The 103,615-nt window shown below is 48.2% G+C and overlaps 2 protein-coding genes across 2 annotated transcripts; one reads left to right on the top strand and one right to left on the bottom strand.

The window, feature by feature from the left end:
- The first annotated feature begins 5,147 nt into the window (after positions 1-5,147).
- On the top strand, positions 5,148-11,952 carry rpl14 (ribosomal protein L14). The gene is made up of 6 exons (XM_085993696.1): positions 5,148-5,252; positions 5,769-5,870; positions 7,445-7,539; positions 10,537-10,636; positions 10,841-10,894; positions 11,842-11,952. The coding sequence occupies exons 1-6, from the start codon at positions 5,250-5,252 to the stop codon at positions 11,902-11,904; spliced, it is 417 nt and encodes a 138-aa protein (XP_085849822.1). The 5' UTR covers positions 5,148-5,249; the 3' UTR covers positions 11,905-11,952.
- A 6,560-nt stretch (positions 11,953-18,512) lies between these two features.
- Positions 18,513-59,080, bottom strand: entpd3 (ectonucleoside triphosphate diphosphohydrolase 3). The gene is made up of 10 exons (XM_085993695.1): positions 58,872-59,080; positions 37,143-37,276; positions 34,823-34,940; positions 33,699-33,849; positions 30,675-30,834; positions 28,071-28,298; positions 25,668-25,946; positions 25,450-25,560; positions 23,719-23,856; positions 18,513-19,718 (listed from the first exon to the last, which is right to left on the bottom strand). Exons 2-10 carry the CDS (start codon positions 37,260-37,262, stop codon positions 19,530-19,532), a joined length of 1,494 nt encoding a protein of 497 aa, XP_085849821.1. The 5' UTR covers positions 37,263-37,276; positions 58,872-59,080; the 3' UTR covers positions 18,513-19,529.
- Between the last annotated feature and the right edge of the window lie 44,535 nt (positions 59,081-103,615).

The following is a 103,615-nucleotide window of genomic DNA, read 5'->3' as shown; positions in this document are numbered from 1 at the left end:
GCCAATACCTGTTACCGTGACAACTGGAGTCCGTCTCGCTCCTCCCCATAACCTCATTGCCCCTCCCCCGGGGCCAATGTAATATAGGCTTGGTAGGCCAAATAGCCTTCTTCAATCTTGTAAACTTTCTATGGTCCAGCTGCCTTAATTATTATATGTCCCTTTACTCAATTATTATATTTTACCCTTTCGAAAGACCAGCAAGCTGACTCTTTTAAGATAGAAAGAGGGGGGGAGATAATGAATAAACTAGTCGAATTTAGAGAGGATAAAAATTCCTGGATTGCATCCGCGCACTTTAAAAGTTAGAGAAGTGATAGCAGAGGCGCTATTACATATATATAAGAATTAATTAGAAAAGGGAATAGTGGCAAAGGACTGGCAGATAGCTAATGTGATTCCTATATTTAGAAAGGGAGATAGAACAAATCCAGGGAACGATAGACCAATTAGCTTAACGTTGGTAGTAGGAAAGATAATGGAATCTTTACTCAAAGATGTAATAGAAAAACATCTAGAAACCAAAAATATAATAAAGAATAGTCAGCACGGATTTCAAAAGGGAACATCATGCATGACCAACCTTATTGAAATATTTGAAGTAACAGGAAGAGTAGACAATGGTAATGTAGTAGATGTAATATATTTGGAATTTCAAAAGGCCTTCGATAAGGTACCGCATAGAAGATATGACTAAGGTCAGAGCATGTGGAGTTGGGACAAGTAGCAGAATGGAGAGCAAGTTGGCTACAAAACAGAAAACAGAGAGTGGGGGGGGCGGTTAAGGGTAGTTAATCAGACTGGCAAAAGGTAGGAAGCAGTGTTCCACAAGGATCTGTGCTGGGACCACTGTTGTTCACCATTTATATAAACGATTCGGACTCGGGAAGCCGAAGTACAATTTCAAAATTTGTGGACGACACCCAAATTGAGGGGTATAGTTAATATTGAGGAGGACTGCGACAAAATACAAGATGACATTAATAAATTGGCAGACTAGGCATGTAATTGGCAAATTAATTTCAATATAGATAAGTGAGGTGGTGCATTTTGGTAGGAAGAATAAGGAGGTCACATATTCCTTGGAAAATAAGAGTCTAAATGGGGTAGAGGAGCAGAGGGATTGAAGGCCGATAAATCCCCAGGGCCTGATAATCTACATCCCAGGGTACTTAAGGAAGTGACCCTAGAAATAGTAGATGCATTGCTGGTCATCTTCCAAAATTCTATAGACTCTGGAACAGTTCCCATGGATTGGAGGGTAGCTAATGTAACCCCACTATTTAAAAAAGGTGGGAGAGAGAAAACGGGGAATTATAGACCGGTAAGCCTGACATCGGTAGTGGGGAAAATGCTATAGTCCATTATAAAAGATGTAATAGCAGAGCACTTGGAAAACAGTGACAGGATCGGACAAAGTCAACATGGATTTACAAAAGGTAAATCATGCTTGACTAATCTATTGGAATTTTTTGAGGATGTAATTGGTAGAATAGATAAGGGAGAACCAGTGGATGTGATGTATTTGGACTTTCAGAAGGCTTTCGATAAGGTCCCGCATAAGAGATTAGCGTGTAAAGTTAAGGCACATGGGATTGGGGACAAGGTACTGACTTGGATAGAGAACTGGTTGGCAGACAGGAAGCAAAGAGTTGGAATAAACGGGTCTTTTTCCGAGTGGTAGGCAGTGATTAGTGGAGTACCGCAGGGATCGGTGCTAGGACCCCAGCTATTCACAATATATACTAATGATCTAGACGAAGGAACTAGATGTAATATCTCCAAATTTGCAGACGACACAAAGCTGGGTGGTCGTGTGTGCTGTGAGGAGGATGCAGAGAAACTCCAGTACGATTTGGACAGGTTGGGTGATTGGGCAGATGTATGGCAGATGCAGTATAATGTGGATAAATGCAAGGTTATCCACTTTGGTGGCAAAAACAGGAAGACAGATTATAATCTGAACGGCAATAGATTGGGAGAAGGGGAAGTGCAACGAGACCTGGGTGTCCTTGTGCACCAGTCGCTGAAGGTAAGCATGCAGGTGCAGCAGGCGGTTAAGAAGGCAAACGGTATGTTGGCCTTCGTAGCGAGAGGATTCGAGTACAGGAACAAGGATGTCTTGCTGCAGTTGTACAGGGCCTTAGTGAGACCACACCTTGAGTATTGTGTGCAGTTTTGGTTGCCTTATCTGAGGAAGGATGTTCTTGCCATGAAGGGAGTGCAGCGAAGATTCACCAGACTGATACCTGGGATGGCAGGAATGACGTATGAGGAGAGATTGGGTCGATTAGACTTATATTTGCTGGAGTTTAGAAGAATGAGAGGGGATCTCATTGAAACTTATAACATTCTAACAGGACTAGACAGACTAGATGCAGGAAGGATGTTCCCGATGGCGGGAGAATCCCGAACCAGGGGTCACAGTCTAAAGATAAGGGGTAAGCCATTTAGGACAGAGATGAGGAGGAATTTCTTCACCCAGAGAGTGGTGAACCTGTGGAATTCTCTACCACAGAAGGCAGTTGAGGCCAATTCATTAAATATATTCAAGAAGGAGTTAGATATATTTCTTAAGGCCAAAGGGATCAAGGGATATGGGGAGAAGGCAGGCACAGGGTACTGAGTTTGGATGATCAGCCATGATCTCATTGAATGGCGGAGCAGGCTCGAGGGGCCGAATGGCCTACTCCTGCTCCTATCTTCTATGTTTCTATGAACAGGCTGGGGCTCTTTTCTGTAGAAGAGAAGGCTGAGGGGGTGACCTGATAGAGGTCTTTAAAATTGTGAAGGGGTAGATGTAGAGATGTTTCCAATTGTGGGGGGAGTCCAAAACTAGGGACCATAAATATAAAAAGAAAATACTACAGATGCTGGAAATCTGAAATAAAAACAGAAAATGCTGGAGATACCATAAATATAAGATAGTTCTAATAAGGAATTCAGGGGAAACTACCCAAAGAGTGGTGAGAATGTGGAACTTGCTACCACAGGGAGTAGCTGAGGCGAATAGCATAGATGCATTTAAGGGGAAGCTAAACACATGAGGGAGAAAGCAATAGAGAGATTTGGTGATAAGGGTGAGTTGAAGAGGGGTTGGAGGCTCGAAATAACAACAGAAAATGCTGGAAAAACTCAGCAGGTCAGGCAACATCCGTGGAGAGAAATTTGAGTTGACGTTTCGGGTTGGACCCTTCTTCAAAACTGGAAAGAAAAGAAACTAGATCGAAGGCAGGGCTGCGATCGGACAAAAGAATAAAAGAAACAAAAGAAGTAAAAGAGATTAGAAGCTAGACGAGATGGTAATAGGCTGGGATTGGGTGTAAAGTGTACTGGCAGGGCAAAAGATAGCTGCCAGGTGTGAGAGAGAAACAAAAGGAAAGGGGGGGGGTGGGGAAAAGGAGTGGAACAATTACAAGAGAAAATGAAATGGGGGCCGAGCTTACGTTCTGAAATTGTTGAACTCGATATTGAGTCCGGAAGGCTGCAGACTGCCTAATCGGAAGATGAGGTGCTGTTCCTCGAGTTTACGTTGAGCTTCCGTGGAACAATACAAGAGGCCAAGGACGGTGAGGTCCGAGTGGGAATGGAGCGGTGAATTAAAATGACAGGCGACCGGAAGCTCGGGGTCACCCTTACGGACTGAACGGAGGTGTTCCGCAAAGATTGGGTGACCGCTTTGCGGAACACCTCCGTTCAGTCCGTAAGGGTGACCCCGAGCTTCCGGTCGCCTGTCATTTTAATTCACCGCTCCATTCCCACTCGGACCTCACCGTCCTTGGCCTCTTGTATTGTTCCACGGAAGCTCAACGTAAACTCGAGGAACAGCACCTCATCTTCCGATTAGGCAGTCTGCAGCCTTCCGGACTCAATATCGAGTTCAACAATTTCAGATCATAAGCTCGGCCCCCATTTCATTTTCTCTTGTAATTGTTCCACTCCTTTCCCCCCCCCTTTCCTTTTGTTTCTCTCTCACACCTGGCAGCTATCTTTTGCCCTGCCAGTACACTTTACACCCAATCCCAGCCTATTACCATCTCGTCTAGCTTCTAATCTCTTTTACTTCTTTTGTTTCTTTTATTCTTTTGTCCGATCGCAGCCCTGCCTTCGATCTAGTTTCTTTTCTTTCCAGTTTTGAAGAAGGGTCCAACCCGAAACGTCAACTCAAATTTCTCTCCACGGATGTTGCCTGACCTGCTGAGTTTTTCCAGCATTTTCTGTTGTTATTTCGGATTTCCAACATCTGCAGTATTTTGCTATCGTACTAGGGGTTGGAGGCTCATTTGGAGCATAAACACCGACATGGCCCAAATAGCCTATCTCTGTGCTGTTAATTCTATGTAAAGCTGTCCCTTGCACTCATCTGAAGAACCTCACCCATCTCTTCTAACACCTGGCAACAATCGCCATGACACCCACAGCATGTGCATGCCTGACGGAGGCGGAGGTCCCCAATGGGGGGCTCTCTATGCGGGAGTGTTCCCTTGTTCTATCGGGGATTTGGCCTGGAGGGTGTTGCACAGAGCAGTTCCGTGCAATAGATTTTTAAGTAGGTTTACGGACTCCCAGACCGCCTGTTTGTTTTGCGGTCTGGAGGAGTCCGTCTTTCACGTTTACACGGGGTGTGAGAGGTTGCAGCCCCTCTTCCATTTTTTGAAGGGGCTGCTCCTCAAATTTTGGTTGCACTTCAGTCCCACGCTCTTGATCTACGGTCACCCGGTGCGGAGGGGAGCGGGAAGGTCGGAGGACCTCCTCGTGGGTCTGCTCCTGGGCCTGGCCAAGAAAGCCATTAATTGGTCCAGGCAGCGGGCGGTCGAGGGGGTCGTCCGGCCGGATTGCCTCCCTCTCTTCCGCGGCCACGTTCGCGGCCGGGTGGCCCTGGAGATGGAGCACGCGGTGTCCGCCGGCGAGCTCGAGCTCTTTCGTGACCGGTGGGCGCCGCGGGGACTGGAGTGCATAATTGGTTTAAACAACCAAAATTTAATTTAACGGGTTAAGTCTTGTTTCTGGGTTTGTGTTAGTGTATTTGTTTAATGTATTTTTTATTGGTTTAAAAAAAAAGAGGAGCATGTGCATGCCTAGAGATTGAGCATGCGCAGTGGAATGGGGGGGAAGGGCAGGATATCGCGCATGCGTGGTGCGCTGGCCGGCGAGTCCCGGCGCATGCGCTCTCCACCCCCCCGCGCCGTGTGTGTCTCAGAGCGGAACCGGAAGCGCGGCCTCTTTCTTTCTGCTCGCGGACAGCCGCCATGGTGAGCGTGCGGCGCGCCGGTGAAAATAATGGCCGAGGCCTGTCACACACACCCTGGAGCCGCCTCACCTTCCTCGGCGGGGGCTGAGGCCATGTTTTAGCAATCAGTAAAATTTAAACCGGCCGCTCCAGCGGCGGGCTTGGGGCCTACTCTCGCCACCTGGCTGCTGCTGAGGGCTGAGAGCGGGCCGCGTGTGGCTGTCGGCCCCGGACCCCGGGTAGGGGGAGGTAGGGAGGCTGAGGATCCGCTCCTTACCGTCTGTCAGCGGCCCGGGGGAGTGATGTGCGGCCTGGTGTTGGGTGGGTAGGGGGAGGTATTGAGCCGGGTGGCTAAGATCGAGGTCCGGCTCCAGGGGGAGTTGCAAGGCCCCGGCTCCCGGGGGGTGCCCGGCTCCAGGGGGGTGCATGGCCCCGGCTCCATGGCCCCGGCTCCAGGGGGGTGCATGGCCCCGGCTCCCTCTGATGCCCCGAGTGCGGGCCCGACTCGCTCTTCATTATGCATTTCTTCTATTTTCAGGTCTACAAGCGATACGTAGAGATTGGCCGCGTGGCCTATATTGCCTTTGGCCCGCACGCCGGCAAGCTAGTGGCCATTGTCGATGTTATTGACCAGAACCGGGTAAGTACTCCCACATTTGGCCCCTTGTGTTTCATAGTGTAAACTCCAGCCCTCGGTCTCTGCAGCTGATACTCGCCCCTCAGTCAGTGTTTGTGGGTTCAAGTCCCAGTCCAGAGACACAAATCTTGGCTGTCATTCCCAGTACAGAGGTTGTCTACTCTATTTTTGGGTTTAGCCACTCAGTATTTGGGGCAGCTGGTCAAGTTTGTGGCCAGCGGCTTTCATGACCTCTGTATAGTGGCCTGGGCTCACCCGATTGTGATTTTGACACACTATCTCCCAAGAAAAAGTTTTGTGTCCTTGTACACTGTCAACAAGTCAAGACCTTCAGAAGAAGATTTGCCTGAAAAGTACTTTTAAAAACCAAGTAAAATGCTGTTCTCCTTTATCCTTTGAGCTGAGAATTAAACATTTCCCTCTAGCAATTAGTTTGTCTAAATCACATTTTTTAAAAGGCATCTTCCATCTTTGTAGCCTTCAAAGTCTGTGCTTTCCTGTATCTCCATGTTGTCTGTGTCCTAGTGAATTGACTTGCTGATTGCTTTCAAATCCTTCCATGGCCTCTGTCTTGATCCTGGAGCTACCCTCCCTCCATCAGATGGCTATTAACATAGAAGATAGGAGCAGGAGTAGGCCATTCGGCCCCTCAAGCCCGCTCTACCATTTAATGAGATCATGGCTGATCATCCAAATTCAGTACCCTGTCCCTGCTTTCTCCCCATATCCCTTGATCCCTTTAGCCTCAAGAAATATATCTAACTCCTTCTTGAATCTTGAATATATTTAATGAATTGACCTCAACTGCCCTGTGTGGTAGAGAATTCCACAGGTTCACCACTCTCTTGAAGAAATTCCTCCTCATCTCTGTCCTGAATGGCTTACCCCTTATCCTTAGACTGTGACCCCTGGTTCTGGACTCCTCTGCCACCGGGAACATCCTTCCTTCATCTAGTCTGTCTAGTCCTGTTAGAATTTTATAAGTTTCAATGCGATCCCCCCTCATTCTTCTAAACTCTAGCGACTATAAGTCTAATCGACCCAATCTCTCCTCATACGTCATTCCTGCCATCCCAGGTATCAGTCTGGTGAATCTTCGCTGCACTCTCTCCATGGCAAGAACATCCTTCCTCAGATAAGGCGACCAAAACTGCACACAATTCTCTGCTCTACCATCATTGGGTGTTATTTCAGCCACTGGTCCTTCTCCTCTAGAGCACTTCCCTATACCCACCACTTGCCACTGAGATAGAAGAATCCCTGATGTTCCTCTTTGGCTTGGTCGTTGACTACATCTATTTTGTCTCCACCCGTTCTCCCTCCTGCATGTTGTCCACTCCTAATAAAATGCTTTGAAATGGCTTTCTGTGCATGAGGGTCACCTAGAAATATTAAATTGTTGAAGCTAGCTAACCCTCGCAAAGATTTGGGTGAATTGGCCCTTTAGCTGTGTAGACTTCATAGTTTTGCAGACCTTTACTTTGTAAGATTGTTATTTGCAAACTTTGAACGTGAACTTTTGAGAGATTTTGGACCTGCATTAATTCAGGGCACTCCTCTTTGAACCTCTTTCCTAGGCATTGGTGGATGGCCCTTGCAGTGGAGTAAGGAGGCAGGCTATGCCATTTAAATGTATGCAGCTCACTGACTTCAAGATTCAAATACCACACAGGTGAGATCTAGATTCCGTCAGCTAAAATGAAATACTCCTTTTTGTATTTATAGGTTTAATAAGAAGCTGAACTCAATATTGTGCACTTAGAATCTCAAGTCTCTCCTAAAGTTTGGAATAAATTCAAACCTAATTTCTTGGTGAAAGTCCAATTTAAAAAATCCAATGATTTTGAAGGTCAGTTTAGCTTCCAGATGGGCTGAAAACAATTCAGTTGCAGTCGGCCCAGTTACTTTGCTGGTCCATGCAGTGACTTGCATTACAGCGTGGCAGAATGTGGGTTTGAACAAGTGGTTTCCCCGCTTCGAAGGGCAATTCGTTAAGCTGGTCTTGTACAACTGCCAGCCACCATTCATTTATAGCACAGAATACAAAAGGATTGGAGTATAAGAAAAGACATTTTACTGCAATTATATAGGGCCCTGGTGAGACCACACCTGGAGTATTGTGGACAGTTTTGGTCTCCTTACCTAAGGAAGGATATACTTGCCATAGAGGGAGTGCAACGAAGGTTCACCAGACTGGTTCCTGGGATGGGGAGATTGTCCTATGAGGAGAGATTGAGTAGACTAGGCCTATATTCTCTAGAGTTTAGAAGAATGAGGTGATCTCACTGAAACATACAAAATTCTTAGTGAGCTTGACAGGGTAGATGCAGGGAGGATGTCTCCCCTGGCTGGGGAGTCTAGAACCAGGGGTCTCAGAATAAGGAATCGGCCATTTAGGACTGGGATGAGGAGAAATTTCTTCACTCGGTGGTGAATCTTTGGAATCCCCAGAGGGCCGCTGAGGCTGTCGTTGAGTATGTTCAAGACAGAGATCGATAGATTTTTGGATATTAAGGGAATCTAGGGATATGGGGGATAGTGCAGGAAAGTGGAGTTGAGGTAGAAGGTCAGCCATGACCTTATTGGATGGCGGAGCAGGCTTGAAGGGCCGAATGACCTATACCTGCTCCTAGTTCATACTGTTGAAAGGATTCTTTGCAATGATGTAATCTTCTGACAAATATCAGCCATGTCACCAGGATGTTCTGGCTGTTGATCTAGATTTCAAGTCTTTTGTGTGTGCATGCATTGTAATAACCCCTTCAGGTTACCCTGAAAAAGAAAATAATAAATCCAATAGGGAATTCATGAGTAATGAACTTTTGAGGTTTTGGAACTGCATTAACCAGGGAGTGGTTAGAATGTGGAACTCACTACCACAAGAAGTAGTTGAGGTGAATAGCAGAGGTGCATTTAAGAGGAAACTAGATAAGCACATGAGGGAGAATCAAATTGAAGGTTCTGGTGATAGGATTAGATGAAGAGGAGTGGGAGGCGGCTCATGTGGAGCATAAACACCGGCATAGACATTTGGGCCGAATGGCCTGTTTCTGTGCTGTACATTCTATGTAATACAGGAAACTTTGTGCTATCCGGCACCGACGGGACCGAGCTGTTGCCGTCCCATCAAAACTGCCGGACAAACCAGCGCTAATGTTGAAACATACGGAGATTTTGAGCTCCGTATCTGGCAACAAACCCTGTTGCTTAGCAACAGCTTCTAAACAGTCGGCCGTACCTTGCAAGCGTCTCTGTAGCTTAGCAACAGCTTCAGCGAGACCTTGCAGAGCCTGACCGGTGGAAAAAAAAGCAACGAAAAGAAAAAAAACCTAACGAAACGGCTCCTGATTTTTGCCGGTGGCTCGAGCATTCTGGACAGTTAACCTCCGGATAAACCAAAGTTTCCTGTAACCAGTTTCCCCAGCATGTATGCTATATACAGGAAGCTCTCGTTTAAACAGCACCTAAATATCCAGAATTCTCTATTAACCGGCAAAATTCTCACACTCCGAAAACAACACCACAATAAGCGGCAATGTTGCCGAACGGAAGTCGGAACACCTCAATACCCCTGTAACAGGAGTCTGACTCTTCCCGCGCTGCCGGTAGTCTCTTCTGATCTGCCATTTTACAGGGGTACTTTGTGTCTCCCACGCTGCTGATAGTCATTGCATTGCATTACCCTCAACTGGCAGTACTGTACTTAATCAAGCATCTTCCACCATCCATTTAACACAACATTCTGTAGGTGAGTACCCAATTAGAGTATACTGCACATTTCTTGATTTTTTTAAATTTTTCTTTGTTAAAAATAGCCTCGGTAGATAACCCTCTCCGTCATCCGGAATTTTTGATCAACCGGCAACACGGCGGTCCCGTTGGTGCCGGATACCAAAGAGTTTCCTGTACTCGCTTTAATATCTTTTGTATAATGGCGTGGCCAAAATTGTTCAAGTCATTAATTATGGCCTAACCGTTGCCATGAACAGCTTCTTTACTCTTGTAGTCTATTCATAAGCTAACAAATGTTTACTGGCCTAGATATATTGGGAGGACTCGTAAAAATCAACATTTCATTGTGCAGTACACACGCCTGCTGCATATATGACAAATAAAATTGAATTGAATTGAATTGAATATATGGCTTTACCTGGAATTGCTCTTTCAGGGAATTGTGCATTTGACACCCTAGGTTTCTCTTTTCATCCAGACCCCCTCAGCATCTTGTCGATTGAGTATACCTTAATTCCTTGTTTGTCCTCCCAACATGTATTCCCTTGTGCTGCCCACGTTAATTTTCATCTGTTGTCTAAGAATTCTGGCTTTGGTTGGACAACCCACTCAACCAGGAGCTTTACTTTTGAAATAGGTAGATCGTAAGACATTTTCCCAGGTAAAGGATGCCAGTGCTCTGTTTACTTTGGGTTCTTAATGTTTCAAACCGTTTCTGTTGTCTGGCTTGTATCCCATCACAGGAATTCCTCTATTATGAGCTTGTTTGCTTCTAAAGGAGAGTATGAAAAATAACATCTAATTTTTTTTTTAATGCACGATCAACAAAAGTAAAAATTTGGGGTTAGGAGTTTGAAGCCTATTCACTGAGCAAAAATACTCATGTGTAACTGGATGACTGCTAAAAAAGGAAGTACATTTTTAAATTTTCTCCTAGTGTCCGCCACAAGTCCGTGAAAGCTGCTTGGGAAAAGGAGAAAATCGGTGAGAAATGGGAAGCGACTCACTGGGCAAAGAAAATTGATGCCCGTGATAAGGTGGGTGTTTTATCAAAGGGTTTTTCCTCAGGTGGGGGAATTGTTTGTGTTGAACCGTTAGTGCCCAGTCCTGCTGTTTAAATTAACTGCAGATTGCGATTTAAAAGGTTACAGATTTATATCCTCGCGTCTGCCAATGTCTCGTCGAATTAAAATTTCCCAAATGAAGCGCCGAATATAATCTACCTCTTTGTCTCTCTCCAGAGGGCCAAAATGACAGACTTTGACCGCTACAAGGTCATGAAGGCCAAGAAAATGGTAAGTTTGCTTTCACAAGAGTAACTGTTTATGTTCTCTGGCGTTTCACTGGTGTGTGCTTTTGTAATCCCCCCCCCCCCCCCCCCTGCTAATTGATGGGATCTACATTGCAGCTAATCCATCACAGCATTCCTATGTGTACTTTTAGGAGTGGTCACAATTGAAGCCCTGGCATCTTACTCAGCCCTTGCTAACCCAGGGCCTTGGGGCTAACTGTGCCTCTACTGGCTGAGATCGACATCTAGGCCTTAGCCACTCGCCGGATAAACTCATGGAGCCCTGTGTTTTTAGCTTTTGAAATCTACTATTCATTTGGCTTATTTTGCAGCATACTTGTTAAGTGACGAGTGTTTCGCTGGCTGGGTTAAGTGGGGTGGGTATGTGGTAGAAGGTTCTTAACTGCTTTATTTAAATAAGAAGGCTTTTTCTAAGCTATCTGTTACTATTCAACTATGAGTCAAAAGCATTTGCAAATGGTGAAATCCAGGTCCAAGTTATTAGCAACAACTGAAGGGATTTGGTTTACTAGGACAAATCACTGGGTTTCATTAAACTAATGCCTGGTAAATAAGGCAATAGAGCATTTTAACTTCATGCAAGAGAAGTAATGACTTGACTGTCATAATTGTCCAACTGAGGGAATCCAGTGCTTGTTCAGAAGCCTACTTTGCACAAGGCAGTAAATGCCATTTTAGAAAAGTAAAATGTAAATCCAATTCAACTAAAGTTTTTATAAAGTTGTGCATACTTAGTAGACCCTTTCTGACTTGCACCATAGTCATAAAGGGGGGATGTGTATGCCAAAGAAATTGAGAGTCAACACTAGATGCTGTCAGGCAGCTCCTATCTACCTGCACAGCAACATGTGGCCCTGACAAAGTGAGTGTGTAATGGTTAATGAATCTGGGTGGATTGCGGTAACTGCATTATTTTGTTTTCCTCCTCAGAGAAACAAAATTATCAAGCACGAGTTGTCAAAACTGAAGAAGGAAGCCAGCAAGAAAGCATAAATGCCCACAGTTTAAACAAAAGAATAAACTTTATACCAACATTTTAAACTAGTCTGTGTGGCTTGATTGTACACGATATTTTTTGAATTGATTACCCAAAGTAAGGTAGCATGCCAAGTTGGAAAGGTTTGCCTATCTATTATATAGGCTGTAAAACCCAAATGTTACTGCACAGCATTTTTCAGTGTTTTCTCTTTAAGAAAGCATAAATGCCCACAGTTTAAACAAAAGAATAAACTTTATACCAACATTTTAAACTAGTCTGTGTGGCTTGATTGTACACGATATTTTTTGAATTGATTACCCAAAGTAAGGTAGCATGCCAAGTTGGAAAGGTTTGCCTATCTATTATATAGGCTGTAAAACCCAAATGTTACTGCACAGCATTTTTCAGTGTTTTCTCTTTACAATTGAGTGCTGAGAGCAATCCTGGTATGGAATTGCATTTTTAACATTGCTGTAATAGTGTGCAAAATTTAGTGTAGTGCAAATGTCCTTTTTACAGGACAGAGTGCCCTTGGTGTTTCATAGCAGGGGTTTTCAATCTTTGTGAGGCTGAGGTCCCGCTCTCCTCCCATGTTATAAAAATTCCACGGGCCCCCTGTAACACCACAACCTTATTTATATAGAGCCTCTAATGTAGTAAAATGTCCCGTGGTGCTTCACGGGAGCGTTATCAAACAAAATTTGATGGTCACAAGGAGATATTGGGGCAGATGCTTGGTCAAAGAGGTAGGTTTTAATGAGCATCTTAAAGGAGGAAAGAGGCAGAGAAGTTTAGGGAGGGAATTCCAAAGGTTAGAACATAAGAAATAGGAGCAGGAGTAGGCCAATCGGCCCCTCGAGCCTGCTCCACCATTCAATAAGATCATGGCTGATCTGATCCTAACCTCAAATCTTCTATCACTCTGCATCCAACCTAACCCATGTGATCTCCCGGGAGAGGCGAAAAACCAGATAACGACCCAATGGCCAATTTGGGAGAAAAAAATCTGGGAAATTCCTCTCCGACCCATCTAGGCGATCGAAATTCTTCCAGGAGATCACTCTGTCCCTATATTTTCTACAGTACTTACCTTCTGTAAAGGCAATCTCCACCCCAGCCAGGAACAGGAATAAAACCATCTCCTGAAATCTAACAGAATTAGAACACAGTAGGAGCAGAACAAGGCTACACGGCCCCTGGGCCCACTACTCTACCCACAGGGCCATGACCATTCCGAACCTAGACTCATGTCCAATTTCCTGCCCGCTCCCCGTAACCCTTAATTCCCTTCTAGGAAACTATCTATTTCTGTTTTAAATTTATTTAATGATGTAGCTTCCACAGCTTTCTGGGGCAGCAAATTCCACAAACCTACCACCCTCTGAGTGAAGAAGTTTCTCCTCATCTCAGTTTTGAAAGAGCAGCCCCTTATTTTAAGATTATGCCCCCTAGTTCTAGTTTCACCCATCATTGGGAACATCCTCACCGCATCCACCCGATCAAGCCCCTTCACAATCTTATATGTTTCAATAAGATCGCCTCTCATTCTTCTGAACTCCAATGAGTAGAGTCCCAATCTACTCAACCTCTCCTCATATGGCCACCCCCTCATCCCCGGGATTAACCGAGTGAACCTTCTTTGTACTGACTCGAGAGCAAGTATGTCTTAAGTATGGACACCAAAACTGTATGCAGTATTCCAGGTGCGGTCTCACCAATACCTTGTACAACTGCAGCAATACCTCCCTGTTTTTATATTCTATTCCCCTAGCAATAAAAGCCAACATTCCATTGGCCTTCTTGATCACTTGCTGCACCTGCATACTAACTTTTTGAGTTTCGTGCACCAGGACCCCCAGATCCCTTTGTACTACAGTACTTTCCAGTTTCTTGCCATTAAGATAATAACTTGCTCTGATTTTTCCTGCCAAAGTGCATAACCTCACACTTTCCAGTATTGTATTCCATCTGCCAAATCTCTGCCCACTTACTTAACCTGTCTATGTCCCCTTGCAGGTTTTTTATGTCCTCCTCACTCACTACTTTCCGTCCCATCTTTGTATCATCTGCAAACTTTGATATGTTACACTCGGTCCCCTCCTCCAAATCGTTAATATAGATTGTAAAGAGTTGGGGACCCAGCACTGACCCCTGCGGAACACCACTAGTTACTGGTTGCCAATCTGAGAACGAACCATTTATCCCAACTCTCTGCTTTCTGTTAGAGAGCCAATCCTCCACCCACGCCAGAATATTACCCCCAATCCCGTGATTTTGTATCTTAGGGCTTTGGCAGTTGAAGGTACAGCTGCCAATGGTGGAGGGATGGAAATGGGGATGCTCGGGGAGGCCAGAATTGGGAGGTGCAGAGATCTCTGAGGGATGGAGGAGGTTACAGAGGTGAGGCCACGGAGGGATTTTAAAACTGGTACAATTATAAACGTATCAACCCTAGGGATTAGTGATAGACGTTGGGACTGTTACAGTTCGGGGTTAGGGATAACGTTAGTGTTTTGTGTTAGGATTTTATGGTTACAGGTCAGATTAGGGATCGGGGTTAATGTTAGAGTAAAGGGAAAGGAGGGGGAGGAATTTCTGAAATGTGTTCAGGAGAACTTCCTTGACCAGTATGTTCTCGGCCCAACTAGGAAGGAGGCATTGCTGGATCTGGTGCTGGGGAATGAGGTGGGCCAAGTGTCTGGGAGAACACTTGGGTAAGAGTGATCATCGTATCAAGGTTGAGATTAGTAATGGAGAAGACCAAGGAACAATCTAAAGTAGAACTTCTAAATTGGAAGAGGGCTAACTTCAATGGGATGAGAGGGGATCTAGCCAGAGTAAAATGGAACCAAAGATTGACAGGAAAAACTAACGGAGCAATGGATGATCTTTAAGGGAGATGTTTTAGGTACATTCCAACAAGAGGGAAAGGTAGGGGAACCAAAGCCAGGGCTCCTTGGATGACAAGGGAGATAAGAGAATATGATGAAACAAAAAGAGGCTGTATGATGCAGGTCAGGTGAATTCTTCAAGTGAGAACCAGGCCAAATACTAAGTTGAGAGGGGAAGTGAAGAGGAAAGTAAGACTGGCAGAGAGCATAAGAGAATAGAATAGCAGTTAACATAAAAGGGAACCCAAAAATCTACTGGCATGTAAGTGGGTAGTAAGAGGCAGGGTCGGACCTATTGGAGACAAGGTGCAGGGCAATGAGTACTTTGTATCGGTGTTTATAAGGAAGAGGATGCTGACACAATATTGGTAGATGCGGAGATGGTAGAGGTTATGGATGGGGTGAAAATTGATACTAGGATGTACTGGAAAGGCTGGGTATGCTTAGTGGATAAGTCGGCTGGTCCAGATGGCTTTCATCCCAGGTTGCTAAGGGAAGAAGGGGTGGCGATAGCAGAAGAGCTTGCCATAATCTTCTCTAGATGCAGGGGAGGTGGCACAGGATTGGAAAATGGCAAATCTGACACCATTGTTCAAGAAAGGGTGTAAGAACGATCCTAGTAGCTACAGGCTGGTCAGTTTAACATCAGTGCTGGGTAAGGTTTTAGAAACAATAATCAGGGAAAAAATTAATAGGCACTTGGAGAGGTTTAAGTTAATTAAAAAGCCAGCACGGTTTTGTAAAAGGCAGATCGTGTTTAACAATTCTAATTAATTTTTTTGATGAAGTAACCATGAAGGTTGATGAAGGGAATGCAGTGGATGTTGTCTATATTGACAAAAGTACCACATAGAAGTCTGGTTAACAAAATTGCGGCTCATGGAATAGGAGGGTCAGTGTCAGCTTGGTTAAGAAATTGGCTTAAGGACAGAAAACAGCGAGTCGTGGTAAATGGTTGTTTTTCAGACTGGAGGATGGTAGACAGTGGTGTTCCCCAAGGGTCTGCTAGGACCATTGCTTTTTTTGATGTATATAAGTTACTTGGATATTGGAATACAGTAAAATAAAAAAATTTGCTGATGTTACCAAACTTGGAGGTGTGGTAAACAGTGAGGAGGATACCAATCGTCTGCAACAGGACATAGATAGGCTAGCAGAATAGGCAGACAAGTGGCAGATGGAATTTAATAGAGAAGTGTGAGGTGATGCATTTTGGCAGAAGGGATAAGGAGAGGCATTATAGACTTAATAGCACAGTTTTAGAGTGTGCAGGGACCTGGGGGGGTTCATTTTTAAAAAATATTTGTTCATGGGATGTGGACGTCGCTGGCAACACCAACATTTATTGCCCTTGAGAAGGTGGTGGTGAGCCGCCTTCTTGAACCGCTGCAGTTCGTGCGGTGAATGTGCATAGATCTTTGAAGGTGGCAGGGTATATTGAGAGAGTATATGGGATCTTGGGCTTCATAAATAGAGGTATTGAGTACAAAAGTAGAGAAGTTATGCTGAACCTTTATAAAGCGCTGGTTAGGCCACAACTGGAGTATTGCGTCCAGTTCTAGTCACCACACTTTAGGAAGGATGTGAAGGCCCTTGAGAGGGTGCAGAGGAGATTTACCAAAATGGTTCTGGGGATGGGGGATTTTAGCTACAAGGACAGGTTGGAGAAACTGGGGTTGTTCTCCTTGGAGTAAAGGAGGTTGAGGAGAGATTTTGGCAGAGGTGTACAAGATTGACTGTTTTGGAAAAGGTAGTCCCTGATGGTACAGGGACTAGGGGACACAGATTTAAGGTTTTGGGCAGGCGATACAGGGGGGATGTGAGGAAGAACTTTTTTACGCAGGGAGTGGCGATGACCTGGAACTCGCTGCCGGTGAGGGTGGTGGAAGCGGAGACATTCAATGATTTCAAAAGGAGATTGAATAGGCACTTGAGGGAAATAAACTTGCAGGGCTACGGGGATAGAGCGGGGGAATGGGACTGACTGGATTGCACCACAGAGAGCTGGCACGGATTCGATGGGCTGACTGGCCTCCTGTGCCGTAATGACTCTATGCCACTGTATTGTGTGGGATGGTGCATTTACCCTATTACTGAGGCTGCCTCGGATCAATGACATGTTTTAATTCCAGGCAAGTGAGGCTGCCCAAAATCTCCACTTTCTGACTGGCTCCCGGAGTTAACAGTGCCAATGCCTGATGGGAGACTTTGGGCAGCTTCAATCAGCGGTTCACACTTAATTGCGGGAGACATCGGGCAGCTGGTTATACCATCCATCACATATAGCGGGAAAAGCGCGTTGGTACAGATGCACCCGGGGCGCTTTCCCACCTTGCACCCTCTGTAAACTTGAGCTCGTCCAAAACTCTGCTGCCCCGTATCCTAACTTGGACCAAGTCCCGTTCACCCCTGTGCTCGCTGACCTACATTGGCTCCTAGTTCAGTAATGCTTTAATTTTAAAATTCTCATCCTTTTTTCAAATCTCTCCATGACCTCGTCCCCTCCCTATCTCTGTAACTTCCTCCAGCCCTACAACCCTCCGAGATCTCTGCGCTCCTCCAATTCTGGCCTCTTGTGCATCCCCGATGTACGTCACTCCACCATTGGTGGCCGTGCCTTCAGCTGCCTGGGCCCTAACCTCTGTAATTCTCTTCCTGAGCCTCTATCTCTCCTATAATATAATAGCAAAATACTGCAGATGCTGGAAATCTGAAATAACAACAGAAAATGCTGGAAATACTCAGCAGGCCAGGCAACATCCGTGGAGAGAGAAACAGAGTTAACGTTTCAGGTCTGATGAAGGGTCCCAGACCTGAAACGTTAACTCTGTTTCTCTATCTCTCCTCCTTTGAGAAGGTCCTTTTAAAACCTACCTCTTCTGTTGTAATATCTCCTGCTACGCCTCGCTGTCAAATTTTGTTTGATAGCAATCTTGTGAAACACGCTGGGATGTTCTTCTACAGTAAAGGTGCTATATAAATGGAAGTTGTTGATGTATGCGGTGGGGGCTATCTCTAACTCTAAGCTATCTGCAACTGCTGCCTTCTATGTGCCTGTGGCAATTGCATTCTGGTGCTGCAAGTGAAAAAAATAGTTCGGGTACCTTCGCATTTCCAAATCTGAATTCAAGCCAGTTCATTTTCTTAGGGACCTTTTTAACAATTGGAAATGACCTCCAAATGGCAGCGTTCATAGCTTTCATTCATTAACTAAGTGGTACTGGAATGCTTCCAACTACTTAAGATGAGAGTGCAACGCAGTTAGGTACATTAGCTCTGAAACATGCTGAATGTCATTTTTTTTTACTGACCTACACCATGCAGACGTTGCCAGCTGATGCGGTAATGCTTCTGGTCTGAGGATTCCAGTGGAGTCACAGACTGAATGTTCTGTCGGACAGATCGAAGCTGCTGTAACAGACAAGACCGAGAGTGCGCTATAATGCCCAATATCCGAGGGCTTTACAGTACATTTTAGGTCCTTTGTGATACCTGAAGCTACTGTCAATGTTGATTTTTTTAATATATATATATATACTTGAATTCACGTTCAACAACAATAAACATTTTCATTTAGCTCTCTGCTGTATTGTCAGCAAGCAGTAATCTCAGTTTTGGTGTTAACGGATGCAAATTGGCAGGCAGCAGTGAAAGCCATTCGCGCAATCATCCAACACTTTAACCATTAGCATTTCAGTCAAAAGAAGTGTTACAGTGCTACATTTTTGCACTCTGCAATCGCTTTTTATTTCACGCAAGAATGATAAAACTTGTGTCACAGGACCAATGTTTCTTGTTGCACGTCAACAGAACCATTTCCTCAGTTATATTTTACATCTTGAGTTTACATTCACATATCAATTATTATACAAGGAGGGGGCGGTTCTTTAATCTGTAATTATACATAGAGAAATGTGAAATGCAGTATTACATTTTGGGCTTCTCTCTCTCACATGCTCAATGTAACAAGACAGATTCCATGGTAAGTGTGCACCTCCATCTAAAACTCGGACGCATTGTGCTCGAAGCGAAGGGGTTAGCATGCTGCATGGTTATCAAGAGAATTTTGCGCAAAGTTGGATGGGGAGGGGCTTGCTGAAATTTGTGCTGATGTAAAGTTCTGTCCAACTAGCTCCCACCCCCACCATTTACACGTTAACGACTAAAAGGAAAAAGCATTGACTTATCTTGTCAACTGTTTTCCACCGTTAAAAATCGGACAGATGGGGGAAGGCAAGTGAGCAGCTTTCGCTGTGTATATCTGGGTCCCGTGAATAGAATCCGCTAACACCTGCAGCAGCGACCGCAAGCAGTAAAAATATGGCTCTCACCTCATTGTAAGATTGAGCCAATACTGCATCCTCAATCGCAATCGGCCTGATATTAACATAATTATTTACCTCTTTTATCCTATTTTCTCTCTTTATTGTTATCTTTTCCTGGCCCTTTCTCTGACTCTTTGGGGGTGAAATTGGGTATCGCCCCATTTCAATACCTTAAAAGTTTGAAAAATTAGCGCCAGGCGCTATGTTTCGAAATGTAGTCAGTGTTGGAATGTAAACAACGCGGCAGCTAATTTGCGCATTGCAAGGTCCCACAAACAGCAATGTGATAATGACCAGGTAATCTGTTTTAGTGATGTTGGTTTTGGGATAAACATTGGCCAGAACACCGGGGAGAACTTCCCTGCTCCTCTTCGATACAGTGCCATGGGATCTTTTACGTCCGCCTGAGAGAGCAGACTTGCACTAAAATGAACGTATTAGTGAAATACAAATGAAGATTGAACAGAACAAAACAATCGCAGCAAACAGGAAGAGAAGTCCAGCGAATACAGCTTCACTCATTGGCATTCGGATGACTTGATTTTCTGTTGGGATCATGTTGGTAAGGTTTAGCATGTAACCAAGTGACCAGCCTATGCTGTTACTTTCCACCTGCAACAAGGGAAACCGCATATTAGAGGATTCGATATTTCACTTAGTCTTAAATGTGTGCAGCAGCCAAAGGTTAGGAAGGACTTGCATTGAAATTCAAAGGGGGAGAAATTCATTATAGCCCAGGAATGGGCGCTAACTTTAGAAAAGTTTGAGATTTAGCGCCAGGTGCTAATGATTCAGACTGCACGCAAAATTCAGTCTCATTGCTGAAAGAAAGGATTGGAGTGCTAATGGCCGAGCTCAGTGGCGTTAAACTCAAAGCGCTGACCAATATCGGGTGCAGCCTGATCTCAAGTCATCGTCGTCACAGGCTTGTCCCAGTACGTAAAGGGGAGGTTCATTGATGCTGCAGCACCTCATTCTCAGCAATGCTGGCTGTGCAGCTACCTCAGCAAGGAGTAGCACAACAAGGAGAAGGAGCCGGAGGACTGAAGCAGGTGTGCTCATGGCAGATCCACCTCAGTCGGGTGGTCAGGGTGATTGAATGCTTCACCAAATGCTACATACCACCATCTGTACCACAGGCTTCACACACTGCCCAGACCCCCAGCGTTCACCCACCAACAATCTCTACCTACCAACACTCACACCCACATCTCACGCCTTGCACACAATGACAGCTATTCAACTATGGCAGGTGCAAGGGTCATTAGTTGTTGGAATGATTGTGATCTGTGTGATATGTTTATGCATAAATTTATTCATGGAATTTGCAATATTTTGTGGTCTCTCTCAACTTTGCGCCCAGGAGGACATTGTGAATTGGCATGACAGAGGGATGGTATGATGGGCATGTGGTGAGCAAAAGGGATCTGGGGTTTAAGTTATCCTGGTGTGAGACGAGGTCTGTTTGGAGGAGGTGGCAGAGTTCTGTGACCACCACCTTGGTGATGCAGAGCCCTCTAATACACTGCTCCTCGCTTCATTGGAGGGAGGAGAAGTGCTGTTGGAATACCCTCGGAGGGTAAGGCCTCCTGTTGAGAGCCCTGATGGCCCTCCTCCTCCTCCCTCTGGCCACATGTTCCAGTCTTTCTCGCTGCCTCCGCTCACTCCGCAGTAGATCCTGGACGGTGAGGTCGACTGCCAGTATAGCCCCCATTAATGTAACCAAGTGTAGCACTTTGATATGTTGTCAGAATAAATGTAACTAATTTTCAGTAGCCACAACATTCCTGAAACTAAAGAACCTTTAAATGACTGAATTAAACTTGCACAATCTCAAACTGACAAGGAAGCCGTGAAGCAGCACTAACCTGACAGCAGCGACTCGTTACTCATGATCCCTTTAAGTAGCGCCCCTGGAGCCGGCATCAGCCTGCTTGGCGCCTCCTCTCCCTGCCGCTGTGGGGGCGAGGCACTAAGGCAGTGGGCGAAAATTAATTTGGCAGATTGGGCACCCAGTGAACATTGCATGCTCACTGAAGTCACGATCTGCCTGGCGTTGAAGTCCTTTTAGTGGCGGTGCTACGAGGGGGCCAGATTTGGCGTGCGGCGCCGGATTCGCCTTGCCCCGGCGCTACTGCATCAGTGCCCCATTAGCGCCCCCGCCAGGTGCTAACAGGAGGCGCTAACCAACTGAATTTCTCCCCCAAAGGGTCACTTCTATCACTGGACAGTGCATCGCCACATAACAGTTACATGAATGGTACCTCAGTTGACAATAGATGGAACAGAATAGCTGCCAACCTCTTTACAATACACACCTGTCTTACATCTTCCCCAACAAAATACCACCCTTGGGTTAATCATAGACATTAACCCGGGATACAATAAGCCTCTGGAGAGATATAATTTGCATTAATAGTGTGGAGGACGAATTCATGGAATGTATATAAGATAGTTTTCTAGATTAGTATGTTGAGGAACCAACTAGGGGACAGGCTATTTTAGATCTAGTATTGTGCAATGAGAAAGGGTTAATTAATAACCTTGTAGTAAAGGGGCCCTTAGGGAAGAGTGACCATAATATAATTGAATTTTATATTAAGTTTGAAAGTGATTCAGTTAAATCCAAAACTGGGCTCTTAAATCTAAACAAAGCAAACTACGTAGGTATGAGAGGCGAGTTGGCTAAGGTAGATTGGGAAACTACATTAAAAGGTATGACGGTAGACAAGCAATGGCGAGCATTTAAAGAATTAATACATAATTTACAACAAAAGTGGAATATCATGTGGAGAAATGTGAAGTTATCCACTTTGTTAGGAAAAATAGAAAAGCAGAGTATTTTTTAAATGGTGAGAGATTGGGAAATGTTGGTGTTCAGAGGGAACTGGGTGTCCTTGTACACGAATCACTGAAAGTTAACATGCAGGTACAGCAATCAATTAAGAAAGCAAATGGTATGTTGGCCTTTATTACAAGAGGATTTGAGTATAAGAGTAAAGACGTCTTACTGCAATTATATAGGGCCCTGGTGAGACCACACCTGGAGTATTGTGTACAGTTTTGGTCTCCTTAGCTAAGGAAGGATATACTTGCCATAGAGGGAGTGCAATGAAGGTTCACCGGATTGGTTCCTGGGATGGGGTGATTGTCTTCTGAGGAGAGATTGAGTAGACTAGGCCTATATTCTCTAGAGTTTAGAAGAATGAGAGGTGATCTCATTGAAACATACAAAATTCTTACAGGGCTTGACAGGGTAGATGCAGGGAGGATGTTTCCCTTGGCTGGGGAGTCTAAAACCAGGGGTCACAATCTCAGAATAATGGGTCAGCCATTTAGGACTGAGATGAGGAGAAATTTCTTCACTCAGAGGGTGGTGCATCTTTGGAATTCTCTACCCCAGAGGGCTGTTGAGGCTCAGTCATTGAGTATATTCAAGACAGAGATCGATAGATTTTTGGATATTAAGGGAATCAAGGGATATGGGGATCGGGCAGGAAGGTGGAGTTGAGGTAGAAGATCAGCCATGATCTTTTTGAATGGTGGAGCAGGCTCGAAGGACCAACTCCTGCTCCTATTCCTTATGTTCTTAGTCCAAACAACAGTGGAAATGGTTTCTATCAGTAGCATCACCCATATCGTGCAATCCATAACTCTGCGGGAAGGCTTTGGATCATGGACAATGAGGACATTGAACATCTCTTACAACTCATCCACAATGTCTCCATTAGGAATTTTGAGCGCCTCAAAGCTTACCCAGGGCAACTTCTTCTGCTACCTACAAGCCAGCTTATTCTACCTACTAGTCAATTTATATTACCTATTGGTCAACTTCAAATGCCTACTAATCAACATCTGCTATGTACTAGTCAACTTCTATTATGTGTCAACTTTTGTTACTTACTGGTCACCTTCTACTACCTACTAGTTAACCTCTGTGGCCTACCTCTCATGACTTATTGTCCAACCATTGTAACTGGAAGAGTCATCTGACTGATAACAACACTAAATAACTTATTTAGCCTCCCACAAATACACAGCAAAACTAGTCCTGGGATACACAATTTTCATTGACAACTGTCCAGAAAATCTAAATTTGGCAAAATGACCCTGGGATAGAACAATAACTGACAATGATATGAGATTGACATCTTCGAGACTGGATGAGAGATAGATTCAAGCAAACCATTAAATATATTCCTTTCCACCTAAACAAGTGGAATCTTGAATCATCAGGTGAATGATGGAGGGTTTATGGCAAAGAAGGCACAATCCTACACATCTCTGGACATTTGCGAAATCCAAACTGGTTGGTTGGATGTGCTACAGATGATATCACCCGGCTCCCCCTTGAAATGGATCCATTTTCACTCCTTGTTGTGATTCCACACAATAAGCCCATTAAAACCCAATGCGTGAGAACTTCTTCCTCACGTCAGCTCCGCAATGTACCCTGGCTATGGGTGAAGATGGATTCCCTACCCCATTGTCCATGTTGGAATAATATGGAGAAATGAGAGCGTAACCACCACCCTCCAAATAAATTACTGCTAAAACAACGAATAACAAGGGAGGGTTTTATAAAACAGTGATTTTAAATTTCTAAACTTACTTGTTTTTGAAAACTTATCCGTTTCCAACTCACTTGATCAAACTTGTAACCTTCTACCAGTAGGGCATTGATGTAGTTGGCATTGAAACAATACGCTCTGCGAAATGAGTCTGTCACATTTGGCAGTAACTGTTGAACCTGCAAGATAGATATTTTTTAGTGTGTATTTTGCCTCATTGTTGGTGATGCACTTTTTAATTTTGTATCTGTCACTGTCAATTTGTATTGAGCTCATTTAACATGTACCATGTCTGTAAATAGCATGTAATGGGCAATGTCTGTCAGTAGCATGTAATGTGCCATGTCAGTAAGCAGCATGCAATGTGCCATGTATGCAAGTAGCATGTAATGTGCCATGTCTCCATGTAGCATGTAATGTGCCATGTCTTAAGTAGTATATAATGTGCCATGTCTGTAAGTAGCATATAATGTGCCATGTCTGTAAGTAGCATGTAATGGACCATGTATGTAAGTAGCATGTCATGTGCCATGTCTGTAAGTAGCATGTAATACACCATGTCTGCAAGTAGCATGTAATGTGCCATGTATGCAAGTAGCATGTAATGTGCCATGTCTGCATGTAGCATGTAATGTGCCATGTCTATAAGTAGCACATAATGGGCAATGTCTGCAAGTAGCATGTGATGTGCCATGTTGGTAAGCAGTGTGCAATGTGCCATGTATGCAAGTAGCATATAATGCACCATGTCTGCATGTAGCATATAATGTGCCATGTCTGTAAGTAGCATGTAATGGACCATGTCTGTAAATAGCATGTCATGTGCCATGTCTGTAAGTAGCATGCAATGCACCATGCCTGCAAGTAGCATGTAATGTGCCATGTCTGCAAGTAGCATGTAATGTGCCATGTCTGTAAGTAGCATGTAATGTGCCATATCTGCAAGTAGCACGTAATGTGCCATGTATGCAAGTAGCATGTAATGGGCTGTGGCTGTAAGTAGTGTGTAATGGCCATGTCTGTAAGCATGTAATGTGCCATGTCTGCAAGTAGCATGTAATATGCCATGTATGCAAGTAGCATGTAATGTGCCATGTATGCAAGTAGCATGTAATGTGCCATGTATGCAAGTAGCATGTAATGTGCCGTGTCTGTAAGTAGCATGTAATGTGCCATGTCTATAAGTAGCATGTCATGTGCCATGTATGCAAGTAGCATGTAATGTACTGTGTCTGTAAGTAGCATGTAATGTGCCATGTCTATAAGTAGCATGTCATGTGCCATGTCTGTAAGTAGCACGTAATGTCCTATGTCTGTAAGTAGCGTGTAATGGGCCATATCTGTAAGTAGAATGTATTGGGCCAAGTCTGTAAGTAGCATGTAATGTCCCTTGTCTGTAAGTAGCATGTAATGGATCATGACTGTAAGTAGCATGTAATGTCCCATGTCTGTAAGTAGCATGTAATGTCCCATGGCTGTAAGTAGCATGTAATGTCCCATGTCTAAGTTGCATGAATCACCCTGTCTGTAAGTAGCATGCAATGTGCATTGTCTGTATGTAGTTTGAATTTTAAACTCAGACACACCCTGAAGGTGTCTCCACGGTGACATGCTGTTAGCTTGTTTCTTGTATGAGAATTGTATCCAATAAAGATGCTTGTCTATGAGACTAGAGCAAACAAGCTAGTACACAGCTGGCAGCCACCCTGAGATATCCAATCGGCTGTGGCTGGTCAAGTGACTAAGATACAGACATGAATTCCGCCACTTACCTGATTCCAGTTTTTCAGACAGAAAGACCGAACTGTTGAGTGGAAGTCATGCATGGAAAAGGAACCGGTTAAATTCAAGGCTTCCATTGTGGTGTAGAAACCAGAAAAGGCCTGGATAGTTTGGGATAAAGAGGAATAAATTTCACAAGTTAAGCTTATGACACGTATGACAGTATGGGGAAAACAAAGTGAGATATTCCAAACACTTGGTAACGTACCACAAAGTCTCCAGATATCTTTGGCTGATCACGACGCGATGAACGCTCTGTCCAGTTGCCTCTAATGTAGAAAGATCTAAACTTAAATATTAACAACAACTCCTGCAGGCACAGAGCAGGGTCTCCAGTTCCAATAAACGTGACGTTGTTGTCAGGATCATAGTCCTCTGGTATCTCAGCTACAGTGCATAAACTTCCAAATATATTCCTCAGTTGGAGAGTCAGAGTGTAGTTTGAGGGAAGGCAAGAATCTTCAATTCTTGATTTCTCAGTCGATTTCTGAGTTGATAAAACATTGGTGTTATAAATCTCATCATCATAAAGAACTACTCATGAAATAACGCTGGATGACCAGCTGGTGGCGCCGTCCAAGGAGTATAAATACTCGGGCGTGGGCCCAGCTTGACCAGGGACATTTTGTAAGACAGGAACTAGTGAAGTACAACTAGACCTCCATGTTCTGAAACAAGTTGATTAAAGCCTTGCTTTATACTCAAACCAAGTGCGTAGTGAGTTTTATTATGTCAACAGGTATGTGCAAATATAGTTATTTCTACTAATGCAGAACTAGTAAAAAGAAAGAACTTGCATTTCTGTAGCACCTTGAGCGAGTGAGTAGAATGGGCCTATATTCCCTGGAGTTCAGAAGGTCTCATTGAAATGTATAAAATTCTTAGAGGGCTTAACAGGGTAGCTGCTGAGAGGCTGCTTCCCTTGGCTTGGGAGTCGAGAACTAGGGGGGTCATCATCTCAGGATAAGGGGTCAGCCATTTAGGACTGAGATGAGGCGAAATTTCTTCACTCGAGGATGTTGAATCTTTGGAATTCTCTACCCCAGAGGGCTGTGGCTGCTCTGTTGTTGAGTATATTCAAGACTGAGATTGATAGATTTTTGGACACTTAAGTTGAATCAAGGGATATGGGGATCGGGCGGGAAGGTGGAGTTGATGTAGAAGTCCAGCCATGATCTTACTGAATGGCGGAGCAGGCTGAAGGAACTTATTATGCCCTATTTCTTATGTTCTTATCTTTCACGATCTAGGGACATCCCAAAGTGCTTTACAGCCAATTACAGGAAACTCTTTTTTATCCGGTACCGATGGGACCGGCGTGGTGCCGGTTTATCAAAAAGTCCGGATTACAGAGAGGTATAGTAAAAGGTACGAGAGCCGCGTACACAGCCACAGATCCAGGCGTCCCTGTTGCATAGCAACAGGTGCAGGAACCCCGGTTACACAGCCACAGCTCCAGGAATGGCCACTAATATGAAGTAAAACTTACCTGAACCTACTCCTGCATTTTGCCGGTTAACAGAGATTTCCGGTTATTTAGGTGCCGGTAAATCGAGAGTTTCCTAGTCACTGTTGTAATGTAGGAAATGCGGCAGCCAATTTGAGCACAGCAAGCTCCCACAAACAGCAATGTGAAAATCACCAGATCATTTTATTTTTAGTGATGCTGGTTGAGGGAATAAATATTGGCACAGGACACCGGCGAGAACTCCCCTGCTCTTCTTTGAATAGTACCATGGGATCTTTTACGGCTACCTGAGAGGGTAGGCGGGGCATCGCTTTAATATCTCATCCGAAAGACGGCACCTACGACAGTGCAACACTCCCCTAGATATTGTGCTGAAGTCTGGAGTGGGACGTGAACCCACAACCTTCTAGCTTCAGAGGTGAGAGTGCTACCCACTGAGCAACACTGTGTAGTTCTGTGCCTATACATAATGTAAACGTTCAAATCTTCTATAATCACATTCCACCCTGAGTTCAGACTATATGAAGCTGCGCCCCTGGCAGGGAGCCTCAGCCACTGGGGCGCATAACGGAAATTTGCACATGTGCTATCCACAATTTTCCATCCGATTACACAAATTCGGCCCTTTTGTGTAAGTACTGAAAACATATAGCTATTTATTCAGCTCCATGAGTCGGGAATGCTGCCATTCCCCCAATGCGTTGAAAGCAATGGGTAACTCCTGCTTGCAATAGTTAAATATGTTATTCTTACTCACCAGAGGTGGCGCTGTGACCACTCTCAGCCTGTTACAACAAACACCGGTCCTCGCAGGTGGACGTAAGAGATCCCATGACACTATTTGAAGACGAGCAGGGAAGATCTCCCCGGTGTCCAATATTTACCACTCAACCAACAGAATCTGGCCATTATCACATTGCTGTTTGTGGGAGCTTGCTGTGCGCAATTGGCTGCTGTGCTTCCTACATTACATCAGTGACTACACTTCAAAAAGTACTTCATTGGCTGTAAAGCGCTTTGGGATGTCCGGAGGTCATGAAAGGCGCTGGAGAAACGTAAGTTTTTCCTTTCTTTCCGGGTTTACACTTTCCTTTAATACAAAAAGGAATTTCAGCCAATTGTTTGAATTCTTTAAGATTTTACCTGGATGAGTTTTGCCCAGTACCTCTTCTCAGCTTCGTCCCTTCCATAGCATGCCAGGCTTTGAGTGAAGATCTTGTACTCGTGACTGTACAATGTGATTATTGTGGTTCCACGCTTGACTTTATGCACCTCGGGGACAAAAGTTATTTCTGTAGAAGCTCCACCTAGATCCAGAGTACCCTTGGTCTTTACAAGGAAGGTTCGTCGCAACTGACTCCAAGTACGTCTCTGCCAAGGGATTTGGGTCAAAAAATAAAAGTCTGAGACGAATATTGACAAATCTGAAAATGTTGCAGGAAAACAACAACAACAACTTGTATTTATATAGTGCCTTTAATGTAGTAAAACGTCCCAAGGCGCTGCGCAGGAGCGTTATCAGACAAAATTTGAGACCGAGCTGCATAAGGAGATATTAGGACAGGTGACCAAAAGCTTGGTCAAAGAGGGAGGTTTTAAGAGCGTCTTAAAGGAGGAGAGAGAGGTGGAGAGGTGGAGAGGTTTAGGGAGGGAATTCCAGAGCTTGGGGCCTAGGCAGCTGAAGGCACGGCCGCCATTGGTGGAGCAATTAAAATCGAGGATGCACAAGAGGCCAGAATAGGAGGAGCGCAGAGATCTCGGAGGATTGTAGGGATGGAGGAGGTTACAGGGAGAGAGAGGGGCGAGGCCATGGAGGGATTTGAAAAAAAGGATGAGAATTTTGAAATCGAGGCATTGCTTAACCGGGAGCCAATGTAGGTCAGTGAGCACAGGGGTGATGGGTGAACGGGACTTGGTGCGAGTTAGGACACGGGCAGCAGAGTTTTGGATGACCTTCAGTTTATGGAGGACATACAAGCACATCTCACCTTCTACAAGTTCAACCGAGCTGCCATTTCAGTCACTTCCCCAGTGGTTGAATGGGTAAAGGTAGAGTATAATCCAAGCCCATGCAGACCAGACGGTCCCAGGTTTGTGTTGAGTCAGCTGACCATAGCTGGAGTGCTGGTAAGCATGCAGAGGTTGGCCTCTGAGCCCCAGGCAAATCAATTCGGGATCCCACTCTTGATGGCTCGCCAATTTGTGTGGTCGTTGGGTGAGGACAGCTGCAGGATCACCTGTGGTGCCTTCCAATTAGCCCATGGCTCAGTGGGCAGCATTCTTACCTCTGAGTCAGAAGGCCTTTGTCCAGGGCCCCAAACACCCCTTCCAGGTGAAACAGCGATTTACTTGCACTTCTTGCAATTTAATATACTGTATTCGCTGCTCACGATGCGGTCTCCTCTACATTGGGTAGACCAAACGCAGATTGGGCGATCGCTTTGCGGAACACCTCCGTTCAGTCCGTAAGGGTGACCCTGAGCTTCCGGTCGCCTGTCACTTTAATTCTCCGCTTCACTCCCACTCTGATCTCTCTGTCCTCGGCCTATTACATTGTTCCAATGTAGCTCAACGTAAGCTCGAGGAACAGCACCTCATCTTTCGATTGGGCACTTTACAGTCTGCCGGACTCAACATCGAGTTCAACAATTTCAGATAATAATCCCTGCCCCCATTTTTCATGCAGTATGATTTTGCCATTCCCATTTGCAACATTTTCACAGCATGTTCTTTCAATTCCTTCCTCCCCTCCTAACCCCCCCGCCGTCTCTGCACCTGCTTAATATCTGTTACATCTCCAGCTTTTTCCGGTTCTGATGAAGGGTCCCAGACCTGAAACATTAACTCTGTTTCTCTCTCCACGGTTGCTGCCTGGCCTGCTGAGTATTTCCAGCATTTTCTGTTGTTGTTTCAGGTCTTGGTTCAAGTCCAACTCCAGAGACTTGAGCACAAAATCCTGGCTGGCTCTCCCAGTGCAGCACTGAGGAGGTGCTGCACTGTCGGAGGTGCTGTCTTTTGGGATAAAACGTTAAACCCCGTCTGCTGTCTCAGGTGGACGTGAAAGATCCCATGCCACTATTTTGAAGAAGAGCAGGGGCGTTCTCCCCTGTGTTCTGGCCAATATTTATCCCGCAACCATCATCATTAAAACAGATGATCTGGTCATTATCACATTGCTGTTTGTGGGATCTTGCTTTGCTCAAAATGGCTGCCATGTTTCCTACACTACAACAATGAGTAAACTTCAAAAATACTTTATCGATAGCAAAATACTGCGAATGCTGGAAATCCGAAATAACAACAGAAAACGCTAGAAAAACTCAGCAGGCCAGGCAACATCCGTGGAGAGAGAAACAGAGTTGATGTTTCAGGTCGAAACCCTTCTACAGAACTGAGAAAAAAAGGCAGGAAATGAAACAGATTAAAAGGCAGTTTGGGGGCTGGGAAATGGGGGAGGGGATGAAAGAAGAGACATTAAGAGATACTTTGTTGGCTGTGACGTGACGTGCTTTGTGACATCCTGAGATGATGAAAGGCATTATATAAATGCGAGGTCTCCAATCGAGTTCCTATGTCAGCACTCAATATCTAGGCTCACACCAGTTAGAATGAACGATTGGGAAAAGTACTAAAGGGCAACTATGGGATTGTGGAATGGCAGCAGGGGGAAGGGGAGAACACCGGCAGACAGGGGTGAAGTGATTCACCCAGAATACTCCGTACTTCAGGAATGTAACTGTGACAAACCTGCCGCAAGTTGCCCAGTAAATAATTTGCTGTAATCCATCCGTAGACGCCTTCCTCCTTCTGCGAGATCAGCTGGACTCCTCTAAAATCAAATGGCGAAGTGCGGAGGTATTCTTCAATCGCTGAGAGGATCATGGCTGCGGCTGTTGCGTTCTGCAACCTGATAGTTCCGTGAAGAGAAGGAGGGGTGGAGCCAGGTTTAGAGAAATACACACATTTTTACATCAAGTACAGCGGATAGATTTATTCTAGGCTATTTCATTGAATCATGCAGCACAGAAGGAGGCCATTCGGCCCGTCGTGCCTGTGCCGGCTCTTTGAAAGAGCTCTCCAATTAGTCCCACTCCCCCGTGCTCTTTCCCCATGGCCCTGCAAATTTCTCCTTTTCAAGCATATATCTAATTCCCATTTTGAAAGTTACCACTGAATCTTCCACCGCCCTTTCAGGCAGCGCGTTCCAGATCGTTTTACAAGCTCCTGCTTATAATATCTGAGGGGTAGGTTCACCAGCCTCTGCTGCTGGTACTGTGCAGAATTGCAGCTATACTATTGCAGCCCTCTTTCCGACCCCGTGCTGGTGGCTCGTGAATCCCCCTTTCGAAACAGTGCCCCTTGAGACTGCACCTCACTGCCTCGCAGTTTGCATCGTTTCCTAATTACATGAGTATAGCTTAAGTCCCAGGCTTGCGAACCCTGGGCACCTACACCGCTGACCCCTGGGCACCTACACCGCTGACCCCTGGGCACCTACACCGCTGACCCCTGGGCACCTACACCGCTGACCCCTGGGCACCTACACCGCTGACCCCTCTAGGCGTTCCAGTGGGTGCCTGTGCCACTAGGCGGCGGAGTGTAGAGGGGCTGGAAAAATGCAGCACGAGAATCACCACTAGGGGGTGCCACTGGCACAGAAGATTAAAATTCCTGGCCCGTCAGTTAATGAAAGAAAATTTGGAAGGAAACTCAAGCCTGAAAACCCAGCCCCAGGTGAGCCCTTCGTCCCCTAGCCTTGTTTCTTCCAAGGCTACTAAAGGCCCAGCAGATCCCAGGACCAGGGAGAGAAAACTCCCAGGTTGAGAGTCCCAACCCCTTGGCCACACCTTCTCCAATACAGTGGGACCGTTTTTCAGGGCAGAATGGGGTTCTGGCCAAATTGAGGTCCCACGGATGCAGGCCGGGAACCTGGCACATCCGGGGCTTCCTGGATAATTGGCGAGCCTTCCACCTCACTCATGTGGCAGGAGGCCTGTGGACCTTTGGGTATACGATGTTAGGGTGCTTGGGGATAGAGGTTAAAGTCTCAGCAAATGATATAAAGAATGTTCTTGTCCCACCTGGACACTCTGTACATTTCTGGCTCTTGTATGACAAAGGAAGGTAAGAGGGTATCGGACTGGAAAAGAGCATTTTGGCTCAGCTCAGAAATCAAAACCAGAACACGAAGTTCACTCATTTATTTCAAGGCGGGCAATCGGGGTTAAGATACAGATTAACCATAAAAAGAAAGAACTTACATTTCTACAGCGCCTTTCACGACCTCAGGAGGTCCTAAAGCGCTTTACAGCCAATGGTGTACTTTTGAAGCGTAGTCACTGTTGTAATGTAGGAAACGTGGCAGCCAATTTGTGCACAGCAAGATCCCACAAACAGCAATGTGATAATAACCAGATCATCTGTTTTAGTAATATTGGTTGAGGGATAAATATTGGCCAGGACACTGGGGTTAACTCCCTTGCTCTTCTTCAATATAGTGCCGTGATATCTTTTATATCTACCTGAGAGGGCAGACAGGAGTTTCATCTGAAAGATGGCACCCCGACAGTGCGGCACTCCCTCAGTACTGCACTGGGAATGCCAGCTTAGATTTTTGTGCTCATGTCTCTGGAGTGGGACTTGAACCCACAACCTTCTGACTCAGGAGGCGAGGGTGCTGCCCACTGAGCCACGGCTGACTGAGCCATGATGCCGTTTGAATGGCGGAACAGGTTTGAGGGGCTGAATGGCCTACTCCTGTCCCTATGTCCCTATTCCTCAGTTGGTTTTCTCACCAAATGCTTCTTCAACGCTCTTAAAATTAACAGTTGCATAACAATAAACGGGCTTCGCACAGCCAAAATAGCACTGAGGCACCAATGAAAGTTAGGGAGCAGGCAACGGAGGAGGAAAGCTGGTTGACTTATCCGAGGGGCAGGGAAAGGCAGGAAGGAAAGGTTAGAACAGGAGCACCCTGGGCAACCTCTGCTTTCAAACTGATTTTCAAGCTCTAGCTTCCTATGGGGGGGGGGGGGGGGACGCTGGGCAACAAAAACTTGCATTTATATAGCACCTTTAACATAGTAAAGTGTCCCAAGGCGCTTCACAGGAGCGATTATCAAAACAAAATTTGACACCGAGCCACACAAGGGGATATTAGGGCAGAATCACAGAAATCACAGAAACCTCACAGTACAGATAGAGGCCATTTCGGCCCATCGAGCCTGCACCGACACATATCCCACCCGATCCCCGTAACCCCTACACCAACACATACCCCACCCTATCCCCGTAACCCCACGTATTTAATCCCCCTAACACTAAGGGTCAATTTTTATCATAGCCAATCAACCTAACCCGCACATCTTTGGACTGTGGGAGGAAACCGGAGCACCCGGAGAAAACCCATGCAAACACGGGGAGAATGTGCAAACTCCACACAGACAGTCACCCGAGGCCGGATTCGAACCCGGGTCCCTGGCGCTGTGAGGCAACAGTGCTAACCACTATGCCACCGTGCTGGAGGCAGGTTGTAATGAGCGTCTTAACGGAGGAAAGAGCAGTAGACAAGGTTTAGGGAGGGAGTTCCAGAGCTTAGGGTCTCGGCAGCTGAAGGCACGGCCCCCCAAGCTGTGGGGCGATGGAAATCGGGGATGCACAAGAGGCCAGAATTGGAGGAGCGCAGAGATCTCGGAGGGTTGTAGGGATGGAGGAGGTTACAGGGAGAGAGATAATGCGACATTGTTTAAATAAATGATCTGATAGTCTTACTGGAGTAGTCGCATTCCATAAGTCGCTCCGAAGTAGACAGGTGTAGCATTATGTTTCTCTGCAGGTACTTTTTCCATTGTCATGTTGAGGCAAAACTCCATTGAACGAGCTGCCTGTGCAGGTTCACTGCCATAACTGAAAATAGCTGGTCCTGTGGACGGGGGGGGGGGAGGGAATCACACAAACTACATCAGTTTCTAGGACGATCAAGAAAGAACTTGCATTTATACAACGTATTTCACAACCTCAGGACGTCCCAAAGCGCTTCACAGTCAATGAAGCACTTTTGTAATGCGCTCTCAGAAACGCGGCAGACAAAATCTGCGCACAGCAAGCTCCCACAGACAGCCGCGTGATAATGACCAGATAATAATTTTTTTTTTTTACTGAGGTAGAAACAGAAAATGTTGGAAATGCTCAGCAGGCCAGGCAGCATCTGTGGAGAGAGAAACAGAGTTAACATTTCAGGACGATGACCTTTCGTCAGATCTGGAAAAGGTTATAGAGATGTAACAGGTTATAAGCAAATGCAGAGGCAGGGACAGGGTAGAGGGGAGGAAAGAACAAAAGGTGATGCTCTGTGATAGGGTGGAAGGCAGGAGAGATTACGTGACAAAAGGAATAATGGTGCAAGGCAACTAGTGATGTTGGTTGAGGGACAAATATTGACTCCCCTGCTCTTCTTCGAAATAGTGCCATGGGATCTTTTACATCCACCTGAGAGGGCAGATGGGGCCTCAGTTTAATGTCTCCTTCGAAAGACGGCACCTCTGACAGTGCAGCACTCCCTCGGTACTGCAGTGGGAGTGTCAGCCTGGGTTTTGTGCTCAAGCCTCTGGAGTGGGAACTTGAACCCACAACCTTCTGACTCAGGCGAGAGTGCTACCCAAAAGAAGCAGCTGTTCTTTCTGTCAATGGAGCCTTTACTCCCCCACCCCGCACCCCCTCCCCACCCCCCCAGTAACAGGACAACCTAAAGAGTGACCAACAGCCCTTTAAGAACTGCTGGTGCTGGATATTCTTCCCCTTTATCACATTGTGCTCCCAGCACCTCTAAGTTATGTTAATTAAGTGACCTTGTTAATTACCGTGAGGTACATTTGAAATGGATTTGAGCTACGTACCTTCGATTTGGCAATTGTACTTCTCACTGACTACGCCAGTGTTATTCTCCTTTATCGCTGGCCAGTTATAAACATAAACGATTGTACGGGGGGATCCAGCATCGAAGACAATCCCATACTAGAAAAGATACAGTTCGGCATTAGTTAGATAGTTAGACCATAGTAAGATAGAGTTAGGCCGTAGTAAGACAGAGTTAGGCCGTAGTAGGAGTTAGGCAGTAGTTAGATACAGTTGCATTTCCTGTCCACAAATCTCACTTCCTTTGTGTTGTCACGATTTTTTGGTCACACTTTTGTGTCAACGTTTAAATTACTACGTCAGCATTTCCCATTAAATTTTGCTATGTCAACCATCACAATGCAGTGGCAGCCCTCCTGCCACCGGTGGCAGTGTAGTGCCTCTGCCTGCCAGCTGGTGGTGCTGGAGCCTCTACTGTTTTCCATTTCCCAGTTGATGCTGTTTCTCCACTCAACATAATGCTTATCCCTATTGCTTGCTTCCCTCTCTTCTCCTGCTGAGATTTCTATTGCTCCTCCCGCCTGCTCTTCCTCTTGCCCCAGCCCTGCTTCTCTGCTCAGTTCCCCTTGCTGGTATTTAAAATGCCAGCCCCACCTGCTCTTTCTCCCTCCTCCCTGGGCCTGCTCCTGATAATGGCGACTTCTTGGTACCACTCGAATTTTGAATGTTGTCTTTTGGTCTGGCTCCCAGCTCCTGATAGCTCAGTCCCAGCCTACCCCAGCTCTCAGCTCCAGTTAGTTGATTCCCGGCCTACCCAAGCTCCCAGCTCCTGATGTCTCTGGTTCCCGGCCTATCCCAGCTCCCACTCCTGGTGTCTCATTCCCGGCCTACCCCAGCTCCCAGCTCCTGGTGTCTCTGGTTCCCGGCCTATCCCAGCTCCCACTCCTGGTGTCTCATTCCTGGCCTACCCCAGCTCCCAGCTCCTGGTAGCTTGTTCCTGGGTTGTCCGAAGCTCCCAGCTCCTGGTGTCTCATTTCTGGCCTACCCCAGTCCCAGCTCCTAGTGTCTCGTTCCCAGCCTACCCCAGCTCCTGGTGTCTCGTTCCTGGCCTATCCCAGCTCCTGGTAGTTCATTCCCAGCCTACCCAAGCTCCCACTCCTGCGGTCTCACTCCCGACCTGCCCCAGTCCCAGCTCCTGGTGTCTCATTCCCGGCCTGCCCCAGTCCCAGCTCCCACCTGGTCTCTATCATTTTTAGCCTACCCCAATCCCAGCCCTAGTCCTGGTGGCTCTTGCTCCTAGCTGGCCAGACTGCCAATAACTAAATCATACTGCCTTGACTCTGCTCCTCACAGGTAGCAGGTTCACGGGATAAGTCAGGAGAAGGGGTGGCCTAGTTGGGAGGGATGGCAGCAATAGGGGAGCCGATGAGTGATGGGTGAGGGGATAGGAAGTGTAATGAGGCATCTGCGTTGCTGTAAGAGAACCTTTGCCGCCAACATTGTGATGGTAAATCCAGGCGTGTGGTGCCCAGGGTTTACTGGCCAATCTCTGATTGGCATGGGCAATGGGGAGACCCTTGGGGTTTCCAACTCCTCCAGGATTGGCCTGGAGTTTCCAGGAATTGAAGATTAATCTCCCGGACACTTCTGCGATCAACTCCAGGAGAAAAATAAAAGGGGCATTAAAACAATTGCGTTTAAAAAAAAAAATTCTTTGAACATATTTGACTATTAACTATAAAAATATTGGACAGAGAAAGAAAGAACTTGCATTTCTATAGTGCCTTTCATGACCTTGGGACGTCTCAAAGCGCTTTACAGCCAATGAAGTACTTTTGAAGTGGAGTCACTGTTGTAATGTGGGAAACACGGCAGCCAATTTGCACACAGCAAGCTCCCACAGACAGCAATGAGATAATGACCAGATAATCTGTTTTTAGTGATGTTGATTGAGGGATAAATATTAGCCCAGGACACCGGTGAGAACTCCCCTGCTCTTCTTCAAAATAGCGCCATGGGATCTCTTGCGTTCACCTGAGAGAGCAGACGGGGTCCTCGGTTTAACGTCTCATCCGAAAGACATGGGAAAAAGGCTGTTTGACTGAGTGTCAGGAATAATTCAATCGGGTAAGGAAGAATCTTTGCTTCCCGACTGGCCGTGGGAATGCGGGCCCTGCGATGATGGACGTGTCGGGCGACCAATGGTGGGGAGCGTGGGGGTGGGGCGGTCAGAGGCAGGAGGGTCATGCGCTGACACCTCAAGTAACCGTCCAACCAGAGGTGCCGACCCTGCTCCCCCACCGGCACGGCGGACTCGTGCGGACGAGCGAGCTCAGCCGACCGCTGTAACGTGCGACGTACCTTAAGTCCGCTGGGAAGCGTGACTTTGTTGAACTGCTGTATCACTGTGATTGCCACGATGACGATCATACTGCTCACTAGTACGATGAGTGTGGCTGTAACTGGCTTCTTCAGCCCCATTGTGCAATCCCCCCCTGAAAAAAGGAAGGGCAACAAGATGAACGGTGCCGCCTTTAGCAAAACACCAGCTTGCAGACTGGGCGTGCAGTTGGCAAATTAATTTCAAAATAAATTAAAGTGTCAGGTGGTGCATTTCGATAGGAAGAATAAGGAGGCCACATACTCCTTGGAAAATAAATGTCTAAATAGGTTAGAGGAGCAGAGCAACTGTGGGTACACATACACAAATCACTAACAGTAGTCACACAGGTTAATAAGGCCATAAAAAAAGTAAACCAAGCACTGGGGTTCATTTCAGTGAATTGAAAAGCACAGACGTTATGTTAAACTTGTACTGAACCTTGGTTAGACCACGCTTGGAGTATTGTGAACAATTCTGCTCTTGATATTATAAAAAGGATATAGAGGCACTGGAGAAGGTGCACATTTTTTTTTTACAAGGACGATACTGAGAGGTTATATCTATTAGGAAAGACTGAACAGGCTGGGGCTCGATTCTCTAGAAAAGAGAAGGCTGAGGGGGTGACCTGGTAGAGGTCTTAAAGATTATGAAGGGATTCGATAGGGTAGATGTAGAGAAGATGTTTCCACTTGCGAGAGAGACCAAAACTAGGGGCCATAAATATAAGACAGTCACTAATAAGTCTAATAGGGAATAAGAACATAAGAACATAAGAAATAGGAGCAGGAGTCGGCCATTCGGCTCCTCGAGCCTGCTCCGCCATTCAATGAGATCATGGCTGATCTTCTGCCTCAACTCCATTCAACGGCCCTATCGCCATATCCCTTGATACCCTTACTAGTCAGAAATCTATCGACTTCTGTTTTGAATATACCCAATGACTGAGCCTCCACAGCCCTCTGGGGTAGAGAATTCCAAAGATTCACCACCAAGAATTCAGGAGAAACTTTTTTACCCAGAGAGTGGTGAGAATGTGGAACACGCTACCACAGGGAGTGGTTGAGGCGACTAGTATAGATGCATTTAAGGGGAAGCTAGATAAACACGTGAGGGAGAAAGGAATATGTTGATAACGTGAGATGAAGAGGGGTGGGAGGAACATGGCATGGACCAGTTGGGCCGAATGGCCTGTACGTTCTATGTAATTCTATATCTAGTAGTTAGACAAAAGAAAAGGAGTAAAAATAGAACATTGGGCATTCGATTACGGGGCCTGAATTTGGATCCTAAATTTGATTGGCATTTATATTCTGGACTTTGGCCAAATTCTCCTGCTGGAATTAAATAGTTCTGATGGATGGGCCTACCCATAACTATTATGTTCATTAATAAATAGACATTCTTATTATGAACACAGCTAGCTTTTGCTAGTTACTTTATTGAGCACATGTGGACTTATACAGCATCTTGTAGAGGCTTCCATCTTGACTGCTGCCTTGTGGGTAGCCTAGCCTCATGGGTAATGTAGTCTTAATATAATATATAGCTGGGTAGTGTAGTCTTATACATACAGCTATATACAGCTCTACGGCTCCACCTAGTGTCCACTATAGAATGACATGCTATTGGTCACTACATCCCCCTTTCTTTGAGGTTTAACAAAATCAATATCAATCAACTTTCAAGAAAACAATAAAGATAATATCAGTAACACTTTTGTTAGTGCTCTATAAACATAAACATTTTCAAAACAGTCAACACATTTTCAAAGCTTTACATTGTACTCAAAGATTAAGTCTATCAGGCTCTTTTACTTCACGTGTGGATCTTCTCAACATGGGTAAGTCTGATGTGTCTTCATGAGATTGTTCTGGCGGTGAATGACAAGATGCAGTTGCGGCATTGTCATCAATCTGGTCTTGAATAGTCTCTTGTGTTTTTAGGAGGGAACGGCGGTTTCTCCTGAGAATCTGTCCTTCCTCAGTTCTAACAGTGTATGACCTTGGTCCTACTTCCTCAAGAACTGTAGCTTTCCTGTTCCATGCATCTTGATCCTCAATCCTGACAACATCATCCTTTGTCAATGGTTTTAGAGTTTTGGATGACTTGTCATAGTATGATTTCTGTTTCAGCTTTAACAGTTGAAGTCTCTGTCTCAGTTCCTCACTTTGCTGTTCTTTTGCACAGCAGGGTAGCGTGGTGCGCAACTTGCGACCCATTAGTAGTTCAGCAGGTGAAGAACCACAGTCTAAAGGTAAGGCTCGGTAGCTCAGCAGGGCGAGATAAGGATCAGACTTGCTTTCTGTCGCTTTCTTCAGTAGCTGCTTGAGAACTTGAACACCTTTCTCTGCCTTACCATTTGACTGAGCATACAAAGGACTGGATGTGATGTGCTGAAAGTCATAATGTGCTGCAAACTGTTGAAGCACGGACCATTGTCGCTAACGGCAATCCTGGGAATTCCATGTCTGGTGAAGATGGATTTCACATGCATTATGACACTGCTTGCTGTGGTGCTTGAGAGCAGCGCCATCTCAGGATAGTTAGAATAGTAGTCAATCACTATTAGATAGTCTTTACCATTTAAATGAAAAAGGTCCATACCAACCTTTTGCCATGCTGCTGTTGGTATGTCAGCTACTATCATTGGTTCCTTTGCTTGTTTGTTTTGGTGTTTCTGACATGTCTCACATTTGCCTATCATGTTCTCAATGTCCTTATTTATGCCAGGCCAATAAACAGTGTCTCTTGCTCTCCTTTTGCATTTTTCAATTCCGAGGTGTCCCTCATGAATCCTTTTGAGCATGTCTTGACGTAGAGCCTGTGGAATGACTATTCTGTTCTGTTTTAGTAATAGTCCACTTGCGACACTCAATTCTGACCTTATGTGAAAATATTTTGGACAGGAACCTTTTGGCCAACCATGATGAATGTTCTCTATTATTGTTTGTAATACTGTATCTTTTACTGTTTCTTCTGCTATTTGCTTTGATTTTGTGTCTGACACGGGCAGCGCAGCAGTGACCATACTCACATGAACATCCACGTCTTCTTCAGTAGAGCTCACATGACTCATTGTGGGTGCTCGGGATAGTGCATCTGCTAACACTATGTATTTGCCTGGTGTGTAGATCAGTTCAAAGTCATATCTTTGCAGCTTCATCATGAGTTGTTGAATCCTTGGAGACATCTCATTCAGGTTTTTTTTTATGATGGCAACCAGAGGGCTGTGGTCTGTCTCAACTGTGAAGGTGGGAAGTCCATATATGTAGCCATGAAACTTTTCTAGTCCAACTACCAAGCCTAGACATTCCTTTTCAATCTGGGCGTATCGACACTCAGTATCAGTCATAGACCTGGAGGCATAGGCAACAGGCTTCCAATCTTCACCCTCTGCTTGTAGCAAGACCGCACCTAGGCCATCTTTTGATGCATCCGTTGACACTTTGATTCTTTTGGTTGGGTCAAAGAAGGTGAGTACAGGTGTGGTTGTCAGCACTGTTTTGAGGTTTATCCACTCTTGTTCATGTCTTTCTGTCCATGCGAACTCATTTGTTTTACATAGCAGGTCTCGCAGACAGGCTGTCTTGGCTGACAAGTTAGGAATGAACTTTCCAATGAAGTTTATCATCCCCATGATGCGTAGCACTCCTTTTTTGTCAGTGGGTCGGGGCATTTTGAGTATGGCGTTTACTTTTTCCATATCTGGCTCTATTCCTTTACCAGATAGATTATCTCCTAGGAAAGTGACTTCCTGGACGCCAAACTGACACTTGGCTTTGTTGAGCTTCAGTCCATTCCAGCGTATGCTCTGTAGCACTTTAGTCAGTCTCTCATTGTGTTCTTTCAGTGTGGAGCCCCAGATGATGATGTCATCAACATAGACCCGAACTCCTTCCAGACCTTCAATTACGTGTTCCATCGCTCTATGAAAGATTTCAGATGCAGATATTATCCCGAAAGGCATTCTGAGGAAACAATACCTGCCAAATGGTGTGTTGAAGGTACAGTATTTGGTGCTCTCTTCATCCAGTTTTAGTTGCCAAAATCCTTGTGAGGCATCGAGCTTTGTAAAGTATCTGACACCTGACATTTCACTGGTGATTTCTTCTCGCTTGGGAATCTGGTAGTGTTCACGTTTTATGTTTGCATTTAAGTCCTTTGGATCCATGCATATTCTTAAATCATTGTTCTTTTTCTTTACACATACCATGGAGTTAACCCAGTCTGTTGGCCCTTCGACTTTCCTGATGACTCCTAGTGTGGTCATTCTGTCCAGTTCATTCTTGAGCCGGTCACGCAGGGGTGCTGGAACTCTTCATGGAGCATGTACCACTGGCTGAGCATTCTGCTTTAGCTGGATCTTGTAAGTGAATGGTAGAACTCCAAATCTTTTGAACACATCCTGGAAATTATTCACTACAGAATCCACCGAGTCATCTGGTCTGCTTATGGCACAGTTTATACGGTAGACTCTTTTGACCAGTTCTAGGTCCTCACAAGTTTTGTCACCCAGTAGTGAATCAAGCCTTTCAGCCACAACAGAAAACATGAGATGATGCACTTTGTCTTTGACTGTCACTTTAAATCTGCATACACCTAAGCTATCTATTTTCTGTCCATTATAGTCCTTCAGTAGTACTGACTTTTTCTGTATTTTGGGCTTTTCTTTCATATTGTTAATCTCACTCATACTGATTAAGTTTGCTTTTGCCCCAGTGTCTAGTTTCAAGGTAACTAATGCTCCATTTACCTGCAGTGGGATCATCCATTTGTCCTCTTTTACTGCATTAACTTTATGTTCAGCATTGTCCATTTCTGAGGGCTGCACATTTTCTGTATCCTTTTTGATATTGTCACATGACACCATTCCTACAAAAAATGTCTCACTTAAATCAGTGTCCTCAATTACATTAACTCGTTGCCCTTTCTTAGTTTGTACTTTTGAAAAGCATTGTTTGGCAAAGTGATTCTTTCCATTACGCTTTGTGCACATTTTTCCAAACGCTGGGCATTGTCTTAACTGGTGTTTGTAACCACAGCGTTTACAATTAAAAATTTCATCCTCCGATTGCTTTTCATTTCTGTTCTGCCCATGTTTCTTCCCCTTATAGGACACAGCACCGACAGCAGCATTATCACTCATTACAATCGCATCATTATTGATTTCACTGAAAGTCTGTGCGTGCTTTCGAGCTAGCTCGCTGGCTTGGCATATTTTCACCGCATTTTCCAAATTTAGTTCGGTTTCTCTCAACAGACGTTCCCTGACTTTTTTATCATGAATACCAAACACAATCATGGATGCTTTGAGCTCAGAGAAATTACATGTCTGTGCTTTCAGTTTCAGATCAGTTATAAAGCTATCAAAAGTCTCATTTTGTTGCTGTGTCCGAGAACGGAAGATGTATCTTTCATACGTCTCATTCTTTTTGGGAGAACAATGTGCATCAAATTTCTGTAGCACATCGTCTAATTTGTCTCTGTTCTCCGCTGGATTAAATACAAATGTATTAAATACCTCTATCGCCTGTGGGCCTGCAACCGTAAGCAGCAACGCTATCTTCCTTGCGTCTGGCTTCGTACCGAATCCGATGGCTGCAATGTAGAGTTCAAATTGCTGTTTAAAAGTCTGCCAATTGTAGTCGATTTTTTCTGTCAGTTTCAAACGCTCTGGTGTCTTCAAATTCTCCATGTCGCTTTTCACAATTTTCAGCAGATCTTCACCACCCTGGTACCATGTTATGTTCATTAATAAATAGACATTCTTATTATGAACACAGCTAGCTTTTGCTAGTTACTTTATTGAGCACATGTGGACTTGTACAGCATCTTGTAGAGGCTTCCATCTTGACTGCTGCCTTGTGGGTAGCCTAGCCTCATGGGTAATGTAGTCTTAATATAATATATAGCTGGGTAGTGTAGTCTTATACATACAGCTATATACAGCTCTACGGCTCCACCTAGTGTCCACTATAGAATGACATGCTATTGATCACTACAATAACTACAAGGATAGGTTTTACTAACTCGTGTCCCTGGCACAAAGCTCCGAACACCAGAAGTGAATATTGGGGTTAGAGGTCCCCGCACATCATTCCCTGGACAATCCCATGGGATCGCCTGATCTCCACATTCCAATTCCCGATATATCCTCCTGCCACGCAAACTCTGTGTCGGAGCAACAATTTGTAAAATCTCCCCCTTTTGTCTCTGTCTTTCAGATGCCTGTGTTTTTGATCAGTGTTTTATGTGTTAGTTTCACCAGTCATCAGTCCCAACTAGTCATCTGAGGGGTGAGACAGGCAATAGACTGCACTGTATGGACTGCACTGTATGGGAGCACTGTCTGGACTGCACTACCTAGGAGCACTGTCTGGACTGCACTCTCTGAACTGTACTGTCTAGACCTAACTGTCTGGGACCACTGTCTGGACTATTTCTTTATTGATTCACGGGATGTGGGCATCGCTGGCAAGGCCAGCATTTATTGCCCATCCCTAATAGCCCTTGAGAAGGTGGTGGTGAGCCGCCTTCTTGAACCACTGCAGTCCGTGTGGTGAAGGTACTCCCATAGTGCTGTTAGGGAGGGAGTTCCAGGATTTTGACCCAGCGACAATGAAGGATCGGCGATATATTTCCAAGTCAGGATGATGTGTGACCTGTAGGGGAACTTGGAGGTGGTGGTGTTCCCATGCGCCTGCTGCCCTTGTCCTTCTAGGTGGAAGAGGTCGTGGGTTTGGGAGGCGCTGTCAAATAAGCCTTGGCGAGTTGCTGCAGTGCATCTTGTAGATGGTACACACTGCAGACACGGTGGGCCAGTGGTGGATGGAGTGAATGTTTAAGGTGGTGGATGGGGTGCCAATCAAGCAGACTGCTTTGTCCTGGATGGTGTCGAGCTTCTTGAGTGTTGTTGGAGCTGCACTCATCCAGGCAGGTGGAGAGTCTTCCATCACACTCCTTACTTGTGCCTTTTACAGGAAACTCTTTGGTATCCGGCACCGACGGGACCGGGATGGTGCCGGTTGATTAAAAATTCCGGATGACGGAGAGGGTTATCTACCGAGGCTATTTTTAACAAACAAAAATAAAAAAAATCAAGAAATGTGCAGTATACAGTAATTGGGTACTCACCTACAGAATGTTGTGTTAAATGGATGGTGGAAGATGCTTGATTAAGTACAATACTGCCAGTTGAGGGTAATCTATAACTCTTTAATTACTTAACAGTAAAACAAAATTTATACAGTAAACGACGGTATACAGTACTGTAGTTGACTGTACACTTATTCCAAGTCAGCTGGTTCATCATTGAGGTTTTCGGACTTCCGACAGCGCCAAGAAGCCGAGTAGTGGCAGTTTGGAGAACTACCCCCACTGACTAACTCAGCCACCGCGGGAGACTCGGACTCGGACACGGCAACATTGCCGGTTATTGAGGTGTTGTTTTCAGAGTATGAATTTTGCCAGTTAATAGAGAATTCCGGATATTTAGGTGCCGTTAAAACGAGAGTTTCCTGTAGATGGTGGAAAGGCTTTGGGGAGTCAGGAGGTGAATCACTCACTGCAAAATACCCAGCCTCTGACCTGCTCTTGTTGCCACAGTATTTATGTGACCGGTCCAGTTTCTGGTCAATGGTAACCCCCAGGATGTTGATGGTGGGGGATGATAATGCCGTTGAATGTCAAGGGGCGGTGGTTAGACTCCCTCTTGTTGGAGGCGGTCATTGCCTCGCACTTATGTGGCGCAAATGTTACTTGTCACTTATCAGCCCAAGCCTGAATGTTGTCCAGGTCTTGCTGCACGCGGGCATGGACTGCTTCAGTATCTGAGAACTTAACACTGTGCAATCATCAGCAAACATCCCCACATCTGATGTTATGATGCAGAGAAGGTCATTGATGAAGCAGCTGAAGATGGTTGAGCCTAGGACACTGCAGCGATGTCCTGGGGCTGAGATGATTGGCCTCCAACAACCACAACCATCTTCCTTTGTGCTAGGTATGACTCCAGCCAGTGGAGAGTTTTTCCCCTGATTCCCATTGACTTCAATTTTACTAGGGCCCCTTGATGCCACACTCGGTCAAATGCTGCCTTGATGTCAAGGACAGTCACTCTCACCTCACCTCTGGAATTCAGCTATTTTGTCCATGTTTGGACCAAGGCTGTAATGAGGTTGGGAGCCGAGTGGTCCTGGTGGAACACAAACTGAGCATCGGTGAGCAGGTTATTGGTAAGTGTTGCTTGATAGCACTGTCAACGACACCTTCCATCAGTTTTTGATGGTTGTGAGTAGGCTGATGGGGTGGATAATTGGCCAGATTGGATTTGTCCTGCTTTTTGTGGACAGGACATACCTGTGAAATTTTCCACTTTGTTGGGTAGATGCCAGTGCTGTAGCTATACTGGAACAGCTTAGCCAGAGGCGTGGCTAGTTCTGAAGCACAAGTCTTTAGCACAACAGCTGGGATGTTGTCAGGGCCCATAGCCTTTGCTGTATCCAGTGCGCTCAGCCGTTTCTTGATATCACATGGATTGAATCGAATTGGCTGAAGACTGGCTTCTGTGATGGTGGGGACCTGAGGAGGAGACTGATATGGATCATCCACTCGTCACTTCTGGCTGAAGATGGTTGGAAACGCTTCAGCCTTGTCTTTTGCACTCACGTGCTGGGCTCCATCATCATTGAGGATGGGGATATTCATGGAGCCTCCTCCTCCCGTTAGTTGTTTAATTGTCCACCACCTTTCACAACTGAATGTGACAGGACGGCAGAGCTTTGATCTGATCAGTTGGTTGTGGGATCACTTGGCTCTGTTTATAGCATGCTGCTTCCGCTGTTTAGCGTGCATGTAGTCCTGTGTTGTAACTTCACCAGGTTGGCACTTCCTGGTGCTGCTCCTGGCATGCTCTTCTACACTCCTCATTTAAACCAGGGTTGGTCCCCTGGCTTGATGGTAACGGTAGAGTGAGTGATATGCCGAGCCATGAGGTTACAGATTGTGGTGGAATACAATTCTGCTGCTGCTGATGGCCCACAGCGCCTCATGGATGCCCAGTTTTGAGCTGCTAGATCTGTTCTGAATCTATCCCATTTAGCACAGTGGTAGTGGCACACAACACAATGGAGGGTGTCCTCAGTGTGAAGACGGGACTTCATCTCCACAAGGACTGCACGGTATGGACTGCACTGTATGGACTGCACGGTAGGGAGCATGGGACCAACTGTTGATGCAATAATTATGGATCTTTCCCCAAACTGGAGTACAACATTGCCTCATATCTCAGTTGCACAATTACATTGATAAAGCAACAATCGCTAATCTAATGAGCAGCTGGGAATGAATTAAAATGAAGGAGAGCACCAATTGATCTTGTATTACTTGTGTGATTCATGCTGGAGCGCAGACAAGTCAGTAAGTAAAAGATATCCGTTTCCAAACTGAACTGCTCTTGGTGAGGTTTCTGAGTGGACCTTTACAACACTGACAATGTTTGTGTGTGTGTGTGTGTGTGTGTGTGTGTGTGTTTGTAAGTACGAGTGTATGTGTAAGCACGAGTGTATGTGTAAGCATGCACGTTGTATGTGTGTAAGTACATGTGAATGCGACAGGTATCTGTGGGGAACGTTTCCCTGTGTTCTTCCCTTGCCTCTGAAGGCACTGAATTATGCTGTGTTACAGCTCCCAAGACACCAGCAGCCCTCTGGCACCTTACCGCATGGGTTGAGCCTTGACCGTGAGCGCTGGCTGCTATTTGACTGTGTAGGGCATCGCGGCTGAGCTTGATCCTCAGTCACTGGATGATTACCTTTGATCATTTCCGCTCCGGAACCCAGGGGATCAGAGACTGGTTGCACTCGATACCCAGTCTGCTTGAAGTCAGATAAATCAGCACCGACCAGGAATCAAACCTAAATAACTTATTTTGTGTTGCACCCCATCAATAAAGATATCAGGAGAAACTTCTTCACCCAGATTGTGATTAGAATGTGGAACGCGCTACCACAGGGAGTGGTTGAGGCGAATAGCACTGATGCATTTACGGGGAAGCCACATAAACACATGAGGGAGAAAGGAATAGAAGGATATGCTGATAGGGTGAGATGAAGAAGGGTGGGAGGAGGCTCGAGTGGAGTACAAACACTAGTGTGGACCTCTGTGCTGTAAAATTCTATGTATAGAATCATGGAGTAGTACTGCACAGAAGGAGGCCATTCGGCCCATCGAGTCTGTGCCGTCTCTTTCAAAGATCAGGCCAGTTGGTCCCACTCCCCCGCTCTTTCCCCACATCCCTGCAATTTTTTTCTCCTTCAAGTATTTATCCAGTCCCCTTTTGAAGGCCACTATTGAATCTGTATCCACCGCCCTATCAGGCAGTGCATTCCAAATCCTAACCACTCGTTGTGTAAAAAAGTTTTTCCAATAATTTTCCCACCACCGAGTTTAGGCTGACTGGCCTGCAATTACACGGTCTATATTTTTGTCCCTTTTTAAATTACGGTACCACGTTAGCAGTCCTCCAGTCCTCTGGCACCACACCTGTAGCCAGAGAGGATTGGAAAATGATGGTCAGAGCCTCTGCTATTTCCTCTCTTACTTCTCTTCACAGTCTGGAATACATTTCATCCGGGCCTGGGGATTTATCCACTTTCAAAGCTGCTAAACCCCTTAATACTTCCTCTTTCACTATGTTTATTTCATCTAATATTTCACGCTCCTCCTCCCTGGTTACAATATCTGCATCATCTCTCTCTTTTGTGAAAACAAACGCAAAGTATTCATTGAGAACCATACCCATGTCTTCCGCCTCCACACACAGGTTACTTTATGGTCCCGAATAGGCCCTACTCTTACTTTAGTTATCCTCTTGTTCTTAATGTATTTATAAAACATCTTTGGGTTTTCCTTGATATTACTTGCCAATATTTTTTTATGCCCTCTTTTTGCTTTCCTAATTTCCTTTTTAATTTCACCCCTGCACTTTCTATACTCCTCTAGGATTTCTGCAGTATTTAGCCCATGGTATCTGTCATAAGCTTCCCTTTTTTTATTCATCCTACCCTTGACATCCAGGGAGCTCTAGATTTGTTAGTCCCACCCTTTTTCTTTAAGGGAACATACTTGCTCTGAACCCTCACTATCTCCTCCTTGAATGCCTCCCACTGCCCTGACACTGATTTACCTTCAAGTTTCTGTTTCCAGTCCACTTTTGCTAAATCACCTCTCAGCTCAGTAAAATTAGCTTTTCCCCAATTAAGAACTTTTATTCCTGGTCTATCCTTGTCTTTTTCCATAACTACCCTAAATCTAACTGAATTATGATCACTACCACCAATATGCTCTCCCACTGATCCTCTTTCCACCTGCCCAGCTTCATTCCCTAAAACTAGGTCCAGAACCGTCCCCTCTCTTGTTGGGCTTGCTACGTACTGGCTAAAAAAAGTTCTCCTGAATACATTTTAAGAATTCTGCTCCCTCTATACCTTTCACACTAATTTTATCCCAGTTAATATTAGGTAAGTTGAAATCCCCTACTGTGACTGCCCTATTTTTGCACGTCTCAGAAATTTGCCTACATATTTGCTCTTCTATCTCCCTCTGACTGTTTGGGGGTCTTTAGCACACTCCCAGCAGTGTGATTGCCCCTTTTTTGTTTTTCAGTTCAACCCATATGGCCTCATTTGATGATCCTTCGAAGATATCATCCCTCCTCACAGCTGTAATTGATTCTTTAATCAATATTGTGACCCCCCCTCCTTTTTTATCCCCCTCTATCTCGTCTGTAAACCCTGTAACCAGAAATGTTGAGCTGCCATTCCTGCCCTTCTTTCAGCCATATCTCAACTATAATATCATACTCCCACGTGTCTATCTGTGCCCTCAGCTCATCTGCTTTATTCCCTAGACTCCTTGCGTTGAATGATACACCATTAAGCACTGCCAAACTCCCTTGTTGTCTATTTTCTAGCCTTTGTTTCCTCTGCCTTCCAAACTTGCTTACTAATAGTCTGCCTTCCATTTCCAGCATTGCTTCTCCCCCTTCTGAATCCACTCTCAGGTTCCCATCCCCCTGCCAAGATTAGTTAAACTCTCTCCAACAGCACTAGCAAACCCTGCCGCCAGGATATTGGTCCCGGTCCTGTTGAGGTGCAACCCGTCTGGCTTCTACAGGTCCCATCTCCCCCAGAAACGGTCCCAATGCCTCAGGAATCTAAAGGTTGATGTAGTCTATATGGATTTTAGCAAAGCTTTTGAATAAGGTCCCGCATGGCAGACAGGTCACGAATGCAAATGCCCATGGGATCCAAGGCAAAGCGACAAGTTGGATCCAAAATTGGCTCAGAGGCAGGAAACAAAGGGTAATGGTCGAAGGGTGTTTTTGTGACTGGAAGGCTGTTTCCAGTGGGGTTCCGCAGGGCTCAGTACTGGGTCCTTTGCTTTTTGTGGTATATATCAATGATTTGGACTTGAATGTAGGAAGTCTGATTAAGAAGTTTGCAGATGATACAAAAATTGGCCGTGTGGTTGATAATGAAGAAGAAAGCTGCAGGAAGATATCAATGGACTGGTCAGGTGGGCAGAACAGTGGCAAATGGAATTCAATCCGGAGAAGTGTGAGGTAATACATTTGGAGAGGGCTAACAAGGCAAGGGAATACACATTAAATGGTAGGACACTGAGAAGTGCAGAGGATCAGAGGGACCTTGGAGTGCATGTCCACAGATCCCTGAAGGTAGCAGGACAGGTAGATAAGATGCTTAAGAAGCCATACGGGATACTTGCCTTTATTAGCCAAGGCATAGAATATAAGAGCAGGGAGGTTATGCTTGAACTGTATAAAACACTAGTTAGGCCTCAGCTAGAATACTGCGTGCAGTTCTGGTCACCACATTACAGGAAGGATGTGATTGCACTAGATAGGGTGCAGAGGAGATTTACGAGGATGTTGCCTGGGCTGGGGAATTTTAGCTATGAGGAAAGATTGGAGAGGCTGGGGTTGTTTTCTTTGGAACAGAGGAGGCTGAGGGGAGACCTAATTGAGGTGTATAAAATTATGAGGTGCCTAGATAGAGTGGACAGGAAGCACCTATTTCCCTTAGCAGAGAGGTCGATAACTAGGGGGCATAGACTTAAAGTAATTGGTAGGAGGTTTAGAGGGGATTTGAGGCAAAAAAAATTTCACCCAGAGGGTGCTGGGGGTCTGGAACTCACTGCCTGAAAGGGTGGTAGAGGCAGAAACCCTCATCGCATTAAAAAAATGCTTGGATATGCACTTGAAGTGCCGTAACCTACAAGGCTACGGACCAAGAGCTGGAAAGTGGGTTTAGTGTGGATAGCTCTTTGTTGGCAGGCACAGACAAGATGGGCCGAATGGCCTCCTTCTGTGCTGTAAATTTCTATGATTCTGTAGGAGTCTCTGCACTCCTAACAAAGAACCTATAACTTACTGGAAGTTAACAAACTGAATTTATTGTCTAAGAACTTTACAAAACAAGAAACTACAGGAGAAGCTCAAAACAGGTCTTTTCTCTTTCAATCCACACGAGGACTGGCTAGCCCCGCCCTCTACCTCTGACGTCATGACATCATCACATTTCCCGCCGAAGGGGACGTCACGTGACCCACGTGATGACGTCATCGCGTCAGATCGCGATGTTGTCGATCTAGCTCTGTTTAACCAGAGCCAACTTGAAAGGTAATAACATTGGTTACAGACAATTAATGCTAGAGGTAATAACATTGGTTACAGACAATTATGTAAGTTACTGTAAGAGTCTCTTAGTGGTTTTGCCACATACGCCCCCCCAGAATTGTCTTTAACGAAAAGAGTCAATCGCTGAGGAGGTCGGACAAGTCTGTTGGACCGACTCCGAAATTCCCGGAGGGGAAAACGCTGAGCAGGCGGCGAACTGGTAGGCAGCACGGCGTTGTCAGGTGTGGTAGCGGCCGGCGGCCGGCCGTGGCGCGGAGGCTGCACCAGCTCGATCGGTCGTTCGAGGTCCAGGTGCGCTGGCTTGAGGCGATCGACAGAGATGTGATCCGGTTTGCCCCCGACGTCAATCACGAAACTCTTGTCCCCTGCCTGCAAAACCTTGAAGGGTCCGGCATACGGTGGTGCGAGCGGGGTACGATGGCCGTCCTGGCGCACAAACACGAACTTAGCTTTCGACAACTCCCCCGGGACGTTGGACGAAAGCAAACCGTGCCGTGAGGTCGGAACTGGACGGAAACAGCGGGCCGCATCCCGGAGGGTCTCTTTTTGTGTGGTCGCGGACCATGGTCGCGTAGGTAACGGCAGGAATTCACCTGGGACTCGAAGCGGTTGCCCGTAAACCATCTCCGCCGCCGCTGACTGGAGATCTTCCTTCGGCGCCGTGCGGAGTCCTAACATCACCCACGGTAGTTTGTCGACCCAGGATGCATCCAGCAGGCTGGCCCTGAGCGACGCCTTCAAGGAGCGGTGGAACCGCTCGCACAAGCCGTTCGCTTGTGGGTGATAGGCCGTAGTGCGGTGGAGTTTAACGCTCAACACGGAAATCACCTCGTTCCACAGTTCGGATGAAAATTGCCGCCCCCGATCCGACGAAATATCCGCAGGGACACCAAAACGGGCTACCCAGGATGAAACGAAAGCTCGAGCAATGTCCGCAGATGTGGTGGACGTCAGGGGAACTGCCTCCGGCCACCTCGTGGTGCGATCCACCATCGTCAAAAGGTACGTAAAGCCCCGGGAAGGTGGGAGTGGTCCCACTAAGTCGATGTGAATATGATCAAATCGCTGTTCCGGGACCTCAAAGGTGGCGAGCGGGGCTCTGACATGGCGCTGCACCTTGGACCGTTGGCAAACAACACAAGTGTTCGCCCAGTCCCTGACGTCTTTGCGTATTCCTCTCCATACGAATTTGGAGACCAGCAGTTTTTGCGATGCCCGCACTCCAGGGTGCGATAGGCCGTGTAAGGCATCGAAAATCGTACGACGCCATTTAGACGGGACGATCAGACGGGGTGCCCCCAGTGAAACGTCGCAGAGCAGGGTGGTACCTGCGGAATGGAAAGGCACATCCCTCGGCTGGAGGCTGTTTGGAACCGAACGAAAACCCTGGGTCTCCGGGTCGTCCGCTTGGTCAACCGCCATCTGTGCTTAGTCAATGCCCAATTGGACGGCCTGGACGGCGGCGCGGGATAGGCAATCGGCGACGACGTTGTCCTTACCGGCCACATGTCGGATGTCAGTGGTGAACTCCGATATGTACGTCAGCTGCCGTTGCTGCCGAGCCGACCATGTTTCCGCAGACTTGGCCATTGCGAACAGCAATGGCTTGTGGTCAACAAACGCGATGAAGCGTCGTCCTTCGAGGAGGAAACGGAAATGGCGGATGGCCAAAAACAAAGCCAACAGCTCTCGATCGAAAGTACTGTACCGGCGTTCATGCCGTTGTAGCTGGCGGCTAAAAAAGGCCAGGGGTTGCCACGCGCCATCGACCCACTGCTCCTGGACGGCCCCCACTGCGTAGTCTGACGCGTCCGTCGTGAGAGCGATGGTGGCTCCCGGCAGGGGGTGTGCTAACATGGTCGCATTGGCGAGTGCGGTTTTCGTCTCCTCGAAAGCACGATCCATGTCCTGTGACCATTCCACAGGGTCCTTTCCCGTCGAGCCTCTGAGGGCCTCATATAGAGGACGCATGAGCTGTGCAGCCCTGGGGATGAAACGATGATAGAAGTTAACCATCCCCAGGAACTCCTGTAAAGCTTTCATGGATTTCGGTTTCGGGAACGCCGCAATTGCTTCCACCTTGACCCGAAGTGGCGTTGCCCCCGTGGGGGTTATGCGATGGCCCAGGAAATCCAGTTGCGATAGGCCGAAACGGCATTTGTCCGAGTTAACGATGAGGCCGTGCTGCTGAAGCCGTCTGAAAAGGACCCGAAGGCGCTCGAGGTGTTCCTCCTTGGAGGTGCTGGCAACCAGAATATCGTCCAAATAAACAAACAGAAAGTCAAGGTCCCGCAGGACTGAATCCATGAGGCGCTGAAACGCCTGTGCCACATTCTTAAGCCCAAAGGGCATTCGCAGGAATTCAAAGAGTCCAAAGGGGGTAATTACCGCTGTCTTTTCGATATCCTGAGGGTGCACCGGCACCTGATGGTAACCACGGACAAGGTCGATTTTGGAGAAGATGGACGTCCCCGCCAAATGTGCTGAGAAGTCCTGTATATGGGGAATGGGGTAGCGGTCGGGCGTCGTTATGTCATTGAGGCGGCGATAATCCCCACAGGGCTGCCATCCCCCGCTGGGCTTGGGGACGATGTGGAGAGGGGAGGACCAGGGGCTACTGGACCGATGAATGATCCCCATTTTTTCCATCACGGCGAACTCCGCCTTTGCTGCTGCTAGCTTGCTGGGCTCTAAACGTCGCGCCCTGGCGTAAACGGGCGAGCCGGTAGTCGAAATATGGTGCTCCACCCTGTGCTTGACGGTCGGAGCCGAAAAGTTGGGCTTCGTCAGCTCGGGGAAATCCTCGAGGAGACGGGCGAAATCGTCGGGCTGCGGCCGCGCACATGAAATCGTGTGTGACGCAGCCGTGCTGCGCGCCCCCGAAATATCGTCGAGCGTGGCGGCGCGAACGAGGCGTCGATTTTTCACGTCCACCAACAGGCCGTTGGCGCCTAAAAAGTCAGCACCCAACAGGGCCTGTGAGATTTGAGCGGTGATGAAATTCCAGCTGAAAAACTGTCCACCGAAACATACTCGGACGAGGCGCTTCCCGCAAGTGCGGATTGAACCCCCGTTGGCCGCTTGCATAGGGGGACCACGGCTGCCGGAGCGAAGGTCTATGACCGAGGTGGGAAGTATGCTGCATTGCGCCCCCGTGTCGCCTAGAAAACGACGGCCGGAGATGGAGTCGGTTACGTAGGTGAGATTCCCGGAAGCACCGATCGCCTTCGCGGCCGCGGGGGAAGTACCGGGACCGGCATGCTTGACTCGCGGCGGTCTGTTCGACGGCCTGGTAACAAAACTGCACGGCGAGCGGCAGCAGCGGGCCTTCGGGCCAAAACGGGCGTGGTAGTAGCAGAAACCGGTCGTCGGAGGCACCTTTGTTGGAGCCGGGGCCGGGCTCTTCCTGGCGGGGCGTTGCGCGAGGGCGCAGTATTGTTGCCGGACCGCGTAAATCTTATCCGCCTCTTCAGCGAGCGCGACGCAGTCTGCGGTTTCTGCTCGGGCGAGGGACGCCTGTACTTGCTCAGGAAGTTGAGTAAGGAACAGTTCGTGAAACAGAAAGCACTGGGGCTCGGACCCCAGGAGAGTCAGCATATGACTCATCATTTCCGAGGGTTTGCAGTCTCCTAACCCTGGTAGAGCCAGTAAACGGCAAGCGCGCTCCGCTTTGGTGAGACCAAATACCTGCAGCAATCGTGTCTTGATGGCGACATACTTGTCAGCAGTCGGAGGACTCTCCAGCAGGCTGATGATTCTCGACGCCGTCGAGCTCTCGAGGGCGGAGACCACGTGGAGATATCTGGTCTGATCCTGAACGATGTTGCGGAGCTCAAATTGCGCCTCGGCTTGCACAAACCAAGAGGCTGCCTGTTGTTCCCAGAATTGGGGGAGCTTCAAGGCCACTGCGTTGGCCTCCATCACTGGCCTGTGTTCGGCGTTCACCGCAAAAAACGATCGCGAGGAATCGGGGTCACCAATGTAGGAGTCTCTGCACTCCTAACAAAGAACCTATAACTTACTGGAAGTTAACAAACTGAATTTATTGTCTAAGAACTTTACAAAACAAGAAACTACAGGAGAAGCTCAAAACAGATCTTTTCTCTTTCAATCCACACGAGGACTGGCTGGCCCCGCCCTCTACCTCTGACGTCATGACGTCATCATGTTTCCCGCCGAAGGGGACGTCACGTGACCCACGTGATGACGTCATCGCGTCAGATCGCGATGTTGTCGATCTAGCTCTGTTTAACCAGAGCCAACTTGAAAGGTAATAACATTGGTTACAGACAATTAATGCTAGAGGTAATAACATTGGTTACAGACAATTATGTAAGTCACTGTAAGAGTCTCTTAGTGGTTTTGCCACAATTCTATGATTTTATCAAACGCAATATACACAACATCAACTGCACTGCCCTGCTCCACACTCTCTGTTACCTCAAAAAAAACTCAATCAAGTTAGTAATTCAATGTAATTCTATGCTGAATTTCAGATGCTGTGTGTTAGAATGTCAAGTCACTGCCATTAAATATGTCATCTGGTATTTAATGTGCCAGTAACGTAACCGGCAGTGCCTGAAGGGCTAAAACACTTAGGGTCCTGGTGCCCCGTATTATTGGTCCAGAGCACTGGCCTCACTCCACATCTGATGTACTGATTGTTGGGCAATACAGGAGGTTAACACCTAGGGCACTAAGACCCTGCGCACTAACTGTGCACAAGTCTCCTCAAGGCCCCATTGGAGCTGTGAATAATCTCGCCCCTCGTAATGCAGCCCTTGTACTTCAGAAAAGCACCAGGGGCACAGAGCCCATAATCCGTACGGTGCCAGTGGAGTTAGACTCCATACTGTGCCAGTGGAGTTATACCCCACATCGGGCAGCTAGTGGGGAAGCTTTTAGAAACGATAATCCGGGACAAAATTAACAGTCGCTTGGACAAGTGTGGATTAATTAAGGAAAGCCAGCATGGATTTGTTAAAGGCAGATCGGGGGAAAAAATTCGGGACTGACCATTTTGGGGCGCTAACATCGCCTGGGCGCTAACTAATGGGAGGTGCAAAGGCAACCAATGTCACCCCCATACTCTGTACAGTGCCAGTGGAGTTATACTCCGTATAGTGCCAGTGAAGTTATACACCGTACTGAACCAGTGGAGCTATACTCCGTACTGTGCCAGTGGAGTTATACTCCGTACTGTGCCAGTGGAGTTAGACTCCTTATTGTGCCAGTGGAGTTATACTCCATACTGTGCCAGTGGAGTTAGATTCCATACTGTGCCAGTGGAGTTATACTTCATACTGTGCCAGTGGAGTTATACTCCATACTGTGCCAGTGGAGTTATACTCCATACTGTGCTAGTGGAGTTATACTCCATACTGTGCCAGTGGAGTTATACTCCATACTGTGCCAGTGGAGTTATACTCCGTACTGTGCCAGTGGAGTTATACTCCATACTGTGCCAGTGGAGTTAGACTCCATACTGTGCCAGTGGAGTTATACTCCATACAGTGCCAGTGGAGTTATACTCTGTATAGTGCCAGTGAAGTTATACACCGTACTGAACCAGTGGAGCTATACTCCGTACTGTGCCAGTGGAGTTATACTCCGTACTGTGCCAGTGGAGTTAGACTCCATACTGTGCCAGTGGAGTTATACTCCATACAGTGCCAGTGGAGTTATACTCTGTATAGTGCCAGTGAAGCTATACACCGTACTGAACCAGTGGAGCTATACTCCGTACTGTGCCAGTGGAGTTATACTCCATACTGTGCCAGTGGAGTTAGACTCCGTACTGTGCCAGTGGAGTTATACTCTGTACTGTGCCAGTGGAGTTATACTCCATACTGTGCCAGTGGAGTTATACTCCGTACTGTGCCAGTGGAGTTATACTCCATACTGTGCCAGTGGAGTTATACTCCATACTGTGCCAGTGGAGTTAGACTCCGTACTGTGCCAGTGGAGTTATACTCCTTACTGTGCCAGTGGAGTTATACTCCTTCCTGTGCCAGTGGAGTTATACTCCATACTGTGCCAGTGGAGTTATACTCCGTACTGTGCCAGTGGAGTTATACTCCATACTGTGCCAGTGGAGTTATACTCCATACTGTGCCAGTGGAGTTAGACTCCGTACTGTGCCAGTGGAGTTATACTCCTTACTGTGCCAGTGGAGTTATACTCCTTCCTGTGCCAGTGGAGTTATACTCCATACTGTGCCAGTGGAGTTAGACTCCATACTGTGCCAGTGGAGTTAGACTCCGTACTGTGCCAGTGGAGTTAGACTCCGTACTGTGCCAGTGGAGTTAGACTCCGTACTGTGCCAGTGGAGTTATACTCCTTACTGTGCCAGTGGAGTTATACTCCTTCCTGTGCCAGTGGAGTTAGACTCCATACTGTGCCAGTGGAGTTATACTCCTTACTGTGCCAGTGGAGTTATACTCCTTCCTGTGCCAGTGGAGTTATACTCCATACTATGCCAGTGGAGTTATACTCCATACTGTGCCAGTGGAGTTAGACTCCATACTGTGCCAGTGGAGTTAGACTCCGTACTGTGCCAGTGGAGTTAGACTCCATACTGTGCCAGTGGAGTTAGACTCCGTACTGTGCCAGTGGAGTTATACTCCTTACTGTGCCAGTGGAGTTATACTCCTTACTGTGCCTGTGGAGTTATACTCCGTACAGTGCCAGTGGAGTTATACTCCATACTGTGCCAGTGGAATTGTACTCCGTACTGACCCAGTGGAGTTATACGCCGCACTGTGCCAGTGGACTTAGACTCCATACTGTGCGAGTGGAGTTATACTCTGAACTGTACCAGTGACATTATACTCCCTACTGAACCAGTGGAGTTATACTCCTTACTGTGCCAGTGGAGTTACAGTCCATACTGTGCGAGTGGAGATATACTCCATATTGTGCCACTGGAGTTATACTCCACACTGTGCCAGTGCAGTCATACTCCGTTCTGTGTGTATAATGGGCAGGGTGTATAACAGGCGGGGTGTGTAACGGACGTGTATATAAAGGGCGGGTTTATAACAGGCGGGGTCTATAACGGGCAGGGTCTATAACGGGCGGGTGTATAACGGGCAGGGTGTATAACTGGCGAGGTGTATAATGGACAGAGTCTATAACGGGCAGGGTGTATAACGGGCGGGGTCTATAACGGGCGGGTCTATAACGGGCAGGTCAATAACAGGCGGGTCTATAACGGGCGGATGTATAACGGGCGGGTGTATAACGGGCAGGTCAATAACAGGCGGGTCTATAACGGGCGGGGTGTATAATGGGCAGGGTGTATAATGGGCGGGTGTATAACAGGTGGGTGTATAACGGGTGGCTGTATAATGGGCGGGGTGTATAACGAGCGGGGTGTATTACGGGCGGGGTGTATAATGGGCAGGGTGTATAACGGGCGGGTGTATAACAGGTGTGGTGTTTAACGGGCGGGTGTATAACGGGCGGGTGTATAACGGGCGGGTGTATAACGCGTGGCTGATCTACTCCCGCCAGTTATCTGCCCACCGATGGAGCTGAGATGTGTACAATTGGCAGTGACATCTTAAACATGTTTATTTATATACACATTTGATCCTTCATCACAGGAGGGTCAGTTGTGTGACAGGCCAGAGAGTCGGTGCAGCAGCTCTGGCTCAGTCCTTCTCATCGCCCCTATCGAGCGAGACTTCCCGTGGGCTCGCTGAATTTACCCAGGAAAGCCTCACTGCCTCCAGGACGCGGTTACAGTTTGTTGCCGCATTTAAGTTTAACCTGCACTCCAGTCTGCTGAAGCCACTTGTGCTGCGGACTTCGCTCAGTCACTGAATTGCCCCAATCAGAGTGATCTCCCCATGCTCACACCCAGATAATTGCAGTGACTTCTCAGCATCCCTGAGAAAACACAAATTAAATTCTCGCTGCCTGACACGGTGTATATTCCGACAGAGAAAGCTAAACATGAAAATGATTTCTTAAAACAGACACTTACCAGCTTTAGAAGCCTATGTCTATTCACACACTGGTACCGAGCAGGCAAAGATGCTGCAGCTGTAAGAATAAAGAATGGCGATTTAATGCAGTGCTGTTGGGTCAGTGTTTCAGGGCTGCAGAGAGGAGCTGGCGTCATTCCCAGAGCCTGCTCCGACCACTCCCAGACTGAGAGCAGGCTGCCGAGGGAATGGATCTGTTCAAACCCATGCTGCCTGCCTGCCTGCCTGCAGTGTGGTCATTCCCTCACGGGTATAAGTATCAGATTCTTGTAAATCTTGTTACCTCACTCCATAGAGAATGTTCGCTGAAAGCACCTCGACTTAGGTGCGGGAGCGCCCAGGAATTCCCAGGGTTGGAGGGGGCAGAGGAAGGGAAGATTTACACCCGGGGAGGCGCGCGGTGTCCGCCGGCACGCTCGAGGCCTTCCGCCACCGGTGGGCGCCACGGGGACTGGAGTGTATCATCACCCCGGCCAATCAAATTTTAATTTAATTTGTTAAGTTTTATTTAATGTTTTATTAAGTTACAGACGATTCGTTTAATCACCCAACCAGAAGCGTACACCCGGGGTGGGGGTGGACGGTTGCGGGAGGGGGGGGGGGTGTGGTGGGGGGCTGCAAGAGGAAGGCATTTGGGGTGAAACTTGATTTACCCCATGATTTCTCCCTGTTTACACTGCCCCTTTAAATTCCAGTTGTGAGGGACCATGGATGGATCTCTCCCACCCGGCAAGGTCCTGTTCCCCCGTGGAGTGCAATGGGCGGGGCGTAGAACGGGCAGGGCACATAACGGACGGGGTATAACCGGGCGGGGTGCATACCAGACAGGACGCGTAACAGGGGACCCGCCCCTCTCCCATGTAGGATCACTTGATATGCCCAGGAAATGCCACTGTGTTTAAGCTGTGCCTGAGTTATCTGAACCCACAGAAGCATTCCAGATCTTAACAACCCTGTGTTATAAATCTCATCATCATAAAGAAACCACTCATGAAATAACACTGGATGGCCAGCTGGTGGCGCCATCCAAGGAGTATAAATACTCGGGCGTGGTCCCAGCTTGCCAGGGACATTTTGTAAGACGGGAACTAGTGAAGTACAACTAGACCTCCATGTTCTGAAACAAGTTGATTAAAGCCTTGCTTTATACTCAAACCAAGTGTGTAGTGAATTTTATTACGTCACCCTGTGTGTGAAGAAATTTCTCCTCATTTCCATTCTAGTTCTTTTACCAATTATTTTAAATCTATGACCTCTGGTTACCGACTCACTTGCCAGAAGAAATAGTTTCTCCCTATTTGCTCTATCAAACCCCTCATAGTTTTGAATACCTCTATTAGGTCTCCCCTTAGCCGACTCTGCTCTCCAAACTCTCCACATAACGAAATTCTCTCATCCCTGGTATCATCCTGGTGAAATTCCTCTGTACCCTCTCCAGAGGCTTGACATCCTTCCTAAAGTGCGGTGCCCAGAATCGCACACAATACTCCAGCTGAGGTCACTCCACAGGAGACCAGTGATTTGTAAAGGGTTAGCAGGACCTCCTTGCTTTTGTATTCAATGCCCCTAGTTACGAAGCCAAGTGTTACATACGCTTTCTTAACCGCCTTATCATCTTGCCCTGCCACCTTCAAAGGTTTGTGAATATATATCTCCAGATCCCTCTGTTCTTGAACCCCCTCAAAATAGATGATACTGCCTCTGCATGCTGTTTCTCCCAAAGTGGATCCCTTCACAGTTATCTGCATTAAATTGCATCTGCCATGTGTCTGCCCATTTAACCAGTCTGTCAACTATGTTCTTCTGAAGTCTGCTACTATCCTGCTCCTTATTTACTACGTTGCCAAGTTTTGTATCATCTGCAAACTTCAGGTCATTTATATATAAAAGAAAAGCAATGGCCCTCATACTGACCCCTGAGGGACCCCACTGCATACGTCTCTCCAGTCAGGAAAACATCCATTCACCACTAATCTGAAGTGTTTGCAACCATCTTCAGCCAGAAGTGCCTAGCGGATGATCCATATCAGCCTCCTCCTGAGGTCCTCACCATCACAGAAGCCAGTCTTTAGCCAATTCGATACACTCTGCTTGATATCAAGAAACGGCTGAGCGCACTGGATACAGCAAAGGCTGTGGGCCCTGACAACATCCTGGCTGTCGTGCTGAAGACTTGTGCTCCAGAACTGGCCGCGCCTCTAGCCAAGCTGTTCTAGTACAGCTACAACACTGGCATCTACCCAACAATGTGGAAAACTGCCCAGGTATGTCCTGTCCACAAAAAGCAGGACAAATCCAATCCAGCCAATTAGCGCCCCATCAGTCTACTCTAAATCATCAGCAAAGTGATGGAAGGTGTCGTCGACAGTGCTATCAAGTGGCACGTACTCACCAATAACCTGCTTACCAATGCTCAGTTTGGGTTCCGCCAGGACATCTCGGCTCCAGACCTCATTACAGCCTTGGTCCAAACATGGACAAAAGAGCTGAATTCCAGAGGTGAGGTGAGAGTGACTGCCCTTGACATCAAGGCAGCATTTGACTGTGTGTGGCATCAAGGAGCACAAGTAAAATTGAAGTCACTGGGAATCAGGGGGAAAATCTCCACTGGCTTGAGTCATACCTAGCACAAAGGAAGATGGTTGTGATTGTTGGAGGTCAATCATCTCAGCCCCAGGACATGGCTGCAGGAGTTCCTCAGGGCAGTGTCCTGGGCCCAACCATCTTCAGCTGCTTCATCAATGACCTTCCCTCCATCATAAGGTCAGAAATGGGGATGTTCGCTGATGATTGCACAATGTTCAGTTCCATTCACAACTCCTCAGATAATGAAGCAGTCAATGTCCGCATGCAATAAGACCTGGATGACGTTCAGGCTTGGGCTGATAAGTGGCAGGTAACATTCGTGCCACACAAGTGCCAGGCAATGACTATCTCCAACAAACGAGAGTCTAACCACCTCCCCATGACATTCAATGGCATTACCATTGCCAAGTCCCCCACCATCAACATCCTGGGGGGTCACCATTGACTAGAAACTTAACTGGACCAGCCACATAAATACTGTGGCAACAAGAGCAGGTCAGAGGCTGGGTATTCTGTGGTGAGTGTCTCACCTCCTGACTCCCCAAAGCCTTTCCACCATCTACAAGGCACAAGTCAGGAGTGTGATGGAATACTCTCCACTTGCCTGGATGGGTGCAGCTCCAATAACACTCAAGAAGCTCGACACCATCCAGGACAAAGCAGTCTGCTTGATCAGCACCCCATCCACCACCTTAAACATTCACTCCCTCCACCACCGTGGCTGCAGTGTGTACCATCTACAAGATGCACTTCAGCAACTCGCCAAGGCTTCTTCAACAGCACATCTCAAACCCACGACCTCTACCACCTAGAAGGACAAGGGCAGCAGGCACATGGGAACACCACCACCTCCAAGTTCCCCTCCAAGCTACACACCATCCTGACTTAGAAGTATATCGCCGTTCCTTCATCATCGCTGGGCCAAAATCCTGGAACTCCCTCCCTAACAGCACTGTGGGAGTACCTTCACCACACGGACTGCAGCGGTTCAAGAAGGCAGCTCACTACCACCTTCTCAAGGGTAACTAGGGATGGGCAATAAATGCTGGCCTTGCCTGCATCCCGAGAATGAATAAATACATTTTTAAAAATGAGAGCATATTCTGTGTTGGTCCTACAGCCTGCATGACATCACATTTGTGTGTTATTTGCCGGACTCGACTATTCCAATGTTCCCCTGGCCAGCCTTCCATCTTCCACCCTCAATGAACTTGGGCTCATCCAAAACTCTGCTACCCGTATCCTAACTCGCAGCGAGTCCTATTCCCCCCTCACCCCTGTGTTTGTTGACCTACATTGACTCATGGTCCACCAACACCTTGATTTTAAAATTCTCATCCTCAAATTGAAATCCCTTCCTGGCCTCCCCCTTCCTATCTGAACTCGGTAGTGTGAGCGCTGTGCATTCTCTGAAATCAGTAGTGTGAGCGCTGTGCATTCTCTGAAATCAGTAGTGTGAGCGCTGTGTGTTCTCTGAAATCAGTAGTGTGAGCACTGTGCATTCTCTGAACTCGGTAGTGTGAGTGCTGTGTGTTCTCTGAAATCAGTAGTGTGAGCGCTGTGCATTCGCTGAACTTGGGAGTGTGAGCGCTGTGCATTATCTGAACTCGGGAGTGTGAGCGCTGTGCATTATCTGAACTCGGGAGTGTGAGCGCTGTGCGTTCTCTGAACTCGGGAGTGTGAGCGCTGTGCATTCTCTGAACTCGGGAGTGTGAGCGCTGTGCGTTCTCTGAACTCGGGAGTGTGAGCGCTGTGTGTACTCTGAACTCGGTAGTGTGAGCGCCGTGTGTTCTCTGAACTCAGGAGTGTGAGCACTGTGCGTTCTCTGAACTCGGGAGTGTAAGCGCTGTGCATTATCTGAACTCGGTAGTGTGAGCGCTGTGTGTTCTCTGAAATCAGTAGTGTGAGCGCTGTGCGTTCTCTGAACTCGGGAGTGTAAGCGCTGTGCATTATCTGAACTCGGGAGTGTGAGCGCTGTGCGTTCTCTGAACTCGGGAGTGTGAGCGCTGTGCATTCTCTAAACTCGGGAGTGTGAGCGCTGTGCGTTCTCTGAACTCGGGAGTGTGAGCGCTGTGTGTACTCTGAACTCGGGAGTGTGAGCGCTGTGCATTCTCTGAACTCGGCAGTGTAAGCGCTGTGCGTTCTCTGAACACGGGAGTGTGAGCGCTGTGCGTTCTCTGAACTCGGGAGTGTGAGCGCTGTGCATTCTCTGAACTCGGGAGTGTGAGCGCTGTGTGTTCTCTGAACTCGGTAGTGTGAGCGCTGTGCGTTCCCTGAACTCGGCAGTGTGAGCGCTGTGCGTTCTCTGAACTCGGGAGTGTGAGCGCTGTGTGTTCCCTGAACTCGGGGGTGTGAGCACTGTGCGTTCTCTGAACTCGGGAGTGTGAGCGCTGTGCGTTCTCTGAACTCGGCAGTGTGAGCGCTGTGCGTTCTCTGAACTCGGTAGTGTGAGCGCTGTGCGTTCCCTGAACTCGGCAGTGTGAGCGCTGTGCGTTCTCTGAACTCGGGAGTGTGAGCGCTGTGTGTTCTCTGAACTCGGCAGTGTGAGCGCTGTGCGTTCTCTGAACTCGGTAGTGTGAGCGCTGTGCGTTCCCTGAACTCGGTAGTGTGAGCGCTGTGCGTTCCCTGAACTCGGGAGTGTGAGCGCTGTGCGTTCTCTGAACTCGGTAGTGTGAGCGCTGTGCGTTCCCTGAACTCGGTAGTGTGAGCGCTGTGCATTCTCTGAACTCGGGAGTGTGAGCGCTGTGCGTTCTCTGAACTCGGGAGTGTGAGCGCTGTGCATTCTCTGAACTCGGGAGTGTGAGCGCTGTGCGTTCTCTGAACTCGGTAGTGTGAGAGCTGTGCGTTCTCTGAACTCGGGAGTGTGAGCGCTGTGCATTCTCTGAACTCGGGAGTGTGAGCGCTGTGCATTCTCTGAACTCGGTAGTGTGAGCGCCGTGTGTTCTCTGAACTCGGTAGTGTGAGCGCTGTGCGTTCTCTGAACTCGGTAGTGTGAGCGCTGTGCATTCTCTGAACTCGGGAGTGTGAGTGCTGTGCCTTCTCTGAACTCGGGAGTGTGAGCGCTGTGCGTTCTCTGAACTCAGTAGTGTGAGCGCTGTGCATTCTCTGAAATCAGTAGTGTGAGCGCTGTGCGTTGTCTGAACTCGGGAGTGTGAGCGCTGTGTGTTCTCTGAACTCGGGAGTGTGAGCGCTGTGCGTTCTCTGAACTCGGGAGTGTGAGCGCTGTGCATTCTTTAAACTCGGTAGTGTGAGCGCTGTGCGTTCTCTGAACTCGATACTGTGAGCGCTGTGTGTTCTCTGAACTCAGGAGTGTGAGCACTGTGCGTTCTCTGAACTCGGAAGTGTGAGCGCTGTGTGTTCTCTGAACTCGGTAGTGTGAGCGCTGTGTGTTCCCTGAACTCGGGAGTGTGAGCGCTGTGTGTTCCCTGAACTCGGGAGTGTGAGCGCTGTGCGTTCTCTGAACTCGGGAGTGTGAGCGCTGTGCGTTCTCTGAACTCGGCAGTGTGAGCGCTGTGCGTTCTCTGAACTCGGTAGTGTGAGCGCTGTGCGTTCTCTGAAATCGGGAGTGTGAGCGCTGTGCGTTCCCTGAACTCGGGAGTGTGAGCGCTGTGTGTTCCCTGAACTCGGGAGTGTGAGCGCTGTGCGTTCTCTGAACTCGGGAGTGTGAGTGCTGTGTGTTCTCTGAACTCGGTAGTGTGAGCGCTGTGCGTTCTCTGAAATCAGTCGTGTGAGCGCTGTGTGTTCTCTGAACTCGGTAGTGTGAGCGCTGTGCGTTCTCTGAAATCAGTCGTGTGAGCGCTGTGCGTTATTTGAACTCGGTAGTGTGAGCGCTGTGTGTTCTCTGAACTCAGGAGTGTGAGTGCTGTGCATTCTCTGAACTCGGGAGTGTGAGCGCTGTGCGTTCTCTGAACTCGGGAGTGTGAGCGCTGTGCATTCTCTGAACTCGGGAGTGTGAGCGCTGTGCATTCTCTGAACTCGGGAGTGTGAGCGCTGTGTGTTCTCTGAACTCAGGAGTGTGAGTGCTGTGCATTCTCTGAACTCGGGAGTGTGAGCGCTGTGCGTTCTCTGAACTCGGGAGTGTGAGTGCTGTGCATTCTCTGAACTCGGGAGTGTGAGCGCTGTGTGTTCTCTGAACTCAGGAGTGTGAGTGCTGTGCATTCTCTGAACTCGGGAGTGTGAGCGCTGTGCGTTCTCTGAACTCAATACTGTGAGCGCTGTGCATTCTCTGAACTCGGGAGTGTGCGCGCTGTGCGTTCTCTGAACTCGGTAGTGTTAGGTCTGTGTATCTTAATGTTGTGTCCTGCAATAATCAGACAACAGACTGCAGGGAACGATTCAACAGGTGTTTACTCAACGTGGTTCAAACTGCAACTGAAACAACAGATTACTACTCAGCGTTATATACAGGTGTGGTCACTGCCGGTCCTACAGTATACATGAGCTGCAGAAAGTAGTTCCCCCTTTAAAGGTACATACATTACAATTCCTCCCCTTTTAGATTAACAGTACCATAACACTCATTTAACAATTAAATATCAAACTAATTACAATTAACACTTTTAACATGCAACATTAGCTGAAAATAATCTATTTATAAATTCAGTCTTTGGTTAGGCTTCCTGATCCTTTCTGGATAGCGCCTTTCCCGAGTGTCTTGCTCTTGGTGCGGAGGCGATTCTGGCCCCCTGTTGTCGGCTGGTTCATCAGCTTCCGATGCTACTGTTTCTGGGGTAGATGCGACCTGTACGTCGGGTTCATCACCAGGTACGTATGGGCGAGGCATGGGGTTGACTTGTTCCTGTGACTCTAGGATCTGGTCAGCATGGCATCTCATGATGCTCTCCCCAACGTCCACTGTGTACATTAGTGGGCCCTGCCGTGTGCATATCGTTCCTGGCTGCCATTTTTCTGTTCGGTAGTCGCGGGCCAAGACTGGTTGCCCTACATTGAAGCTCCTTGTTGGCTTCTCATGGATGTGCTGGAATTGCTTACTCTCAACATCTCTTCGTACGTTTGGTCTGAGCAAATCCAGGCGAGATCTTAACCTTCGGTTAAAGAACATCATGGCTGGGGCCTGGTTGGTGACTGCATGTGTCGCATTCCGGTAGGCGAACAGGAAATTGTCCACCTTGTGCTGCAGCGGAATGTTGTCATTGTACATAGCCTTTATTGCCTTCTTAAAGGTTTGTACGAACCTCTCAGCCAATCCATTTGTGGCTGGATGATATGGGGCGGATGTGTAATGCCTTACCCCATTCTTTTTCAAGAACCTCCGGAACTCTTCGGACACAAACTGTGGTCCGTTGTCGGAGCAAATCTGTTCTGGCAAGCCATTCCTGGCAAAAATGCTCCGTAGGACTGCAATAGTTTTCTCCGTGGTGGTGGAGGACATTTTGATGACCTCAGGCCATTTTGAGTGCGCATCACGGCTATTAAAAACATTGAGTCCCTGAATGGACCAGCAAAATCAATATGCACCCGTTGCCATGGAGATGAGGGCCACTCCCATGGGTGCAGAGGGGCCTGTGGTGGTGCATTTTGGACTTTCTGGCATCCTGAGCAGCTCTTGGTCAGGTCCTCGATTTGTTTATCGATTCCCGGCCACCACACATAAGCCCTGGCTAGGCTTTTCATTTTTACCCCTCCCAGATGACCCTCATGAAGCTCATTGAGCACTCTCTCCCTTAACTTGGGAGGAATTACCACTCAGGATCCACACATCAAGGTCCCCCGGCAAACTGACAGCTGTTCTCTCCTTGTCGAGAATGCTGGCAACAGTGAGTCGCCATGTGCTGGCCATCCCTTCACCGTCAAATCATATACCCGAGACAGTGTCGGGTCATTTCGGGTTTCCTTTTCGATACAAGTGTTAGTTACCGGTAGGTATTCAACTATAGTCGAATGGAATATTTCGACAGGATCCACTGCTGGTGCTTCCTCCGCAGTAGGCAGTGGCAGGCGTGATAACCCATCAGCATTTCCATGCTGTTTTGTGCCCTTATATTCAATCTCATAGTGGTGCGCCCCTAGAAAAAGTGACCATCTTTGTAGTCGTTGCGCAGTCATCACCGGAACGCCCTTCTTCGGATTAAAAATGGAGACAAGAGGCTGGTGATCAGTCAGCAAGGTGAATTTCTGCCCGTGCAGATAGTGATTGAACTTTTTCACTCCCCACACTAGGCTGAGTGCCTCCCTGCCAATCTGGGCATAGTTACGCTCGGCTGAGGTTAGTGATCGTGACGCAAAGGCTATTGGCCTCTCTGAGCCGTCCGAGAATTTGTGCGACAGCACCGTTCCAATGCCGTAGGGTGATGCATCACATGCCAACCAAATTGGTAATGCTGGGTTGTAATGGGATCGGTGGCATAGTGGTTAGCACTGTTGCCTCACAGCGCCAGGGACCCGGGTTCAAATCTGGTCTTGGGTGACTGTCTGTGTGGAGTTTGCACATTCTCCCTGTGTCTGTGTGGGTTTGCTCTGGTTTCCTCCCACAGTCCAAAGATGTGCAGGTTAGGTTGATTTGGCTATGATAAATTGACCCTTAGTGTTAGGGGATTAAATACGTGGGGTTACGGGGATAGGGTGGGATATGTGTCGGTGCAGGCTCGATGGACCGAAATGGCCTCTATCTGCACTGTAGATTCTGTGAATACCGCTTTCAATGTGATTAGTGTTTTGCTCTTCTGGAAAGCTCGTCTACATTCGTCATTCCACTTCCATGGCACCCCAGTTTGCAGTAGGGTGTTCAGTGGGTGTAGTATTGTAGACAAATTTGGCAAGAACTTATGGTAGTAGTTTACCAGCCCGAGGAACGACCCCAGTTGTGATACATTTTCCGGTGCTGGAGCCGTGACTACTGCCTCAATCTTCTCTGGGGACTTATGTAACCCCTCTTTATCGATAACGTGGCCACAATACGAGATCTGTTTTCTAAAAAACTCGCATTTGGGGCGGTTAGCTCGAAGCCCATATTCCTGCAATCTAGTGAGCACCTGCTCCAGGTTGGCAAGGTGATCACTGTCATTTTCGACCGTGACCAGGATGTCGTCCAAATAACACTGGGGCCTAGAAATTCAGTATAGCCACTTTTGGGGCAGTAAAGTCGGGCGGCCGCTAAAGTTTGCGCCCGGCGCAAAGTCGCGCCCCCTTCGGTGATATTCAGTCGCATCGCCCCAAGAGGTTGCTGCTGCGCTAAAACAGGTGATGCACGACTATCTTTAGGCGCTAAGCCGGCGGTGCTGAGCGATACCCCCGAGGACGGGCGCAGCGCAGGTGCGGCGAGTTGTTGATTGACGGCAGACACTCTGGCGCCGGTCAGCTCTTAAAGGGGGAGGGTGGATTTGTTTGCCTGCCACGCCCTGCACACTGCAGCCCTCAACCTAGGCCTGACCACTTCAGCTTCATCTGCACAACGCCCAGGGCTATGGAGAAGGCCAGGGAGAGAGTGCAGCGCTTCAGCGACGGTGACCTGAGGCTGCTGGTTGGCGGAGTGGAGCGCAGGCGCCATGTTCTGTTCCCAGAAGGTGGCAAGAGGCTGCTGCCCAGCGCCTACTGGAAAGCCTGGAGGGAGGTGTCCAACAGGGTGTCTTCCAACAGCGTGGTTGCCAGGACTCCTGTGCAATGCCGGAAGAAGTTCAACGACCTCACTCGGGTTGTCAGGGTGAGTACCCTTTCCAGTGTCCTCCTCATCCCTGCATGTGCACCTCACTTTATCGGCAAAGGGACCTGAAAGCCCTAATGGCCAGCCCTCATCCAGCAGCTATGGGACTGGCATGAAAATCACTTGCACATTCAGCACTTTACACACTGTACAAGCTATTCGACCATGGGAGGCATTGCAGACAAGATCAGGGCTTCACACCGTACAAGCTATTCGACCATGGGAGGCAGTGCAGACAAGATCAGGGCTTCACACTGTACTTAGAGGCCGTCCTTTCTCTTGCAGGCCAAGGTGGCGCACAACCGGCGGAAACGAATTGACACCGGGGGAGGCCGTCCTGACGTCAAAGAGCTCTCCGACCTCGACCAGCGTGTGGAGCGCATTATGGCAGGCCGGCTGATTGGCCCCGTCGCCAGTGGAGATGCCGACCCTGTTCTGGGCACCAATGGTAAGGGCATCACCTTTTTGACTTCGCTCGTTCCACTTGCGCCTCAGATCAGCATCCTTTGCCACTGTCCGACCAATGCAGTGAATGGCAGCACTCATGCCTCCCTCGCTGCCGCCCTGTCCTCACTCTAAAGCTACTCTTGTGCCTTCCTGCTTTCAGATGGTGAATCGCCAGGTGAGGAGGCGGGCCCTCAAGCTGCCACTGTCAGCGCTTCGGAATACGAGGAGGAGGAAGAGGAAGCCGGCCCATCAGTGCCACCCTCAGCCGCGCCAGCCCATGGCGATGTAGGGGACATGTCTTCCCTGGAGGGGAGCCGGGGGGAAGGGTCGGAGGAGAGTGAAGCTCCGGGGCCCAGCGGCCTGCAGCAACGCGGGAGGGGTGGGGAAGCTCGGCGGACTTCTCCCCAGAGGGTGAGTGCGGCCTCCAGTCCTGCGACGGTCAGCGCAGAGGAGGTGCGGCTCCTGGAGGAAATGGCCGTCCAGGCTGAGCGCAGGCACAATGAGCTCATGGCTGCAGTGGCAAGGATGCCTGACTCCATTGAGTCTTTGTCAAGGAGTGTGCAGCAATTTGGAGCAGCACAGGCCAGGAGTCTGGATCAATTCAGTGCAGCACAGGCCAGGAGTCTACAGGACTTCGTGGCAGCACAGGCGGCTTCGAGCCAAGTGCTCAGTCGTGCCGTCCATTCACTGGCTGTTGTCATGCGGACACAGACCAGGGCCACACGGGCACTAACTGCTGCCACCCTCGCTGGATCAGCCAGGCATCGCCAGGGCACTCGCCGTGCATCAGCAGCCCAGCAGTCTGTTCTTCAGCTGTTTGCTGCGCATGCTGCAGTGCTGGCCCGTGCGAGTGCCAATGTCTCAGGCGACCAGCGAGCACCTGCGATCTGCCAGGTTGGCACCATTCCTGCAGCCGACACTGCCACTCCGCCATTGCAGCTGCCACGAGCCGCTGGACAGACTGCTGCCGCCCAGCCAGAGTTGGAGCAGTCAGCAGCCGGCCACTCCAAGGCCAGAGCTGGTGCAGGCCGACCCCCAAGGGCATCTGCTGTCTTGCCATCTGCCCCTCAGCAGCCTTCCCCCAGCCTTGCTGCAGCCACTGGGCTCCCATTGAGGAGGAGCTGCAGGGCGGGCAGGGGCCAGGCAAGGATGCGAAAGGCATCGCCCTTGCAGGGCAAAAAGTAGAAGGTATGCACAAATGCCTGGTGCTTTTTGTATGGCCAAGATTGGTGTAGTTGTGTTTTTGTAAGGCCGAGACTGGTGTCTTTCTTTCTTTTTGTAAGGCCGAGACTGGTGCAGTTGTGTTTTTGTAAGGCCGAGACTGGTGTCTTTCTTTCTTTTTGTAAGGCCGAGACTGGTGCAGTTGTGTTTTTGTAAGGCCGAGACTGGTGTCTTTCTTTCTTTTTGTAAGGCCGAGACTGGTAGCTTTGTGTTTTTGGAGGGGGCTTCTCCACATGAGGATGTAATGTGGGAAGGGCAGAGGTTTGCAATAAATTATTGTTGTTAAATTGCAGTGTGCATGGTTTTTTGGTTAAGTCCTGGTTGCCCTGCTCGGCTGAGGGCTTGTGGAGCGGCTACATTCATCTGCTGACATTGGCACAAACCATTCCCTGAGAGGGGGCCTAGAACCGACGTTCAATAAGCCGGCGACGGGTGGCCCTTGCACTTTCTGCCTCCCTCCTGTGCTGGTCCTCCTCCTCCTCCTCCTCCTCCTCCTCCTGAGGTGGTCCTCCAATCTCTGGTGGCAGTGCCTGAGTCCTGCGGATAGCCAGGTTGTGCAGCATGCAGCAAACGACCACGAAATGGGAGACTCGCTCCGGCGAATACTGTAGGGCTCCACCGGAACGATCCAGACAGCGGAACCGTTGCTTCAGGACGCCGATTGTTTGTTCGATGATGTTCCTGGTCGCTTGATGGCTCTCATTGTATCCCTCTTCAGCAGGGGTGCTGGGCGCACGGAGCGGGGTCATCAGCCAGGTACACAAAGGATAGCCTTTGTCCCCGATAAGCCATCCTCGTGGGTGAGGCTGTGCCTGGAACATGTCTGCCACAGAAGTCTGTCGCAGGATGAAGGCATCGTGGCTGCTGCCTGGAAAGCGGGCATTGACAGCTAGGATGAGCTGCCTGTGGTCACACACCAGCTGGACGTTCAGTGAATGGTAGCCCTTCCAGTTGCGGTAATCCTCGGCATTCTCCAGAGGTGCCCGCAAAGCCACATGCGTGCAGTCAATGGCGCCCTGCACCATGGGGAAGCCCGCGAATGCTGCAAAGCCCATTGCACGCTGTTGCTGCTTGGCAAGGGCCATGGAGAAGGAGATGAACTGACGTCTCCTTGTGAAAAGGGCATTGGTCACCTGGCGGATGCAGCAATGCACGGCGAACTGGGAGACGTTGGCAATGTCCCCAGTAGCAGATTGGAAGGAGCCGGTGGCATAGAAGTTGAGAGCTACCGTCACCTTCACTGCCACCGACAGAGACGTCCTGCTCCTCAGCTGTGGCATCAGATCACCGCCAAGCAGGTGGCAGATCTCAGTGACCACCTCCCTTCTGAATCGCAGCCTCCGAACACACTGCTCGTCAGACATGTTGAGATAGGAGAACTGCTGGCGGTATACCCTGGGTGGGTAAGGCCTCCTTTCCCGACGCCTGTTGCCCCCTCTCCGTCTAGCCAGGGCTGCCACTCTCTCACGGCGTCTGTGAGCCCTTTGGATGTAATTGAGAAAGCCAGCGTTTACACCCATTGCAGCCCCCATAATATGCTGGCAAACAATGAGATGTCAATGAAGGCAAAGACAAGTGGAAAGCTGTGGCCTGAAGCCACAAGTACCTGTCCGAGTGTTGGGCCAAAGCAGAAAGCTCTCTACCTTGGTCTCTCTCCAAAGATCCGTTTCTCAAGAAGGAGTGCAGCGAAATGGCAGCCTTTCCTAGTGCAGGAGGAGTGCCCTTTAATTTGCGCCCCCCGCGCCCCGCATCGACTGAGCACCGTTCCACTCTAACAGTCGCTAGGGGCGCCAGGCGCACAATGGGGCGTCGCGACTGAATTTCCGGTTGCGGGCGCACAAAGGGCGTTGCACGAGGAAATGACGTCATGATCTGCGCGCGCAGCTGAGCGCGCGCAAAGACTTTGCGCCGCCGCTAAATCTCTAGTGAAGTTGGGGCGAGGCGCAGATCGCGCTGCGCCCGGCCGCTAGCCGCCTAGCGCCCGACATCTACTCCTCCTAAGGCGCCAACGGCTGGCGCAACCAACTGAATTTCTAGGCCTGGGTCCCTGGGATCCCTTGCAGGACTTGTTCCATTGCCCTCTGCCAAATAGCCGGAACTGATGCTACCCCGAATACCAGCTGGTTGTATTGGTAGAGACCTTTATGGGTGTTGATTGTGAGGTATTTTTTTGATGCTTCTTCTACCTCCATTTGCAGATACGCCTGGGCCAGATCAATCTTAGTGAAGCGTTTCCCTCCAGATAGCGAGGCGAAAACATCTTCAATCCGCGGAAGTGGATATTGTACGGTGTGACGGATCGGGTTCACTGTTACCTTAAAGTCCCCACAGATGCGAACCTTCCTTGGTTCCCCAGGCGTGCTGCTCAACGACTTTTTCATCACAGGGACGATGGGTGTAGCCCACTCGCTCCAGTCTACCTTGGACAGTACACCTGAACGTTCCAGACTCTCCAGCTCTGCTTCGACGGCTGGGTGGATCGCATAAGGTACCGGTCTGGCCTTAAAAAATTTTGGGCTTGCGTTTTCTTCAATTTTAATCGTCGCTGTCATGCCTTTTAGTGTTCCGAGTCCTTGCTGGAACACTTCTTTCGCGTCAGTTAGGATCTTTGACAGTCGCCCGGGTGTGACGTCGTCATCCTTTTTGTCAGCCACAGTCAGTGCCTGTATGGAATGCCAATCCAGTTGTATTTTCTGGATCCATTCATGTCCCAGTAATGGTGGTCCTCCATCTTGCAATACATACAGGTCTAGTTTTGGTGTTTCCTTACCGTTATATATAACGGTCACCCTTATTTTTCCTTTGGGGTAGACTTTTTGCCCCGTGTACGTCTTCAAAATAATTTTTGTGTCTCTCAAGGGTATGTGTGAGAATAGCCGCTCGTAGTCCCGTCGGTTTATAACTGTTAGAGCTGATCCTGTGTCCAATTCCATCTTTACCTGGACTCCTGCTATCTTGAGAGTGACCCAAATGGTTCGGTGATCCTCCGTTGTGATCACATTATGTAGTTTCAGACAACTCAGTTCCCTGCTTTCGGAGTCGTTATCACTCTTTTGTTCGTCTGAACTATTCTCCGTTATCTTATGTACCTTTTTGTACTTCCCTTTGGTTGGTTTCTTATTGCTGGTTTTCCCGACCTGCAGACTCGTGCTATGTGTCCTACTTTTCCACACTGTCTGCACACTTTGTCTTTGAACCAGCAATCATTCTGGCCGTGTGTTGTTCTGCCGCAGCGATAGCACATCTAAGAATTAGGAGCAGGAGTAGGCCATTCGGCCCCTCGAGCCTGCTCCGCCATTCAATAAGATTGCGGTTGATCTTCGACCTCAACTCAACTTTCCTGCCCAATCCCCATATCCCTTGATTCCCCTGGAGTCAAAAAATCTATCGATCTCGGCCTTGAATATACTCAGAGACTCAGCATCCACAGCCCTCTGGGGTAGAGAATTCCAAAGATTCACAACCCTCTGAGTGAAGAAATTCCTCCCCATCTCAGTTTTAAAAGGCCAGCATCTTATCCTGAGACTGTGCCCCCGACGGTAGACGTAGAGAAGATGTTTTCACTTGTGGGGGAGACCAGAACTAGGGGCCATAAATATAAGAGGCATGAATAAATCCAATAAATAATTCAGGAGGAACTTCTTTACCCAGAGAGTGGTGAGAATGTGGAACTCGCTACCACAGGGAGTGGTTGAGGCGAATAGTATAGATGCATTTAAGGGGAAGCTGGATAAGCACATGGGGGAGAAAGGAAGAGAAGGATAGGCTGATAGGGTGAGCTGAAGTAGGGGTGGGAGGAGGCTGGTGTGGAGCATAAACACCGGCATGGACCTGTTGGGTAGCAAATGGCTTGTTTCTGTGCTGTGCACTCTATGGAATAAGTAACACAACCCGTCACTCTCTGGGCAAATTTAGTCGCCATGTTTCAGGGATTCTCCGCAATCGACGTGCCGCAGCCAGTTGCAATTCAATTTCCCAAACGGGCCTGAAAAGGGTATTCGGCCCTTCAGTAGTGCAGGCAACTGACCTAAAGAAAGCTAGAGGGGCCCGAACCAATTTGGCACGTGGTGCTCTCACGGCGTGGATGCGGCGCGCGCACGCCTCGCGCCAGAATACGCGGCCGGCGTGCGATCCAATTTCTAGGCCGCTGACCCATTTATTTAAATACGGATTAACGTCTCCTATTAAGAAAGAGGATCGAAGAAGGTCACACAAAACGGGTTCAGCAACCGGCCGCTGTCATCGCCAACAGTAATCTCTAGCCTGGCGTTTTAAGGTTTCAGAAAGAAACGGAGCGTTTGGAACACACGGCAGGCATTTCACGGAATTACCCAGCGGAAAACTGCGCACGTTTTTGTTTGGAACTCGTGGCGAGGTACAAAAGGAAAATTAGGGTCACTAACTCTTTCTCTGCGAGAGGAAATTCACAGGGTAGATTTTATAAATTTTTTGCTCCTTCCTGGCTTTGCAAATTTGTGAAATCTAATCTTGTAGCCGTCAACTTTTGCAAAGTCCAATAGCAACATCTGGTGGCACAAGTTCAGTACAGCAGCTCACGTGTTATTTTGCTTGTAGCCTTTCCCTTTGTTGATCATCCGGAACAGCGTAAAGAATTGGTTTCAAGTGGAGTTCGAATCACAGAACAATAAAGCACAGAAGGAGACTATTCGGCCCATCACGCCTGTGCTCGGCGCTTTGAGAGAGCTAAAAAGAAAGACTTGCATCTCTATAGTGCCTTTCACGGCCACCGGATGTCTCAAAGTGCTTTACAGCCAATGAAGTACGTTTTTGGAGTGTAGCCACTGTTGTAAGCTTTGACCACGCTCGATCAGCTCTGATGGACGGACCACATCATCCACATGCCCGATACGAGACTCCCAAAACAAGCACTCTACTCGGAGCTCCGGCATGGCAAGGGAGCCCCAGGTGGGCAGAGGAGCTTTGAGGACACCCTCAAAGCCTCCTTGAAAAAGTGCAACACCCCCACCGACACCTGGGAATCCCTGGCCCAAGACCGCACAAAGTGGAGGAGAAGCATCCGGGAAGGCGCCGAACACCTCGAGTCTCTTCGCCGGAAGCGAGCGGAAGCCAAGCGCAGGCAGCGGAAGGAGCGCACGTCAACCCAAGCACCCCACCCACCCGCCCCTTCAACCACCGTCTGCCCCACCTGTGACAGAGACTGTAGGTCCCGCATTGGACTCATCAGTCACCTGAGAACTCATTTTTAGTGTGGAAGCAAGTCATCTTCGGTTCCGAGGGACTGCGTAAGAAGAAGAATGTGGGAAATGCAGCAGCCAATTTGCACACAGCAAGCTCCCACAAACAGCAATGTGATAATGACCAGATCATCTGTTTTTTGTTATGTTGATTGGCCAGGACACCGGGGAGAACTCCCCTGCTCTTGTTCGAAATAGTGGACGGGGGATCTTTTACATCCACTTGAGAGAGCAGACAGGGCCTCGGTTTAGCGTCTCATCCAAACGACGGCACCTCCGACAGTGCGGCACTCCCTCAGCTCTGCACTGGGGAGTGTCAGCCTAGTTTTATATGTTCAAGTCTCCGGAGTGGGACTCAAACCCACAACCTTCTGACTCAGAGGTGAGTGCGCTACCCACTGAGTCGCAGCTGACACAATTGAGCTGGAATTTTTTTCCCCCTCGTACATTTTGGGCTCGATTTTGTCAATGGGGAGCTTTTGGAGGCGGGACTCCCACTTGTTGGGTTTTAGTCCCGCCTCTATCGACTTGTGGCCAACCCACGCGATTTTCCCTTGATTGACCCAGCAGGCTCAGCGGGCCAATTAAGGGAAAGCCAGTTAAGGTGACGTCAGCGAGTGCCGTTTCATCTGTCAAGAGCTTTTGACAGATGAAATGTCATCGTTTGACAGCTCTGTGAAGCTGTCAATCACTGACAATCTGTATTCTATGTTGTGTCTTTACTCAAGACTCAATTAGAAAGCCTTCCTGACCAGAAAGCAGAAGGCTGCAGCTTTTGACAGTTCAGCGGCCATTCTGCTCTCTGTGCCGGTGAGCTGAGGGACTTCCGAGGCCTGAAGGGAGGAAGCCTGCAGGAAGAAGTAAAGGTAAGTAAAACTTATTAAAACAGTTTACACACACCTCACACACTTACCTCTGCACACATGCACCCATTACTCACCTGCACACCGGACATCTCGGCCCCTCCAACCCCCGCAGACCGACGGCCCGCCTCGCTGACCCTGGCGAGGTTCGGAGCCGTCGGGAAGCCCACCTTCAGGGCTCAAAATAGGGATTAGCCAAAAAACTGCCTGTTAACTACCTGTTAACAGGCAGTTAATTGGCATTAATCCCCTTCCCGCCTCGAGGAGGCGGGACCCGGCGCAGGTCGGCTACCTGCCTCCTGGCAAGATGGCATGGGGGTGGGTTGGGGGCGGGATGGATACCCGCCCCCAAATTCTGCCATTTTCCCAGCAGTCCCGCCTCCCCAGGGCTGGCAAAATCCAGCCCTTTGTGTTTAATTTTGCGTTTTTGTTTTTTACAACTTCTCCCAGTGACGGGAGTTCCAGGCTGGACTGGTAGCTTTGCAGTTGCTCCAAGAACTCCTCTTGTAAGTCAGGCTGTCCAATTTGTCACTCCCCATTACGAAGCCTGACTTACAAGCGGAGTGTTACCAGTCAAGGCTGGAACTCCCGTCACTGGGAGAGGTTTTAAAAAAACCAAAACTCAAAAAATTAAACACAAAATGTACGAGGGGGGAAAAAAAAAATTCCACCTCAATTGTGCTTTTTCCTCTTCTTGTCCACTTGACAATGGAATGGGGGGGGGCGTACAGATGCTACAATAGCTCTTGTCACCCCTGGGCTAGTGTGGGAATCATCCTGGGCTACTGCTCCTGATCACCATCCAGTGATTCCTGCTGGAATGTGTGTGGATATCATTGGGAGGATGGGAGTGGATCCAGTTGTGATATTTCTCACAGTTGAATAGCCTATTCTCACTCGCTATCAAAACTTAAGTAAAGTACTGGTATTACACCCTAGCCCTGCTCATTGACTCTGCGCTCCTCTAACTCTGGCCTATATTCGCTGGAGTTTAGAAGAATGAGAGGTGATCTCATGGAAACACATAAAATTCTTAGAGGGCTTGACAGGGTAGATGCTGAGAGGCTGTTTCCCCCTGGCTGGAGAGTCTAGAACTAGGGGTCAAATTGGGTATCGCCCCATTTGGGGCACTAACTTCTGAAATTTTGAAAATTTCGCGTCAGGCGCTAAAGATTCTGAACTTTTACTAAATTGGGTGTTAGCGCCCCAGGAAGGAAGTGGGGCGCTAAATCAGGCGCTAATGGCCTCAGTGGGACGCTACAGGGGCGCTACCAGCAGAGCGCTACTGAATTTCAGGTGCAATGCATTCAGCATTGATCCTTCACACTGGTTCCTTCCAGCTCTTAAAGGGGAGGTTGCATCACTGTGCAGATGCTCATTTTCAGCATTGCTGGCTTCGAGGTGACCTGCGAGCAACGGAATCCCCTGGTGGCTGTGGCTGTTCCCACTCCCAGGGACAGAGCTGGTCGAGGGCGTCCTGCGAGGCCATCTGTAGTCTGTGGCACCGATACTCAGCAGCCTTCCACCAGCCCTGCTGCAGCCACTGGGGAGACACTACGTAGGAGCGCTAGATTAAGAAAAGGCACGGTAAAGAGGGTTTGCACAAGGGTGATTAATCAATATTGTTGTTGTATATATGTGGTTAATGGTTTTTGATAAATTTATTACTGGAATGTTGCAGATTTGGTGCTGTGTCTCATTTCAGTTCTGGGGTGTGGTATGGACTCACAAAGTGATGGAATGATGGCGATGTGCTCAGCAACCGGAAAGAGGACTCGAAGTCTGATGAGGCGGTCACGGACCGACCTTACGGACTGACCTTGCAGAACGCCGATTGAGTGGCTGCCTCCTCCGTCGCTGCTGTTCATCCTCCTGCTCCTCTTCTTCCTCCTCCTCCTCCTCCTTGTCCTCGTCCTCGTCCTCGTCCTCCTCGCCTTCCTCCTCCTGAGGTGGTGCGGCTATGCACGGTGGGAATGGCTGGGCCCTCATGATAGCCAAGTTGTGCAGCATGCAGCAGATGACGACGAAAAGTGACACCCGCTCAGCCGAGTACTGGAGGGCTCCTCACAAGCAGTAAAGGCAGCGGAACCGTTGCTTGAACACTCCGATGGTCTGCTCGATGATGTTCCTGGTGGCAGCATGGCTCTCATTATATGAGTGCTGGGCTGGAGTGCTGGGGTTGCGGAGGGGATTCATGAGCCAGGTGGAGAGCGGATCGCCCTTGTCTCCCAGCAGCCAGCCACAAGCTTCCTGTGGTGGCTGGAATAGATCTGGCACACCGGTCTGGCACAGGATGAAGGCATCGTGGCTGCTGCCAGGATAGCGGGCATTGACGGTCAGGATTCGCCGTGTGTGGTCGCACACCAACTGCACATTAAGTGAGTGGTAGCCTTTGCGGTTACGGAATACCTCAGGATTGTTACGGGGTGCCCACAAAGCGACGTGGGTGCAGTCAATGGCACCCTGCATCATGGGGAAGCCCACTATCCTGGCAAAGCCTCATGCATGCTCGTCCTGCTTCTCTCTGGTCATGGGGAAGGAAATGTAGTCCCTTCTCCTTCTGTAGAGAGCCTCTGTGACCTGGCGGATGAAGCAATGGATGGCAAACTGGGAGATGTTTAGATGTCGTCTGTCGCACACTGGAATGATCTGCTGGTGTAGAAATTGAGGGCGGCGGTGACCTTGACTGCCACTGAGAGAGCCGTGGTGGTCCTGATTTCAGGCTCGAGGTCTGGCTGCAGGAGGTGGCAGAGCTCTGTGACCACCTCCTTGCTGAAGCGGAGCCTTCTAACACACTGGTCTTCAGTGAGATTCATGTAGGAGAACAGCTGCCAGAATACCCTGGGTGGGTAAGGCCTCCTATTGTGTGCAGCTTTGGTCGCCTTATCTGAGGAAGGATGTTCTTGCCATGGAGGGAGTGCAGCGAAGATTCACCAGACTGATACCTGGGATGGCAGGAATGACGTATGAGGAGAGATTAGGTCGATTGGGCTTATATTCGCTGGAGTTTAGAAGAATGAGAGGGGATCTCATTGAAACTTATAAAATTCTAACAGGACTAGACAGACTAGATGCAGGAAGGATGTTCCCGATGGCGGGGGAGTCCAGAACCAGGGGTCACAGACTAAGGATAAGGGGTAAGCCATTTAGGACTGAGATGAGGAGGAATTTCTTCACCCAGAGAGTAGTGAACCTGTGGAATTCTCTACCACAGAAGGCAGTTGAGGCCAATTCATTAAATATATTCAAGAAGGAGTTAGATATATTTCTTAAAGCTAAAGGGATCAAGGAATATGGGGAGAAAGCAGGGACAGGGTACTGAATTTGGATGATCAGCCATGATCTCATTAAATGGCGGAGCAGGCTCGAGGGGCCGAATGGCCTACTCCTGCTCCTATCTTCTATGTTTCTATGTTTCTGTTGAGAGCCCTGTTGGTCCTCCTGCCTCTGGCCACATTTTGCACTCTTTCTCTGTGCCTCAGTTGCCTCCGACGTTGATGCTGGAGGGCGAGGTCCAGTGCCAGTACAGCCCCCATGAAAGGATACAAATATTGCATTCTCAAATCTCCCCTCAATGAAACTCAAATATCTTTATGCGCCAGAACACTCGATAAAATGCACAACGCTCAAATTGGTCAAAAGGCCTCTTTGTCAATGTGAAACTAACAACGCAGCATTGTTGGCTGATGAAAACGACACCGGGAGTAGATGCCTTTAAATAGCACCGCCTCCTCCAGGGGACATCCGACTGAAAGCCGCCTCCTCTACCCGTCGTTGTTAACGGCAGGCGCACGAGCAGGGCGCGAGAGGGAATCTTTCATCCGGGGCACGACCAGGGCGCTGCGCACGGCAGTGGCGTCACGCTCTCTGGGCGCAGGAGATCGGGGCGCAACATCTTACCGCCGCCGCAAACCTCCCGCCGAATTTAGCGGGAGGCGTTGATATGGCCGCGCCCGGTCGCAAACCCGTTTGCGCCCCCGCGGAGGCGCAAAGGAACCCAATTTCTAGCCCTTTAAGGGAATAAAGGGATCTGGGGATTGGGCAGGAAAGTGGAGTTAATGCAGAAGTTCAGCCATGGTCTTATTGAATGACGGAGCAGGCTCAAGGGGCCGAATGGCCCACTCCTACTCCTATCTCTCTACCTCTCCTCTTCCTTTAAGACGCTCCTTAAAACCAACCTCTTTTTCCAAGCTTTTGGTCACCTGCCCTAATATATCCTTATGTGGCTTTGTGTCAAATTTTGTTCGATAAAACTCCCGTGAAGCACCTTGTTACAGTTTACTACATTTAAGTCGCCATATAAATGCAAGTTGTTGCTGTTGTTGTTGCTGAGAAAAGCAAATAAACAAGGCTGGGCAACCAGACCTCAGCGGCCTTTAATCAGGTCTAAAGCCTCTTGAGTGAAGTAAGTTGAATAAGGTGACTGCTGCAGATCAGAAATCAGCTATCTTTATGCCTAAGCTCACAGCAGTTGTGTTTTGACATGCAAAGTGAAATCGCTTTCAAAGTTGCTGTACTGTGTCGGATGGTGAGTATGTGTTTGTATGCGGACACATGTAAATGTGCATACGTGAGCATGTGTGTACATATATGTATGTGTGTTTGAATGCGTGCACATGTGCATGTGCGCCAAAATAACAACAGAAAACGCTGGAAAAACTCAGCAGGCCAGAGCAGCATCCGTGGAGAGAGAGAAACGGAGTTAACGTTTCAGGTCGATGACCCTTCGTCAGAACTAGAAACAAGCAGGAAAGGGGATAGATTTTAAAGCGAGTTGGGGGCTGGGAAAAGGGGGAAGGGATGAAAGAACAAAAGGGAAGGACAGTGATAGGGTAGAAAGCAGGAGAGCTCTCTGCGCTCCTCCAATTCTGGCTTCTTGCGCATCCCTGATTTTAATCGCTCCACCATTGGCGGCCGTGATTTATTTTAGCTGTTTAGGCCCTAAACCCTGGAATTCCCTCCCTTAACCTCTCCTTCTGTGGCTCGGAGTCAAATTTTATTTGATAATCGCTCCTGTGAAGCACCTTGGGATGCTTTACTACGTTAAAGGCACTATATAAATGCAAGTTGTTGTGTGAGTATATATAAATGTATGAGTGTGAAGGTGACAGGAACAATACGTTCTAAAGAAGGCTGCAGAACATTTTTGATTGTTAAATAGTGTAAGCATATAGAGGAGAGTAGATGTTGAGAGGTTGTTTCCCCTGGCTGGAGAGTCTAGAACTAGGGGGCATAGTCTCAGGATAAGGGGTAGGCCATTTAGGACTGAGATGAGGAGGAATTTCTTCACTCAGAGGGTTGTGAATCTTTGGAATTCTCTGCCCCAGAGGGCTGTGAATGCTGAGTCACTGAGTATATTCAAGACTCAGATCAATGTAAGATTTTTGGACTCCAGGGGAATCAAGGGATATGGAGATCGGGCGGGAAAGTGGAGTTGAGGTCGATGATCAGCCATGATCTTATTGAATGGCGGAGCAGGCTCGAGGGGCTGTATGGCCTACTCCTGCTCTTATTTGTTATGTTCTTATGTAAAAGAAGCCGATTGTTTTCTAGAGAATGTAAAAAGTATTTTTCCCCTGAGCATTATCATTTATAACCAGCAGATGGAGCTATTTCTCTGCACGTGCTTTTTTTTATTTGTTCCTGGGATGTGGGGGTCACGGGCAAGGCCAGCATTTATTGCCCATCCCTAATTGCCCTCGAGATGGTGGTGGTGAGCCGCCTTCTTGAACTGCTGCAGTCCGTGTGGTGAAGGCACTCCCACAGTGCTGTTAGGGAGGGAGTTCCAGGATTTTGACCCAGCGACGATGAAGGAACGGCGATATACTTCCAAGTCAGGATGGTGTGTGACTTGGCGGGGAACTTGGAGGTGGTGGTGTTCCCAAGCGCCTGCTGCCCTTGTCCTTCTAGGTGGTAGAGGTCGCGGGTTTGGGAGGTGCTGTCGAAGAAGCCTTGGCGAGTTGCTTCAGTGCATCTTGTAGATGGTACACACTGCAGCCACGGTGCGCCGGTGGTGGAGGGAGTGAATGTTTAAGGTGGTGGATGGGGTGCCAATCAAACAGGCTGCTTTGTTCTGGATGGTGTCGAGCTTCTTGAGTGTTGTTGGAGCTGCACTCATCCAGGCAAGTGGAGAGTGTAGTGCATGTACCTTTAAGAGAGAACTACTTTTACAGCTCCTGTATACTGTAGTACCGGCAGTGACCACACCTGTAGATAAGCCTTGAGCATGCCTCTGTACCCCCAGTCTTGAGACTACCCTACTCCAGTAAACACCTGTTGATTGTTAAGTTACAGCATCCGTGTAGTTATTGGAAAACATCATACTCTCAGAATCACGGATCTAACAGTGGCGGCGAGTGTCGATTCGAATCTACCTGCAACTCTGCATTTCCCTTCGAGGATTCGCTCGAGGAGGGCGGTGGAAGATAGTCGAGGCCAGAAGCACGGGCGTCGACCACGAGCAACCGCCCAGTAGTCCGGCAGAGAGTGAACATCGCAGGGGAGGCTGTTGAGAGCCGGGCTTGGTTCCCCAGCCACGACGATCAGCAACAGACTGACAACAGGTACAGCGCAGACCCTTCCCGGACAGCGGCGGCTGGAGCCGACTGACGGCAGAAAAAAAAAGCCGAGCAGCGTCGACGGGGTAAGAGAGAGGGTGAAGCGCACAGGGCGCAGCCGAGGGTTGAAAACCGAGCGGCGTCGAGGAAAAACAAAACGGAGAGAGAGAGGGTAAAGCAGCAGCCGGGTTCAGGACCGAGCGGCGGAAACGGGAAAGGCGCACAGAAAAAAAAACGCGCAGAGCACAGCCAGGGCTCAAAGGCTGAACAGTGTCCGCGGGGAGAAGAAGGGAGAGCGCGGGAGACGCCATTGAGCCGCGGAGAAGAAGGAAGAGCGTGGGAGACACCATTTTTAGAAGCCGCAGCAGAGAAGAAGGGCAAGCGCGGGAAGAAAGGAAAGCGCGGGAGACGCCATTTTGTGCCAGCGGAGAAGAAGGGGGAGCACGGGAGATGCCATTTTTGACAGTTAAATCACACCCAGGGATGCCGAAGAGTGGCAGTATCTCTACGTTCGACAATGAAGTCGAAGATTGGGCAACATATGTGGAACGTATTGAGGTGTACTGCAGGGCGAATGAAGTGCCAGATGCTAGGAAAGCACTGGTTTTGTTAAATTCCATGGGTGCAAAAACTTATGGCTTACTGCGAAACCTAATAACCCTAGAGAAGCCCGTGAATAAGAATTTCGAAAGCACAGTAGAAATCCTACAGAACCACTTAAACCCCACACCGCTGCTGATAGCAGAAAGATTTAAGTTCCATAAAAGGAACCAACATTAAGACGAAAGTAATGCTGAGTACTTAACGGAACTGCGCAAGTTTGGAGTGGGTCTAGCAGATACGTTAAGGGACAAGTTTGTGTGTGGGCTTCAAAGTGAAGGAACCCAGAAACGGCTTCTATCAGAAAAGGATCTTACGCTGGACAAGGCTTTCAGCATGGCAGTATCACACGAAGCAGCCGCAAGGGGCGCTGCAGAGATACAACGGAGACCGCAAGAATATGGCACCAATGAAATGTCCTATGGAACAGGGAAGTGTTATCGCTGCGGCAGAACAACACACGACCAGAAGGATTGTTGGTTCAAGGACCAAGTGTGCAGACAGTGTGGAAAAGCAGGACACATAGCAAGAGTCTGCAGGTCTGGGAAGAAAACCAACAGCAAGAAATCTCCACAGGAGAAGTACAAAAAGGTACATAAGGTGATGGACAGTAGTTCAGACGAACAGAAAAGTGATACAGACTCCGGAAGCAAGGAGCTGGGTTGTCTGAAACTACATAAGGTAACCAAAGGAGGATCACCAGACTATCTGGGTTACACTCAAGATAGACGGAGTCCAAGTGAAAATGGAATTGGACACAGGATCGGCCCTAACAGTCATAAACCAAAGGGACTACAAGCGGCTATTTTCACATATACCCTTGAAAGCTACAGAGATTGTCTTGAAGATGTACACAGGGCAAAAAGTCTACCCCAAAGGAAAAATAAGGGTGAAAGTGATATACAAAGGCCAGGAAATACCTAAAATGGACCTATATGTATTGCCAGATGGAGGACCACCACTACTAGGACGTGAATGGATCTGGAAGATACAATTAGATTGGCATTCCATACAGGCACTGAAGGTTGAGGCCAAAAAGGATGACAACGTCACACCTGGACGACTGTCAAAAATGCTAACTGACGCAAAAGAAGTGTTCCAGGAGGGACTCGGAACACTAAAAGCCATAACAGCAACGATTAAAATAGAGGAAAATGCAAGCCCAAAGTTTCTTAAGGCCAGACCAGTGCCTTATGCGATCTGACCAGCCGTCGAAGCAGATCTGGAAGGGTTGGAACATTCAGGAGTACTGTCCAAAGTAGACTGGAGCGAGTGGGCTACACCCATCGTTCCTGTAATGAAGAGGTCATTGAGTAATACGCCTGGGGAACCAAAGAAGGTCCGCATCTGTGGGGATTTTAAGGTGACAGTGAACCCAGTCCTTCACATGGTACAATATCCGCTTCCACGAATTGAGGATATTTTCGCCTCGCTATCTGGAGGTAAACGCTTCACCAAAATTGATCTAGCCCAGGCGTACTTGCAGATGGAGGTAGAAGAAGCCTCGAAACAATACCTCACGATCAACACTCATAAAGGTCTCTACCAATACAACCGGCTGGTGTTCGGGGTAGCATCGGCTCTGGCTATTTGGCAAAGGGCGATGGATCAAGTCCTGCAAGGGATTCCAGGGACCCAGTGTTATTTGGACGACATCCTGGTCACGGTCGAAAATGACAGAGATCACCTCGCCAACTTGGAGAAGGTGCTCACTAGATTAAAGGAATATGGGCTACGAGCTAATCGCCACAAGTGCGAGTTTTTCCAGAAGCAGATCTCGTATTGTGGCCACGTTATCGATGAAGAGGGGTTACATAAGTCCCCTGAAAAGATTGAGGCAGTAGTCAAGGCTCCAGCACCGGAAAATGTGTCACAACTGAGGTCGTTCCTCGGGCTGGTGAACTACTACCATAAGTACTTACCAAATTTGTCTACAGTATTACACCCACTGAACACCCTACTGCAAACAGGGGTACCATGGAAGTGGAATGACGAACGTAAACGAGCTTTCCAGAAGTGCAAAAAATTGATCACATCAAAAGAGATGTTGGCCCATTTCAACCCAGCACTACCAATTCGTTTGGCATGTGATGCATCACCCTATGGTATTGGAGCGGTGCTGTCGCACAAATTCCCAGATGGGTTGGAGAGGCCAGTAGCCTTTGCGTCTCGGTCACTAACCTCAGCCGAGCGTAACTACGCCCAGATTGACAGGGAGGCCCTCAGCCTAGTATGGGGAGTAAAAAAATTCAACCACTATCTGCATGGGCAGAAGTTCACCTTGCTGACTGACCACCAGTCACTTGTCTCCATCTTTAATCCAAAGAAGGGCGTTCCAGTGATGACTGCACAACGGTTACAAAGATGGTCCCTTTTTCTAGGGGCGAACCAATATGAAATAGAATATAAAGGCACGAAGCAGCATGGAAACGCTGATGGGCTATCACGCCTGCCACTGCCTACTGTGGAGGAAGCACCAGCAGTGGACCCTATCGAGATATTTTATTCGTCAATAATTGAACGATTGCCAGTAACTAACGCGGATATAGAGAAGGAGACCCGCAATGATCCGACGCTGTCTCGGGTATATGATTTGACGGTGAGGGGATGGCCAACACATGGCGACTCACTGTTGCCAGCATTCTTATCCAGAAGAGAACAGCTGTCAGTATGCCAGGGGACAGTGATGTGTGGATCCAGAGTGGTGATTCCACCCAAGTTAAGGGAGAGAGTGCTAAATGAGCTTCATGAAGGTCATCTGGGAGGGGTGAAAATGAAAAGCCTTGCTAGGGCTTATGTGTGGTGGCCGGGGATCGATCAACAAATCGAGGACCTAACCAAGAGCTGCTCAGGATGCCAGAAGGTCCAAAATGCACCACCACATGCCCCTCTACACCCATGGGAGTGGCCCTCCTCTCCATGGCAACGGGTGCATATTGATTTTGCTGGTCCATTCATGGACTCAATGTTCTTAATTGCAGTGGATGCTCACTCGAAATGGCCTGAGGTGATAAAAATGTCCTCAACCACTACAGAGAAAACGATTGCAGTCCTACGGACCATATTTGCCAGGAACGGCTTGCCAGAGCAGATTTGCTCTGATAATGGACCACAGTTTGTGTCCGAAGAGTTTCGGAAATTTATGAGAAGGAATGGGGTAAGGCATTACACATCCGCCCTGTATCATCCAGCCACAAATGGATTGGATGAGAGGTTCGTACAAACCTTTGAAAAGGCGATAAAGGGCATGTGCGATGATGAAATTCCACTACAGCATAAGGTGGACAATTTCCTATTAGCCTACAGAAATGCGACACATGCAGTTACCAACCAGACCCTGGCCATGATGTTCTTTAACCGAAGGTTGAGATCTCGTCTGGACTTGCTCAGACCAAATGTGCGAAGAAATGTTGAGGATAAACAATTCCAGCACATCAATGAGAAGCCGACAAGGAGCTTCAATGTAGGACAACCAGTCTTGGCCCGTGACTACCGAACAGAGAAATGGCAACCCGGAACGATATGCACAAGGCAGGGGCCATTAATGTACACAGTGGATGTCGGGGAGAATATTGTGAGACGCCACGTCGATCAGATCTTAGCGTCACAGGAACGAGTCAACCCCATGTCTCGCGTACCTGGGGATGAACCCGACATACCGGTAGCATCTACCTCAGAACCAGTAGCTGTGGAAACCGATGAACTAACCGATGAAAAGGGGCCAGAATCGCCTCCGCACCAAGAACAAGAACCTCAGGAAAGGCGCTATCCCGAAAGGATCAGGAAGCCGCCCCAAAGACTGAATCTATAAATGGACTATTGTTGTTTAATGTGCATGTTAAAGTGTTAATTGTTATTTGAATATTATGGGTACTGCTAATCTAAAAGGGGAGGAATTGTAGTGTATGTACCTTTAAGAGAGAACTACTTTTACAGCTCCTGTATACTGTAGTACCGGCAGTGACCACACCTGTATATAAGCCTTGAGCATGCCTCTGTACCCCCAGTCTTGAGACTACCCTACTCCAGTAAACACCTGTTGATTGTTAAGTTACAGCATCCATGTAGTTATTGGAAAACATCATACTCTCAGAATCACGGATCTAACAGAGAGTATTCCATCACACTCCTTACTTGTGCCTTGTAGATGGTGGAAAGGCTTTGGGGAGTCAGGAGGTGAGACACTCGCCGCAGAATACCCAGCCTCTGACCCGCTCTTGTTGCCACAGTATTTATGTGGCTGGTCCAGTTAAGTTTCTGGTCAATGGTGACCCCCAGGATATTAATAGTGTGGGATTCGGCGATGATAATGCCGTGGAATGTCAAGGGGCGGTGGTTAGATGCTCGCTTGTTGGACATAGCCATTGCCTGGCACTTGTGTGGCGCGAATGTTAGTTGCCACTTATCAGCCCAAGCCTGAACGTCGTCCAGGTCTTGCTGCATGCGGGCATGGACTGCTTCATTATCTGAGGAGTTGTGAATGGAACTGAACATTGTGCAATCATCAGCGAACATCCCCATTTCTGACCTTATGATGGAGGGAAGGTCATTGATGAAGCAGGTGAAGATGGTTGGGCCTAGGACACTGCCCTGAGGAACTCCTGCAGCGATGTCCTGGGGCTGTGATGGTTGATCTTCAACCACCACAACCATCTTCCTTTGTGCTAGGTATGACTCTAGCCAGTGGAGAGTTTTCCCCCTGATTCCCATTGACTTCAGTTTTACTAGGGCTCCTTGATGCCACACAGGTCAAATGCTGCCTTGATGTCAAGGGCAGTCACTCTCACCTCACCTCTGGAAGTCAGCTCCTTTGTGCATGTTTTGACCAAAGCTGTAATGAGGCCGGGAGCCGAGTGGTCCTGGCAGAACCCAAACTGAGCATTTGTGAGCAGGTTATTGGTGAGTAAGTGCCGCTTGATAGCACTGTCGACAACACCTTCCATCACTTTGCTGATGATTGAGAGTAGACTGATGGAGTGGTAATTGGCCGGATTGGATTTGTCCTGCTTTTTGTGGACAGGACATACCTGGGCAGTTTTCCACATTGTCGGATAGATGCCAGTGTTGTAGCTGCACTGGAACAGCTTGGCTAGAGGCACGGCCAGTTCTGGAGCACAAGTCTTCAGCACGATAGCCAGGATGTTGTCAGGGCCCATAGTCATTGCTGTATCCAGTGCGCTCAGCCTTTTCTTGATATCACGTGGAGTGAATCAAATTGGCTGAAGACTGGCTTCTGTGATGGTGGCCGATATGGATCATCCACTCGGCCATTTCTGGCCGAAGATGGTTGCAATCACTTTAACTTTGTCTTTTGCACTCACGTGCTGGGCTCCACCATCATTGAGGATGGGGATATTCATGGAGCCTCCTCCTCCTGTTAGTTGTTTAATGGTCCACCACCATTCACGACTGGATGTGGCAGGACTGCAGAGCTTTGATCTGATCCGTTGATTGGGGGATCGCTTAGCTCTTGTGTTGCAGCTTCCCCAGGTTGGCCCCTCATTTTTAGGTATGTCTGGTGCTGCTCCTGGAAAGCTCTTCTACACTCGTTATTGAACCAGATTTGCTCCCCTAGCTTGATGGTAATGATAGAGTGAGGGATCTGCCGGGCCATGAGGTTACAGATTGTGGTGGAATACAATTCTGCTGCTGCTGATGGCGCACAGCGCCTCATGGATGCCCAGTTTTGAGCTGCTAGATCTGTTCTGAATCTATCCCATTTAGCACGGTGGTAGTGCCACACAACATGATGGAGGGTGTCCTCAGTGTGACGATGGGACTTCATCTCCACAAGGACTGTGACGTGGTTACTGCTACCAATGCTGTCATGGACAGATGCATCTGCGACAGGTAGATTGGTGAGGACGAGGTCAAGTAGGTTTTTCCCTTGTGTTGGTTCTCTCACCACCTGTCGCAGGCCCAGACTGGCAGTTATGTCCTTCAGGACTTGGCCAGCTCAGTCAGTAGTGATGCTACCGAGCCACTCTTGGTGATGGACATTGAAGTCTCCCACCCAGAGTACATTCTGTGCCCTTGCTACTCTCAGAGCTTCTTCCAAGTGGTGTTCAACATGGAGGAGTACTGATTCATCAGCTAAGGGAGGGCGGTAGGTGGTAATCAGCAGGAGGTTTCCTTGCCCATGCTTGACCTGAAGCCATGAGACTTCATGGGGTCCGGAGTCAATGTTGAGGACTCCCAGGGCCACTCCTTTCCGACTGTATACCACTGTCCCACCACCCCTGATGGGTCTGTCCTGCCGGTGGGACAGGACATACCCAGGGATGGTGATGGAGGAATCTGGGACATTGGCTGAAAGGTATAATTCTGTGACTATGACTGTGTCAGGCTGTTGCTTGATTAGTCTGTGGAATGGCTCTCCGAATTTTGGCACAATTCCCCAGATGTTAGTGAGTAGGAGTTTGCAATGTTGACTGGGCTGGGTGTGCCGTTGTTGTCCGAAGGGAGTGCCGAGGTCAATGCCGGGTGGTCCGTCTGGTTTTATTCTCATTATTATTATTTGTAGCGGTTGTGTATAACTGAGTGGCTTGCTAGGCCATTTCAGAGGGCAGTTAAGAGTCAACCACATTGCTGTGGGCCTGGAGTCACATATCGGCCAGACCAGGTAAGGGCGGCAGATTTCCTTCCCTAAAGGACATTAGTGAACCAGATGGGTTTTTACGACAATCCGCTAGTTTCATGGTCACCATTACTGATACTGGCTTTTCATTCCAGAGTTTAATTTAATTAAACTGAATTTAAATTCCCCAGCTGCCGTGGTGGGATCATTAGTCCAGGCCTCTGAATTGCTAGCCCAGTAACATAACCACTATGTTACCATTCCTTTGCCCTTGTATTCTGCTTCGTAATACTGTAGTCAAGGGGTTGCAGGTAATAAAGGTTCAGTGTGGGGCCATGGAGGGACTCGAAGATGAAAGCCTAGAAATTCCGCAATCGGCTTGGGGCAAGAATGGCGGATATCTGGCAGAGGGAAGGGTCGGGATCTGGAGTGGGAGTTACAGCAGAGTTTTGCCATTTCTAAATTCCGGTGGAAGTGGGTAGCCCCCTCCCCCCCAAGCCCCAAGAGTGGTGGATACGTGAAAATAATGGGATAATGGGGCATAACCTGAACTGTCATCAATTCTGCCATTTAAGCCACTATTGTGTCCAGTTCTGTGCAGCGCACATTAGGAAGAACGTCAAGGCCTTGGAGAGGGTGCAGAAGAGATTTACCAGAATGGTACCAGGGATGAGGGACTTCAGTTACGTGGAGAGACTGGAGAAGCTGGGATTGTTCTCCTTAGAGCAGAGAAAGTTAAGGGGAGATTTAATAGATTCAAAATTATGAGGATATTTTCTACAGTAAATAAAGAGAAACTGTTTCCACTGGCAGGAGGGTCGATAACCAGAGGACACCGATTTAAGGTAAAAGAACCAGAGGGGGAGATGAGAACTTTTTTGACGCAGTGAGTTGTTGTGATCTGGAATGCGCTGCCTGAAAGGGCGGCGGAAGCAGATTCAATAGTAACTTTCGCAAGGGAATTGGATAAATACTTGAAAGGGAACAATTTGCAGGACTATGGGGAAAGAGCAGGGGGAGTGAGACTAATTAGTTCGCTCTTTCCAAAGAGCCGGCACAGGCACGATGGGGTGGATGGCCTCCTTCTGTGCTGCATCATTCTATGATTCTATGAGCAGGATGGTAACGGCCCTGGGCTGCGGGCAGACCATCACCTTCACCCTCCCCCATTCCTCCGTGCCCTCTAGCCCAACGACCTGCTTGCTGGCATCTTCAGATGCACTCTAGGGGCTTGATCTTTCATGAGCCTCATTGAATTGACATTTGTCAGGCCTTTCAAACCCTGGAACAGAACTAGATATCGCACCTCTGCCAAACAGCGATCTCCCAGTGACAGGCATCATTCCTGCTCAGGGTTTGCTAGGTATGTATAAGTAGGCCTGTCCTTGGACAATGTCAGTGTGGAGCTCTTCATTCCGGTACAACAACAACAACAACAACGTGTATTTATATATATTTTTTAAATTCGTTTTTATGGGATGTGGGCGTCACTGGCAAGGCCAGCATTTATTGCCCATCCCTAATTGCCGCTTGAGAAGGTGGTGGTGAGCTGCCTTCTTGAACCGCTGCAGTCCGTGTGGTGAAGGTACTCCCACAGTGCTGTTAGGGAGGGAGTTCCAGGATTTTGACCCAGCGACGATGAAGGAACGGCCGATATATTTCCAAAGTCAGAATGGTGTGTGACTTGGAGGGGAACTTGGAGGTGGTGGTGTTCCCATGCGCCTGCTGTCCTTGTCCTGCTGGGTGGAAGAGGTTGCGAGTTTGGGAGGTGCTGCCGAAGAAGCCTTGGTGAGTTGCTGCAGTGCATCTTGTAGATGGTACACACTGTAGCCACGGTACGCCGATGGTGGAGGGAGTGAATGTTTAAGGTGTTGGATGGGGTGCCGATCAAGCACAGCATGTTTAACATAGTAAAACATCCCAAGGCGCTTCACAGGAATGTTATCAAACAAAATTTGACACCGGGACACATCAGGAGGTATTAGGACAGATGAATAAAAGCTTGTTTAATGAAGTAGGTTTTAAAGAGCGTCTTAGAAGAGATAGAGAGGCAGAGACGTTTAGGGAGGGAATTCCGGAGCTTAGGGTCCAGGCAGCTGAAGGCACGGCCGCCAATGGTGGAGTGATGGAAATCGGGGATGCTCAAGAGGCCCGAATTGGAGGAGCGCAGAGATCTCGGAGGGTTGTAGGGCTGGAGGAGGTTCCAAAGATAAGGAGGGGTGAGGCCATGGAGGGATTTGAAAACAAGGATAAGAATTTTTAAATTGAGGCGTTGCCGGACCGGGAGCCAATGTAGGTCAGCGAGCACAGGGGTTGTAGTAACCTGGGAGGTTACGAGTAACCTGATCCACCGGGTGGTGCTGTGGCAATTGGTCCCCTGAGTTAAGTCTGATCTGTACTGGTTGTACTCTATGGGCTAGAAATTCAGTCGGCTTTGCGCCCAGTTTTCGCCCAAAGAGGGCTTTTGCGCCACTTGCTGAGCTTTCGCCGATGTTCAGCGCTGTGGTAATGGCGGCGTTAGCCAGTAGCGCTGCGCCGCCACCGATGACATCATCGGTGTGCGCAGTGCCCCGCTACTGCCCTGCTACCGGCCCGACCGCCATATTTAGTTGCGGCCGCCTCTTCCGCAGCGGCCGCAAACAGCGATCAGAAAACGGGGCCGTCCTGTAGCGTTAGTGGGGCGAGTTAAGGCGGAGGTGCGGTCGGCCACTTTTTCGGCGGCCGCCTGCCCGCATCTCCTTCCCCGGCCTCCTCCACCCCCCCCACCCCCCGCGGCATTGCCGGCTGTTTTCCGGGAGCCCGGCACTTCTCCGTGGTGCCGGGCTCATTTGCCGGCACTAGCGAGCGGCGATCTCGCTGTTGCAGGCACCTCCCCCTTAAGAGAGGGAGGAAGGCCTGCAGTACCGCAGCCTGCCGCTCCGCAGCGGGTGGTGCTGCGGCACCTAGCGCGCCAATATTCAGTTTCAGCGCCCCAAGCGGGGGCGCCAAAACCCTTGAATAGCGGCCGCCTTCGAGTTGGGGCGCTGAAACTGAATTTCCGGCGGGCGCAAGTGGCTCCGCGCACAGCGGTACTTTCTGGGCGCGAGCGAGCTGGCCGCCCCAAACTGAATTTCTAGGCCTTTGTTTTTTGCTGCCTCATGGCAGAAGCTTTTATGTGCAAGTGTTGATTGAACCATGTTATGGAGTTAACCTGTGTCCGTCTCCATCTATGGCCACCTCAAGATACCACATATGGCGATGAGAATAGAGGACGGAAAAGTTTTGGTGGATCAGCCATAGTTAGGGAGTATTCGGAAGAGGTGCTCGGGTTGGTTAGCAAACTAGTCGGAAAAGCACGAGGCTAGGCCGCGGGAGTCGAAACGGAGTTTGATTTTTTGGCTGAAGTGACCGGACTCCAAGGATGGCAGGAACGGTAGGCTCCGTGGCACCTTTTGACAGCAAGTCGCAGTCTTGGGAGGAGTATTGTGAAATACTGAGCCATTTCTTTATGGCAAACGAGGTGGACAGTGCTGAAAAGAAAAGGGCCATTTTACTGAGTTGTGTGGGAGCGCAAACCTATACACGGATGAGGAATCTGCTGAGCCCAGAGTGGCCAGGAGAAAAATCTTTTGACGAGTTGGTGAGTCTACTAAAGAATCATTTCAATCCGAAACCTAGTGAAATAGTACAGAGATGGAAATTCAATTCGAGGATTAGGAGGCCGGAAGAAAGCATTACTGAGTATGTGGAGGAGCTTCGGAAGCTCGCACAGGACTGTAATTTTGGAAATGCGCTCACAGTCATGTTAAGGGACAGACTAGTATGCGGAGTTAACGACGACAGTATACAGCAAAGGTTGCTGTCAGAAGAAGGATTAACATTTGAGACGGCACTTAAAAAAGCACAAGCCATGGAGACGGCTAACAAGGACATTAAGGACTTAAACAGAATGAGCAAGGAGAAATGGAGTAAACCAGTGGGAGGAACTGTTTTCAAGATGGAAGCTGGCGCGAAAAGTCCACCAGTCGGGGTTGGGGATTGCTACCGATGTGGCGGGACGAGCCATTATGCAAAGGACTGCAGGTTTGCAAAGGCAAAGTGCCACAATTGTGGAAAAATAGGGCACTTAAAGAAAGTCTGTAAAAGGGCAGTGAGTGAGAGAAGCAGTACTAAAGGGGCAAAGCATGCTAAAGGGGGGAGGGAGAAGTACACAAAGCGGGCAAATTACATACAAGAGGAGGAAGAGTCTAGTGAGTCTAGTGAGGAGGTTTTCACTATATACAGTATAGACACTTCAAGGCCCAACGTACCCCCTCTCACTCAGTATTTGATAGTGAACGGAGGTCAAGTAAAGTTTGAGATTGACACCGGATGTAGTGTAACCATAATGTCGCAGACTGAGTACGCCAAGCTATGGGGGGAAGCAAAAGTACCAGAGCTAGGTACATGCCCCATTAGTCTCAAAACCTACACAGGACAGAAGGTGGACATTTTGGGGGCGGCCGAAGTACAAGTGGAACACAAAGGAGTCACCAAAGAGCTTACGGTGGTAGTGGTAGCAGGGTCAGGGCCAAACCTGTTAGGGCGAGGGTGGATCAGTGAGTTGAGTGTGGACTGGCAGGCAATTAATAAAATGGAGGACAGTACAGAGGCAGTGCAAGAAGTGCTTATGAAGCATGAGTTAGTGTTCAAGGACGAACTGGGCACCTTAAGGGGAGCCACAGCCAAGATTCATGTAGCCAGTGATGCCACGCCTCGTTTCTTTAAACCAAGGTCGGTACCTTTTGCAATGAAAACCAAGGTTGAGGCGGAACTAGATCGCCTGCTAAAGGACAAAGTAATAGAACCAGTGAAATTTTCAGACTGGGCGGCACCAATAGTCCCGGTATTGAAGCCCGACGGTAACGTAAGGGTGTGTGGTGACTATAAGTTAACAGTGAACAAAGTATCATCACTGGAACAGTACCCCATTCCGAGAATGGAGGACATGTTAACATCGCTCGCTGGGGGAGAAAGATTCAGCAAACTGGACATGAGCCATGCGTATCAACAGATAATGCTAGATGAAGAATCAAAAAAGTTTGTCACGGTGAACACGCACAAGGGGCTGTTCACGTATGCCAGGTTACCATTTGGTGTCAGTTCTAGCCCAGCAATATTCCAACGGACTATGGAGGGCATTCTGCAGGGCATTCCAAAGGTGGCCGTGTACTTAGATGATATTCTGCTAACAGGAAGTGACGATCAGGATCACTTAAAAACACTGGACAAAGTGCTACAGCGGCTGGAAGAGGCGGGGCTACGCCTGAAACGGAGTAAGTGTAGTTTCATGGAGAAGGAAGTTACATTCCTGGGACATCGGGTGGAGGCCACAGGCCTCCATCCATTACCAGGGAAAGTGCGGGCAGTGCAGGATGCACCTGCACCCACCTCAGTGACTGAACTGAAAGCCTATCTAGGGCTCCTGAATTATTATAACCGGTTTCTTCCAAACTTATCGATGCTGCTGGCACCCCTGCACAAACTGCTGAGAAAGGAGGAGCCATGGAGTTGGGGGCCAGAGCAAGCGAAAGCATTTCAGCAGGGTGTTAGTGCATTACGACGAGAAGAAGGAGCTGATAATGTCCTGCGATGCATCACCCTATGGAGTGGGGGCAGTGTTGGCCCACCGCATGCCAGATGGAGCGGAAAGGCCCATCGGGTTTGTTTCACGCACGCTCACAGCTGCGGAAAAGAACTATTCACAGCTTGATAAAGAGGGGTTAGCCATTATATTTGGAGTAAAGAAATTCCATAAGTACATATATGGGAGGAAGTTTGTAATCAGTACTGACCACAAGCCTCTTATTAGCTTACTGAATGAGATGAAAGCGGTGCCTCAAATGGCATCACAGAGAATAATGAGATGGGCAGTAATACTAAGAGCCTATGAATATGTGATCACGTACAGAGCCGGCAAGGAAAACGGGAACGCGGATGCTCTCAGCCGCCTGCCCCTCTCAAAATCTCCTCGCAGTACTTCCCCTGAGGAGCACGTCCTGATGCTGGATCAGGAGATCAGTCCCCTGATGACTTCAGCGCAAATCCAGGGCTGGACAGCCAAGGACCCCGTTCTGTCAAGGGTCGGTGAGTATGTGTTGAAAGGCTGGCCAGATCACCGTGAGGGACCGGAGTTCGCGTCATACAGGCAGAGACAGCACGAGCTCAGTGTCCAAGATGGATGTGTGCTATGGGGAGCACGCATCATAGTCCCAGAGCGGGGACGCTCTACTTTGATGGAACAGTTGCATCAATCGCACCCAGGAATGACTAGAATGAAAGGATTGGCTAGGAGCTACCTGTGGTGGCCTAACTTGGATGCTGAAATTGAGTCAAAGGTAAAGTCATGCACTATATGTCAGGAACAGAGGAAAGCACCTGCCGGGGCACCACTCCATCCCTGGGAGTGGCCCAGCAAACCCTGGAGGAGAATTCACATAGACTATGTGGGACCTTTTAGGGGCAAAATGTTTTTGGTGCTGGTAGACGCTCACTCAAAGTGGATCAACGTTTATCCAGTGAGCTCTGCAATGACTGATGCCACACTGAATTGTCTCAGGAACAGCTTCAGCACGCATGGTATTCCAGAAATGATTGTATCCAACAATGCACAGTGTTTTGTTAGTGAAGGGAGCAAAGAATTCATGGTAAGGAATGGAATCACACATGTCACCTCGGCTCCATATCACCCAGCCTCAAATGGGTTAGCCGAGCGAGCTGTGCAGACTTTTAAGGAGCTCATGAGGAAGAGCTCAGGTGACACCCTGGAGACCAAGCTCAATAGAGCCTTGTTTAGTTATCGTATAACACCCCAAGCTACCACGGGGCTTTCTCCGGCTGAGTTGATGATGGGGAGAAAGTTGCGGTGCACGTTAGACCTGATACACCCAGATCTCAAAAGCAAGGTTGAGACAAAACAAACAAACCAAAAAGCGTACCATGACAGACATACTAAAGCTTGCCATTTCGCCATAGGGGACTCTGTGTACACCCGAAACTTCGGCTATGGACCTAAATGGATACCAGGACTAATCTAGGACATTACAGGACCTGTGTCATACTCCGTGTTACTAGGGGATGGTCGAGGGGTTTGTTGGCATGTGGATCAGCTTTTCAGCCGGCAACAGGGGGAACTGCCTCAGATGGAACAAAGGGCAGTAGAGGAGGCTGTTCCATGACCCAGCACGGCTTATAAGTTGCCAGTGGACACTGGTACTGCCAGGCCACAGCGGGACAGAGTAAAACCAACATCAGAGACTACTCCAATCTCAAGTGCAAATGAATCTGAGAATCCACCACAAGTGGAATTAAGACGTTCACAAAGGATTCGCAAGCAACCAGAAAGACTTATACAAACCTGTTAAATTAGTCAGGGGTTAACCATGGTTAGAGCATACTGGTTAATTAAAATGTAGTACCTAGTAAGGGCTATTGTTTAAGAATTGCATACGGCAATCTTAAGGGGGGAGGAGTGTAGTAACCTGGAAGGTTATGAGTAACCTGATCCACCGGGTGGTGCTGTGGCAATTGGTCTCCTGAGTTAAGTCTGACCTGTACTGGTTGTACTCTTTGTTTTTGCTGCCTCATGGCAGAAACTTTTATGTGCAAGTGTTGATTAAACCATGTTACGGAGTTAACCTGTGTCCGTCTCCATCTATGGCCACCTCAAGATACCACAGGGGTGATGAGTGGACAAAAATCCACATCGCTTCCTGCCTATCTCCTAAGCATTGTGGAGAATTCATCTTTGTAATTTTTAAAGCAATATATTTATATTTCTTTATACACCACTGGCTCCCTGGGGTGCAGGCTCCATCTCCATACTATTAATTTTTGCATCAACCAAGGATAAAATATTATTCCAAGCATAACCAGCAATATTTTTCTAAACTCCAGTACTGTGTCAAGACCTAGGTGGCACGCCTTGTGTAAATAAAGGATGTAACAGCCTGATTTTGGCTCCATTCCCTGAGTGAGGTGTCGATCACAGGAAAACCTTTGCATAACAAAGTTTCCCACCAAGCGCGGAATTCTGGCAGTCTGCTGTAATCACCTTTAAAATATTGTTGATTGCACACATTCTAAATCTGAAAACTGCTCCTCACTTACCCTCATTTTTATTTCATTTCTTCGCGTTTCCATCAGGCAGAATGATCTTTGTCGGTATCAGAACCCTTCTGTAGCTAAATGTAATTCTCCCACCCTAACAAAAAGATTTACAAGGACAATAAAGGCCATTGGTGGAGTTTAATGGGCTGCTTGTGTCAATGGGCCACAGGAGGCTATTTTTTTAACAGAAGGAAAGCGATTTTGGTCACCATATTATAAAAGGGATATAGAGGCACTGGAGAGGGTGCAGAGAAGATTTACAAGGATAATACCAGAAATGCGAGGGTATACATATCAGGAAAGGATGAACAGGCTGGGTCTCTTTCCGCTTGAAAAAAGAAGGCGGAGGGGTGACCTAATAGAGGTCTTTAAGTTCATGAAAGGTTTTGATAGAGTGGATACAGAGAGAGTGTTTCCACTTGTGGGGAAGAGCAAAATTAGGGGCCATCAATATAAGATAGTCACCAAGAAATCCAATAGGGAATTCAGGAGAAACTTCTTTACCCAGAGTGTGATGGGAATGTGGAACTCGCTACCACAGGGAGTGGTTGAAGCGAATAGTGTAGATGCATTTAAGGGGTGGTTAGATAAGCATATATGGGAGAAGGGAACAGAGGGTTATGCCGATAGTTACGATAGCAAAATACTGCAGATGCTGGAAATCCGAAATAACAACAGAAAATGCTGGAAAAACTCAGCAGGTCAGGCAACATCCGTGGAGAGAAATTTGAGTTGACGTTTCAGGTCGAAACCTTTCTTCAAAACTGGAAAGAAAATAAAATAGATCGAAGGCAGGGCTGCGATCGAATAAAAGAAGTAAAAGAGACAATAAAAGGTATTCGAAACCAGACGAGATGGTAATAGGCCAGTGGAGACAAAAGACAGCTAAGATTAGGTGTGAAGTGTACTGACAGGATAAGAGGCAGTTGCCAGGTGGGAGAGAGAAACAAAAGGAGGGGGGGGGTGGTGGTGGTGGGGGAAGGAAGACCCAAAACAAAGGGGTGGAAAAAATATAAGTAAAAAAGTAATAGGGGCCGAGGTTATGATCTGAAATTGTTGAACTCGATATTGAGTCCGGAAGGCTGCAAAGTGCCTAATCGGAAGATGAGGTGCTGTTCCTCGAGTTTACGTTGAGCTTCCGTGGAACAATACAAGAGGCCAAGGATGGTGAGGTCTGAGTGGGAATGGAGCGGTGAATTAAAATGACAGGTGACCGGAAGCTCGGGGTCACCCTTACGGACTGAACGGAGGTGTTCCGCAAAGCGGTCACCCAATCTGCGTTTGGTCTCCCCAGTGTAGAGGAGACCGCATCATGAGCAGCGAATACAGTATACTAGATTGCAAGAAGTACAAGTAAATCGCTGTTTCACCTGGAAGGGGTGTTTGGGGCCCTGGACAGTGGGAAGGGGGGAGGTATAGGGGCAGGTGTTACATCTCCTGCGCTTGCACGGGAAGGTGCCAGGCGAAGGGGAAGGGCTGTTTGGGGTGATAGAGGAGTGGACTAGGGTGTCTCGGAGGGAGCGGTCCCTACGGAATGCTGAAAGGAGAGGGAGGGGAAGATGCGTTTGGTGGTGGGATCACTTTGGAGGTAGCGGAAATGGTGGAGGATGATCCGTTGAATGTGGAGGCTGGTGGGGTGAAAGGTGAGGACAAGGGGAACCCTATCGTGGTTCCGGGAGGGAGGGGCAGGGGTGAGGGCAGAAGTGCGGGAGATAGAACAGACACGGTCGAGGGCTGTGTCAACCACGGTAGAGGGGAATCCTCAGTTGCGGAAAAAGGAAGACATGTCGGAAGCACTGGTGTGGAAGGTGGCATCGTCGGAGCAGATACGGCGGAGACGGAGAAACTGGGAGAATGGAATAGAGTCCTTACAGGAGGCGGGGCGGGAGGAAGATGTAGTCCAGGTAGCTGTGGGAGTCAGTGGGCTTGTAGTGAATATTGGTCGATAACCTATCCCCAGAGATGGAGACGGAGAAGTTGAGGAAGGGAAGGGAAGAGTCAGAGATGGACCATGTGAAGGTGAAGGAAGGGTGGAAATTGGAGGCAAAGTGAATGAAATTGTCTAGTTCGGGGCGAGAGCAGGAAACGGCACCGATACAGTCATCAATGTATCGGAAAAAGAGGTGAGGGAGGGGACCTGAGTAGGACTGGAACAAAGAGTGTTCCACATAGCCCACGAAAAGGCAGGCATAGCTAGGACCCATGCGGGTACCCATTTTGGAGAAAATGAGTGGAGTTAAAGAAGAAGTTGTTCAATGTGAGAACAAGTTCAGCCAGGCGGAGGAGGGTGGTGGTGGATGGGGACTGGACGGGCCTCTGTTCAAGGAAGAAGCGGAGCGCCCTCAGGCCGTCCTGGTGGGGGATGGAGGTGTAGAGGGATTGTACGTCCATGGTGAAAAGGAAGCGGTTGGGGCCAGGAAACTGGAAACTGTTAAAGTGGCGGAGGGTGTCCGAAGATTCGATGGGGAAAGACGGGAGGAGGCTCGAGTGGAGCATAAATGCCAGCTTGGTCTGGTTGGGCCGAATGGCCTGTTTCTGTGCTGTATATCCTGTGTAATACCAGAACTGAGAGGTTATAACTATCAGGAAAGACTGAACAGGCCGGGGCTCTTTTCTCTAGAAACGAGAAGGCTGGGGGGGGGGGGGTGGGGTGGGTGGGGGGGGCGACCTGATAGAGGTCTTTAAAATAATGAAGGGGCTCGATAGGGTAGACGTAGAGACGTGGAGCTTAATGGGCTGCTTGTGTCCATGGGCCACAGGAGGCTATTTTTTAACAGAAGGAAAGCGATTTTGGTCGCCATATTATAAAAGGGATATAGAGGCACTGGAGAGGGTGCAGAGAAGATTTACAAGGATGATACCAGAAATGCGAGGGTATACACATCAGGAAAGGATGAACAGGCTGGGTCTCTTTTCGCTTGAAAGAAGAAGGCGGAGGGGTGACCTAATAGAGGTCTTTAAAATTATGAAAGGTTTTGATAGAGTAGATACAGAGAGAGTGTTTCCACTTGTGGGGAAGAGCATAACTAGAGGCCATCAATATAAGATAGTCACCAAGAAATCCAATAGGGAATTCAGGAGAAACTTCTTTACCCAGAGAGTGGTGAGAATGTGGAACTCGCTACCACAGGGAGTGGTTGAGGAGAATAGCGTAGATGCCTTTAAGGGGAATCTAGATAAATACTTGAGGGAGAAAGCAATAGAAAGATATGCTGATAGAGTGAGATGAATTAGGGTGGGAGGAGGCTCGTGTGGAGCATAAACACCGGCACGGACCTGTTGGGGCGAATGGGCTATTGCTGTGCTGTACATTCGATGTAATTTTTGGCTGAAACGCTTTTAGAGTATATGCCAGTTGACACAGGTAAGGCACGGACTCCAGCTCGAATTGTGCAAGTACTGGGTAGCCCTTTCCTTAAAGCTAACCCCGCCCCCCACCAACACAGACATAGCCAGAATGCCTCTTAATGTCTCTTCTCTTTTGTTCTCTCCCAGCCTGGCCTGTTAATCTATTTCATTCCCTGTGCCTCTTTAGTCTTGACAAAGGGTTTTCACCCGAAACGTTGACTCTATTTTCTCTCCACGGATGTTGCCTGGCCTGCTGAGTTTTTCCAGCATTTTCTGTTGTTATTTCGGATTTCCAGCATCTGCAGTATTTTGCTATCAGACATAGCCAGAATGCTTCCAAGAATACAAAAAAGTAGCTTTTCAACAAAAAAAATGGACCTGGTAATCAATTCGTTCCAATGTAAACCTGTCGATTCTGCTTCAATGTAAATCTGCGTAAATGATTTTTTAAAAAATCAAGTCCATTTGAAGAAAAATGAAAATGGCTGCTATCGATCCCCTTCCATAAAGCTAAATGCCTTTTCCATTTTTTCAGACAGCAGGTGCTGGCAATGGTTCTGCTGTAACCATTTACACCGCCCCTGGACCCATCTTTTGTTTCTTTACTTGACCCATTACCATCTCCTTTTGCCTCGCACCCTCATCCCTTTTGTCATTTTAATCTCTCCTGCCTTCCATCCTATCACAGACCTTCCCTTTTGTTCTTCCCCCACCCCTTTCTCTGCCTCCGCACTTGCTTAAAAACCTGCTCAATCGCCAACATCTTCCAGTTCTGACGGGAAGATCATCGAGCTGAAACGTCGACTCTGTTTCTCGCTCCACGGATGCTGCCCTGGCCTGTTGAGTGTTTCCAGCATTTTCTGTTTTTTTTTAAATTTCAGATTTCCAGCATCCGCTGTATTTTGCTTTTGTTTACTTTACCTGTTGTTGGCGGCGTCACTTCTGATTCACCACTACCCTCGTTGTGCCACATTCAAATCAGTTTTCCAGCAACTTTTGGCCTCGACTGGCTATTGAAGGGTCGGGGAATGCAATGGTCTAATTTATGGTGCTTGTCATCAAACTTGCTGTTGTGGTACAATCTGAGCTCTTGAAGTATATGGAAGGCATGGCTATTCCCCCGACAGCTGCGGTGCTACTAAATTTAAGTCTGGCGTCTGCTCCATCTTGCACTGATTTACTAAACACGGTACTGGGTTTATTAAATACAGGTTCATTTTTAGACAAACCTTGCTGAGATTTCTTAATCTTAAGCCCATTTATGGAACTGAGTGGCATAGTGGGTCAGCGTAGCGATTTAAAGCAGTGGGTCTCAAACTTTTTTTGGTTGAAGGACCCCTTTTCAAATGGATTAGTAACCACGGACCCCCCCCCCATCTAAATTATAATACTAATATAATACTTGATGTAAGAATGTAAGATGCACTTGGTCTAAGCGTTAAACAAAGCTTTAATCAACGGTTTTACAACATGGAGGTCTAGTTGTGTCCTTCACTAGTTCCTGTTAAGAATGTCCTGCGCAAGCTGGGCCCGTGCCCGAG

The sequence above is a fragment of the Somniosus microcephalus genome, chromosome 7 (genome assembly GCF_052327205.1).
Source record: "Somniosus microcephalus isolate GS21.2 chromosome 7, FLI_Smic_1.0, whole genome shotgun sequence".
NCBI lineage: Eukaryota > Metazoa > Chordata > Chondrichthyes > Squaliformes > Somniosidae > Somniosus > Somniosus microcephalus.
The sequence above is the reverse complement of the archived record's forward strand: the minus strand, read 5'-3'. Positions and strand labels throughout refer to the sequence as shown.

Coding starts and splice junctions, on each gene's coding strand:
- entpd3 (XM_085993695.1), bottom strand. CDS start 37,262: ATGGGGCTGAAGAAGCCAGTTACAGCCACACTCATCGTACTAGTGAGC. Junction 33,850..34,822: donor GTACAATTGCCAAATCGAAG/GTACGTAGCTCA, acceptor CCCCGTCCACAG/GACCAGCTATTTTCAGTTAT. Junction 19,719..23,718: donor GGATAAGTTTTCAAAAACAA/GTAAGTTTAGAA, acceptor CCCTTGTTGCAG/GTGGAAAGTAACAGCATAGG.
- rpl14 (XM_085993696.1), top strand. Junction 5,871..7,444: donor ATGTTATTGACCAGAACCGG/GTAAGTACTCCC, acceptor CCTCTTTCCTAG/GCATTGGTGGATGGCCCTTG. Junction 7,540..10,536: donor AAGATTCAAATACCACACAG/GTGAGATCTAGA, acceptor ATTTTCTCCTAG/TGTCCGCCACAAGTCCGTGA.